Source organism: Rattus norvegicus, chromosome 10 (genome assembly GCF_021556685.1).
Source record: "Rattus norvegicus strain SHRSP/BbbUtx chromosome 10, alternate assembly SHRSP_T2T, whole genome shotgun sequence".
In the NCBI taxonomy this organism is placed as follows: domain Eukaryota; kingdom Metazoa; phylum Chordata; class Mammalia; order Rodentia; family Muridae; genus Rattus; species Rattus norvegicus.
In genome coordinates, this window is record NC_141543.1 from 57,734,575 (window position 1) to 57,863,227 (window position 128,653).

Here is a 128,653-nt window from a genome sequence, read left to right on the forward strand (position 1 = left end):
GGAAAAACAATCAGGGCCTCTGTGTAAAGATGGCTGTAGGTTTTAGGTCAAAACCATGCATCCCAATAAGCGGTGCTTGACACAAACTATAGCTTTCAGCAGGGGATGACATATTGACATTGATACATCAGTTGTAATATGTGTTCCGCTCTAATGGGAGGTGTTAGTAGTAGGAAAACAGGGATAGAGAAGGAGGAAGTTTAAAGGGATTTGAAATGTTCTGCCCAAACTTCCTATAAACATAAAGCTTTCTTTGAAAGTCTACTAATAGAAACTAGACATGATTCTGCACATACACGACCCGGGTGCTTAAGATCGTGAGGCATGAGAGGCCCAAGTTTGAGGCCAGCCTAAGCTACATGGCAAGACCCAACCTGAAAAAGGAAAAGTACAAATAGGGAGGTGAGTATGACCAGAGTAATGTTACATATGTACATGCACAAAAGAAAAAAAAACCCTATAATAAGTTCCATTACTTTGCACAACTACTTTCACATTGTTTTTTTTTTATAAGTCCATGCACATTTTTAATTGAAATTGAAAAAGAATTGATTGTATATGGGAGAGGGATAGGCCTGATTTTGATGGATCACTCAGTAAGTGCTGGCTAACTTTCTGTAACAGGAAATGCGTTTAATGGCATGGAGTAGAGATAAATCTACATTTATCCATGGGTCTAAAGTGCCCCCTAACAATGCCTGCCCGTTAGTGAGCGTCCCATCTTCTTCCCGTGGAGATCTGGATGACATTCAGGCTCCCAAGACTCATTCTAAGGGTAGTGTAAGGGGACAGATACAAATGTGGGAGAGCTGGCTCTTGTAGTAAGATACCGTTTTCCTAAGGAAATGAGTGGACATTGTACACGAAGGAGCTTGGAAAGACAAGGCCCATACCTCAGGGTGTGGGGAGAGTCGATTCTCCCTTGAGAGTCTAAGGTAGTGTGGCAGTTGGAGGTGCAGATATTGAACTTCTTCACTAGTTGGAGGATGTGTGAGGTTGGGGACGTCATGGGCTCTCTTCAGGCTCACACTCCTCTGTTGTAAGTGACAGGACATGAGAACATCTATCCCACAGACTTGTACAAATCAAACAAAAACATCCAGGTCAGGTCCTCAGTACCAGTAAAAGTATAACAAGTGCTCAAAAGGTGGTCATTAGAGCTGTCTGAGCTTTCAAGCCTCACCGCCCTATAGTAAGGTAGTTACTATTAGCCTTGTATGAACTATAACAATCCTGTCTTATAACTCTCTAATAACGAAGTTTTAATAGGCCCCAATCAGTGTGTTGGTTTTGAGGAGACTGGAAGAAAGATAGTAATCAAGGTAGAGTAAAGGAATACCCCCCATCCCCCCGACCCCATTTCTTCTGTAGTGAGCAAGATATTGACTAGTCAGGGATTCACAGATCCAAGTTTTAAGTGGAAGTGGTTGGCTGGGGTGAAGCTGGCAAAAGGCTTCATAATATTGCCAAGGAAGTGTTTGAAGGAGACAGATGCAAAGAGAAGCAGTGAAATAAATGGCATGGTTGAGAGAGCACTGCCTCTTCTGAAATGGGAGCTGGAGAAACCCACGAGCCCCTGAATAGATCAAGAACCATTCCAAGATGTGCTTGTTAAATTTAGGTAGGCTGTATTTGACAGCATGTGGGAGCAAATAAACTCAAAAGACAGCACTCAGCGGATGCATGCCCTCTTAGTGAGGCTGCTTCAGAGTGGGCTCAGCTAAGCTCAGCCTGCTTCCCATAGAGTCAGGAGCCTCCCTTGCCTCTGACTTCTTTCCTCTCCCATACTGGTTGATAGCACATCTTCAGATTGCCTTCTCTACAATACTGTGCTCCTCTTCTTTCTCTTTCCTTCGAGACTATTCTGTTCCCTTGCTTTCTGAGCCAAGGCTAAGGGTCCCCCCTAGGGAATTCCTGGTCTTACTGAGAGGGTCCCTCTTACCTATGCAAGCTTCTAGATCAATCTCCTGTTAAAGTCCCTCTAGTAGAGAAAAGTCCCTCAGCAAATACTTTCAAAGGGGACCTGTCATTTAAGGCTGAGTGATTTGAAATATATCCATTGGGTTATTTTCGCCATTAGCATGCTGTCCGTCTTGGTTTGTGCATTAATCTGTCTTTAGCTCCTCTCAAAAGTCCTACCCCCTTTAAAACTTTTCTTTTTGTCCTAATCAAACACTTCTTAGATCATCATTGTACTTTTCTCATTAGAGCTGTCTGAGCTTTCAAACATGGCTTTCTAAAGCATGTCCTTGATGAATCTTGTTCCTTTTGAATATGTGGTCTTTAGAGGAAACTCTAAATTTGGGTTCCACACACTTAAGAATTTGTATTATCGGATTAATCAGTAGGAAGAATTAATTGTCCTACTCCTTTTAATGGAAGATCAGGGAGAGAAAGGATCATTTTCTTGACATATAAAAGGACTATTCAATCATGAGCAATTTAGCTGAAAGGAAAGAATTAACTCTGATTTGAAATATGCCATTTTCTCTCATTCCTGGAACACAGGGACTTGTTCCCTGAGCTCAGAACTCGATGTCAGTCTATTTTACCTTCCATTTTTGTCATGAGTGTGTTTGATTTGGTATTTTTTTTTATCAAAGCCTATACTTACACATTAATATGAAGCTTCAGATTCCTTTATTTTACCTAATCTAAACATAACCTAAACTTAAGCCCTCAAAAGGGAGTGAAAGTCAAAAGGTGCCTTCCCTTTCCTCAATTTTATTTCTTCTATCTGCTAAAAGCAAACCAGAGGAAAACTACTGGAAATTTCTTTGAAAGGTAAATCAATTCATAAAGCATCTGTCTTCCACCCTGACAGACACCACCATGGACTAGGTTGACTGCCAGCATTTGAAGGCCCATTGACTTTCCACTGCTACAATGGTTTGTTCTCCTACCTCGGCCAGTCTCATTACTTTGGTCCCAGACTCACCTCTGAGCTGGCTTTGGAGTCCTTGTCCTGCCCCTTCCAAACTAAGCAGCAATAAGCAATTTATTGAATCCTCTCTGGGTCCCAGCATTGTAGAGAAAAATACTGAGAACCAAGTCCTGCAGAAGGAGTATGAGGAGAAATAAGGGGCCTGCTGAACCTGGTATCTGGTAGTTCGACTTAAGGTTCAGGTTGTTTTGGCACTGATGGTGTTTCTTCATACAAGTGTTTGTTTCTTGCAAAGCTGACAAAGGGATCAGCACTGAGGAATATACAGAAAGTGCCTACCATTCAATAGGAAAGAGTGAGTATGCAAAGAGTGCCCAGCATTCAATAAGAAGATGAGACTATGCAAAGAGTGCCTACCATTCAATAAAAAAGAGTGAGACTATACAAAGAGTGCCCAGCATTCAATAAGAAGATGAGACTATGCAAAGAGCACCTACCATTCAATAAGAAAGAGTGAGACTATACAAAGAGTGCCCAGCATTCAATAAGAAGATGAGACTATGCAAAGAGTGCCTACCATTCAATAAGAAAGAGTGAGACTATACAAAGAGTGCCCAGCATTCAATAAGAAGATGAGACTATGCAAAGAGCACCTACCATTCAATAAGAAAGAGTGAGACTATACAAAGAGTGCCCAGTATTCAATAAGAAGAGTGAGACTATGCCAAGAGTGCCTATCATTCAATAAGAATGCTAAAGAACCCGGATTTTTTTTTTATTCCTCACTACTATGGATAGAACTCAAGGCATGCACCCCATCACTAAGCCACACCTCCAGCCCTAATTAGCCTAACTTTAAAGCCTAACTAAAATCTTCCAATAAGAACTTCTCAAAAGAAGCTTATGAATGACCAACAGTACACTAAAAGATTCTCAACATCACGTCATCCAACAAAAGCAGATTTAAACCATAGCAGTATATTTCTTTAAGCCTAGCAGACGAGGCTAAAGCTAAAACTAACAGATGGATGCATTCCGTGTTATGAGGCGAGGGCAAGGAGAGACTGGAGTCTTGTGCCTTGCAGGTGGGAGGATAAAAATGGTAACATCAGTTTGAAAAACTACCTGGCAATTTATTATAAAGGTAAATATAGAGTTGCCTTTCAATCCAGCAATTCTAGTCTAGATACTTATATAAATAAATTACATGTAGGTCTGTGAAAAAGTCCATATACGTATGTTCCTAGAGTCTTTACTATAATGTCAAAGAAGTAGAAATTAGAAATGACTCTAATACTCATTGGCAGAGAATGGATGGCCAAACATTTTTATAACAGGTTGCTACCAGGGGACTTTAAACAAGGCTTCAAGCATCGTGGTACCATAAAGTGAATAAGTCTGAAAACATTATGTTGACTTAAGGAAGGACAAACCAAATGACCCCATCCTTATGAAATTCTGAACAAACAAGACAATTTATGGTGAGAAAACTGAGAGCGTGGTCTTTCTTGGTAAGAAGTAGCCGGTGGTGTTATGTAGGCATATAGATACAATGCAATGATATCGATTAGATGAGTTCAAGAAGGCAATTAAAAAAAAAGATCCTGACACAGAATCCAAAAGATTCTCGGGAAAATCCATTCCATCAATATTAAGACATATCCCTTGGTGTTTTTAAGGTTTCTTAAGTCAAGATGTGCCTTAGAATCAATGGCATGTCAAAGTTAAGCTGGTAGAGAATTTTTATTCTCAGAAGTATGATAAATTACAGAACACTGAAAATTGGTAACTTCTAAGTTTTTTTTTCTCAAAATTGTTGCTTACAGCCATTCCGACTGAGTACTTCTCCTGTAGTTCCTGCTGTGGCAGGGCTCCTAACACCTGACTAATACTTAGATATTGGGCAATCTGACATCGCTCTGATTTCATGCCCTACAAAATTACTTTCCCCAACAACTGTGCCTTGGAGTCACTGAAGACAAGTTAATCTGGCTGTCAGACTCTAGTCCTGCTCTCTACAGCTCGGCAGTTGAGGCTTCAGCCTCCATTAAGAGGCTCAGCTAGGCCACACAGCCGTAAGGCCTCTGTAAGCCGGCTCAGGCTGCCAATTCTCCTCAATCTCTGTCCTGTCCTAATGACTAGTTTTACAGGATGGTGAGAAATGTCAGCCAAGTCGTTTCCATTCCCTCAGATTAGTGTGAAAGATAACTTCTGTTGGTTCATTTAGCATCAATTCACCACCTCATCATCCCATGCAGTCCTCAATTACAGAAGCTGAAAAGTCAAGGGGCTCGCTCCTAGCTTCCATGGTTGTGGTTATGCCACGTGACCTGTCCTAGCCAATGAACATACTACAATGGGGGAACCAATGGGTAAGAAGCTTCTTATCTCCTGTTACACCACCGCCCTGTGTTTTGTCTTGGACTTAAGTGGGATGGCTGAGTGCAGAGATCCTCTCTGAAAGCTGCTAAAGAACAAGAATGAAGAATGCCATACCAAGACGGTAGAGAGGTGAAACAGAAACAGCCTGGAAACAAGCTATGCTTACAGTTTTAAGGACTCTGTTAATCACATCGTCACTTTTCTAGAGGTCCTTAACTACTAGTGATTCATGATGAAATACCTATAGGTTAAGTACTGTGTTTAGAGCTTGCTTCAAAGTCGTTCAGTGGAAGCTGCTGGAAAGAATACATGCGCAGGTAAATGAAATAACACCAACAGTCGTGAGACTGGATACGGACACACCAGGGCAACTCTAGTTTCATATGTGTTTTAAATTCTCCATTAAGAAAAATGTCTAAAAGACCGGAGATCATGTGACAGCTGAGAGTTGCCCAAGGAGACCTGGTGACCAGAGGCAGTGAGGTGTGGGCTGGATTCTGAACTTTCCAAGAGCTCGTGGACAAACTGATGAAATTTGAATGCAAACTGTTTAATAGTATCAATACAAATGTCTTGTTTTTGACTAATGTGTTAATGTGAGGGGAAACAAGGTAAAATGCACATCAAACCAAAACCTTTGGGTCATCTTCATGGCATTCCTGTGACTTTAATGTTACTCCAAACCAAAAAAAAGAGAGAGAGAGAGAGAGAGAGAGAGAGAGAGAGAGAGAGAGAGAGAGAGAGAAAGAGAGAGAGAGAGAGTTTGGCTTTCCAATGGAATTACTTAATGCTGAGCAAATACTAGCAAGGGCCCACCGCAGAGCCCTCATTATGTGAGAAAAAGAAAAAAATAACTCAATGGCAATTTTTCGAGTATGCTACTTGCAATCCACTAAATATGAGTTGATAAAATATGCTTATTTGTCTGGTGCAGTTAGGTCTTAAAACTCACAGCTAAGGACAACAGCTCGAAGTAGCATGCAGCAGTTTAGAGGCCGTTCTCTAAGGAGCCAGTTCCCTACCCACGGTGCTGGCCAGAGGCATCTCTCCAGCAGAACTCACATGCCAACCTCACCCCGCCCCCACCCACAGTGTGTAAAAGGGAGCCGGGCTATGAAGAGGAAAGGCTGGCTGTCTCTCTCAGAGCTTGCCTGAAGCAGACAGGGAGTAGCTCCTGTGATGTAGGATCAGGAGAGATGTAATAGTTTTCTTTTGTGTCTCAATTCTCCATTTTCAGTGCTTTACAGCTTCAGTTCTTCAGTTCTCCAATGAATCGGTAAATGCAACAGAGCCGGGATCTCATACAAAAGCAGTAAAAATACAAATACACAGTAAAGTAATAAAGATGTGCGAGACACACATGAAAAAAAAACCATGAAACTTTGTCAGAGAGAAAAGGAAAAGCTGAATGTAGACAGCATCACTGTGTTCTCTGACGGAAAGACACCGAGTGGCTTTCATCTTAAAAATATTGCCGGCCATAAATGGGGTGCAGAAATGAACTAAATTGGCTTGTATTTCTCAATGAAAAACATAGCTGGGGAACACATTTACAAGATAACAGAAGAGAAACCTCCCATGATCAAAGGGATCCTAGAAATGACCCCCCCCAAAACACCAGCCATCAAAGTGAAAATTGATAAATTAGACTCCATCTTAAGACGATGCTCTGGAAGAGACTTTGTTAAGAGAAGAAAAAGACAAGCAACAACCAGGCCAAAGCAATTACATATCACATGTAACAAATATGAGTGGCTTTTTCTGCTACAAAAAGAAACATGGGACCCTCGATGCAGCATCAGTAAGGATGTCAGGAAAAGATATAAGGAGATGGACCAGCGGTTGAAGTACCTGCTGTGTATTCAAGAGACTTGTATGTATCTCCAGAAGCCACATAGTGCCAGTTGGACATGGGGACTTGCCTGGGACTTGTCTGTAATTCCTGCCACAGAAGCTGAAAATGGGATCTTCAGAGCAAGCTGATAGTTACAATACCTTATGGAGGCCTCTGAATTTGACTGAGAGACTCTGACTCTCAAATGCAAAATCCATTGAGGAAGATTCCTAATATCATGCCAATACATGCACGTGCATGTACAACTGCCCAAAACTGGGTACACACATGTGACCACACATAAATGCATTTATACAGCACACACACACATATACACACACACACACACACACAGAGAGAGAGAGAGAGAGAGAGAGAGAGAGAGAGAGAGAGAGAGAGAGAGAGAGAGGAAAAATTACTTCAAGGATGCATCATGGGGACTTTAGCAGTGTAAGGCCCTATGTGACCACACAGATGGCTCAGCCAAACAAAGAATCTGCATCCAGAGTATATAAAGAATTTAAAAATTTACTAGTAATGTAAATTTACTACTAATGTCTTAAAACTAGGCAGCAATTGGCATAGATATTTCTTGAGAGAAGATATGATGGTTCAGAAACACATGAAAAGATGTTCAACACTATCAGTCATTAGAAAGTCACCAGGGAATCCCACTGAGATACCATTTCACACTTACAAGAATAATTTCAGTGGAAATTTAAATGCAATACCAGCAAGGCTGGGCTGCACATGCGTTTATATCCCAGCACTTAGGAGGCAGATGCAGGTATGGGTGTCTGTGAGCTCCAGGCCAGCCTTGACGTTGTTTTAGGCAGTGTCCTATTACTGTAAAGAGATCCCAAGACCATGGCAACTTGTATAAAGGAAAACATTCAATTGGATCTTGCTTACAGTCTCAGAGGTCTGGTCCATTATCAGCATGGCAGGCAGTATGGTGGCGTGAAGGCAGACATAGTGCTGGAGGAGTTGAGAGTTCTATATCGAGAGAGAGAGAGAGAGAGAGAGAGAGAGAGAGAGAGAGAGAGAGAGAGAGAGAGAGAGAGAGAGAAAGGGAGAGAGACAGACAGAGAGACACAGAGAGAGACAGAGAGAGACACAGAGAGACACAGAGAGAGACACAGAGAGAGACACAGAGAGGGAGACAGAGAGGGAGACAGAGAGAGAGAGAGGGAGGAGAGAGGAGAGAGGAGAGAGATTAGATGGATAGATAGATAGATAGATAGATAGATAGATAGATAGATAGATAGGTAGATTCCAAAGACCACCCCTAATGACACACTTCCTCCAACTAGGCCACATCAACTCCAACAAAGCCACACCTCCTAATCATACCACTCCCTGCTGACCAAACATTCAGATCTCTGAGCCTATGGGGAACCATTCTGATTCAAACCACCACCATTATACAGAGCTACAAAGAGAAACCCTGACTCAAACAAACAAACCTACAAACAAAGAAACAAAATTATAATACAAGCTGCCAAACATAATATGGAGGAGCTAATACTTATACTGTTGGTACCTGATCTGGAACAGTTTGGCAGTTTCTTATGTTAGATCTATACATGTTTGTCAACCCTTGATTTAATTCCAGGAAAAAAAACATATGTATGTCCATAAAAGCTATTCTGTGTCTTGACAGTGGCTGTGTTTACAGTAATTTATGGTTATATTCAAAGTCACAGACCTGAACGTTGCCTTCTAAAACTAGTTCTATGTTCATTAAAGTTTCTCATGTAATTTTGAAGCTGGGATGGGAAGTAAATACTAAAATTCAGCCAGAAGAAAAATCATACCAGAAGAGAGAAGATATTTTGAACAGAATGTCCGAAGACCTATTCTTCCACTTGCAACCTTTTGTTGTGATTATCATGGCTAGAGTGTGGAACTGGTAGGAACTCAGAGCTGTGGGCACAGAACACAAATCAATGGGAGAAGCTGAAGCCAGTATATACAGGTTTGACAAACTTAGTTCATGAAAACTTTAGTACTTTCAACCATACACAGATGAGCTGTGCTCAACTCACCCTATCCAGTAAGTTCTTCAGGGGCAGATTCAACCAATCACGGATGGAAAATGTTTGTATTGTATGTGTACTAATTATGTACAGACACTTTCCTCTTGTTATTTCCCAAATTTTTGGGTCTAACAGATATTCTATGGCATTTATACATTGCATTAAGTATTATAAACAGTCTCATAAGAGGATGAGGGAAGGAGCCAGGAAAACACCAGGTTAACTTACACAGGAGACTTGAACACTGATGGGCTGTAACACCCAGTGGGGCCTTAGACTCTATCCCCCTTGAATACCAAGGAATGACTGGATTAAGTAATTTGAAACTAATATATAACTATCATTGGGAATTATATTTAAGGGCTGGAGAGGTGACTCAGAAGGTAAAAGCAATTGCTGCCAAGCCTAATGACCCAAGTTCGATCCCCAAGTCCCACACTGTAGATCAGGGGAACTGTTTCCTGTAAGTTATCCTCTGACAGTCACACATATGCTGGGATGTACATGCTTCCCTCCATACTGCTAAATAAATACAGAAAATAATTTCGAAGTAAACTTTAAAACTTCACATTATGCTAAATTAAGTTTTAGATGCCATAAAAAGAACTAATTATATAAAACAAGATCAAAAAAGCATTCTTCAGTATGGACGAGAGAGTTCATGTCGGTATAGTTTCTAATGGAGAGAGAGAGAAAGATAGGAAGGCCATCAGAAATAGAATATATTCACACTACTGGGCCCTGAGAGATGGCTCAGTGGTTAACAGCACTGACTGCTTTTGCAATGGGTTCAGTTCTCAGCACCCACATGATGGCTCACAACCATCCACAACTCCAGTTTCAGGGGATCCAATGCCCTCATCTGACCTCCACGAGCACCAAACATACATGTAGTGCACATACACAATGCATGCAAAAACAATACATATAAAGTAAATTAAATTTCAAACAAAGAATGCTGTATCCTGCGATCTTAGCTATGATGACCAGTCTGGCTGTTATTTTTAGTGCCAACCAATAGCTAATGCCTAGGTCTACAGAGATGCCTTGGTAATCATTTTCTGTGGGGTTTATAGAGGTAAGTCATTTAGGAACATTGTCAATAATACAAGAGATGGTGTTGGGTAAGAGAGGGAGGGAAGGAAAGAAAAGACAAAAGGGAGAGGAAGAGGGAGAAGGAGAGGGAGAGGGAGAAGGAGAGGGAGAGGGAGAGGGAGAGGGAGAAGGAGAGGGAGAGGGAGAGGGAGAGGGAGAGGGAGAGGGAGAGGGAGAAGAATGTCTCCATTGGAGAAACCCTCTGTACACAAAAAGCAGGAACAAGTATTCCCCTCCTGGCCTTACACAGGATGCTGGAGGCTTGGGTAGTCACATGATCTGACTATAGTTGTCTTACTAGGTCTCATGATTGCCCAGGCCTCTCCCCACCAGAAGGTGCTCCCCATGGAAGACACAAGATGAGATACATAGAAAAGCCCATCTTATCTCAGCAGAGGAAGAATTTGAAATACACAGTTCTGAAAAATGCTCGGTTCCCACACATAGAACTCCTTTTGTTAAAATTACTAATGTCTCTAGTAATAAGAATGGAATTTAAAATGATTTTAACAGAATAAACGAGAATACGGTCAGGATAAATCATGCCCTGCGTCATGTTTTAAAGTTATCTTCGGTGTTCATAATTTTACTTGTGAAACATACTGCTACAGGGGAGACATTCCTCAAGTTGTGCTCCTAATTTTAAAAGTCCTTTAATAGCGCGTGGGTTAATTGGAGCTGCATTGGGAAGTCCCGCTGAGTTCATTATTGCAAGGTTGCTTCTAAAATTGTCCCTAGGACAAACAAGGCCTTACTACTTTAGGTAGACACAGCTCCCCACAAACAGCCAAGAGTGAAGTGTTTTAGAATGGAATATATGTAGCATTGTTCATAAAGACATTTATAGCTTTAAGGTTATGAGTCAATATTTCTTGAAACCATTAAAAGCCATTTTTTTTCAGCACAGCAGGAAATTGGTTTGCTCTTGTCACAAAGACTCTAGGAGTGTCAGGTGAGATGGTGCTGGGCAACTGCTGACGATGTATATGGTTTATGTAAATAGTGTCAACCTTCCTCTCATCCTCCGAGAAGAAAAGAGGGCCAGCCAAGGACCTATCGCCTTCTCAACGCTGCTGCAGGAAATCTAACATTTGAACCAAGTACCTGAATCCTTCAGGGGTTCCTTTCAAGTTTTCGGGCCAGCCTGAAATTTTCATCCTGAGTAATTATTTCTAGCTAGGTTGTGAGTTGAAGGGGTTGAAGATGAGGTAAAGATGTTCTAGCCATGTAACAGCTAATTCTACACACTGGGTCAAGCATTTTCTATGCACTGTGTCCTCTAGTCACCACACAATTACAATCAGGAGGGATCAGAAGCCGTCAAAAGGTTTTCTTTACAGCAGAAAGTGGTCAAGGCAAGGACACATGACTTGTAACATGGCTTGTCGAGGTACTGAGAACAAGTGACATCTAGGCTCTCAGCATTTAATGGGACCTACACTACACCTGCACCCCCACCCCAAAGCTCAGAGCACTTTGTAGAAGAAGGGGTGAGTTAAGAGTCACACTAAAGAAAGGAGGACTGGTAAGAACTATGTCGCTTGTGAACTCACAATAGACGCTGTTGCCTGCATAGGGCCCACAAAGCACTGAACCAGTAAACATTTAGTCACTCAAAGGGCTTGTGGGGCCCTGTCTCATGCAGGGAAGCTAATGGCAGTCAAGGGCTGCCCAAGAAGCCATCACTTTCAGTGCTGGAGCCATTGGTGAGTTACCCACAGTACCAATGCATAGTATTACAGCTGTGCTCGGGAGTGGCTCTAAGTGACCCCTTCTTAAACACATGAATCATGAATAAAGACAAACAAAAAGATGGGAAAGTGGGGTGGGGACTTGGTGGGAGGGAAGAAGGGGTTGGTGGAGGTAAGAGGATGATGAGAAGGGTTGAGGAATGAGCACGACCAGAACAATTTACACACACACACACACACACACACACACACACACACACACACACACACACACACATGCACGCACGCACACACGTACGCATGCACGTACACATGCACGCACTCAAACACTCACACACACACACGTGTGCACACGCACTTGCACACTCACACACAGAAGGTAGATAGATAGTACATACTATACTTTAAAAAAGAGTTTCAAAATAGTTAGGCAATATGGTCCGATGTGAGCTGTCTGGATCCACAGAATCCTAGAGCATGGCTCGTCAGCAGAGAACAGGAAGTGGACACTAGAGGTTGAGGCCTACGTTTCAAGTAGCAACTCTACATTAGATTTGTATATTTCCTCCATCACCATCTCCCTCAAGATGTTGACTGTTTTCCCTGTGCACAGGAGATGGCTTCTGTGGTCAGACCATGGTTTGAATGAGAACTGTCACATGGGTTCGTTGAGGAGTAAAACCAGTAAATTTATACATGAGCAAATAGAGAAATTAAAGACCATCTATTTGGTAAGAACCTTGCAGATCTGGGGAGGGTGAGGAGGGGTTGGAGTTGGCTGTTTTGAGGACTTAGTTTCTCTTTTGTGTTGTGAGCTCTCAAATACCTTGGAGGATTCCCTATTTTGCTTCAAACGATCTGCATGAGAAACTGTGTTAAGAGCATGTGAACTACAGCCTTTTGCAGACAGTGGTCCCCCTCAGCATCACTTGCTTCTAGCTCTGTTCTATCCTCTATGCAGAAGGATGCCCTTTCTTTATTCTGTAGGCAGAAAGTTCTGTCCTCGCCATGCAGCAGAAGTTCAGTAAAGGGCAGAGAGCTCCACAGAACAACTTCTCACAGAAGAAAAAAAATCAAAATTTAGTTTGTTGAAAACATTTGAACTTTCCAAGTCTGACCTTTTGGCGTGTTTTTCAAAATTCTTCATAGGCAGATCTCCAGCTGGAAAACTCTTTGGTGACCCGCAAGTGCACGATCTGTGAAGTAACTGATGCTTGGCAGTTAGGGCCATCTTCAGAGGGATCTTCATCTTCCGAGGGCCTGTCACAGTTACTTCTTACAAAAGCCATTAGATATGAGAGATATGCTTGCTCATTACCCAACTTAAGAGGCTCACAAAGTCCCTTCCTTCCTTCCTTCCTTCCTTCCTTCCTTCCTTCCTTCCTTCCTACCTTCCTTTCTTTCTTTCTAGTTCAACACTCTCAGGGGTGTCCAGACCATGTGTAGGTACCAAGATAAGCCCCTGAGATGGAATAGTGAGCTAAACTGACCCCCTGTGACATTGTGATATTTATCAAATGCTAGTACTTTCTTATAGATTTCCTGAATTCTCTGTATCTTCTGACTCAAACTTTAGTGCATACCCAAATCCTAGATTTCGAGCTTCATCCCTAAGTTTCTGATGCCGTAGGTCAGGGATGGGGCTTGATAATGTGTGCAGTTACCAATTCCTAAGTGAGGCTGCAGCTGTGGGTCTGGGGACACTTTGGGAGCTGGTGTCCAGGATGCAGAACTCTAGAATCTGCAGATAGTTCTTACTAACCCAGGGCTAAACATCACAGAAGAACCATGTACTTATTAACGTATGGATTGCAGTGTGTATAGGGAACATTGAAATAAGCATAGATGTTAGCATTGTGATCAAGAAATCCACATTACAACAGGAAAGACACAGGTTTTCATAGACAATTCAGACGCCTTGCTGAATAGGTGTTATATGGTGGGCATTTCAGCAGGGGTGGGAATGGCTGGAGAAATCTGCTCATTTTGGAAACGAGTGATCTTTGGACTCATTACAGAAAAAACAACAGGGAAAATGAACTCAAGGTCCCTTTCCTTCAAATATGTTACAGGCAGCAAGTTCAAACATTAGTGACAGTGCTTGTCACCATTTCAGTTGGGCATCTCCAGAGAACAGAATCTATATAACAAATTGATAGGTGGCTGGATTGCACAGTCTTTGTAGAGAGAAAGACATTTTGAGCTGTAGAACCAAGACCAAAAGGTTGAACAGGATAGTTCCTAGAAAGTCCCAAATTATATAGATTTGAGACAAGGTGTCACTATGCATCCCTAGATGTCATGAAACTCACTCTGTAGACCAGGCTGGTCTTGAGTTCATAGAGATCTGCCTGTCTGCCTCCTGGATGCTGAGATTAAGGCATCACATTCAGTGTATCACCTGTTCTTCGTGCCAGCTCAAGTCATTTGCTTTACTACGACCCCAGGAGGGAGTGTCTATCTAACAGCCACCCACCCCATAATGAGTCTGCACCATCCAGGAAGGATGGAACTCTGCCCTTCCCACCATCTCTTTCCTCCTAGCTGCAATGTACTTTTTTGCTAAGTATGGGCATGTGTGCTGAGCACATTAATCAGATCCCTGTTACTTTGACAAACACCCGAGACAGTCAACTTGCAAAGAGAAAGGATTATTTTGGCACCAGTTCGAGATGTTCCATGACCGATTGGCCCCATTGGTTTGGGCCTTCGGAGAGGCAGCCATTTGCCTCATGATGAGGTTAACAAGAGAGGACAGGAAAGATGTTACCAAAGGTGAAGAACACATTCCCAGTGGCCAAAATTCCTTCTAACGACAGATTCTACAACCAAGCTGGGAACTAGTCTATGAGCTGTTGGGAGGCTTTTCAAACACAAGCTACAGCAACATGAATAAGAAACATAAACCTCCCCAAAATGCATGCAGGCAGTGGAGTTCAGTCCACCAGATCTTCACAGGCTTTCTAATGTGAGGACTCTTCAGGATTAGCTAATTAATGTTTTCCTACAGGGTATGCTATACTGTGGTGATATCAGTGGTGTTTAATTTGCTTTTCTTATTCACTCGAGGGAGAAAGAATACAGGAAACGAAGCTGTGCCTTCCAATAGGCCAACCAAAACAAATGAATGTGTATGTGTTTGCTGGTGATTTATAATAAAAAAGGAACAAGGAATGAGAAAACCCATAAAAACTTCTGTGTTCAATTTTCCAACTTGATTGGAACTGGGTCTCCAGCACTTGGCTTCTGGAAGCAAGGTCACTGACTTCTGTCCTGTGGTCAGTTTCTTGGATCATGCCAAGTTTCAGCTTCGTCACAGGACCAGAGCTTTGGATGGCATGCCCATCCTTCCCTTCAAGTAAAAAAAATCCTCCTTCCTCCCCAAGCTCTAAAAATACACCTGGGCCTTGGAGCACAGCCTCCTTTCAACAGCTCCTCTTCACTGGAACAGTGGCTTGGCCTGGAGCAAGCTGAAACCAGAAGGAAAAAGAATGTTTGGTGGAAGATGATGTACATGTGGGTCTCCTTGAAATGTCCAGTTTGCAGAAAGAACAAAAAAAAATCTTTGCTTCCTCAGTCATGAGATCCCAGCCCAGCTCCACTCTTTGCTTTACTTTTCTCAGGGAGGGCTTGGATGTGGTATTTTTAGTTTGCTTTTGGTGGGAGATGATTTGGCAAGACAAGACCAAAAGCAACTTGACTTTTCATTCTTGCAGCTGAAATAAAGAAAACAGAATTAGATTACTTGGTGACTCCTTTTTTCCAGTTCAAGGAGTTAACTTTAGAAACCTCATTGTACTCAATTGAAATAAAATTCCTCAAAGAATTGGTAGATGGACTTTAAGCTGTGTAGGAGACTATTCAAGAACTCCATGGTGTACTATTCTGGATTCATGCCAATGCTACCTGAGAGAGAGAGAGAGAGAGAGAGAGAGAGAGAAAGAGAGAGAGAAAGAGAGAGAGAAAGAGAGAGAGAGAGAGTTTGTCTGTCTGTCTGTCTGCATCTCAGTGTGTATCGCTCTGTGTATCTCTCTGTGTCTGTCTCTGTCCCTCAATGTCTCTGTCTCTCTGTCTCTGTCTCTCTGTGTGTGTTTGTGTGTGTGTGTGTCTGTCTGTCTGTCTACGTCTCTGTGTCTATCACGCTGTGTATCTCTCTGTGTCTGTCTCTGTCTCTCTGTCTCTGTCTCTGTCTGTCTCTCTGTCTCTGTCTCTGTCTCTCTGTCTCTGTCTCTCTGTCTCTGTCTCTGTCTGTCTGTCTGTCTGTCTCTCCCCCCCCTCTCTCTCTCTCTCTGTGTGTGTGTGTGTGTGTGTGTGTGTGTGTGTGTGTGTGTTGGAACCTCACATACACTGAGCCAGGTCATTATCATTATCATGAGCTATATCCCCAGGCCATGGTTGTGTTGGACTAGCAGCTCCATAAAATCCTTTGTTATCGCAGACTGTAAGCCAGGCTGATGGGATAGCATAGAAACTGGGCAGAAGTAAAGCATAGCCGTGTCCAATTTCAAAAAGCATCCACATGAGTGAAGACACTGGTCAAGTGGGGAAGGTAAAAGGTTAGGAGCCATGACAGAATCCCTGGAGGTGTTCTGGGGCTGGGAACAGACTAATGGGGAGGAGTCAGACAGGGAGAGGTCAGTGTAGCTGATACCCATGTAGAGGATGGAAAATCAATCCGAGGGTACAGAACTGTGTGACAAGTGAAGAAAAGAAAAAAAAATGAGGTAGGAAACTGATGCAGTGGAGTCTAAGGGAGGAGGGCTGTGAACTCACGGTCTGGCCACATAGCAAGACTTTGTCTCCAAACAGCCAGAGAAACAAACAACCATCTAACAAGTGGAAGAGTTTGTGTGGAGTGAGGGGAGGTCAAAGGTCTGACGACAAAGGCCAAAAGGAAACGCTCTGGTCAGCCCTGTGAAATTCTGGAACAGGGCAATCGTTCTTAATGGGTTAGTCAGCATAGCCGCTTCTGACACATCCCACCCAGCCTGCCTGCCTACCTCCTCCCTCAGACAAGACTTCCTCAAATAGACTGAGTTTTCCCTCTTCCTAACTTTGCTCTTTTAGCTTACATTTTTCCATCAAGAATTACTTTTCCCCTGGACTTGATCCAGTCAAATCCTATATATTCCTTCATGGATTCTCAGGGGGATATGATCAAAACACATCATATACATGTATGCAAATGCCATACTGGCACCTATTATAATCTACAAGTAATAATATATGCTAATAAGCTTGCATGAATTATAATAACAACTCTGTTTGTGCCGCTAGCATGTTGAGCTTGAAGAGACTGAAGGTACAGGATGGTAAAGACTGGGTGCAGGTGGCTCTTTCTTCCCATATTCTCTGGGCTCTATATTTAAATCTTCTACATTGCAGGATAATTATTGTTATATTTATCACTTTAGTTTTCTCACAATGTAGTACGGTGTCGGAAGGCTACCAGTTTACTGGCTTACATGCCAGGAGTGGACAAGACTTACAGGTGCTTGCCTTAGGCTTTAGAACCAATGGGGTGGGTCAGGACGTCTTTATTTGAAATCCAGCGCGATCACACAAGACACTTCACTCCCTTATGGATTCTGGCTTTCCAGAGAAAAAAATAAAGAGAGCTTATCTGTCCCATTCACACCTGTGTAAAAAAAATAGTGGCTGCTCTCAAAAAACGGTATCTATAGGATAAGAACTCCAGGTGAAGTTTGGAATTATTGAGATAACAGGTGTTTATTCTTAGCCATTCTGGCCGTGCATATTGCTGTCTGTCATGATAGGGATGGGGACAATAGAGGCCTTGTATGATCACTGATCATACCTCTCCATTGCATTGTTAACTGGACATGAGGTTTACATGAGCAAACACAGACATGTGCACAGGCGAATGCATTTTGTCTCATGTTCACCAAGACATCACTTCTCCAGATGGCTGCAGGACACAAGACTATTATTACATCATCCCAGCACTTGGCAAGGAGAATCATTTGTTTACAGCTAGCCTGGGCTATGAGTACAGCAAGAGCCTATCTCAAAACAAGCGAATAATTTCTTCTTTTGCTCTTCTGTTGTTCTTTTCCCAAGTGTCTGGGGTGTTCGTGTACTTACATACGTTTACAATTAGAAGAAACAAAATATGTTTTAGTCTCCAGGGAGTTTAGTCTCCAGAGTCTCATAGTCACCAGGCTCTTTTGTACCCAGATGTTGTACTTTCTGCTGTGCACTTCTGGGTGATGGAGGTTGGATGTGGCCACCTTGCTCTGTCCTAAGGACCTTACAGGGTTCTTACGTAAGATCTGGATTTTGTTGGGTTTTAATATAGCACTCTTTTAGTAATCTCCTGGATATTTCCATCTATGAGTGAACCCAGATACAAAACTTCCTTCCTCTATACCTGTTTCTACATAGCACTAAATAATGTTGTCACCTTTTAAGGCTAAATCTGGAAGAACAGCAAAGCCACTTCAGATACAGAAAATCAAATTTAAAATAACTTTTGAATGATCACGTCATCTGTTTCAAAAAATTTAAGTCATGGGAACCCTCAGGCCTTATGGTCACTGTCATTTTATTTTGTTGTTATTGATATATTTATTTATACTCTGTCCTGTCCCTCTCTTTCTTGTTCTCTTCCTCTTTCTGTCTCTCTATCCCTCTGTCTCTGTCTCTCTATCTCTCTGTCTTGTCTCTCTGTGCCTCTATCTGTCTCTGCTTCTCTGTCTCACTGTATCACTGTCTCATTGTCTGTCTCTCTCTCTCTCTCTGGTACTTGTGGGGGTTGACTCTTTCCTTTCATCATGTGGGTCCTGGGAATTGAACTCAGGTCATCAGTCCTGGAGGCAAGAGACTTTACCTGCTGAGCCATCTCCCCAACTCCATTTTTCCTTTATAAAGCATTTCCTTAGAACATGCTATATCAGGATATTCAAACATATTTTATGCAGGTGGATTACTGGTACATACATAGCTAACAACTTTGGAACAGCCAAACAGCAATTCCTAGAAAACTATCAATATCCATTGTGATCTGCTTACAGAGCCATGGAGCAGGAGTTTGTTCTACTGCAGAGAGAGAGAGAGAGAGAGAGAGAGAGAGAGAGGAGTTGACCCTCTGAAAACTCTCATCTCCCATCCTGCCTCTTCTAAGCTGTCATCCTACAGCTCTAACTCTGTGTTCATACTTCTTTTGAGTGCAATTGATCCTTTAAAATTCATAAATGATCTTTTAGAAAAGCAATAATAGAGGCTAGTTCTTCCTCCTGTGGGGACTTGAAGCCCTTCTTCCTCTCATGTCTGTTCTTTCTGGTTGCACCCAGCACAAAATTCAAAAGGTACAAAAAAGCAGAGCCTTCCACCATTACCAAGTGTCTGCTTCCTCCCAGAAGACAGCAGTTAGCCCGTTTCTCCATCCAATCCATCCACTCTCCATCCACCAAGTCTCTAGTCTAAGCTATGATTTCTTCACAATTATCATAATGTGACAGCCTTGTGTCTGTTACTCCACCAAATTGTGGTTCCTTCGTGCGGTGGAATAAGGGAGAGGAATGCGTGGGTGTGATCTGAACTTGGCCGTGATGAACTCGGAGCGTGATAAGGAAGAGGAGTACACTGCATGAGGGCAGCGGGGTCTCATATGGAGCCCGGTGCATGATGGGTAACTGAGATGACAAGGAAACAAGCCTCACTGTAGTAGAAAGTTCAATAGAAGCACTAACAAAATACCAGGACCACTGTAATCATGACTGCTAGCATCAGCGGAGTAAAGAAGGGCACACACTGTTCTAAGTTTCTAGGCCTTTTATTGTTTAAGTAATAGCACTGCTATGCACTATTGTTTCCTTATCCTTTTATATTGCAGGAAATGGAGACTTGGGAGGGTATTCTAATTTTCCAAGGGCATACAGCTTACATGTAGTCAAAACACAAATCCAGGTCAGCGTGAAGGATAAGAATGTCAAGGCAAAGAGATGTGGAGCATCTTGAGTGGGCACACTTAGATTTGGGGACTGTTAGCGCCTACCTTGGTTTTAACAAGGGTAAAACGCAACTCCTACACTGCAAAGAACTTGGACCCTGTGCTTTGAAATCTTGCTGTCATGTTGTTTTGAGGTGACTTGAACCACTTTGTCAGCGTCTTCAGACCCAGTCCTCTTATAGACAAGGTCAGTGGCTGTTGTTCCCCTCCTCACATCATAGACCAACACTCACTCTTGAATTTCCCCTATTTCTGACTTTGACACCAGATTTGAATGTGACAGTCAGCCCAGGGGGTGACCAGGGGAAAGTGCTAGACTGATTTATTTGAGCAGCGCTGAAATCCAGGAGGCACAGAAGGGATCTTTATCCTGACTTGTTTTCAGAGTGGAAAAGTACACTGACCCAACCCACTAATCTATATCCTAAGTGCTGGTTAGAGAATACTGAAGACTATTTGTCAGTCACAAGTCTCAAACACCAGGAGATGAGGCTTCGGATTTTCTCCTTTACAGTAAAAACTGCCACACCAGGTGGTCTCTACTCATATAACACAGCACCCTCCAACATTTGAGAGAGGATCTCACAAATGGAGGAAACAATATATGTGCTCTGAGATGACCCAGTCACTATGAAAGTGAAGATCAGTTTGGAAACTGCACAGGACAAGAGATACTTAATAAAGCTTAAGGAGGACATTCGTGGGGAGCAGAAATAAAATACGGGAATATCAAAATAACGGATCGGCCACTCATACTGTCCGTTTAATGGAAACCTGCAGCATAGCTCACCCCAGCAGAAGTGCTCATGTGTCCCAGCTTGAAAAAAGTTACAGATAACAGCGTGGAATGTTGATCCAGTAGTCAGTGTTAGAGGAGCAGTTGGGACACGACCTTGGGGCAGCTTTTAGCTGTGAGATAACTGGACAAGGGTCCCTTGGGAGTTAGCCTGGGCTTTGCTAGAGTTTGGCTGTGTTCTCTTTATCCCCAGGGGAGATGACGAGCACAATGGTGTCTTTGGCCATGTGTTCAGTGGAACCAGGAAGGACTTCAGCAGCCAACTGAAAGCGTGATGGGCCCTGCCGTTGTCAAGAGACCCCTGCAATTGCTGGAAAGCTGATGTTCCAGCATGCCTGGGGCAGGGCACAGTGCCCGGAAGGCACCAGCTGAAGGAAAGGTGCTGGACGGAGGAACTGTGATCCTGGGTGATAGCTCAGACTGAAGGCTCCAAAGATTGAGCTTTGACTGTATCAGGCGCTCCTCTGTGTCTGTGACTAATGTGCCCTTTGACCAACTTAGCAACTAAGGACCTTTTTAGCACATGGATTTTTTTTTAAATTATGGCTTCATCAAGTCTTGGAGTATATGATATGTAAAAGAGTTCAAATGGGTCAACATTCTACTTCCACTATTCTAGAAAATTCAATATTCTAGCTCATTAGTGAAGGCGGCAGAAGAGCCTGGCAAGGTCTTCATGCCTTCATGCATCATTTTAACTGGTATGAGAAGCATGACGAGGCCTTTCTTCCCTTCCTGTGCAAAGACCTCCATGATGCTAATTATCAAGAATTCACAAACTGCATCGCTTAAAAACTTTTTGATTAGAAAAGCATCATATTTTGAGCAGTAATCAAGATGTGGACTTTTTTTGTGTGTGTGAGATCTATCTCAAATTTCTCCTGAACAGTTTTAAAAAGATATTATTTAGAAGCTCAAGATTATGCAGTATTCAATATTTTTCTTAATATGGTAGATATTGTATTTGCTATATTTTATTAACAAAAGAATGTGTGGAAATATAAAGAGCCTTCCCATGTTTATATAGATACAAATCAAATCTCTTCCATGTTCCTCTAGTGTATTACATACCTGTTGTCACTTTCTTCTTGATGTACTATGATATAAAAAAAGACACTGGAAAGTATTCTCAAAAATCACCTTTTACAACTAGGAAATAGTCAACTTTTTTTTTCTTTGCTTACATGCCAGTGATGAGGAGAGCGGGGAATGCATGTTACTATACAAAGGAACAGCTTGGCTAAAGCAGTTAATTTTTTTTTCTTTTTAAATGAGAGCCAGGAAATTCAGGGAATGTTAGGAAAACAAAGAGAAGATTTTCTCTTTGCTTCAATTGTTGAAAGCATGCAACTTAATTTTGCTGGGCTGGAAAAAGAGGATTAACAGGTGAAAATTAAGCCTTGTAAAATTAAAACCAGTGCATTTTATTTATATCATTTAATAGGAGAAATATTCAAGAGTGATGCAAGGCTCTGAATGGCATGCCTGGCGATGCCAAAAAGACGTTCCGACGGCAGGCAGGTATCCTGCTGGCTGGCCACCGTCTTTATTCACCAGCCTGAATCTTCCTTTCGGATCATCTTCTCAAATTATCCATAGGAGATTTATCCACATACTCAATAAGAAAAATATTTCTAATTATATCCAACCATTCTTAATATGAATGAGAATTATGCAGAGACGCTCGATTGCCAAGAGGGCTTTTGCCAGACAATTCCTTTTGACTTAAGAAAGAAGAGGCTGTCGCATTGTTTCCATAGCTAGCCATATAAAAGAGTTCCGAACGAGGCTGACTCGTCCTGCTTTAAAAAGCTCCAAGGTAGGTGGGAGCATGACACTGGCCCGGCCCCGGGCTGCAGCTCCCCTGCTTTTCACGTCTGTGAGTTCTGGTGCCTTCAACTTTCCGTAGCGAGTGGGACTTATTTCTCAACTAATCAAGTGCCTTGCTCTTTTCTCCTACAGGACCCTCTTACTTCCCAGCTGCACCTTCTCATTTGCCAATAAGGTAAGGGTTGGACTAACCCGTCTCTGGAGGTGTGATGGAGAGCCTCTGGGATGACTCCATGTCTCTTAGCATCCTTTGAGAAAGTGCCTTAAGGGAAGGGGCTGGGGAAGGAAAGGAGGACCTTTATCCTGCCACCTGGGCAAAATCAATTCTAAAAGCTTGTGGTTTTTTGTTTTGTTTTGTTTGTTTGTTCTTTGTCTTGTCTCTGCAAAAAAAAAAAAAAAAATCCACACTAAAATCCCCTAGGTAGAAAAGCCAATAGAATTCAGTTAGTAAACAAAATCTTTAACAGAAAAGAAAGGAAGTAGTTACAACAATGATTCTTTTAAACTATCTATGCGCCTGTAAAACATCATCTCATAAAACCAAAACATAGTGAATTTTTTAATATGAAAATGAGGAATTCAGCAGCCCTATTAGTATTGCAAGCTGCCTCTCTGTAGAGGGAGACAGGGAGAGAAGCTTTAAAGGCGTTCCAAGCATTTGATCCTGCAGTGACTGTACAGGGCAACTTCCTCACCTTGTATTGTTCTGATACCTGTACCTTGAAGTGGCATGGGACAGGCTGCCAGGTTTCACAAGAAAACCTACACCTCTGGGAGCCTTGCCATGTAGAAGCACGGGATGAGCACGGGTGTGGATTGTCGCCTTCATGAGTTTAGCTTGGTTAAGTGTGCAAAGACATCACGTTAGAATAACTTTACCCAGCATCCAGCTTTAAGAGAGGGGGCGGGAGGGGACAAAGAGAAACACAGTGAAAACTCTTCCAAAACTTTGGGCAAATTTGGCCAAATATCTCTTCGTGGAAATAAAGGGGTCTTACTTTCTATGGCCAGAAAGATGTGTGACATTAGAATAAATGACATTATCTGTGCACATAATATCCTGAACCTGTTCCAGTTACTCAGTAGTCTCCCTTTTTTAATCATTACCCCAAATATCACCCTATCCCAAGGGCTTCAAGGTGAGAAGAGGCAGGTGTTATCATCCCTGCCCTAAAGATGGAATTACTGAGGCTCGAAATGATCAAGGGACTTACCCAAGGTCACACAGTCCCTGGCAACATCGATCTACCTATAACCTAGTTTCCCAAGTAGGATGCCAGTCTCAGAGGATGGGAGACACTGGATGTCCAGCCCTAAGCACATGTCACTGCAACCTCTCGCACTTTTGTTCTTGTGATGTTTGCTTCAGTCACTGCAGCCTGGCAACAGTAGAATTGCATTGTGTAATGTGCATCGGGGCCCCTGTAGTGGACACTGTTAAGAGTGGGTCTCAACCTTCCTAATGTTGTGGCCCTTTAATACAGTTCCTCCTGTTGTGGTGATCCCAATCATAGCATTATTTCATTGCTACTTCATAATTGTATTTTTTCTTATGAATAGTGATGCAAATATTTGTATTTTCTGACGGTCTCAGGTGACCCCTGTGAAAAAGTCTTTTGATACCCCCTCCCCCTGACAAAGGGGTAGAAACTTACAGTTTAAGAACCACCGCACTATAAAGATCCCCTAGTTGGAGCTGGAGAAATGGCTCAGCAGTTTAAAAGCATCTGTTTTTCTCCCAGAGTTCGATTCCTACCACCCACACTGTGCTTCACAACCACCTGTAACTCCATTTGCAAGGAATCAGAAGCTCTGGCTTCTTTAGGCACCAGGCACACATATAGTACACAGAGCATACGCACACAGTACATGCACGAATGCATACTTCCACATGTGCATACAGGGAAGATATTCATACAGAGCAAATAGCGATCTGCTGTCATACCACACACTGCAGACCGTCTGATTATTATTATTTTTTAAATCCCCTTTAGGGTCTGTGAGTTCAGCAGCCATGAGTTCCGACTCTGAGATGGCCGTTTTCGGGGAGGCTGCTCCTTACCTCCGGAAGTCTGAAAAGGAGCGAATCGAGGCCCAGAATAGGCCTTTTGATGCCAAAACATCTGTCTTTGTGGCGGAGCCCAAGGAGTCCTTTGTCAAAGGAACCATTCAGAGCAAAGACGCAGGGAAAGTGACTGTGAAAACTGAAGCAGGAGCGGTGTGTAGAGGGCCTGCCATGTTGTACCCGTTACATTTGTGCTGCATTTTGCAGGGTTGATCATTCATTCACTCGACACCAAAAATTATCTTTCCTGTTCACCAGACCCTGACGGTGAAAGAAGACCAGATCTTCCCCATGAACCCTCCCAAGTACGACAAGATCGAGGACATGGCCATGATGACCCACCTCCACGAGCCCGCTGTGCTGTACAACCTCAAAGAGCGTTACGCAGCCTGGATGATCTACGTGAGTGACCCACATTAGGGGTCTTTAATGTCATCACCATGTGTCCTAAAAGCCAAGGCACAAATGTGTCCTAAGTGTCTCTCAGATACCAGAAGTCACTAGCAGAATTACTAGTTATTAAAAGGTTCATTATTGAGACTATAAGGCACATTTCCAAAGTGACACCTTGTCTTCTCTCCCAAGGGGAGACCACTGTCCTGGCCACTGACTTTATCACATATATGCTGATTAAACATGCTAATGCTTTCCCCTCTCTTCCCCACCTCTCCCGTTCTTCCCCTCCCCTCCCTTCCTTTCCCTTCTCTGTCAATTGCTGTTGCAGAACCATCTCAATGAAGAACAGATAAACACTCTGAAATATTTTAAAATGGGAATTTTTAGGGGTTAAATTTCATTTTAGGGATTAACTCTCCACACACAACCATACCAGGTTCTCTGTGTTTTGGTTTCTTTCATCTGTGGAATTTTCCAGCATCCCCAGGCAGCCTTGAGTATTCTGCCCCGCCTTTCCCATTCCTGCATTCACACTGACTACGTTTTTCCTGGTCATTCATTAACTTACCCATCTACTGTGTTGATGGAATTTCTCAAAAGATGCTATCTTATTTATGTTTTAGTCTGACACATACAGGGTCTTAGAATATAATATAATATCCAATAAACATCTGAATGTATGGTATCTTATATTTGTAATTTTACACAGTTTAACCAGTACTGATATTCAGTTGGGTAACATCCACACAGGTAAATCAGATGTTTATGCTCTATAACGACTTTAATTGGTTAGTGACAGTCCTTAACCAGTTGACAGGCAATGTTTAAATTCCTGCATTTAATCATCATGCATTTATTTGTTCTTTGCCAGTGTATAACTAAAAAAATTTTTTTACAGTGCTTCCCAATGCTGCCATATCTACATACTGTCCCACTCACTTTTGATAGCCCCTTATCATGTTGTCTTAAAATATTCCAAAGTCCCCATCATTCTCTTATTGTTGAATACATTTATGTTCAAATTTATGTTCTTATAAATTCAAAGTGTTTCAATTCCACGAAGAAAATATATTCCTGTTTCTTTCAAACACCAAAAAGCAATCTCTCATAGTCCACACTTTAAAACAAATAGACATGGTGTTGGTGCTGCTACTGTGTGAAAATCATGACAAGACCAAGGGAAGCAGTAGGAACTCTGAACTGGTCATTGCCCTTAAAGATGTTGCTGTCTGCCAGCCAATCAGTTTCCAAGCTGATGCCTGGGAGAAATGTACTCACAAAAGTCCTTCTTTTTCTTAAAATCCAACTAAGTGAGTTGCGCAGACAAGAAGGACCTTTGGATAGTCATTCTCTCTTTCCTTATGCAGACCTACTCGGGCCTCTTCTGTGTCACTGTCAACCCCTACAAGTGGCTGCCAGTGTACAACCCTGAGGTGGTGGCTGCCTACCGTGGCAAAAAGCGACAGGAGGCCCCGCCCCACATCTTCTCCATCTCTGACAATGCCTACCAGTTCATGCTAACTGGTAAGTGGCTTGGCTATTTTATATGTGCCTAAACTTGTCACTGCAGACCTCTAGAGAAAGTCTTGAATCCATTGCATCACTCCCCTTGAGATTCCCCTCCTATAGGGGCTCGTGTGAGATAACACAGAGGGACCAATGAGCTCTTGAATGTTTGAAGGTTAACAAAGATTACTTGCAGCGAGACTTACGAATGTAAAAGGACGAGCATCCATGCGGACATCTACGTGCGCACATAGCCACACATAAAGACTGTTACTGTATGGCAAAAAGCAGGAGAACAGACTTTTCTTTTGTGGTTTTCTCCTCAGTATCAGAGACTATGATCAACAGTACAAAGGGTGCTGTCTTTGCCAGAACCAACCAATGAGATTTTTAAGGCATATTGAGTATTTGGACATCGTACTGTGTGTGACTCTACCTCTATGTTGTTTTGCTAAGCTAGGTTGATCTTATGCACTTGTGGCCCCTTGGGAAATGGCTTGGAGAATTCTTTAGGCTGAGTGAGGCATCACAGCTCTTCTTGCTTTCCCTTAAAAAGATGTGAAGCCATGTGTATTGTCAACATGTCCACTTTCCCACCCCTATTTCTCCTGACGCATCAAAACATTTCCAATGTCCCAGTCGGCGTTTGTCCTTCTGCCCATCATGAGTGTGTCACTGACTTAAATTGCCATCAACATGGGATGGACAAGCCAGGTCTAGTTTAGATATTGATTTAGCAGTAGATTATTGGAAAGCCTTGTACCTTCTACCAAGGCTTTTAAGCAATTTCTTCATCCTAGGATTTTCCCCTTTGAATGAAATGTTCTGGGAAGACATGAGTGGTTGTACTTGGTTTAAATGGGTGAATGTGCACTAAGTACAGGGAGAGAAGAGAGGGAAGATATTAGGTCACTGTGCACCAGGAACTAAGGCTGCTAAGCAGAGACATAGAAATCTCATGCCCTTACTCCATTCCAGCCTTTTACAAGTGGGTTTGAAACAACATTAAGTGCCTGCAATTTCTTTCCACAGACCGGGAGAATCAGTCAATCCTGATCACGTAAGTAGGGTTTTATGCTTTCTTTTCATGGCTATGGAAGCTGCTAGATGCGCGGCCTCCTCTGATTGTTTTGCTTTGACAGCGGAGAATCCGGGGCCGGGAAGACTGTGAACACGAAGCGTGTCATCCAGTACTTTGCAACAATTGCAGTCACTGGGGAGAAAAAGAAGGAGGAGGTGACTTCTGGCAAAATGCAGGTGAGGATGACTGTCACAGAGTACAGGATTTTGAGGGCAGGCCTCCCTGGCAAGAAATCCCTGAGTCTGATCTTTCCCTTGCAGGGGACCCTGGAAGATCAAATCATCAGTGCCAACCCTCTGCTGGAGGCCTTTGGGAATGCCAAGACCGTGAGGAATGACAACTCCTCTCGCTTTGTGAGTCTCTTGTACACTGTGATGGGCACTGTCCATTGGCCCGAATCTGTGGGAAGTCTCTGATGTAGTCTTTGAATCTTTGTTCACATTATATTATACTGTGGTTTTCTTTGACTTATTTCAAAGATCAAAAACTCTAGCCAGAAGGACATGTGACTCCTTTCTGGAGTATTTTACTACAACAACAACAACAACAACTACTACTACTACTACTGCAAAATACTTTATCCTTAGTTTTAATTAATAATAACTGCATATATTTATGGGACACAATGGGATGTTAATATATTTATACATTATGGAATAATTAATCCAAGCTAATTAGCACAGCATCACCTCATATATTTATATTCATAAATTCTCAAATCCAAGATAAAATCCTTCTACTTGTAAAATGGAAGATAGACATTTTATTTCAGTTATAAATAGTCTCTGGCTTGATTTAAAATTAAAGCAGTATTGTTCCAAGTGTTTTTGAGCATTTTCAATTGCTTGCTACTCTTGAAAACAAAGTAGACATGTCAGTTTTCCTCTTAAGGGTAAATTCATCAGGATTCACTTTGGCACCACGGGGAAACTGGCATCCGCTGACATCGAGACATGTGAGTGTTCACCTGCAGCAGCATGCTGTTCTCAGGACTGCTAAAGTTGCCTGACAGTCAAGCCACAGCGCCATGTCAGCTTTCACAGTTTTCCTGCTTGCTGTCTGGTTTCTTCTAGATCTGCTAGAGAAGTCCCGGGTCACTTTCCAGCTTAAGGCGGAAAGGAGCTACCATATATTTTATCAAATCACATCCAACAAGAAGCCAGAGCTGATCGGTAAGGGATGTCATAGTTCCTCTCCAAAGTCACCACCCCACACAAGTCACCACACCAGCCAGGGCATTGCGCCACCTGACGGACCATGTCTAAATTCTGTCGGGATTTTTTTAAAATGGAAAATAAAAAAGCTTTTCAGGAGTAAATTGTAGCTCTCTGAGCTGAGCTCAAGTTCAATCCAGAAAAAGAAAAGCTTTGTATATTGTTACATATAGATAAATGCATACAATTTATCCAGTTGGAGTAACGGCCACACTTTTATAACATACATACATATACATATATACATACATATATATATATTTACTGAGTATGTCATGGTTTTATTCAAATTAATATTGCTGTATGGTGTTGTGGATGGTTGCACAGTGTCTCACATTAGAGATAGGCAAATTTTACTTAATTATATCCTTTCCCCTTTAATTTGCTTCCATTTCTGATTTTTAAATAGTCACTACAGTAAAGACTATGGTAATAGGAGGCAACCTTTTCTTTATTCTTAGAAAATTTCACACGTGCATACCATTTGTTATATCGTGGTTTAAACAAAATTTTAAAGGTAGTCAAGAACAGAGAACACCACGCCATCATGTTCTAGATAACTAGCGCCCATCCGTCTTTGGCTCATGTATCAAGTGACCTTAGAATCGGTCTGGAAATCTCTTGCTTTGATGAAGGCATTGACTATGCTCATCTGTGCCCTCGTCCATGTATTTAGAAATGCTGCTGATCACCACAAACCCATACGATTACCCATTCGTCAGTCAAGGGGAGATCAGTGTGGCCAGCATTGATGACCAGGAAGAACTGATGGCCACGGATGTAAGTAGAACAAAGATCCAATATTTAGGATTACTGCTCAGGGTCAGAGATGTGGCTCACTAACTGTTTCGAGCCTTTGGAAGAAACCACTAAGAGCGGAGGGTGTTAAGAAAAACTGCCTCCCTGGACCCATATGCTGTCCCTCCACGGGCTTTTAAGATTCATCACCTCAGAGTTTGCAGAGGTCTTTGATGAAGCTGAGGTGTGACTTCTCAGAAATAATAAGTGTCTGAGGTTTACAATGTTTTCTCCTAAGCTTCCTTCTGACATGTGAGAAGACATAAACCTATGACTTCATTGCTCTTTAGCCCCCATTAAAGAACTCCTTTCCCTCTAGAAGTTCTGGTGTAATTTCCTCAGCTTGAGGAATGGGAACATGAGCTGTATGTAGAGGGTCATAACCTAACAGCTATCATCTTGATTTTTGTTGGCAGAGTGCTATTGACATTCTGGGCTTTACAAATGATGAAAAGGTCTCCATCTATAAGCTCACGGGAGCTGTGATGCATTATGGGAACATGAAGTTCAAGCAGAAGCAGCGGGAAGAACAGGCTGAGCCGGATGGCACGGAAGGTACCAGCTGTGTCTTCCACCTGACTTCGTGCTTCATTTGAAGCTCGTGTTCTTAGCGTGTTATTCTGAGTTTTCCTGAGAAGGCAAACTCACATTTCAGATCTGAGCTTTATAGGGCACTTAAATAATATGCTATGTAAAGTACAGAAATCATTTGGGGGTAATCATGGTCTTGAACGCAGTAAGAACATAGGCAAGGCTATTAAAAATATACTGAAAACTCTGCAAAACATGCTTGAAGATGGAGTTTTTTTTTTTTTTTTTTTTTTTTTTTTTTTTTTTTAGAAAATGGGTTTCTTTGCACCCTAATACCATTGTATCCATGCTTCCTTTTAGTGGCTGACAAGGCTGCCTATCTTCAGGGTCTGAACTCTGCTGACCTGCTCAAAGCCCTTTGTTACCCCAGGGTCAAGGTCGGCAATGAGTACGTCACCAAAGGCCAGACTGTGGAGCAGGTAAATGCATGAAATTAGTAACCACCACAAGGGGATCAAAGCATTGAACTTTCCTTGTGTAACATCAAAAGTTCTATCTTCATTTTTCAAGGTGACCAACGCTGTGGGTGCCCTGGCCAAGGCCATGTACGAGAAGATGTTCCTGTGGATGGTCACCCGCATCAACCAGCAGCTGGACACCAAGCAGCCCAGGCAGTACTTCATCGGGGTCTTGGACATCGCTGGCTTTGAGATCTTTGATGTATGTTGCTAGCTGATTGATGGAACACCTTTATGGCGATGACTATATTACTAAGGAGTATTAGGAAACTTCCTCTCCACTGTGCTATATGAAAACATGAAGGAGATTTTCTTGGCACCTACTAGTCATTTCCTGTGCTAAATGATGAACAACTTGGGTAATAAAGATCCTTCAACTCACTGCAGGATAGAGGGAGTTAGATTATGAAAAGGGAAGGGCTCTAACAATCTCACGGTGTAAGGAAGCTGACATTAAATAGCATAGCAGAACTTAGTAAGATAATATGCTCAGCGTATACAGTGCTGAAAGCACAGGGAAATACTTAGGGAGATAATAAAGCCTGTAAAAGGCTTAATAATTTAGAATCATCATTAATTAAATGCAATTAACTTTTAATGCTTGTTAATGTAATATCACGAGATAAAACTTTCTATTTGATCATGAAATACATTTCCCTGCTCGGAGCTTTTTAAAAGTTTATCTTTTTTTCGATTATTACAATAAAACTCGGCTTTAACAGAAAATATAGAACAGCAAGGAAAAGCACATAATTCTGCTAAGTATACCTAGTTCATTTGACATTTTGGTAGAGGTTCTAAAGATATCAATGTGCGCTGTTATATTTTAGTGATCTTTTGTGTCCTGTTTATGGTTTCCACACTAAAGAATAATTGCTAGTCACTTGAAATTCTCACTGTGGTGATATTCTTGCAATGCAAGCTCTGAAACTTTTTATGGATTGAGTTTGGATGAGGCCTCTGGAAGCCACAGGGACAACCGGAACAAATAGAAGGAGGTTCGGTAGAAACTCAGAGAAAAGGTGTGAATTCAAGCAAAGAGCATTAGTGCTGATTTAAGACTTTCTCTAAAATGGCCACAAATAGTGACCATTGCGTACCTCGAAACTTCCATCCTCTCCTGTTTTGTACGCCAGAATAAAAAAAAGACTCTTCTGACCAATGATGTTAAAACACTTATCTAAATGTTATTTTAAATAAAATGTTCAGTGAATTTTAGAGAGAAGTAAGCACATTTATTTATTTAGTTCAACAGCCTGGAGCAGCTGTGCATCAACTTCACCAACGAGAAACTGCAACAGTTTTTCAACCACCACATGTTCGTGCTGGAGCAGGAGGAGTACAAGAAGGAAGGCATCGAGTGGACCTTCATCGACTTCGGGATGGACCTGGCGGCCTGCATCGAGCTCATCGAGAAGGTATCCCCCTCCGTCTGCTCTGTGCCCCCTCCCTCCCCATGTGCTTTCTGCTCGTGTTTACTCTGCTGCTTCGCCTCCCTTCAATCCAGCCGATGGGCATCTTCTCCATCCTGGAAGAGGAGTGCATGTTCCCCAAGGCGACAGACACCTCCTTCAAGAACAAGCTGTATGAACAGCATCTTGGAAAGTCCGCCAACTTCCAGAAGCCTAAGGTGGTCAAAGGCAAAGCCGAGGCCCACTTCTCCCTCATCCACTATGCGGGCACCGTGGATTACAACATCACTGGCTGGCTGGACAAGAACAAGGACCCCCTGAATGAGACCGTGGTGGGGCTGTACCAGAAGTCTTCAATGAAAACTCTTGCTTACCTCTTCTCTGGAGCTCAAACTGCTGAAGCAGGTTAGACTTCCAAGCCTTAATTTTCCACAGCCATTACAATTGAGCTATTAGGTTGAGGCTGGTGAGATAGCCTAGGCAGAAGGGTGGCATGCCACCCCCTAGTTCCTTGAGTAGTAGGCTATGCTATAGTTAGAAACTTGTGGTTCGCCACTCTACTGAAAGAGACCTTATTACAGTGGCCAGAAAGGAACTACCAGGTTCTCAAACAAAAAAACCATCTGGGCTTCTGAAATTCTCTTCTCCTCCCAACTCCACTGAATGTGAAGTATCTGGGACATTACAGACAGTAAAGTGACCAAATTCTGCCTCTGGCATTAACTTCTGCTGATGATATTTTAAGTCATTTTGTGCCTTAAAGGTTCACTTCTTCATGGTTAGGTGCCTGCTGTTTTCATCAACTCCATATAGATAATGAACCACAGAAACGTGGGTTTTTAGCTTAGTTAAAAAACAAGGTTTCAAGAGGACCAGTCGGGTGGGAGGAAGTTCCTGGGGTGGAGGAAAGTTTGACTCAAGTATCAAGAGCACAGAAATCAGAGAGAGAGAGAGAGAGAGAGAGAGAGAGAGAGAGAGAGAGAGAGAGAGAGAGAGAGAGAGAGCCCACTCACTGTATTTAAACGCTATCTTTTTCCTTCTTCAGAGGCAAGTAGTGGTGGAGCTGCCAAAAAAGGTGCTAAGAAGAAAGGGTCCTCCTTCCAGACAGTGTCTGCCCTGTTCAGAGTAAGAACAAACTGTAACACCCCCAATTGCTTTAGGAATTTGGCTTTAGAAGTATGAGATCACATTTTCCAGAAGATTCTAGGAGAGTGTTGACATTTATGACTTTGATTGATCTGTAGTGGAAGAAATTTAAATCATCCAGACATTACCTTATCTCACCTTTCATGCTAAATCATCATAAGACGAAGGGCACCTCCTGGGAAATCTTACAGAGCATAATGATCTACCACTCATAAACTAGTTGGGTGACAAGGACCAAAGCCATGTACAGAAATATTAAGAAAATATCAGTAAGACTAAGGAACCTGTAAGTTGTGATGTTGCACTCCTGTAATCCTTGGGAGGCAGAAGAAGGAGGATTGAAAATTTAAAAACAATATGGGATACATTTTTGAGAATATTGCAATGACAGCAAGTCCAAACTAAACCAAGATCAAAATAAAGAAGAAAGATTAATGCAATTTAGCAGCTAACTTACAATGAAGCTAATATAATATTGTTGCTTCTGATCCATTCAGTTGTCAACATCAAGTTAAAGAGTCATTGTGTTATGGATGGAGCTATAAAAACCATCCAAGGTCCAAATATGGTTCATGACTGCATCTCCTTATTGAAGAACTAGAGCATAGTAAAGGATAGAGTCACCATCTAGTGCGGTGGTTCTCAACCTTCCTATTCCTGCCTCCCTTAATACAGTTCCTCATTTGTGGCAACCCCTAGTATATAAATATATTCGTTGCTACTGTAGTTTTGCTTCTATTAGGAATTGTAACGTAAATATCGGATATATGTAACCCTCAGAGGGCTTGCAACCCACAGGTTGAGGTCTACTGATCGAGTAGGTAAACGTGTTTGGGTGATCAGAGGTCAGGGAAGGTAGCACAGCAATGTTAATACAAAGTGAAAGAAAGCACATGTCAGGCTTCCTCATGTACATCCCTCTTGCCAACAAGAATGCAGACAAACAGACTGAGGAAGAATCTGCAGCTCAGCAGAAGCAACAAACGTCTTTTTTCTCTAAATGAGACCTGCTTCTCCTGGGCCAAGGCTGGTAGCTTAGTCAGTAAAGTCTTGTGTCACATGTATCTGAGTTTAGATTCTTAGGACTCACATAAAAAAATCTGCCATGGGTGGTGTGCTCCTACAACCCCACCAATGATGAGACGAGAGACAGATACAAATGGAGCCCTGGAAGATCCCAGGCCAACAATATATGGCCAATGTAGCAAAGTTCTAATCCAGTGAGAGATTCTGTCTCAACCGCAAGGTGGAAGATACCCAAGAATTGATACCCAAAGTTGGCCTAAATCTCCACAGGAGTGGTGTACATGTGCGTGCATAACACACACACACACACACACACACACACACACACACACACACACATACACACACACACACACACGCCAAAGACTGATTTTGCAGACGTCTCACCAATTGCTCTTCCCTCCGCTGCTATTCTGACCAAAGTTTCCTGCTCTTACAGGAGAACTTGAACAAGCTGATGACCAACCTCAGGAGCACCCACCCTCATTTTGTGAGGTGTATCATCCCCAATGAAACCAAGACACCTGGTAAGAGTCTCTAGAGTGAAAGCTCAGAGCATGGCTGTCACAGCTCCTGTATTGTATCCCACTGTGAAATAAACATGTCTTTGCAGGTGCCATGGAGCACGAACTGGTCCTGCACCAGCTGAGGTGTAACGGGGTGCTAGAAGGCATCCGCATCTGCAGGAAGGGGTTCCCCAGCAGGATCCTCTACGCAGACTTCAAGCAGAGGTCAGGCTTCTCCTAATTATGATCTGTCTTTGATGTTTAGCATAAACAGGTTGGATGTAAGCTAAACAATTTAGCGCGAAGCATGTCTCCGTTTAATCAGCCACAAAAGGATTCCGAGTCTCACAGCCTTTCAAAACGATACTGTATGTTAACCACTGTCTGCAAAATTTCCACCGGATTTACCAAGGCTCATAGATAAATTCCCTGGCTTCAGTAATTAAGGGAGCTATCCTTTTCACTACTCAATCTCATTTAACCCCACCCACCACCACCATCACACAGTTGAGATAAGAACTCCTATGACCTCATTTTCTGGACAAATGAAGTAAGGTTCAGAGAGATCAAATTATTTGCTTAAAGTCAAAGCTAATAGGTCACTAGAGTGGCATGTTGCATATAGAGATATAAATAGGTCACCTTCGTGTTCTGTTTGACTTCAGTTTTCTCTTGCAGGTTACTTTTCTAGTTCCCCAGAACAAGAGGGGACATGTCATAGTGACAACTCCTTAGTTAGAACTCCCTGATAAGCTGCTCTAGAGGGTCAAGAATGACTTCTGGGTGGCAGTTGCAGGACACTGGTCTCCTTTGAGTCTAGGGCTGGTTAAGTTGAGGAGAATAGCAGTGCTCTAGACCCAAGGGCACCGGAGGTTTGCTCTTAGGTCATTAGGATAATTCCCCTTATCTAAAATATTGTCTATTATATTCATTAACTTATTTTATTATTAAAATATAATTATGCCATTTTCCTATTCCCTTTCCTCCCCTTAGTTCCTCCCACGTTCCAGTTCCCCTTTTCTTTCTTAAATTCATGGATTATTTTTAATTAATATTAGCTAATTAATGTAATGAATTGACATTAATTAATAATGCCTCTGTTCTAATTAATTAATTTAAAAAGCACATTTCTTGAACCCAGTATCTTCCTTTAAAGCAAATTTACCAAGCCATGATAATGTCTTATATTGCAGAGGTCCTCTACTCTTAAATGTGAACAAGATCATGTGATCCTTCCCTGAGGACAGAGTTTGATAAAAAGAAAGGAACAGGAAGAGTGGGGTTGTGCATTCCAGAGGCAAAGGTGGTGGGTCTCTGGGACTTTGATTCAAGTCTGGTCTACATAGTGAGGACAGCTAGGATGGCCATAGCTATATGTATGTACCTTGTCTAAAAAAATGGAAATATAAAGGAAGCTACAATGGCATGAAAATGTATAGCAAATAGACTCGAAAACATGCAAATAATGTTCCTCTGTGAACAAAGGATAATAATTCTTAAAAATGTCTTGATTTTTTAAAAAAATCATTTAGAATTTGGCTACTGTTTGTAAATCAAATCTCTACAAACTACACTTATTTTAACAGATACAAGGTGTTAAATGCAAGTGCCATCCCTGAGGGTCAGTACATAGATAGCAAGAAGGCTTCTGAGAAGCTCCTTGGCTCCATCGACATTGACCACACTCAGTATAAGTTTGGTCACACCAAGGTAATCCTCTTGAAATCCAGTCTCGTGTCTTCTTGCCCTTTGAACTTTGTATGTCACTTCTGATCTGCAACATTGCCTGCACACAGGTCTTTTTCAAAGCTGGTCTTCTGGGGCTCCTAGAGGAGATGAGAGATGACAAGTTGGCCCAGCTGATTACCCGGACGCAGGCCATGTGCAGAGGGTTCTTGGCAAGAGTGGAGTACCAGAAGATGGTGGAGCGAAGGTATGAAAATTTATAGTTTATTCACATCTCGTGTCTTCAAAAAGACACTCAAGGTGGCCAACAGTTAGGACTTGGTTCTGTTAAGAAGATCAAAGTAAGAAGGAATAAGTTGACTTCTGTGGGAAAGTGGGAGAACCTAAGTTCTGTCAGCATGAAATATGTCCTGAGTGTCTGGGTAAAACTTGAGAAGCATCAGGAATGGATAGTTCTGTATCTAACACTAGACATATACCAGTGAGTTGGCAGAGATAAAGTTTTGCCCTTTTGTTTCTTTTTGATGAGGTTTTACACAGAGGACCTTAAAATGGCTTTATATAGTATATAAAACTATTTCTTCAGTTGGATTATGTCTATTATTGAACTAACAATTTAAAATAGGGTACCTGTGAAGAGCTTTTCACAATAGGTTGCTACAATGTCATCAAGGGAGTTAACTTCCTGGTAGTCTAGTTGAACAACTGACACATGACAGAGCCTGATGTCTTGGGGCCAGAAATGAGAAGTGCATTACACATGGCCAACTGTGCATCCACACACATGAACAAGTCTGTGTACACAAAAAGGTGGCATGAGACAACTTTTATCACTTGAAGTTGTGCTTAATTTTTCTGACCATAGTCACTATGTTATATTTGGGTAGCCAACTACCTATATATCATGGTCAATAATTTTTAAATAAACCAGATTAAGGCAAAAGTAACATTGTAGAGTAGAATGCTGCACTCATGCAACATTAAAATGTAAGACTGGAGATTGTCAAAAATCTGACTTTTAAAGTCTCCCACACTACCTCTTTCATAGACCATGGGCCCTTCCACCTCCCTGTGCTACTTTCCTGGGAGTGTTTGAAGCACTGATGAACAGCAGTGTCTCTCAAAGGGCAATCCTCAATTTGTGTTATTGATAACTTTTAGGATCTTATTAAAATGCAAAAAGTCAGGTCTGTGTCAAAGACTCTGAATCAGAATCTCTGGAAGTGAAATTCAAGAGTCAGTATTTTCAATAAGCTCTTCAGGTGATCTCAACCATGTCCAAGGTTGGGACACAATGGTGTAAAGAAATAAATAGGAGTCCTTGAGCATCGCCATGAAATAAAACTTTTCTAATCCACAAGGTTGAATGCAAATAAAGAATGGGGTAGGATGGAGGGGGACAGAAGCTCTGACCCTCACTCTTGAAATTTACGCTTGCTTCATCATCCACTGTATCTAATTAGCAACCACTGCATTTCAGAGAGTCCATCTTCTGCATCCAGTACAACATCCGTGCCTTCATGAACGTCAAGCACTGGCCCTGGATGAAACTCTTCTTCAAGATCAAACCACTGCTGAAGAGCGCTGAGACCGAGAAGGAGATGGCCACCATGAAGGAGGAGTTCCAGAAAACCAAGGATGAACTTGCCAAATCGGAGGCAAAGAGGAAGGAACTTGAAGAAAAGATGGTGTCCCTGTTGAAAGAAAAAAATGACTTGCAACTCCAAGTTCAGGCTGTAAGCTGGGGCTCTACGCTGGGTTTCACTAATCAAGGTGAAGTGCTGGTGCTCTGGCCATGATAAGTGAGATATATCATTGACAGGGAGGCACTCATCCTACAGAGATGATTAAAGACTCCAACTAGACATATTTCTCTCATTGCTCAATAAACGCCCACAAAACAATGCCATGACAACGAGGTAGGACTGTTTTCTTCCCGTCTGCATGATTTCATAAGCCTACAGTAAATGTGGCTTCTTTTCAGCTTGAAGATAGTTCTCAAAAGTGATTAACAAAACTCAAATAATGTATTAAAAGAAAGATGATATGGAGAGATTTTTCCTTTCAAAGTCCTTGAACAACATCTTGACATCATTGACTTCACATTACTGTATGGACAGCTGACGGACGATGATGTTCTACACCAGATTGCACCGAATTATTGTTTGTTATTGATCTAAAAACTCATGTCTGTGGTTTCTTCCACCACCATGGACAGAAGCCTTTTGTTCCTCACCTACAAATCTGTGTTAGCTTCTAAACTAGTATGCACTCTCCCAGTTTTTATTTCACCAAATTTATTAACTGCTCACTTCTGGCCCAGACATCTTAGAAATCGTTCCATTGTTCTGGGAATATAATTTCCAAGACTAGCTTCCATTTGGGTTAAACTGACTTGGTCAAAGGGGTCTTCGTTCTGCTTTCTTCAAATCTGCACCCAGTTATTTCTTCCTATTCTCCCCAAATAGTTATTCAGATTCCATTCACTCAGATGAATTTATGACATGGGGCACACCACAGTATCTTAGGCATTGAAAGGATGATGGCAGAGGACCATTTATATATATATATATACATATATATATATGTATATATATATCTCATATGTATCATCTGTATATCATATATCTATATACATAATTTGTAAAGTAGAACCATCCTCCAGTACCATAAAGAAAAGTATTTCGGCCCTTGTAGCATCTTGGAATTTCCTTGCACAAATGCTTCCCCATCTGCCTCCTGTTTTCCCTGTAAGATGATTTCTATGCACTTCCTTCCTACCCATCTCACAAGTGTCAACTTGAAAACTAATTTCATGAGTACATCAGGGAACCAATGTGTTTGATGTCTAATATTATGAGTTATGTTTTAAATTAATGGCAGCCTTTGAAAGATGGGTGTTCTAATCTATTACAAAACACATTGTCATAAAGGATAGAAAACAGCATAGTTTGTTTTTTCCACATAGGCAAAAAGCATTGTACACAGTAGATGGTTTATGAAACATAAATCTTTGAATAGATAAATAAACAAACATAAAAAACCCAGTAGACCAACTCAAGAAGGTTAAACTCTTACTTTGACCATGTATTTTATTCTTTCCCTCTAATTTTGATTATGTTGCTAACTCCAGGAAGCTGAAGGCTTGGCTGATGCTGAGGAAAGATGCGACCAGCTGATCAAAACCAAAATCCAGCTGGAGGCCAAAATCAAAGAGGTGACTGAGAGAGCTGAGGATGAGGAAGAGATCAACGCCGAGCTCACGGCCAAGAAGAGGAAGCTGGAGGACGAGTGCTCAGAGCTGAAGAAAGACATCGATGACCTTGAGCTGACACTGGCCAAGGTTGAGAAGGAGAAGCACGCCACGGAGAACAAGGTGTGGAATATCAACATGGGCGGCTTATGACTCACTTTAATTAAGAAGTAAAACATAAAACCTAAACTATTAAGACATACTATTTAATTCAAAGCATGTTTGCTTCCTAAGGTGAAAAACCTCACAGAGGAGATGGCGGGCCTGGACGAAACCATCGCCAAGCTGACCAAGGAGAAGAAGGCCCTGCAGGAGGCCCACCAGCAGACCCTGGATGACCTGCAGGCAGAGGAGGACAAAGTCAACACCCTGACCAAAGCCAAAATCAAGCTTGAACAGCAAGTGGATGATGTAAGTTGTGCACTACCAAGGGAATGATTTTCTTCTAAAGGAAACTATACATTTCCTCTGATTCAAACACCACATTCATCTAGCTTGAAGGGTCCTTGGAGCAAGAAAAGAAGCTTCGCATGGACCTAGAAAGAGCCAAGAGAAAACTTGAGGGTGACTTGAAGTTAGCCCAGGAGTCCATCATGGACATTGAAAATGAGAAACAGCAGCTTGATGAAAGGCTCAAAAAGTAAGCAGGAAAGAATGGCTCATGGTTTTGCTTCCAGTTGGCTACAAATGGAGTTGCAACATTGTGTTTCTTTTCTTTAAGGAAAGAGTTTGAAATGAGCAACCTGCAGAGCAAGATCGAGGATGAGCAGGCCATCGGCATTCAACTGCAGAAGAAGATCAAGGAGTTGCAGGTAAGTCCATGGCTTCCACGAGTCTAACTCATCAGGGGAAAAATGACTGACCCAAGAAGCTGACTCAGTCCTTTCCACCATCCCCAGGCTCGCATTGAGGAGCTGGAGGAGGAAATCGAGGCAGAGCGGGCCTCCAGGGCCAAAGCAGAGAAGCAGCGCTCTGACCTCTCCCGGGAACTGGAGGAGATCAGCGAGCGGCTGGAAGAAGCCGGCGGGGCCACTTCAGCCCAGATCGAGATGAACAAGAAGAGAGAGGCCGAGTTCCAGAAAATGCGCAGGGACCTGGAGGAGGCCACCCTGCAGCACGAAGCCACAGCAGCCACCCTGAGGAAGAAGCACGCGGACAGCGTGGCTGAGCTCGGGGAGCAGATTGACAACCTGCAGCGGGTGAAGCAGAAGCTGGAGAAGGAGAAGAGCGAGATGAAGATGGAGATCGACGACCTCGCTAGTAATGTAGAGACAGTGTCTAAGGCCAAGGTACATGTTGGAAAAATGGATATTAATGGCACAAATCCATATGGATACATCAGCTTGCACAGAGCACTTTCTAGGCATTAAATCATTTGTCATTTGTAGGAATACAAAAAGGTGACCAGAGACATGATAGTTTTTTTTTTGTTTGTTTGTTTTTTTTTAGTATTTCCATTTTATGTATGAAGTCATGGGATTCAAAGAAGCCAAACACAGGAGTCCATCACTGTTACTAAGTGACTTAAGCACAGGTCACGTGTGTTCTCCAAGTTAGGGTCTCTTATATTTTTTATTGTATGGCAATGCACAATATATGTGAAATATTTTTAATAACTTCATAGAGAACGGAACATATAATTCTTACAGAATCATAAAATCAGAGTCTAATCTTCAAATTTTTATATTACTATTGCACCCAGCTTTATAATTTCCCTTCAGTGAAAGGAAAGACATCGTCTAGATTATATTAAACATAGGACAATTTGATTTATTTGTTTAAAGAAATGTTTTCCTCTGCAGGAGAATTAGCTGCGGCAAAGGCTATTCATTCTCTCCAGGCTTTGTCAACTCTCTCTCTCTCTCTCTCTCTCTCTCTCTCTCTCTCTCTCTCTCAGGGAAACCTAGAGAAGATGTGCCGCACCCTGGAGGACCAGGTGAGTGAGCTGAAGTCGAAGGAGGAGGAACAACAGCGCCTGATCAACGACCTGACCACCCAGAGAGGACGCCTGCAGACCGAATCCGGTAATTCTCCATCTCCAATGCTGTTCGAGCATAGAGATGAGGTAGTTAAGAACAAATGTGCTGCTGATGTGAGCATCTAATATAAGCAGCTAAGAACACCGGTGATTCACCAGAAGCCTCAGGCTCAGCCTACATTCAAAGTCGTGACAGGTTCAAGCCCTGTTCCAGAAAGGCCTTGAGGATCTATCCATAGAGGAAGTACTGAGATCAGGAGACACTCTAGCATGATCCCCGGGTTTCTGTCTTAGCTCACATTTTTTTTTTTGTTGTTGCCGTTCCTATTTTGCAGTACAGGTGATCAAACCCAGGGCCTCTCATATGCTAAACAAGTAGTCTGTGTTGAAGTTGTACCCCCCAGCCCTTCAGGTCCTTTTGTTTATGCCAGCATGAACTAATCCTCTGAACCAGGCAATGCACAGGCCCATCTCTCCATTGTCCTTGGAAGGTCCTCAAGATGACTCACTGGGCAACATCTCAAGGGCCTGGAGGGCTGAGTTCAAACTGTAGAACCCACAGAAAGTGGGGGAAGAAGCTCCAAAGACTTGTCCCCTTTCACAAGTATACTGTAGCAATCACACACCTGCACGCACACACACACACACACACACACACACACACACACACACACACGACGCATGCACACATGTCTGCGGAAGCAGATATTTTAGGTCCTCATTTTGACAGTCAACACTAGATTTTACATAATGTCATATAACTAAGATTTCACTCTGAGGAGAGAAAAGGAATTTACACTGTATTTATTCCTCTGGGTTGCTATGCAAGTTTTATTAGAAAACCTAGAGATTTTTGCACAGAGCCTGAAAATGTCAGTAGATAATTTAATCATCCGAACTCTCAACCTGGGGTGCTGAGAGTTAAACTTGCTTCTAAAATGAGTTTCAGAGTTTGTTCTTTATTTAGAGAACAGTAGTTCTGGTTCTTCCGTTTCCCAGGTGAATTTTCCCGGCAGCTTGATGAGAAGGAAGCGCTGGTTTCTCAGTTATCAAGGGGCAAGCAAGCATTTACCCAACAGATTGAGGAGCTGAAGAGGCAGCTGGAAGAGGAAGTAAAGGTGATTATTAATCTAAGGCTGATCGCCCCGGTTTGTTCCATGAGTTGACCCTAGAAGGAGCCAGTTCCACCAACTTGAAGGGGACTAGGTACTTAAATATCTAGTACAATGAAGGTATGACCATCTTCCACAGGCCAAGAACGCGCTAGCCCACGCCCTGCAGTCCTCCCGCCATGACTGTGACCTGCTTCGGGAACAGTACGAGGAGGAGCAGGAATCTAAGGCCGAGCTGCAGAGGGCGCTGTCCAAGGCCAACAGTGAGGTGGCCCAGTGGAGGACCAAATATGAGACGGATGCCATCCAGCGCACGGAGGAGCTGGAGGAGGCCAAGTATGTGCACATTTGGAGAAAAAAATGTGCAGAAAACTTTACATATCCATGCCACGTCATTGCAGACTAGCTTTTGTCTTCTAGACTATCATAATAATCCCCAAACAAAATGAACATATCCCCGAGCTGCTGACTCCAAATCTGGTTAAGGGAACAAAGAGTAACAAATAATTGCTAATTCCAGAGCCTGCTGCTCTTTGTCAAATACCCGAAGCTCATTGCGGCCTCTGCACTGGCTTGCTCCTCTGTACACGACAGCCCCTGTCTGTCTCCCACTAATTCACTCTGTGTTCTTAGCAAGACCTTCCCTAAATAGCTTGAGTTCTCACTCAGGGATCACCAAATCCTATTTCTCTTCACTGCGTTCATATCTGAAGGGTGTTATTAAGCAATTTCAGGCTTGACTGTCGTTGGTTTCTCTCACTTGTCTGTGAGCTTCATGAAGCCGGTGACATTTGTCTTGTTCCCTGCTGTGTCTTCACGTCTGCTTCTAAGAGGACCCTAGAGAATCGTGTTGACTGATCGAATAGCATCAATATGAAGTTTTCGATACTCTCCAATGTGGTGATAGTTCATGTTTTTAATAAGGCTTCTTCTTCCTAAAACTTTATGTAACCATCAAGGAAAAAGCTGGCTCAGCGTCTGCAGGCGGCTGAGGAGCACGTAGAAGCCGTGAACGCCAAGTGTGCTTCCCTGGAGAAGACTAAGCAGCGGTTGCAGAACGAGGTGGAGGACCTCATGCTGGACGTAGAGAGGACCAACGCTGCCTGTGCTGCCCTGGACAAGAAGCAGAGAAACTTCGACAAGGTGATTCCCGAAGCATCATCTCTCTGTTCGGCTCACCTTTCTCTGGCATCCACAGAAGCTCACTGCTCTTGGTTTCCCAGATCCTGGCAGAGTGGAAGCAGAAGTATGAGGAAACACATGCTGAGCTGGAGGCATCCCAGAAGGAAGCCCGCTCCCTGGGTACTGAGCTCTTCAAGATGAAGAACGCCTACGAGGAGTCCCTGGATCAGCTGGAAACCCTGAAGCGAGAGAATAAGAACTTACAGCGTAAGGCCCTTTCTCTCTCTCAACAGTACGCATGCGTTGGAGGGAACGCTCCTCTCTGGCAAGCCTTGACCACGCCCTCACCTGTTTTTCACCCTATTAGAGGAGATTTCTGACCTCACGGAACAGATTGCAGAAGGAGGAAAGCGCATCCACGAACTGGAGAAAATAAAGAAACAAGTCGAACAAGAGAAGTGTGAACTTCAGGCTGCTCTAGAAGAAGCAGAGGTACAGGCTGCATGCACGGTTAACCAACATATCGGGAAGAATTAAATCCTCCCGCAGAGCGTGTGAACAGGCATAGCACACAGTCCTCTGTGTGTGGCAACACTGCCTCATACTTGTTCCTTGTTTGCTAATGTCGCCTCTCGCTGTCCTTAAGGCATCTCTGGAGCACGAGGAGGGAAAGATCCTGCGCATCCAGCTGGAGCTGAACCAAGTCAAGTCTGAGATCGACAGGAAGATTGCTGAGAAGGATGAGGAGATCGACCAGCTGAAGAGAAACCACATTCGAGTCGTGGAGTCCATGCAAAGCACGCTGGACGCCGAGATCAGGAGCAGGAACGACGCCATCAGGATCAAGAAGAAGATGGAGGGAGATCTCAATGAGATGGAAATCCAGCTGAACCACGCCAACCGCATGGCTGCTGAGGCCCTGAGAAACTACAGGAACACCCAAGGCATCCTCAAGGTAGGTGGCACCAAGAGGTGATCCCCGATGAGTGCTGTGACACGGACTGAGGACACAGTGTCTCAATGATTGTTCACTGCACAGGACACCCAGCTGCACCTGGATGACGCTCTCCGGGGCCAGGAGGACCTGAAGGAGCAGCTGGCCATGGTGGAGCGCAGAGCCAACCTGCTGCAGGCTGAGATCGAGGAGCTGCGGGCCACTCTGGAGCAGACTGAGAGGAGCAGGAAGATTGCAGAGCAGGAACTGCTGGACGCCAGTGAGCGCGTGCAGCTCCTCCACACCCAGGTGGGGTTTTGCACAAACACCTCCCAGCAGTAAATGCTTAAGCATCTCAGAACACAAAAGCCTGTGCTTTTTAACATAACAGTCAGATCTTAACTTTTGACAAATTTTCCTTTCTTATGAGTGGGAAATCTCTCCCTGTTTTATGCTAGCAATTGCCTTTGATTCTCTTCTAGAGCATGTTATGGGTGATGATACTCCACTGTATCAGTGTATCTAGTCATCCTTATTATCAACATTGACGTTTTTATTGTGAAGAAATGCCATGCTACAGACATCTGTTTTAATTTTATTTATGTGCACGGGCAGTCTGATTGGTAAATGACAATTATAAAATCATAAAGCTATTTCACCTATTTCTAATGCACGTGCAGGTGCTGACCATCCCCCTGCCTCTCCATTTTCTCTTTATCATTGCCATATATAACAAAATTCTTTAATGTTGAAGAGCGCTTCTTTTTTAAAATTCTTTTTCAATTAATTTTTGTTTATGAGTACACCGTAGCTGTCTTCAGACACACCAGAAGAGGGCATCAGATCTCATCACAGATGGTTGTGAGCCACCATGTGGTTGCTGGGAATTGAACTCAGGACCTCTGGAAGAGCAGCCGGTGCTCTTCACCGCTGAGCCATCTCCCCAGCCCAAGAGCCCTTCTTTTACTTACAAATTTTTGTTATGATTTTCAAAAAAATAACTACCACTAAGTACTTTGATAGCCTAAGAAAGTGTAACACTTATTTCTAACCAGAACACCAGCCTCATCAACACCAAGAAGAAGCTGGAGACAGACATTTCCCAGATCCAGGGAGAGATGGAGGACATCGTCCAGGAAGCCCGCAATGCAGAAGAGAAGGCCAAGAAAGCCATCACTGACGTGAGTAGAGTCACATTGTTGCCCTCAGTGAGCAGCGGGAGCTAGCGATTTCAATAGCGTTCTTGATCTCCTAAGGCCGCCATGATGGCGGAGGAGCTGAAGAAGGAGCAGGACACCAGCGCCCATCTGGAGCGGATGAAGAAGAACATGGAGCAGACGGTGAAGGACCTGCAACTGCGTCTGGACGAGGCTGAGCAGCTGGCGCTGAAGGGCGGCAAGAAGCAGATCCAGAAACTGGAGGCCAGAGTGGGTGTCCCTGTGCTCGTACATTTCCATAGGTTTCCAATTCCTCATTGGATCCGATTTCTTCAGAGCCTTTCCTTTTGTAGGTGCGTGAACTGGAGGGTGAGGTAGAGAGTGAGCAGAAGCGGAATGTTGAGGCTGTCAAAGGGCTTCGAAAACACGAGAGGCGAGTGAAGGAGCTTACTTACCAGGTAGGCAGTGGTCTTTAACAATTATCCCCGCTCCAGATGCGTGTGAGATACTCACAGTGATAGCGTGCCCTGTGGTTCTTACAATCTTGCAGACAGAAGAAGACCGAAAAAATATCCTCAGGCTTCAAGATTTGGTGGATAAACTCCAAGCAAAAGTAAAATCTTACAAGAGACAAGCCGAGGAGGCTGTAAGTATCTTTAGGATAGAGAATAGTGAAGTCCTTGAATTGGGAAAAGCTACAAAATAATTCAGTGTACTACCGCATTTAGTAAAGAAGCTGTTTGTTCTACAGATTCTGTATATATCATAGCTTTGTATATCGTTGTGCTTCTCAAATATTGTTTCCAGTATCAATAGCTTGATTTTAAGGGAAAACCTCAGCTTACAAAGGAACCTCAAAAAATATTAAAAACGGAAATTATCCAGGCTGTTCTCCCAGGCTATGGGGGGACAAAGTGATACAGAGATAAGATACCATCAGCAGAAATCCCCAGACACCTAGCTGTTAACAAGCAAACTTAAAAATAGCTCTTGGGCACCGGAGAGATGGCTCAGCAGTTAAGAATACTGGCTACTCTTTCAGAGGACTTGAGTTCAGTTCCCAGCATCCACAACCCTCTGTAACTCCAGGTCCAGGAATCTGAAGTTCTCTTTTGCTCTCCATAGGTACCAGGCAAACAAGTGGTTCACAGACATACATACTGACAAAATTTCTGCGCCCATAAAATATAAAAGTAAAAACTAACTCAGGCTAAAATAGATATTGGAAAAGCATGATTACTAGATAAACATTATTACATACAATATTATAAACAATATTAAAAGGAAGATGTGACATTTATAAATGTGTGGAATACAGCCAAAATTGCTTAGAGGGTTAATAAAGCTTATAAAATAATGTTTTTATAGGCTTTTAGCATGAATCAAAATTAAAAATAAATGAATACATTTATATCTAATCTAGAAATTGATACCAATAATGCAGTGAAGCAAGACATAAATCGATTAGGGTGTATTATTTTGTAACATGACATTTTAGTCATACCTGATAACTTCTGGAGAATTAATGAAGCAAAGACATTTCCAGCTAGTTTAATGAAGAAACTAGAGACAATACAAATAGCACCACAGGAATATAAAGGGAGACATGCCTTGCACACAGAGCAGTGTTTAGCGTACCGTGTAAAAACAGTTCAAAGAGCTGAGGTCACAAAGACGCTTTTTTTCCCTCAGGAGAATGTGAGTTACCAAGCTGGGCTAAAAAATTACTTCAGGATTACCGTTGAAAAGGACCCAGGTGCAGATAGGTCTTTCAAAATTTCAAGGAACAGATAATCTCCAACTATGTAAGCAGTTCAAGAGCATGGGAAAGACGCAAAGCTTTCCAATTCACATTACAAAGCTTGCATAGCCCTCATTCCAAAACCCGTCCAAGGGAGGACAGGGAAAAGAAGTAGGGCCGCCTTGCCTCTTACTGTAGTCACAGCAGGAACACATTACTAAAACCCTTACTTATCCAAAGGACAAGTAAATAGAGTAAAATAGACTTAAATTCCACAATGTAAAGATGCCTTATTTGAGAATCTGTCACTATATCAAATATATCGTTTTATCGAAGGCAGAGGAAATAATTGTTTTGCGTCAAAATAATCTATGGTAAAATTCAGTGGCCATTTTCATGTTTTAAATGATTATTTAACCATGCTTAATACGATAAGGAATAACTAATTTCATAATGTATGTATATAATATATATGTATATGTATTATTCTTTTTTTTTCTTCTTTTGCTTTATTCCTGGCACATATCCATTCAGATAATTTGGTTGTTGGGGATGGAGAGATGGTTTAGCCATTAAGAATGCTTGTGGCTCTTCCAGAGAGAGGATCTGAATTTGGTTCCTAGCACCCCTTCCAAGCAGTTGGTATCAACCTGCAACTATATAGTTCCAGGGAGTCCAGAGTCTGTGTACACACATGATGACAGACAGAAACACATCTCTCTCTCTCTCTCTCTCTCTCTCTCTCTCTCTCTCTCTCTCTCTCTCTCACACACACACACACACACACACACACACACACACACAAATAAGATTCTTACAAAAAGATATTCTGTTTGCAAAATTTGCGATGTGATAATTTTGGGACACCAGTCTCTAATCATAAAATGATTTCAGTGGCAAGCAAGACTCTTGGAAAGGGTAAGATTTTACTTCTCTATTCATACCAAGCTCCATTTCTGCCAGTCTACAGAGCTTAGAAAGGTTACAGCATGGGTTTAATATACTTCTGTTTTTATCCTCAGGAGGAACAATCCAACACAAATCTATCCAAGTTCCGCAAGCTGCAGCATGAGCTGGAGGAAGCCGAGGAGCGGGCTGACATCGCCGAGTCCCAGGTCAACAAGCTGCGGGTGAAGAGCCGCGAGGTTCACACTAAAGTCATAAGTGAAGAGTAAGGCAGCTCTGATGCTGTAGAATGACCGAAGAAAGGCACAAAATGTGAAGCCTTTGGTCATGTCCCCATGTGATTCTATTTAATCCTATTGTAAGGAAATAAAGAGCCCAAGTTCTTTGCAAGCAATATGCTTGGGCTGGCCCTGTCTTTTGTCACCTTCCTAACCCGATGTCAAAGTTTCAAATGTCTCCAATGATAACCACATCCCATCTGCAACTCAGAAACACACACATCTTCACGGGTATTTTTGGTTTGTTGTGATAGTTACGTTGATCAAGGTGTCACTTACCAAGAGAGCCTATTCTGATGACCAGAGCTCTGGGAGTCATTTCTATGTCTTCCTAGTTATTCCTGGTATCTTCATAATGTCAAATCCCAAGAAGCTTCTACATCCCATAACATAAGCCTGATTTTCCAGGTCTAGACAAAGAATGGTGCTAGGTATAGTTCTACAGAGATGGGTCACACTAACCATGTCATTAATGCTCCATGTTTAATAACTACATGAAGAAAATGAGCCCCAGCTATTCTTTATTAGCTCATGAAAATGCTAATATTAACCTTCACACCATGAATTCACCCATAGCATACATGAAGGCTCATCTGATTCATCAATTGGAAATAATGCTTTTTTTTGCGAAAGCCATAGAATGCCTATCAAATCTGAATATACAGAAATCAATATTTTATGTTATAATTTGGTATAATAAGTTATGCACCTATTTTCATTCTTTGTAGCCTCCTCTATAATTTCATGAATAAAGTCAATGACTAAGAGACCAGACCAAGAATCTCAAAGCAGTTTACTCAAATGCACATGTATATATTATTTTTACATATGTATAAATATATGCTTATATATGTATAAATATATGTTTATGTATAAATGCACACATATATGCATATATATACAATATGAAGATACCAGGAACAACTAGGAGGAAGACACACACACACACACACACACACACACACACATTAGATTATTGAGACATTTTACTAGAAGATTAACATTTGAGAACTGGGGACAGCTTTGATGCATAGCCAAAAACACAGTCTTCCTAGACAGTACCTGGTAAAAGCTAAATGCTAACTCCCATAACGGAGCCAAAAGAAAATTGTCTTGGCTTATGGTCTTGGCTTAAGTGGCAAGTCTGAGACTGATTTCAATCAAGACATGTGGAGCCAACTTCACAGGTAAGCTGGTTTGCGCTAACTTTGGGGAAGAGCACAAGATTGTTCTCCTCACTGTAGTGGCTCTTTTATTTTTTCCCCACATCACCTGTCGAGGCTTAAGTATCTTATAACTTGGTAGTGACAACAACAACAATAAAAATAATAACAACAACAACAACAGCAACAAATCAAGATCTTGCTTTCTCCTCTCTGAAAAGCCCCTGCACCGAGTAGAACCAAAGTCCATCTTAAAATTTCCATCAAATCCTATTCAGGGAATTATGAAAACATTTGCTTTGAGAACCGTTAGCCACATTTTACAGATACCTATAGAGAAATAGATTCATAAGAAGCAAAGTGGGGTACCTGAGGGAACAAAGCAGCTAATAGTTGCCTAGGAAACTCCTGGTGGATGTAAAGTTCTTCAAGACCCTTCGTGGTGTCTTTAATCCGCTTTAGGTAGAGTGTTATCATCGAGAGGGCTGGGCTACAGATCAATTAGCCCAGAGTCTAAACCACTGTGTGACTCTCCTCTATGAGTAGATACTTGTCTCTTCTTTGAGCTTGGTTGCTTTGTTAGAAGGAAGATGAATGCGGATCTCACAGTCCCTTGCAGTAATGAAATCATATGACCGTGGTGATCCCCATCTCTAGATACCTACTTTTATACGTGGCAACTTGCAAAACAAGACCCTGGGGGCTCAGTCTCAGTCATGCAATGCTAGCTAAGAGAGAGGATTCGAGGCCATTCAGACAGCAAAACAAACACAAGTTAAAAAAAAAGAAACAATGTTCAGGTGTTGCTTGTAAGTGAAAATTTAAATATATAGCACTGTGGTTGCTGGAGAAGTCAAACTCACTGGCACTTATAGACAAAAATCCCATTTTTAATATTTCCTCACATCCATTTTCATACAGGAAACAGGATTTCACAAACAGCACGAGGTTGTTCGTTTGTTGGAGTGTTCATTTGTTTTTAATGAGAGAATGTGCGTGTGGCTAGGCAATGGTTAGGGGGTAGGTCAGAAGTGGGAAGGGGATGATTCAACAGTGAGTCAGAGGCGACAGACTGGAGGAAACAAAAGCAGCTGTCTTTCTTTGGCTATTTTTCATCAACCAAATTTCAAAATTAAGCTTTGAAACATCCTTCCAAGGAGACAATGAATTGGGAAAAAAAAATCCCATCTTCTTGGGAGGAAAGAATAGTCGTTGCAGCGACACTGAGAAGCAGAAGGCTTCCTCCGTGGTTTAACACTGCAATTGTGTGGCAGCTGAAGAGCCTTCACAGAGGGCACTCAGTGAAACAGAAGAGCTCCAGGCAACAAAGTGCACGGATTCCAGAACTCAGCAGTCTCTGAAACAACACCTTACATTATTCCAAGGACGGATCGTTTTCCTATCACCAACAACTCAAATTATTTATAGGAGATTGATTCATATACTTAACCCAATGTGAGAGGGAATATTTCTAATTATATCCAAACATCCTTAATATGAAGGGAATTAGGCTTGGAGACCTTCCTTGCCAAAAACACATTTTGCCAAATATGTTTTAAGAAAGAGGAGGAGGTTACGTGTTTTCCATATTTGATCCTATAAAAGTACCCCTTGGAATGAGAATGACTTGTCTTTCCTCATAAAGCTTCAAGGTAAGAGTGTGTGAGGACAGGGCTCTGTGTGGACGGGAAGGGATGCCTGGCTGCTAGTGTGCATGCCACACATCCTGGCTCCTGCTGTCCCTGGCAGTCCTTCCGGTGAAGCACCAAGCCACTCTGTGGCAATTGTAATTAGATGTTGTGGTCTTCCCAGTCATTTCTTGGTTCCCTCAGATAAGAGCTGTGCTCTTATTGGGAGTCACTAGCTCTTAATCAGAAGGCATTTTTTTTCCCCAATTACAGTTCAGACCCACGGTCGAAGTTGCATCCCTAAAGGTAAGGTCTTCCCCTCCCTCCCCACCTTTTCCTTCATTCTGAGTGCAAATAATTTTCTTTAGTGTTTGCAGAGTGTCTGTTGGGGTTGAAAAATGAAAAGCATTTCACTGTCATGGCTGATCATGCTTCTGTTGCGAAACTCTAAGGGGCTCAGGAAACTGGGTCTTATTAACACAGATCCTTTGCAGCATATGAGATGCTTTCTCAGAGGCTTGGGGATTTTGTGCATGAGGTTTTCTATATCTAGTTTTGTAGTTTGTCTTTTAAGTGATTTCAACATGCAATGAGATGCAGTTTGCTCATTTAAAAAGAAAAACCATTAGCATTCTATGCTACAGCTTTTAGCACTAATTAATAAGACAGCGAGGCGATGTCTAAATGGACAGATGGGATGGATCAACCCTTGACTTACCAAAGTGCAAATCTGCATGTTGTCTTATGGTCTGTCAAATAAAAACTGAAGTGCTGAGAAAGTGGGTTCAGCAAGGCAAAGTACTTTAATTTTGGTATCAGCTACTGCAATTTGAATGGAAAATTGGGAACAAGTTTACCCAGTGGAGCTTTCTCAGGAAAGGGTAACACAACGTGGGTTATATAGGATGACTGTCCACGGAGTTCATGGATGGTAAGAAGTTGATCTTAAAGGAAAAAGTTGAGGGAAATAATTAAAATAATATGAGTAAAAGAATACAAAAACTTAATTAAGTTGGTCAAAATTTGGACAGAGGGATAATAAGCTGTCCTTTAAACAAAATAATAACAAACCAAGTTCTTCACTTTTCTGCTTTCTGTTCTAGTGTGCAATATTTGTAACTGCTGAGTCTGGCGGGGGGGAGACCCCTAACTCTCCACATGCAAGAGAGTTCCTAAGACTTTAGCCACATAGCCTGATTTTTCATTTTAATGAGGCATCCAGCCCGGAGCCCTTCTCTCTATCCAGCATGTGTTCTCAGAGGTGTGAAGGCTGCCACAGAAAGAGGGACGCCCTGCTGCAAGGGGCTGGAAATTCAATGGGGAAGAAAAAAAGTATAAAGAACCAGAGAACATCTTAGCATCTTCGGCACTTTGTAATTTACAGGAGCCAATGGTAGGCAGCTTCTAAAGGTTAATATGCACAGAAGACAAGGTGCAGGAAGCAGTAGACATCTCTCATAGTGGGCGAGCCACAAACAACGACTTTCCAAATGAATGATTAAGTACTTGTCAGCACTGGCAAGGAACAAGGAGTCTGACATTTCAGCCACACCACAGCCAGGGAGGTGGTTAGGCCCAGTGCAAATGCATTCACCCAACTGTCAGGGAATGAAAAGAAAAAGGCATGTGATTCTACTAGTCGGTTTCTGAATTTCTACCATTTCTCCCTCTGCCAGGCAGACTCTCCCACTGGGCTGCCCCCAATAGCCCGCAGCCATGAGTTCCGACGCCGAGATGGCCGTTTTCGGGGAGGCTGCTCCTTACCTCCGGAAGTCTGAAAAGGAGCGAATCGAGGCTCAGAACAAGCCTTTTGATGCCAAGTCATCCGTGTTTGTGGTGGATGCTAAGGAGTCTTTTGTAAAAGCAACGGTGCAGAGCAGGGAAGGGGGGAAGGTGACAGCCAAGACCGAAGGTGGCGCTGTGAGTAAAACATCTGGAGTTGGTGACACTACATTACTGGGCTAGTTTGACTGACATTTCAGTCATTCCATTTTTAAGTTCCTAACTTAATATCTCTTGTTTGTGGACAGACTGTAACAGTAAAAGATGATCAAGTCTTCCCCATGAACCCTCCCAAGTACGACAAGATCGAGGACATGGCCATGATGACCCACCTCCACGAGCCTGCTGTGCTGTACAACCTCAAAGAGCGTTACGCAGCCTGGATGATCTACGTGAGTTCACTATCATGGCCTTTTGATCAAGAGAGTAGTTAATATGTTTTTTTTCTCCAAAAAAATGTAGAAAATGAATGTCCCATCCAATAATTATGTCCCTTCTCTTGATGCAGACCTACTCGGGCCTGTTCTGTGTCACTGTCAACCCCTACAAGTGGCTGCCAGTGTATAATGCAGAGGTGGTGGCAGCTTACCGAGGCAAAAAGCGCCAGGAGGCCCCGCCCCACATCTTCTCTATCTCTGACAACGCCTACCAGTTCATGTTGACAGGTGAATGGCTCAAATGGTTTTCATTTGAATTATCACCCATAACCCAACAATGCTAGAATCCAAAAGACCTTTAGAAAGAACCAGTTGTTCATGATTGTTCATGATGTTCTAGTTGTTCCTGAAAAGTGTCAAAAGCAGAGAGGGGTAGGCAGGGGGATTAAACTCTGCTTGCAACTCTGTCCTGTCACTGTCACCTTGCTCAGAAATGTGTCCTTTACTTTGTGTGTTTGAATAATGAGAAAACTGAGTGACACATTGCTTGACTAAAAGTGCCAGTCACATCATCGACCCACCCTCACTGCCTAAGTTGCTCATTGCTTGGACTGGCTACTTTTAGAAGTCCTGTCATTTTTAAAGTCATCAGATCCTTGATGGCAGCTTCTCCTTACAGAAGGTGGTGCTTGGGATTCCCTCATGTTTATAATCAGAAGTGTTCACCCTGCAAAGAATTTCATTTTGAGATATGTCTTCCTGGTCATTTCTTTAACAATTCAAGGAAGGCCACTCACAGGGTTGTAGTCTGGGGCCACAGGAAGAGGAAATGTTTTCTTTGTGAGGTTAATTCACCCATTTAGAAATGCAATCTTAACCTTGGCTTGAACATCACCATCCCCACCTGTAACAGAGCACACGACACATTTCTAGCAGTAGTTATTAATCTGTGGGAGGTGTGCCATTAAAATCTACAGATGGTGACTGGGGGGGGGGGAGGTCTGACTACGGAGTATACTGACCTTTCCATGAAAGCAATAGGGCATTCTTTCTGTGGTGACACAGACATGACAACAATTTATCGTTTTCTTTCTTAACTTGAAAGACTAGAGACTAAATCCCATCTAGAACTTTACAATAATACGGTAGAAAAAAACTCCACAAAAAATATGACACTTAGTGACTCAAGAAAAATGTATGTGACTGATTTATGTGCTGACCACACACTGCTTCTCTTTCAGATCGGGAGAACCAGTCTATTTTGATCACGTATGTATTTCTATTCTGAAACTTACTAGTGTTTTGCTCTCATTGGGAAAGTGAAAGATAAACCCAAGGAGAAAATCAGGAAGTACTAAAGAAATGACAAGATTAGTGAGGACCTAGGATCTACGTCAGCTTCATTGTAGAGGGCAGATCAAGTCCAGATGTAAAACAAGAGCAAGGAATTCACCCTGCTGGTCAGTGTCTCCTTGAGAGCGCTATCCATGTGGTATTCCCGGAAGTAGGGAATGTAATATTTCTTCCTGGAGCGTGGCCAGAGAAGGAGTGTAGCACACAGCCTAATGAAGGTAAAGCTTTTGGGGGACAGCATCAGTCATGTTCTTTGAGGCCTACTTAGGGAACTTCTTAACCCTGGGAGAGCTAACTGGAGCCGTATTTCTAGTCTAAGGCAGCCAAGGAGTACACATCACTCAGGGTTTCTTACTCCTCTCTCCATTCGCTACATAGCTGTTGAATGGCTGCTTGGTGGATTCCTCAAGAGCAGGTCTCAGCACCTTGAAAAGAGCCCAGATCATCTTAAGCACCCAAACCACACATTTAACGAATAATAAATGGATTCCCCTACTTGTCAGTGCAAACTAAGAAAAACAATATGAGTTATCTGTTGACTAAAAAGACCTCACGTAGACGACAGTAACAGAGAGATGTAAAGACAGATGCATGAGAGAGCAAATACTGTTGGCAGACATAGTTTCACTGGCCACAAAGCTCAATTTCCCACATATTGGTGTGTGTTGGACAGCGGAGAATCTGGGGCTGGGAAGACTGTGAACACGAAGCGTGTCATCCAGTACTTTGCAACAATTGCAGTCACTGGGGAGAAGAAGAAGGAGGAAGCACCTTCTGGCAAAATGCAGGTGAGCCAATTGTCGCAGTTCAGAGTCCAGGCTCTTTGGGGGCTCTGAGGCAAGGAAAGCCAGAGCCTGAGATGTGGGGACTGCTTTTTTCCTTGCAGGGGACCCTGGAGGATCAAATCATCAGTGCCAATCCTCTGCTGGAAGCCTTCGGGAATGCCAAGACCGTGAGGAATGACAACTCCTCTCGCTTTGTGAGTCTCTTGGTGTTCTCTGCCTTCTGTTGAAACTATAGTAGAAGCATTGTATTCACCCCTATCTGTGTGCTTCAAGCTTTGAAGCTAACATCATCTTCTTCCCTTCCAAGGGTAAATTCATCAGGATCCACTTTGGTACCACAGGGAAGCTGGCTTCTGCTGATATTGAAACATGTGAGTAGTAACTGGACCTTCTAAGTAGAATACAAGAATAACACATGAGGCTTTGGAAGAACACTTTACAGCTCCTGCTCAGCATGGAGCCTAGAAGCCAACCACCTCAGCTGCCAGACAGGCTTGCAGTGAGTGCCAGCCCTAGGCAAAATTCACTGGGTGAATTTACCAACCCAGGCATGATTCTGTAGGAACTGCCAGGCTTTCTTGGACTTGTTTGAAGTATGCTGGCCCAGAACACTTTCACTTCAGATTGAATATTTCAAAAATAATCAAAGAACAAAGTAGCATGGGGGTAGTTGAGTTGCCTACGGATTCAAAGTATGTGATCTTTTTTCCTTTTCCGAGCCTTGGTAATTAATACCCTTAGTAGCCTCCCTGTTAGAATGCCAGGAGACACAAGAAGCAGCAGTTTCAAATCTAGATTGCACTCCAAATGTCAAGGTTCTTCTCTGTGACAAGTGAGCATTCCTTTAGCCGAGCTCGTTTTCCTTCATTTTTGAGGCAGTAAGAGGAACCTCAGGGTTTGCAGAGATGTAGCATGGGGCGCCTTATAAATATGAGCTACCATCTCAAGGGGTCATAAGACTTAGCTAATGACCTCAAGTTCTAAAACTGTTCTAAGACACTTGATAATCCCTTCTCATCTGATGTTGATTCTCTACTACAGATCTTCTGGAGAAGTCTAGAGTCACCTTCCAGCTAAAAGCTGAGAGAAGCTACCATATTTTTTACCAGATCATGTCTAACAAGAAGCCAGATCTAATTGGTAAGAACCTGACATTCGTAGATGGAAGTGAGTCTTCTGTTAACAATTTCTAATGCTCAACATATACCCTGAATCCTATGTACCCAGAAATGCTCCTGATCACCACCAACCCATACGACTACGCCTTTGTCAGTCAGGGGGAGATCACAGTGCCCAGCATTGATGACCAAGAAGAGTTGATGGCCACAGATGTAAGTCATACATGATGGATGGATATAGGACAGCCATTGCCTAGTTAGGGAAAACTATAAGTCCTGCCAAGTAAGCAGTGTCTTCTGCCCTTACATTTCCTCTTCGTCACCTCATAGAGTGCCATTGATATTCTGGGCTTCACTTCTGATGAAAGAGTCTCCATCTATAAGCTCACGGGGGCTGTGATGCATTATGGGAACATGAAGTTCAAGCAGAAGCAACGTGAGGAGCAGGCTGAGCCGGATGGCACGGAAGGTACCAAATTCAAACAGCCAAAGCCAAACAAAACTCTCTACATGGGTTCACAGAGAAAATATAGTCCGAACTCATGTTTCGTTTGAAGCTAAGCTAGAAAGCACACTCTAATTAATCCCCCAATAGGGTGTATAAAGCAGTCTAACCATTCTACCTCTGTGTATTATGGGCCAGGAGGAGGTAATGTTGGGGACTTGAATTCTGTTTTTACAGTGGCTGACAAGGCTGCCTATCTCCAAAATCTGAACTCTGCTGACCTGCTCAAAGCCCTGTGTTACCCCAGGGTCAAGGTCGGCAATGAGTATGTCACCAAAGGCCAGACTGTGCAGCAGGTAAATGCATGCCCTTCGTGAAGCACACATACCAGAGACCTCCTTGACTTTATTAATGATGCCAACAAGAACTGCTCTGTCTCTGAAGGTGTACAACGCTGTGGGCGCCCTGGCCAAAGCTGTCTACGAGAAGATGTTCCTTTGGATGGTCACCCGCATCAACCAGCAGCTGGACACCAAGCAGCCCAGGCAGTACTTCATCGGGGTCTTGGACATCGCTGGCTTTGAGATCTTTGATGTGAGTTGGCAGAAACTTTGTAGCAGAGAAGTTTGCAAATCTTGTTCTTGTAGTCACCGAGGAAAGGCTATGAAAGCTAACTGCATTTAAACTGAATCATGCTAAAGGACTGAAAAATCTGGGAGAGGGTATGAACTTTGGAGTTAAAGAGAGCTCTGTCATTTCTTCTCTGTGTGGTTGTGGGGGTGGCATATGCCTGGTCTTCACACAATTTCAATGAAGACCCATCAATGTCTGTAACACCTTCTTGCACGTCTTTTGGTGAGTTATAAGACAGCTGCATTTAAAGCCCTTAAAACGGTCCTCAATACAAAATCAGCAATCAGTAAGTGATTGAAAAGACAATAAAGCAACGATAGCATCTGAGTGGCACCAGGAAAGGGGATGTCAAGTTGATACAGACTTTGAGATCACTATCTGCTTAACTAGGGAAATGAAGTGTGTTTAGACACTAAGGTATCTTCTGCAACTGACCAGGCATAAGTGGGCAGAAATGGCAACTAAATAAACTCAAGTATGTCTGCTTACAAAGAATGCCATTCAGTCCAGTCAATAATGGTGATATGCTCTCTATTTTACCAGAAGAATTTCTAATTGGTCTCATTCTGAAATGATACTTGTGGATCTTTTTCTATGAGCATATTGAAACTGGATGAGATTTGAGTTAAGGGGGTTTGCTACAAGTGAGACAAAACCGCCACCATGCCCAGAGAGCGGTTAGCCTGCCCGGCTGAGGAAAGCCCAGAGACACTGTCCTGAGAAACAGAATGCTAATTTCTGTCTCCACTTATTTAGTTCAACAGCCTGGAGCAGCTGTGCATCAACTTCACCAACGAGAAACTGCAACAGTTTTTCAACCACCACATGTTCGTGCTGGAGCAGGAGGAGTACAAGAAGGAAGGCATCGAGTGGGAGTTCATCGACTTCGGGATGGACCTGGCGGCCTGCATCGAGCTCATCGAGAAGGTAGGGATGCCTTGTTCAGATCACAGTTGTGTGGTGTGTAAACAAAAGACAATAAAACCTCGGTATGTGAGATGGAAAACGATGTCTACTGATAAACAAAATGGGGAAAGAATGCTGATAAGTGAGACAAGATGTTTTCTTTTTAAAATGTTAATTCTTTGACTACTTTGCACACACATATATAATACGTTATACGTAATATATTTTTGTTATTCCAATTGCCAATACTCCCAGCCCTGCTAATTCTTGACTCCTCCTCAAAAAGTCACCCTTCTACTTTTTTTGGTCCAGTGAGTTTGCAGGAGCATACGTGAGCATGGGAGAGGGGATTGCTCACCACGCCATGGGCATCTTATCAGTAGCTACCCCACAGAAGAAAATACACCTTCCCTCCCTGGCTGCCACTTACTGCTTGTAGTTCCTTGGGGCAGGGTGGAGCCTATGAACCCTCCCATCCAAGGTGGAAGGTTAACAGACCCCATTTTGTACAGTTGTTAGGCAGGTAACTAACCACAGCTACTGAAATCATGAGGACAATGGCCACCTATGTCACATTCAGAAGACACTGGTTTACCTGTCCCCCATCTTCCAGCCCCTCCATTCTTTATGTCCTCTCTTTAGAGACAGATATGTTCTATAGTCCAGAACTCTATTCCTATACAGAATTTACAAAGTCTTACATCAAAATCTATTATTCCTTTTTTTAAAAAAGCATCAAACAAGTTTAATAGGAGAATAAAATGTTTCACAATTTTTTATCTTTATTAACTTGAGTATTTCTTATTTACATTTCGATTATTATTCCCCTTCCCGGTTTCCAGGCCAACATCTCCCTAACCCCTCCCCCTCCCCTTCAATATGGGCTTCCCCTCCCCATCCTCCCCCCATTACCACCCTCCCCTATTATTCTTATAAAAAATTAGCGCTTATTAGAATATTTTTTCTTTCTTCTCTGATACCCTTGGATTCACTACTATTGACCTCTGAAATATGAATTTCTAATGCTGTAGACAGAGGCTTTCAAATTAGAGCTCTGCTAAGCTCAACCCAAACACTTAACACCACAACAGTGTTCCCCGCTGTCAGTGTGATGAGTTCTTTCCTGCAAAGATCAAGTAAGTCTTGGAGTCTGTATTGTTAACAAGATTAACAATGAACTAGTGCAGCTAGTTGAGAAGGTGCACTTGGAGAAATTCTGCTCTAAGACTTTTGGAGTAAAGACATGAACTGCAGAAGGACAAAACCCTCATTTGTCTCCCTTTGTCATAGCTAAGAGTCTCATTAAATCAGTGACTTCTGACCAAACAAAGGAGTCTTCATTAGTTCTGTGGAACTGAAGACTGGATTTAGCCATTTGTGTCATCTTTTACTCCCGTGAGCAGACAGAGTTCAAGGAGCATTTCTTACTGTGTTTATTTTTTTAGCCAATGGGCATCTTCTCCATCCTGGAAGAGGAGTGCATGTTCCCCAAAGCGACAGACACCTCCTTCAAGAACAAGCTGTATGAACAGCATCTTGGAAAGTCCAACAACTTCCAGAAGCCCAAACCCGCCAAAGGCAAGGTTGAGGCCCACTTCTCTCTGGTGCACTATGCCGGCACCGTTGACTACAACATCGCTGGCTGGCTGGACAAGAACAAGGACCCCCTGAATGAGACCGTGGTGGGGCTGTACCAGAAGTCTTCAATGAAAACTCTGGCTTACCTCTTCTCTGGGGCAGCAGCTGCTGCTGAAGCAGGTAATATTTATTACTGTGATATTTATTTAATGTGATATTTATTAATGTGATATTTATTTAATGTGGAATTTCTAAGCCTGGCTTCTAAATGACTCTGCTTTCCTTGCTTCCCCAGAGTCTGGTGGCGGTGGTGGAAAGAAAGGGGCAAAGAAGAAGGGTTCTTCCTTCCAGACTGTGTCAGCTCTCTTCAGGGTACAAACTTCATGTTCTCTCTAAACAGGTTTAGGGTGTTAGATTATATGTGGCTGTATATAAAGGGTGTGGTGGGGCAGAGATATTGTCTTGAAGACTCTGAAACTGGTTATATGACTCAGGTGGGTTGGGGTGGGTCAGAAGGCAGTGGTAGACCTGAATTTTAGGGAGGGTCAGAATAGCTTTGAAGCAATCCCTAATAACCAAGATAAGGGTCAGGAGTGACTTACAGAAGCATCAGATTGGAAACTCAGTAACGAGGTCATTTGGCATTAAAAAACAAAAACAAAAACAAAAACACAACTCCAGCAGGACAAGATTGCATATACGATGAGATTTTCTTGATCTTCTGGGAGCTTCCAAGTTCCTAAGTATAGTCTAGGAGTCTATACTTAGTAGAGGCTTCATTTGAAAGTGGAGGACTGGTGAATCACAGCAGGAATTGGAGAGCAGTGAGTCCAAAGGAGAAAATATAAGAAACCAGATGTGATAAATCTGGAGATTTCAAGGGAAAAAAAATCTCTTTTCTTGGCTTAATTGCATCTTCAAAACTGGATGCTCTTGTTATTTTGAAAGAGTTTCTCCAAAAAATGGTAAACTTTTGATACTTAGTATTGTGGCTATTAGTAGGATGATACAGCTGTGTATCCAGAACAAGAAAAGAGCTCAGGGAAGTAAGGTGATAGATGGAAGGCTGGAAGGCAGCACTGGATTAGGAGTTAAGCCACACCAAATACCTCAGCAAAGGCCCCATGTGTGGATGAAGCTCCATCACACGCTTACAGTGCTATGATAAATATGTCACACATGCCAAGAAATTCATCAGCAGTGAGCAGCCATCTCAACAACTAACAGGAAGCCATGCTTGTGGTCCACAAAACATAAGCTAGGAGGGCATGTCAAGGCCTTAGAAACTCTATCCATGAGTCTGGAAAACTCACAACTGCATACTATTCAGTAGAATTGAACCAAAGTGGTGGTTCATGGCCACTCTGCCTGTAAATGGGAGTGTATATAACATCACACACTAAAGTAGACGTTCTATGACTCCATAGGAGAACCTGAATAAGCTGATGACCAATCTGAGGAGCACTCACCCCCACTTTGTCCGGTGCATCATCCCCAATGAGACTAAGACGCCTGGTAAGACACTTCTGTCCTCTAACCAGACAAGTCCCAGTGTGTTTGTTTCAGAGTCTAGACCATGAAGTGCATGTGTTCTTTCAGGTGCCATGGAGCACGAACTGGTCCTGCACCAGCTGAGGTGTAACGGGGTACTGGAAGGCATCCGCATCTGCAGGAAGGGGTTCCCCAGCAGGATCCTCTACGCAGACTTCAAGCAGAGGTTGTATATTTGTCACTGTGGATTAGTTTAAGGGTTTTTGCTATTGCTTTTCCTTTTTAACAATTAGAAAAGCAGCATTCAAGTGACTTGGGGACATGTTGTAAAGTCCTTTGACTGTACGAGGAATAGATAAAGGGATAATATAGTTCTTTCAATAGTGTTCCTATGGTAAGGAGATTTGCTTGGTGACAATAGCTATGTCATTTATTTGGTTGGCTTGAACAGATACAAGGTGTTAAATGCAAGTGCCATCCCCGAGGGACAATTCATCGATAGCAAGAAGGCTTCTGAGAAGCTCCTTGGCTCCATCGACATTGACCACACTCAGTATAAGTTTGGTCACACCAAGGTAATCCTCTTGAAATCCAACTTAATGTTTTCCTGCCCCTTTAAACTTTGTGTGAAGTTTCTGATCTGAAACATTGCTTGCACACAGGTCTTTTTCAAAGCTGGTCTTCTGGGGCTCCTAGAGGAGATGAGAGATGACAAGTTGGCCCAGCTGATTACCCGGACGCAGGCCATGTGCCGAGGGTACTTGGCAAGAGTGGAGTACCAGAAGATGGTGGAGCGAAGGTATGAATAAGGGTATCATTCATTGTTCTAGTCCCTTTATTCCTGATTCCTGTCAGAATCCAACTTTGAACATTTCTGTTCCTCTCACAGAGAGTCCATCTTCTGCATCCAGTACAACGTCCGAGCCTTCATGAATGTGAAACACTGGCCCTGGATGAAGCTGTATTTCAAGATCAAACCTCTCTTGAAGAGTGCCGAGACAGAGAAGGAGATGGCCAACATGAAGGAAGAGTTTGAAAAAACTAAAGAAAACCTTGCAAAGGCAGAGGCCAAAAGGAAAGAGCTAGAAGAAAAGATGGTGGCTCTGATGCAGGAGAAAAATGACCTGCAGCTCCAAGTTCAGTCTGTGAGTCTCAGGGTTCTCTCTGATGCTAAAATCTCAGCTCCGTGATGACCAAGAAAGTCCCAGGATCACATGACGGGCTAACGATCATTAAATGAACAACTCCTTTGAGTGTTCTGTAACATTCCACACACAACAGTATTGCAAATCAGTTCAGTAGGAGGCTTAGTTGCCTGGAAAAAAAAAGAAACATTTCCTGTTCTTTAATTGCTTTTACTGGCAGACTGTGGATGGCAAATAGGGAGATATTTGCTTTCCCATATCCTACATATTGACAAATGTCAAAAGAACAGTATTATTAGTGAGTAGGGAGGAGACCTTGTAATAAAAGTATATCAGTTTCAATTCAATATTCCAAATACTTAACCAATAGTCTTCTGAAAACTTTCTATACAGTTTTGTTTTAGAAATTTTAGACTATCTAAAAGAATTGGATCATGGCAAGGCTTTCTATAGATAGTGTCTTTTTTTTAAATGCATAGCATGAGGGATTGGGTTGATAATCTCACTCAGATGACCCAATAAATTAGAGACTCGGAAAATATTATGTGAGAAGGGGCAATCATCTGATCTGTTTTTGTTTCCCCCAAGCTACTGTCATAATCAAGCATAGAAACACAAAAGGTTCCCATTCAGTTTTCTGAATTCAGAAGGGGAAGCAAGCCGTCCCTCTGGGTCTTCATTCTGAATATATAACAAAGGGAATTACAAATATCAAGGCTGGCTTGTATTTTTACTGTCGTTTGTAGAGACTGAAGTTTTCCAAAATAAGAAGAAAGAGATTATTGAAGAAGATACCCAAGTTTGATTCAACTATTCTCTCTCTCTCTCTCTCTCTCTCTCTCTCTCTCTCTCTCTCTCTGTGTGTGTGTGTGTGTGTGTGTGTGTGTGTCTGTGTATTAGCACTATATTCTATCTACTACCTACTTAGTTCTAGAGCCTAGAAATACAAGCATGTTGTCGCAGAGTTTATATTTCAAATCCCATTTCCTCATTAGAAACAAGGTTATCCAAGTACTACTTGTCCCTGTGACCCATTCTTTTTGGTTCTTCCAGTCATTCTTCTAATTCTAAGCTATGCCGTCATTGGAAGACACTCTTTCCATTTTAGTCATTTTGTTCTATTGTTCACTGTCCCCTTAGCAAGGTCTTCATATGCAGTTGTTTATTTTAATATCTTTTTTGTACTAAACTTTAATAAAAATGAACATTAAACAAAGAAAGCTGGTTTGAAATTATATGCTGATACATTAAACATATAAAAAAACAATGGTATCATAGTTTCACTGGAAACCACGTTTTACATTTCATTGCTATTATTCAAGTTAATAGTCAGTGCCCTGACAATTTTTCTCAGTGATGGAAAGCTAGCTAAAAGAAACTTAATGCCTTTAAACATTATTTGCTTTCAAAATATTAATAAAATCTAAAAGGGCCAGGGAACTAAAATTTTAAAATGTCTACTATGTCTTCATAGGAAGCAGACAGCTTGGCTGATGCTGAGGAAAGATGCGACCAGCTGATCAAAACCAAAATCCAACTGGAGGCCAAAATCAAAGAGGTGACTGAGAGGGCTGAGGATGAGGAGGAGATCAACGCCGAGCTCACCGCCAAGAAGAGGAAGCTGGAGGACGAGTGCTCAGAGCTGAAGAAAGACATCGATGACCTTGAGCTGACACTGGCCAAGGTTGAGAAGGAGAAGCACGCCACGGAGAACAAGGTGTGGAATATCAACATGGGCGGCTTATGACTCACTTTAATTAAGAAGTAAAACATAAAACCTAAACTATTAAGACATAATATTTAATGCAAAGTGTGTTTGCTTCCTAAGGTGAAAAACCTCACAGAGGAGATGGCGGGCCTGGACGAAACCATCGCCAAGCTGACCAAGGAGAAGAAGGCCTTGCAGGAGGCCCACCAGCAGACCCTGGATGACCTGCAGGCAGAGGAGGACAAAGTCAACACCCTGACCAAAGCCAAAATCAAGCTGGAACAGCAAGTGGATGACGTGAGTCTAATACCTCAGATACATTTTTAAAAGTTCTATAACTAAGCAAGGTTGTCTCCCAGTGACATAATGGGCATCACCAAAGCACTTCCCCTACACAAGAACTTTAGGACGTCATTGTCAACATGAAGACCAAGACACACAAATAAGAAAATCAACAAGACAAGTGGCTGATAACAGATGATATGAGTAAAAAGAATGAAAAGCAACGGGCGCTTGTTCACCAAGATTTGTATGAACAATAGTCTTTAGCTCACTAGAAACACTGGTGGCTTTAAGAGCCCAAGTGGGAAGCATAACAGCAACATGACAACAGGACTCATGCCCAGAGGGACAAGAGTACACTGGACAAGGATATGGAAGATCAGCTGGCCTTACACATGACAGGCTAAGAGAGAACCTATTGGATGTGTGTGAATGCAGGATGCAGTAGCCAAGTCATAGTGTGAAAACACCCCTTTGCTGCCCATCACATGTGAGAAATACTGCCCATTAGGACTCAGTGGGATGTAGAGAAGCCATGGTGTCTCACTGGTAGTCATGGCACAGAACAGCACACTTCGTGTTTCAAACACTGGCTCTTTAGTCTAAGCAAACAGTGTAAAGGCAGGAGTGATGAGACAGGTCTTCCTAATTCACTAATTCATCACCTCCCCACCTCCCCCAGAGCATGCTGATACACTTATGAATTAACGTCTCTAAGTTAGCCTGGGGCAAATGTGCTATTCTAGGGACTGCATTCACAAATTGTTGACTTATAGCTTGAAGGCTCTCTGGAACAAGAAAAGAAAATCCGGATGGATCTTGAAAGAGCCAAGAGGAAACTCGAGGGGGACCTAAAACTGGCCCAAGAGTCCACAATGGACGTAGAAAATGACAAACAGCAGCTCGATGAGAAACTCAAAAAGTAAGCGGTGAAGATACAGGTCTGAGGGGGGAAATTATCACCAGTGGCTCTGTGACTGACACAAGGGCTTTCCCTACAGGAAAGAGTTTGAAATGAGCAACCTGCAGAGCAAGATCGAGGATGAACAGGCCCTCGGCATGCAGCTGCAGAAGAAGATCAAGGAGTTGCAGGTAAGTCCATGGCTTCCACGAGTCTAACTCATCAGGAGAAAAATGACTGACCCAAGAAGCTGACTCAGTCCTTTCCACCATCCCCAGGCTCGCATTGAGGAGCTGGAGGAGGAAATCGAGGCAGAGCGGGCCTCCAGGGCCAAAGCAGAGAAGCAGCGCTCTGACCTCTCCCGGGAACTGGAGGAGATCAGCGAGCGGCTGGAAGAAGCCGGCGGGGCCACTTCAGCCCAGATCGAGATGAACAAGAAGAGAGAGGCCGAGTTCCAGAAAATGCGCAGGGACCTGGAGGAGGCCACCCTGCAGCACGAAGCCACAGCAGCCACCCTGAGGAAGAAGCACGCGGACAGCGTGGCTGAGCTCGGGGAGCAGATCGACAACCTGCAGCGGGTGAAGCAGAAGCTGGAGAAGGAGAAGAGCGAGATGAAGATGGAGATCGACGACCTCGCTAGCAACATGGAGGTCATTTCCAAATCCAAGGTACAAACATGATCTAATGTCAAACAGATTTCTGTGATATAAATCATCAGGAACTCACAGGCGGGTCAATACAAGTTGGAACTAGGGAAGTAGGGCGTAAGTCTGATGTGCTCACCCTAAGCAAGAATAGCCATACTCAAGTAATAGAAGGAACAAAAACTGAGCTCCTTCAGAAACCAAAAATTACTATCCAGCTATACATTTTGAGGTTTTGAAATGCTTTGTATCAACCATGGGGATTTTCATTTATCCTTTATGATCAAACAAAATTTGTTTCTCACAAACATGCTATGAGCTCAGTCCGGTATCATTATCTTATACCACAGCTAAGAAAATCTAGAGATTCACCAAATAACACAGTAGTTGTATGCTCAGAGCACGTGTCTTATGATTCTCCTCATGACATCTGAAGCTTATTATTATCTTTGTCTGTAAAGACAGTTTATGTCAAATCAACAGCTACATCTGGATCACTCAAACGTTCTTTGGTGAGAGCTCTCGTTTGAATAGCTTCTACAATCTCTGAATGTAGGGAAACCTTGAGAAGATGTGCCGCACTCTGGAGGACCAGGTGAGCGAGCTGAAGACCAAGGAGGAGGAGCAGCAGCGGCTCATCAATGAGCTGACCGCGCAGAGGGGGCGTCTGCAGACAGAGTCAGGTAGACTATATCTCTGGAACCACAAACTTGCCATTTGCTGAACACTTTACTGAGTTGCTTGAGGTCATATATTACCTCATCTCATTTTTGAGGAATGGCATATGGTTGCTTTTTTTTCAGAAGAAGATAGGTAGTTCAGTAGGTAGGTAAGTAGATAGATAGATAGATAGATAGGTTGATATAATAATTTTTGCTTTAAACATCACATAGCGGGGTTGGGGATTTAGCTCAGTGGTAAAGCACTTGCTTAGCAAGCTTAAGGCCCTGGGTTCAGTCCTCAGCTCCGAAAAAAAAAAAAAAGAAGTCGGACACTAAACATCACATAGCAGATTTGGATGCAATCAAAAAGTTATCAAATATGAGTTGGGAATTTAGGCACATACCCACAGTTATAGTTCCAGAGAGTTGAGGTAGAAGAATGCTAAGTTTAAGATCAACCTGTCATATTTGAAGATTCTCATTTTCCACCCAAAATTAGTGTTTCAGTGGGCCAACACAGTAACTCGGTAGCCAGAAAGTATCTGAGTGCTTTGACCAATCTCTATACATTGTTTTTCATGTGTTCATTCACCTCTTTTAACTGCAATCGGATCATCTTAAATGTCTCCCAAAACTGTCTTGGTTGATCATAAAGAGTTTGGCTCAAAGTTCTCCATATTCTCTTGTACAAAGATTTGCTCGTCAGCATTGAAATGGACGATGGACATCTGATATAACCTCCATCAGTCACCATGTTTTAGACTCAGTAACTTTTCTGCTCCAGTTTCTATCTTAGAGTTTTAATGTCTAACATCAGGCTGAGTTTTCTGGACCTTGATCTTTACAGGTGAATATTCACGCCAGCTGGATGAAAAGGATTCATTAGTTTCTCAGCTCTCCAGGGGCAAACAGGCATTCACTCAACAGATTGAGGAGCTGAAGAGGCAGCTTGAAGAGGAAGTAAAGGTGAACCAGCTTCTTGTTGTTGTCATGGTTATCATTGGTCTTGTAGTTGTACTTTCACTGTGTGTATGACTTCCCCCTACCCCCTTTTGCTGGTGGGATCTAAGAGCTTAGGGAATAAATACTAGTTTAAACACATACAATTAAATCTCTAAACTCTTATTTTTCAGGCCAAGAGTGCCCTGGCTCATGCTCTTCAGTCCTCCCGCCATGACTGTGACCTTCTGCGGGAACAGTATGAAGAAGAACAGGAAGCCAAGGCTGAACTGCAGAGGGCCATGTCCAAGGCCAACAGTGAAGTGGCCCAGTGGAGGACGAAATATGAGACGGATGCCATCCAGCGCACGGAAGAACTGGAGGAGGCCAAGTATGTGCCTGGCCTGGTTAAAATGACAATGTATCTACTAACAACATGCTTGGGTCAGGAATTCTCTATGGGCAAAGGGTCCTGGCTTTCTCAAAGCTCAACAGTGCTGGAGAAAATGGGAACATTAATCTACACGGGAAATACAAATACCCTAGGTAGTCTGTGGAAAGATATGACAGAAGTCCATGGCAGACAGAGAAAAGATGTAGGCAAGAAGACGCCGAATGGTAATTTTCCAAAGGGAGAACTTTTGACCTCATTCTGTCTACACAGATGCAGATAGAATTTTTATAATAGCTTATTCAGTTAATTATATACTCTCGTGTGCTTCTCCTTTCTCTCTCTCCACCGCTAATGCAATAATTGGCCTAGGGGTATGAGTGCAAAGAGAAAAATAATCTAGATTGATAGTAGCTCTCCTTTCATATGCAAAAATATGACTGTAAGAGGAAATAGAAATATGTGATCGAGGCCCAGTGTGGTATCTGGAGATGCTGCAGTGAGGGAGAAAGCACACGGTTTGATAAAGGGAGAGACAACCAATGCCATCTGAAAGATCAAGGCTAAAATTCTGTGAGAAAGGATCTAGGTAGGGAAGAATCTTACTCATCAGTTTAAGGTGCCCTTAGGCATTCATTCTCAGAATAACGCACAATCTCTATATTGATGAAATTAATATTTTGCTAGATGCCTAAGAGTCATTGTGAAATAAACTGTCAGAGTTGCATTTATTCTGGGAAAGAGTTTTTAAATTAGATTAACAAAAAGCTGGCGAAAAAGAGAAGAGATACGATTACTCAGAAAGACAAAGATGTCTCATTTAAATTTAACACGGTCAACATTCGAGTACTTAGTATGTGGGCCCTCCTACAAGAACACAAAAATTAGCAACATACAGACTCCACACTCTGAGCATTAAAACTGAGTGGAGATGTAGGCATAACTGGCAGGAATTCTAGGCGGATCCTAAGTTCTACAAAGGAAGGCAGAGGGGTCAGGTTGGCTCAAGCTCCATAAAGTATAACTGTGCTGAGATGTGGCGGCATTTAGCACTTGGTGTTAGGGGAGCAACAGTGAGTTCCCAGAGAGCTCATTGTACCAAACAAGCTTCAGAGACACTGGTAGGGGAAAGTGTGGCTTTGGGGATGCTCACTTACAGCTGTTTTTTGAAGCAGTTAGTTCTAACCATTCATCCATTGTCATTTCTCAGGAAGAAGCTGGCTCAGCGTCTGCAGGATGCTGAGGAGCACGTAGAAGCCGTGAACGCCAAGTGTGCTTCCCTGGAGAAGACGAAGCAGAGGCTGCAGAATGAGGTGGAGGACCTCATGATTGATGTGGAGAGGACCAACGCTGCCTGTGCCGCCCTGGACAAGAAGCAGAGAAACTTCGACAAGGTGTGCTTCCAGATCCTTCTACGGTCTTTGATGAGATCAGCCTTCTAAACCACTTGGTTGCCCTCATCCATTAGCAGGGTGTGTGTGTGCGTGCGTGTGTGTGTGTGTGTGTTAGTACTCCTTTGTTAGTTTTTCTCCTTCATAATTATTTTTTTTCAACCTGAGAACACTCAGATCAAACTCAGAGTTTCTGTAACACATGGCTTCTACCCCAACCCCTCAAACTTTATCAGCTACATCTTTTTCAACATCCCTTGCTTTTTCAGATCCTGGCAGAATGGAAACAGAAGTATGAGGAAACGCATGCTGAACTTGAAGCCTCCCAGAAGGAGTCCCGCTCTCTCAGCACAGAGTTGTTCAAGATTAAGAATGCTTATGAGGAATCTTTAGACCAACTTGAAACCTTGAAAAGGGAAAATAAGAATTTGCAACGTGAGTTCATCTCTCATTTTCTTTAACAAGAGATTTAAAGGGGCACTCCCCATCTCTGTACACATTCCTATTTCTTTTTTCCTAACAGAGGAGATCTCTGACCTCACTGAACAGATTGCAGAAGGAGGGAAACGTATCCATGAACTGGAAAAAATAAAGAAGCAAATTGAGCAAGAAAAATCCGAGCTCCAGGCTGCTTTAGAGGAAGCAGAGGTGACACTCTATTGAACATTTCACAACAATTATAGAAGAAACTAGGTCCTTGCTCTGGGGTGCAAAGATTGGTGGACCAAAAACATGAAAAATGATTCTTTATTCTCTCCACTGAGGATAAAGATAAAGGATGAACACAATACCATAAGTACATATCAAGAACTGTGGTAGAAACAAAACAAACAAGTATGAGTAAGGGGAGGGTCCTTCCTTAGGGAGAAACATCTGGCTAGAGAGAGGGACATACATAATACCAACAACAATGCATACCACATACTTCTATAGCAAAACAGAATAATGTCGCATATCAAAATGTTTGGTGGTAACACAAAGACAGGTACACACGAGGGGGATAATTTAACCTTCCTAGGACACTGCACAGAGCCATTCTCCTGCTAATGTCACCTCTCACTGTCCTTAAGGCATCTCTGGAGCACGAGGAGGGAAAGATCCTGCGCATCCAGCTGGAGCTGAACCAAGTCAAGTCTGAGATCGACAGGAAGATTGCTGAGAAGGATGAGGAAATTGACCAGCTGAAGAGAAACCACATTCGAGTCGTGGAGTCCATGCAGAGCACGCTGGATGCCGAGATCAGGAGCAGGAATGACGCCATCAGGATCAAGAAGAAGATGGAGGGAGACCTCAATGAGATGGAAATCCAGCTGAACCACTCCAACCGCATGGCTGCTGAGGCCCTGAGAAACTACAGGAACACCCAAGGCATCCTCAAGGTAGGTGGCACCAAGAGGTGATCCCAGATGAGTGCTGTGACACGGACTGAGGACACAGTGTCTCAATGATTGTTCACTGCACAGGACACCCAGTTGCACCTGGATGACGCTCTCCGGGGCCAGGAGGACCTGAAGGAGCAGCTGGCCATGGTGGAGCGCAGAGCCAACCTGCTGCAGGCTGAGATCGAGGAGCTGCGGGCCACTCTGGAGCAGACTGAGAGGAGCAGGAAGATTGCAGAGCAGGAGCTGCTGGACGCCAGTGAGCGCGTGCAGCTCCTCCACACCCAGGTGTGTAAATATGAAGGAAAAAAAACATGCATGGGTATTACCACTGTTCAGAAATTTACCCATAATGTTTTATGAAGAACTAAGTTTAACATGTTTAACTGAGGAAGGGCAACAACATTTTTGTTTATCTGACCCATGACATCCAGAATTGACTGTCCTTTAAAAATATACTCTTAACTCAGATAATTTATGGAACTCCTGAGGGATGCTTGTTAATAACTAGTTTACAGGCTCCTTTGGACATCTGGCTTTCTGACTTTGTTCTTCAATATTTAATATTTGTGTGTTTGGTCTTTTAATCAGAACACCAGCCTCATCAACACCAAGAAGAAGCTGGAGACAGACATTTCCCAGATCCAGGGAGAGATGGAGGACATCGTCCAGGAAGCCCGCAATGCAGAAGAGAAGGCCAAGAAAGCCATCACTGACGTGAGTGGAGAGTGAGAATGGAGATAGCACGTCTGAATCCTGCTGGGCCCTTGTCTGCCCTTAACCAACTCTGTTTTATCACTCTCCAGGCCGCCATGATGGCGGAGGAGCTGAAGAAGGAGCAGGACACCAGCGCCCATCTGGAGCGGATGAAGAAGAACCTGGAGCAGACGGTGAAGGACCTGCAGCACCGTCTGGACGAGGCTGAGCAGCTGGCGCTGAAGGGCGGCAAGAAGCAGATCCAGAAACTGGAGGCCAGGGTGGGTGTCCTGGTTACCATGCGTTCGTCTCTTTCTACCCTAGCACATGACTTTTTATACCTAAGACAGCTAGACCTTGTAGGGCATGCTGAGGTGAAGAGCAGATAGTCCCTGTGGCCTGACAGCTTAAGTTTGAGCACTTGGATGAAGACATCAGGATCTACATATGACATAGCAGGCCAGTTGAAGAAGGAGAAGTTCACTGATTGATTAGATGATAGAAACAATTTTTATAAATCTGCCTTTGGGGCCTGAAGAGATGGCTCAGTGGTTAAGGACACTTGCAGCTCATGCATAGACCCTAGGTTGAGTTCCCAGCACTGGCATCCATGTGATGACTCACAACCATCTGTACCACCAATTCCCAGGGGGCTCACTTCTGACCTCTGTGGTGCACATTCGCACAAGCAAGCAAACACTCATACACCTAAAGTAAAATAAGCAAATGTAAAAAAAATTATTTTTTAATCCACATTTTCTGTGTAGGTCCGTGAACTTGAAGGAGAAGTTGAAAACGAACAGAAGCGCAATGTTGAAGCTATCAAGGGTCTGCGCAAACATGAGAGAAGAGTGAAAGAACTCACTTACCAAGTAAGGAAAGGCCTTCTCTGGGTTTCCAACCCTATCTGCAAGACATTTAAAAACCATAGATGCAGAAAAAAGAAGTGGTATTTATGCTTTCAAGAAACTCACACTTTAAAATCTTTCAGACTGAGGAAGACCGCAAGAACGTTCTCAGGCTCCAGGACCTTGTGGACAAACTGCAATCAAAGGTCAAAGCATACAAGAGACAAGCCGAGGAAGCGGTGAGATCAGAACCCCTGACATGACTGGGTGGCCAACAGACACCAGAAGGCAAAAAAAGGGGGGGGGATCAAGGAAGAATCAGAGGGAAATGATCTATTGAGGGTCTAAGAATGTGAGGCTACTGGCCATTCCATAAGGCATAGAAGAGTGTACTAGCGAGAATAAGGATGGGATATAGCTCAGTGGGAGAATGTGGGCTTGGCATCTTTGAGGCCCCGAGTCCAGTTATAAGCATCAAACTCAGCTAACCAAAGAATAACCCCTATAGTGTGCTGGGGGGCGGGCAATGTACTTAGTTCATGGATCAGCAAGACTGAGAAAGAGAACAGTGTACCTGGGGCTAGAGAACCAGATGGAAAGTAGGTCACAAGGCCTTCTGGGCCCTGGAAAGAAGCCTTCATCATAATACAAAAACAATCAGGCCACAGAATCAAGGGAAATATTTCCTTCCAGGCCAGATGTGGCCTGATTTTTATTTTTTAAAATGTCAGTAGAGTGTAGAGAAAAGATTGTTGGAAAACCCAAGTAGGTGCACGAATGTATGTTGGGAAGTCTTTCAGGTGGGTGTGTGGCTTGCATTAAAGGCAGAAATAAAACCAAGAGAATTGATGAGATTCAGGATTTGTCCTGGAGAGAGAAGGCATTAGGCTTGCCAGTAGGCTGGCCCTGGAAGTAAAAGGAAACAAAGCAGGAATAATCCACCAAGTTGTGGTGTGAGTAGCCAGACGGGGAAGTAAGATATGACTGAAATGGAAAGCAAAGGGGACCAGATGATCCGGATGAGAAGGAAGTAGGAATTCTACTTTAATTACCTCACAAGACATTGTTGCATATGCAGTAAAGAGACCCAGGGAGCAGCTGAAGGGTCATACATAGTATGGAGGCCAGAAGGTTCAGTGATGTCCTAACCAGTGGGCGACTGCAGCTCTATGTCATCTCATTTACCCTTCTCTGACTCATCCTATGGAGTCAGGTGTCACCTGTGTCTCTATGGATACATGTACCTGCACATTGTGATAAGGTCCTCTGTCCACTGGTGGCTTTTGTTTAACTCCTGAACTCTTAGCTCTGAGAGGAAGAGAAAGGGGAGGAGGAGAGCAAAGGAAGAAGAGAGAACAGACATACACACACATATACCTCACAGCCACAGCCTGGCGAACCACGTAGCTTCCCTCCACTCCAGATCTTGCTTTTTAATCTACTGTGAAAGGAAGATGCAGGGCTTTTTGGAGCTACCCTATTTCAAGTAATTTTAAGCTTCCTAAGTGTTCTAAATCTGCCTGTCATATTTTGCGAAGGTTCTTAATGAGACATTAAAAAAAAGAATAATTACTGGAGACTAAATTAAAATTGGCCTTTCAAAATTCATTACTATATCTACAAGCATAATCAGAGACAACTTGGATTATTTTTGAGAATAATAAACATGTTTAATTTCTAAACTTTTTTAAGTGGGGGATAATTTAAGACCTAAGTGGCAATAATTTATATTCTGTTTGGTGTCATAGCGATTGCTTGTGTGAGTCTTGTCCATTCTCTGGAAAACTCAACAGGAATGACAACAGAGCCTGGAAATCTGGCACAATCATGGTAGCGTTAGCTTTTCTGAAAGTTCAGAGACAATGTCACCTGTGTTTAACAATGACTTCATGAAGCATAGGGGAGTTAATAGGACCAAAAAAAAAGTGCACACTTCTCAAGACTTCTTTGAAAATTTACTAGGATGAATTGGTTTTAAACAAAAAGACACCCAAGTTGCACTGACCCTAAAATCTAGAAATGTGAGCATTTCTTCCTTACAAATGCATTCCCATTCTCAGGAGGAACAATCCAACGTCAACCTGGCCAAGTTCCGCAAGATCCAGCACGAGCTGGAGGAAGCCGAGGAGCGGGCTGACATCGCCGAGTCCCAGGTCAACAAGCTGCGGGTGAAGAGCCGCGAGGTTCACACCAAAATCATAAGCGAAGAGTGATCGATCCAAAGCAGGAAAGTGACCAAAGAGATGAGCAAAATGTGAAGATCTTTGTCACTCCATTTTGTACTTACGACTTTGGGAGATAAAAAATTTATCTGCCAAGAGCTTGTGAGTCTCTTCCTTCCCCTTTTCCATGTCGGCCGATCATTTTGTACATCAGGGAGAGAAAAAGAAAAGAAACATTTCGCTTACATGTATGCCTAAATCCTTAGTCACCTAGGTCTAGCACGGAGAGAAGCCAGGCCAAGCCCAGTAAGTACCACACTCATGCCTGTGGGTAGACCGTGAAGTCTAGAGGCAGGCCAACGCATGCGCAAGGAGCCCACTTGACCCATCACCCGGCTTCTGTTAATGAGGCTATTGATCACTGTCCTGAAGGGATATGAGCCACTCCATTCTAAGGGGGAATAAAAATAAGCTAAAATGGCAATTAAATACATACAATCAGAGCAGAATTTTTGAAAATTGTCTATTGCTGTCAAAAATAGTTAATATATGAATCCTTCACTAAGATGACACGAATCACTAAACTGGGGTTAGGATTCCTTGAAATAATAGGTTCTCCACTTCCTGGGTATCTTTACGTAGGGACGTGTGGACTTCATTCTACACATGTTCAGAGGCGTGTTTATTGCATCTGTTTGACGCTTAGGAATGGCAAGAGAGAATTAAGAATGAATGTCTCTTGTTTCTTCTATCCTTTGGAAATTGCCATATCTTAGTCCTCTTCTGGTCTTTGATAGCTGTTGTGGTAAAAACAAAAAGGGCACAACCGGTTCCCACCCATCACCACTCCACGCTGGGCCCCTGGTACTCTCTGACCCTGGAGATCGCTCCCTGGTGCGAGTTCTGGCACTGTAGGGCGATATAGAACTAACCCTAATTTATCTCAGTGGCAGCTGGCTTCAGTGAGGCACCACACCACGTTAGCCTAGCTATCTTCTTGCCCCAGCGGTCTCTCCTTTCCCATTGCTAGTTGCCCTGGCCAACCAGAAACTCTGGTCCCAGCTACCCGGTAATACCAAGACGCAACAAACTTTAACCCAACAACCAGATTTATATGTTAAATACTCAATGTGCAATACATCTACACAATAAACTTACAACCAGTTGATAAGGATATAAACTGCCCAGCTAGATAAGATAAATTTGTGTGCAGAAATCCATCCCAGCTACCTTGGCTATTCAGATCCACCCAGATCTGGGTCATCCTTCTCAGTCTCCATTTTGATTTTCCTTCCCTCCCTACAAAACTTTGTCCCTGCCTTATTCTTTTACTGTCCAATCATGGCTGTGATCTAACTTGGGCCAGCCCTCACCTGTATAATGACATCAACCTACAGATAGCACTAGGTCAATTAGCACATATATGTTGTATTTTTATATCAGTTGCATACTGCATGCCACTTCCCTGCTTTCACACACACACACACACACACACACACACACACGCGCACACACACACACACACTCACGCATACACGCACACAGGTACACACATGTGTATACACACAAACATATATTTCTTTGACAAAAAATCTATCTGATGTTTATTACTTTTTCCAGATATGGTCTGGCATTATACAAAGCATCTTAATGGTGGTATAGTTGAAAGATTTCTACAAATTGAAATGAGATGATACCTTTGACTCCAAATACTTTAATTGCCATAAATATGTTTGAAAACACACATTAAGTGCATTTTCACAGTCTACTTCATAGGGCCTCAAGACAACAAAATGCATACACTGGACAGATGTGGAAAATCTAGTTACCACATAACACTTCCCTCACCAACAGCTTGTTATGTGAAATGTGCACACGGACTTAGAAATTCCAGCTTTTGAGCTCCAAAGTGCCTCCAAGCTTTAATGTATTGCAACAAATAAAAATCACAGTATACAATAGAAATTTTGATGGAAAATGTCAAACACCTAAAAATTTCAGATAAAAGAAATGCTCCCTACAGTGCTATGACAGTTGCTATTCTCATTTGCAGTCATGGCTAGAACTCTATCTGTGATAAGCACAGGCCTTCCATTTGGGTCAATTTTAACAGGTGGTGAATAAATAAAATAGTTAATGCAGTCCAGCTACCTTGTTATTAGAAATATAACAAAGGTCTTTTTAGGACAACATATAGCCAGTTAAGAAGGAACAATACACAATTAAGCATTTTTAACTTTATTGCCCTGTAGGTTAAATTGGGCAGCACCTCTAGACCTCAGCTCCTAGAAGACTTTCCCTCAGTGGATATAAAGCACTATTTGTTTGACTCCAATGGGTAATCATAGTGCTACATCTTGAACTAGACTTTAAAATAATTTACAAGGCACTTTTAACAATCCCTGTTATACAATTTTCTGCCAAAGGTTACTATTTAATGCCATTCCATCTAGATATTGACTTACTGGGGAACAGTAGATAGATAGGTGAACAGATGTTGGCAAAGAGGCGAGAGGCAGCAAAGGGGCTAGCTGTGCTGGCACCTGTTAGCTGAATCTTCACTTGACTGTGCTGGAAAACACAAGATAACTACATGCCATTGACACTATCCTGTCACAAGCTTAACTTGAAATCTGCAGTGCCCTCTCCCTGATTCTCTCTCCGACCTCTATCATTCTCTGTGTGTCTCTCACCCTGTCTCTCTCCATGTCTTTCTCTCCCTTCCTTCCCCTCCCTCTCTCCACTCTCTCCTCATCCTCTCTCTCCCCCTCTCTCCTTTTCCTTTGTCTTTAGCTAGAAATAATATCTCTATCAATTGCTAGAATTACTTTTAGTTTTTAGAACTGCTAGCCTAAGACATGACATCCTGTATTAAAAAAACAATTCATGGCCTTTGTGTGTGTATATCTATCTATCTATCTATCTATCTATCTATCTATCTATCTATCTATCTATCTATATATATATGTGTGTGTGTGTGTGTGTGTGTGTGTGTGTGTGTGTGTATCCTATAAATACAACTTGCTTACCCTCCATTACCCTCCAGCTTTTCCTTCTTTGAGGTTGGTTCATGCCTCCCTTTGCCTGTAGGACCAGTCTTGCAGATCCATCTTCCTGCCGTGAGCCTCCAAACAAAACCCTTGATTCTGTTCCAGCCCTTCTGTGCTCTATTCAATACTGACACTGCATTCTTAGGGAACTAACTACTTGGCAGCTCAGAAGAGCCTTTAATAGGAACCCCCAAAACATATCTTCAAACAAGCCTGTCAGCTGTGAACGCTGAAGCATCAAACCTACTGACAAAGGGTCCCACAGTCTAGTCAGTCTACCTGGAAACGGCACTCACATCTGCTTGAGAACCTGCTAACGGAGCTGCCAACTGCAACATTATAGATCCCAAAGTTGCCACAAAATTCAGCTCCAACTCTACTCAACCACAAACCTAGAGGCCATCCTAGGAGCCTTGGGTAGCAACAGGGTAAGGTCTTGCCCATGTGTAAAGGTTGAAACTGACGTTTGTCTTTTATGTGTAGTGACATCAATGTAAAGTTTACACGGATAATGGTCAGGCAAGTGCAACATCAGTAAAGGGGGTAAGTAAAGCTCCAATAAGCAACCAGAGAAATGGAGATCAATGAACAGCCTGAAAAAGAATTCAAATAATCACCTCTAAAAATCTTATCAAAAAACATTTTAAAATCAAGACACGGATAAGTAAACAAGAAGCTTAATAATAAAAAAAAGATAAAAAGAAGAACAAAACAAAAGCCAGAAGCTGAGCATACAAATATAACAGACTTCCAGATCTTAGCATAACCGGCACCATGTTAGAGGGACCAATTTCACTTTAAAACCCAGCACATAGACCCTAACACCTGGTAAAATGGGAATGAAGACCTAATCCATCAAAGACCTAGTCCATAATTCCAGGATTCAGGAAAGTCCTTAACTGTACCAACTTTGCCTTTTGGTGTCTCTAGTTTTGATTCTCTCAATTTGTTCTTGCTTACTAAATGTATCTACGAGGATGTGGGTTTTGTACATAAAATAAAAAGAACTGTGAGGATCAGGGGTTGTATGAGCTGGACAAGTTCCCCATGCAGCCACCCGCCAGTGACAAAGACTTTCATTTCAGCTTTCTGAGTGTTCATGGGCGCTCTCTGGCAGACTTACCTCAAAACACAACGACAGAACTGACACGTCCAGTTACAACATCACACTCAGTCACACAAAAGAAAACCTAGTGAACTCCAAGATGCCTCATTTAAAAGTATCAATTTGTTAGAGAGAAAAATGGAAAATGAATGGGGAAAGCATAGGGATTCTCAAACACCACCAAGTATACAGATATACAGGTCATTGGAGTACCAGAAAGAGTGAGAAAAGGGAACAGAAAGCTGATTAAGAAACGCTGGACACATTTCCCCAAATCTTTGGAGGGATATAGATTCAGAGGCATGAAAACTGAAGGATCCCAAAAGGATAACCCAAAGAAGACTCCAAGAAGCATTATATTCAGATTGCTAACAATCTTAAAAGCAGCAGGAGAAAAGTGACTTTTCTCTTGGGAACCCGTAGGAGGAAGCCTGTGGGAGGCTAACAGTGAAGTCCTCCACAAACCAGAAAACTTGAACACTCAGTTCTAAGAGAAATAACCACCAGGCAAAGATGCTGTGTACAGAAATATCATCCTTCAGAAAGTTTTCTGTCTTCTTGGAAAAAAAAACATTTCTTGGCAGACAAGAGTTGAAAGAATTCATCGCTGTAAAAGCTATCAAACAAGAAATAAGAGTCCTTCACCTTAAAATTCAAGAACTCTCAAGTTTTACAACATGGGGTCACAAAACTATAAACTTACTGCTTAAGGTAAGTACATAGTAGATTCAGAACACCCTAATATTGTTTGTGTTTGTCCTTAAGACAGTCTCATGCTGTAGCCCAGGTTGGCCCAGCCAAGCTTGTAGCAATCCTGTGTCAAACTCTCAAGTGATGGGATTATAGGGGTGAGCTGCCACTCCTGGCTTAAGTATCCTAATAGAATGACTAAGTAACTTTTAATTCTAGAACAGGAAAATTTAAAAGTAGAAAAAATAGCTATCGTTTCAGTAACTTGTTAATGGGCATGCAATGTCAACATACATACAATGTAACACCAATGACATATAAAATGTTTTAACAGTATGTGTTGAAGTTGTATACCTGCCTTATTATATACCTGACTATTTAGAATTGTACAAATATATATCAGGGGAAAGGGAAAAACTGCAAACAAGCAAGCAAACAAACCCATTGCTTTGAACATGCAATGCAATATTACCGAGTCAACTCAAAAATAGACCCTGCCATTTGTAACTACAGTGGTTGAGCACTGAGAACACTGTGCTAAGTCAAATAGACCAGGCACACATTGCACAATCTCACTTCTGTGTGGAGTCTAAAATGTCAGGCTCGTAGAAGCAGTGAGTTTCTTCAGGGGCTGAGAATTGGGAGACACAGAAAAATATTGGTGAGAGGACGCAAAGCTCTCACTTACAGGCTAAGTGTGTTCTCAAATTTTAATGTGCAGCATGTGTGGTGATCAACACATTGATCAGGTTGTGGTAATCACTGGGGGTATGCATTGTATATAAAACATTATATATATATGTATATATATATATATGAAAATTTATCACTCAGATTGCTAATAACTGTTATCATTAAAATATTTTAAAATAGAAGAAGCTGGAAATGAGAGCCAGGAAGTGGAAAGTGTCTTGTTCTTCTTCATCTAAGGAACTCACCCCTCAACCCTCTTGGGAAGTTTATGCAATGGGGTATCTTTCTCTTCCATTTTCTCCCCAAATCTCTTCCAGTCTACTGACTTCTTTTACATTCTCCTGTGTTCTTCTTCCCCCAGATACTGTCTATCTTCTGAAACTTCCTTCCTGAGTACTGATGTGCACATACAGTGCCTTCACTTCCTTACCTCCCCCCGCTCATCAGCTCCTGTGAGCCTAGTTTTGTCCCTCTGTTCCCTTTCAACGATGTCTCTATGACCCTTAGTGATTTATTTACTTCTGAACTAAACGCTGAGTCCTTAACTTGACTTTCTCACCCACACAGAATGCCTCTGACCATCTTTTCCCTTTGGGATGTTCTTTTTTTAAAATTCTGATTTCTAAGATTCTGATCCTCCCAGGTTATCCTCTTGGCTCTGCCTATCCTATTGCTTCTCTCCCCTTTATCTTCCTTTGCCAGATCTCCAGATGCTCCTGAAAACTCAGTGTGATGGACTCAAATCACATTTTAAGCTCTCCTATATTTTATATTAATATGACATAATTTAATTGGTTAATGGATTGCTATTGTGTGACTGTTTGACTAATTAGTATGGTAGCCTTAGTATATGGCTGTATAATATATTGCCCCTTTGTGTCCTTTATCTTTATAAAAGGCTCACTTCTTACAATAACTCAGTGAAATGGTCATTTTCCCCCCATTTTTACAAATGAAGAACTTGAGCTGTTTGAACCTGCTCCTGATTCTAGGGTCCACATTCACTCTATTGTCATTCAGAACAATGAATATAATGAGGTTAAATAAAATGTGTTTTGGGTAATATTCCCCTCCCCTCACCAGTTGTTCTCAAACCTGTAGGAGTAAAACTTGGCCTTTCTTCTCTCTGCATGAATATCTTCTATCTTCTGAATGCTGTTAACGTTCGTTCCCATGGTAAAATCTTTTAAATAGTAGTTGAGAATATATGCTCCAAGAAAGCTTTGTCCTGTCTCTATATTTTAAAGCAGTTTGTGGCATTAGCCTCAAGTCTACTATATGCTATAACACTATACACAATCAAATTCCTTCAGTGTGTTTTAGTGGGTATCACACACTGTGTCAGAGCAATACAGAAAGGAATTGATACTGCGAAGTCCCCTCCATTTTCATTTTACATTTTCCCCTATGTGGTTTCATCCATTCTCCTGGCTTCTAGTACTAGCCATGCCCTATGAACTGTGACTTTATATCTCAAACCTAATTCTTCCTTCCCCCAAGATCTAGGCTCAATCTCTTCTAATGGTCATTCCAAACCAGAAATAGACAAAATGAATTCATGCCCTTCCTCTGTCTCCCTCAAAGCACGATTATACCTAATATCCTATCACAGTAGATGACGACAGTTGCTCATGCTCAAAATCTCAGGATCAGCCTTAACATGTTTTATTTTTCTTCATTTTTCCCCACACCCAATAACTATATTAGTTAGTTTCTGTGGCTGTAACAAAACACCACGACCAAGATCAGCTTAAAGGAGTTTCATTTAATTTATGGCTCCGGAGGGTTGAGTCCATAACAGTGGGGACCACATGGTAGTAGGCAGAGAGTAGGAAACTGCTGATCACATTTTGTCAGGAGAAAAAAGAAAGACTGAGCTGGAAGCTGGGATAGACTATAATTCTCAAAGCCTATCTCTAGTGATGTCCTTCTAGCAGGCTTCAATGTCCTAAAAGTTCCATAACCTCTCAAACAGTGTTCCATAACCTCTCAAACTACTTGGGCACCGAATCCTCAAATACATGTGCCTATCTGGAAACATTTCTTTCAAAGGGCCTCAACTTCTGTCTTTGATACCATCTTCTTCAAACCGCCATCACTTACTATCTACTCTGTTACACAGCTGTGCTCCCATCTCAATCTCAAAATTCTCAACCACAGCCAGAGAGATGACATCACTTTCTAGTTTTAAGTCATCACTTTGCTTCTCACATAAAGACTGGATCCAGAAGGTGGTCCTTGGCTCCTTTGCAAGCATCATTGGTTATGCTCCCCACTTTCCTCTTTATGATTCAGCTGCACTAACTGTTCAGGTCCATGGATTCGGGACTTAGAATGTCATGTTTCTTCCACTTCAGGAATCCTTTATCACCTCCTACCTCCACATTTTGGCACACTATGACCAACTTAATAAGCATGGACCCCATAAGCTTATATGTTTGAATGCTTGGTTACCAGCTGATGGAACCATTTAGGAAGGATTAAGAGGCATAGCCGTGTTGGAGGAGGTCTGTCACTGTGGGGTAGGGGCTTTGAGGTTTCAAAAGTTAATGGCATTCCCAGTTGGCTTTCTCTGCCTCATGGTTGTGGATCAAGATGTAAGCTATTGTATGTTCCTCCTCTTTACCACCATGGACTCTAACCTTTGAAACCCATTAGCCAAATTAAATACTTTCTTTTGAAAGAGAAAAATACTTTCTTTTTTCCTTGGCCACTGGGGTTTTAGTACAGCAATAGAAAAATTACTAAGACAGAAGTTAAGACCCACTCAACTTCAGAGTCTAAACTTGAACTACATTTCATTAAGGAAATATTCATATTCTCTAGTTCATGTCTCAGACCAAAGAGATGATGGCTTGGCTTGCTGCTCCTCCAGAGAACCTGGATTAAAGTCTAAGCACAAATATGACAGCCCACAACCATCTCTAATGCTAATGTCAAGCGGTCTGACACCCTCTCAGGGTTTCTGTGGGCACTAGGGATACATAGAGTGCACAGACATACATGCAGGCAAAACACTCCTACAATTAAAAAAATTTAAAACTAGTTCCTATCTCCCAGTTACTCTAACTTTTTGTTATGGCTTACTGTAACTAGAGACAATATATTTCTGTCACATAAAAATGTAGGTCATATGCATATATATATATACATGTATATATATATGCATGCCTGGGGTCTTATTGTATCTTTGGGTTTAGAGAAACTGCCAGATGCCTTTTCCTGTTCAGCTAGTGCTTTAAGTCTCTTCTGCTTGAATCACTTCACCCTGATCTGGTCGTTCACCCTGTGCTCGTTTTTGAGTCATTGATCCTTTCCTGTCTCTCCTCTTCCTTCTCTTTATCCTATCTCATCTCTTGGTGTTATGCATTGTGTCCAGCCTTATCTCGAACATCCAGTTATTCTAAGCCATCTCATCATTCCTCTTCAGTTCTTTTATTCTGCCCATGCCTTCCACTCGCTTGCACCTCCTAGCTCATCACTCCGGGCTGTTAAATGCTTGCCGTCTTATCTCTCCTCATCTAGGCTTGCCACCGTACACTTTGCTTCAGATAGTCCCCCCTGTCTCTTTCTGCTTGATTTTGCCTGATGTCATCTACTCTGTTCTTGCATTGTTTCATCTCTGTAGTACAGTCATTCCATCCTGTCCTCTCCTGGTCTTCCACTTTCTGCACTGTTTTTAATCTTTAATTCCCATTTATTATGCCATCCTCTCCTCTCCCTCTCCTTCCCCTCTCTCTTTCTCACATCTTCATTCAGTTATATTACCTTCTCTTTTCTCTTGATTTCTACCCTAACTCTTCTCTTTTCTCCAGTTGTTACATCTGCCATCTCTGTCTTGTTACTCCAGGCAAGCCCACCTTTTAGAATAGTTTCTGCTTTATTTGTTTAAATAAAAGGAGATGTATCTAGCCACACTTTATTTATGAATTTTCCCCAACTACAGCATGTATTTAATAAGAACACATGTTTCTTTAAGTTTATTAGTTTTGACCCTTTTAACCAGCTGGCAACCATTCACGCAGTGAAATTTATAGAGTCCAGACATACCCCATATCCACTAATAACTGATACATGAAAACTAGAATACTGACTCCATCTCTCCTCACAGTAGAATCTTCCATTTTCACGGTCATCCCTCATGGATGTGCCACCATGAGGGAAGGTAGTGTATTCTCTTTCCTCTCCTCCCAGCACTGTGGAAGAAGCCAGTTGCCAGCAGTTGTGACCCTGGCATCCTGCTACATTTTTCTACATTACAAGTTTCCTAGTGCCATATCTCAAAGAGAAAGGTAAATCCTAAAATTTACTTTGGTCTTTAATCTCCAAGACCTCCTCCTGGAGCAAAATAGCAAAACAGGCCTTGCTATCTAGCTGGGATCAAGCAGGTGAGGATTCAAGGGGACCTGAGTTATAATTAAAATTATCTGCTAACTTATTCTCATTATAGCTCATCAATGCCATTGGAAATTAGATTCTCAAACACCAATTCCTAATGTTACCTGAAGAGTGGGGACAGCATATGATTCCTCAACTTTGAAGTGTCAGACAATGAGGAAAGGAACGAGATAAATCTATTTTTCAATACCACACCAGGAATCAATGGAGCCCTAAAGAGTGAAATGGACTGATTGCTACAGAAAGTCAAAGCATTCTATTCTTCTCCCTTCTGAGACATGTTATCCTACGACTCTGTGCTGAGTTAATTATAACACCTAGCAGGTGCTTCTTCCTCTCAGAATAGTGGAAGAAGAAGGAGGAAGAGGAGGAGGAGGAAGAGGAGGAGGAGGAGAGGAAGAAGAAGAGGAGGAGGAGGAAGAAGAGGAGGAGGAGGAGGAAGAAGAAGAGGAGGAGGAGGAGGAAGAGGAGGAGGAGGAGGAAGAGGAGGAGGAGGAGGAAGAGGAGGAGGAGGAGGAAGAGGAGGAGGAGGAGGAAGAGGAGGAGGAGGAGGAGGGAGAGGAGGAGGAGGAGGAAGAGGAGGAGGAGGAAGAGGAGGAGGAGGAGGAGGAAGAGGAGGAGGAGGAGGGAGAGGAGGAAGAAGAGGAAGAGGAAGAGGAGGAGGAAGAAGAGGAAGAGGGGGAGGAAGAAGAGGAAGAGGGGGAGGAAGAAGAGGAAGAGGGGGAGGAAGAAGAGGAGGAAGAGGAGAAGGAGGAGAAGGAGGAGGAAGAAGAGGAGGGAGAGGAGGAAGAGGAAGAAGAGGAGGAAGAAGAGGAGAAAGAGGAGGAGGAGGAGGAAGAAGAGGAGGGAGAGGAGGAAGAGGAAGAAGAGGAGGAAGAAGAGGAGGAGGAGGAGAAGGAAGAGGAGGAGGAGGAGTAGATAGACATAGAAGGAAAACAGTGAGTGAGTAAAACTCCTGCCTGTGTTGGGGCCAAGGCATGAATACAACACCAAGACAGAGTTTTCCCATTTACATCCAGCAACCTAAGAATGCAAGTTTTCACATAGTTCTGACTTTCAGATTCATATATTTTCCATAGTCCTGAGTGTTGTGTCATGGTTTTAGCTTATTTATAGCTTCCTGGTTTAGGAAATGTCAACTTCTGGTGGGTAAGTATGTGCAAGAGGATGTTGTAGCAGTACATGAAGTTGAGTTATGGGAAAGGGGACAAAGAGAGTTGGGGAAGTGTTCATCAAAATGAAGAGTGCAGGAAGAAGATATATGGCCACCTCTGAGCTTACAATTCAGAGTAGGGAATGTGACAGGAGAAAACACCTGATACGGCAGAACAAGGAAGAGGCAAGCAGACTAAAGCTGAAAGCAAGACACCACACATTGGAAAACGTTTGTATAGTGCAATTAAGGACTGACATAGAAATGAATCTTTAATTCTTCTCAGTTGCGATGTTATAGGAGTCTCAGGATGATTTGAAAGAAAACAAATACAAATTGGACTTGCTGTTTTGTTTTTTTTTTTTTTAAAGACGTTTTATTGATGTTATTCATGGCTGGACACCACAAAACCTATGCTATGAATATCTCCAATCTGGATTTCAACTCTGTTTAAAAAATTTATGTCAAAACTTGAAAAACTTGTCTACTGGACATTCCCTAAGCACCTACAATCTTTACGATCACTTTAACTCCCTTGGAGATTCAGGAGTCCATGTGACCGGTATCCCTAAGGGAGGAATGTGTGCCTCAGCGCCCCCTAGTGACACTGTCCTGAGCATTTCATAGAGATGTGCAGGAATGACATTATATACCAATTCACACACGGTGATATAGCTCAACACAGTAACTTACAACACACAATTTACCTTTATGACCATGCAAGGTTTAAACAGTGTTAAATTTCACCCAGATGTGATTAAAAAAAAACACAAACTCTCAGAAACCTGTATTTCCTCATCTGTGAGGATAATAGGGGGAAATACCAGCAAGAAGTGTTTATTGGGCTGCTGAATAGCACATCCAAAACTTTCTCTGCTTTGGAGTAAGATGGGCCTTCCCACATGTGTGTAGTCATAAAGAACCACGCAAGTACAGAAGAGCTTAGATTCCTTTCCTGTGTTCTCTATTTAGACACCCCTTGGACAAGCAAGCCCAGAGAAATCGTGCTCACCCTCTGTCAAGGTCGCTTCTCTTCTCTTCCTGCCCATGATCCCTGGTGTTCTCTGGTGTCTACTATTGTGGTCCCTGCTAGCACAATGACTATTGAGTCATTGTGTTTCTGGGGCTCTCAGGATTGTAAATGACTGAAGGTCTGATGACAAGGTCCACAGTGGACTTTTAGCTACTAGTGTACAAACGTGCTCTCTGTCCCAGCCCCATTCAAATTTTCTTCTTTTCATTTTTCAGACCCAACTGTATTGAATAAGTAATTATTATGTCTATAATAGTGACAATAGCTCCCAAAAGAGGTGAAAAAAATAAGTAGTGAAAAAAATCTTAGAGGGTCCGAATACTTTTTATTTTTCTGGCTTTGAGCCTAACACTCCGGGTAATCCACTCACCCATGTGGGTTGCTGCTGTGAAGGGTAAACTATTTCATAGCCTTAGACTCAAAGACAATGCAAACGTATCAAAGGTTTAACCTGCCAGCTGGTGAAAGACAAGTTCACCAAATAGAATTATAAGGCAACCTTCTACTGAATTTAGAAATTTAAATCAGGAGGCCATGGTTGAATAATACCATGCCAGATCACAGGGGCAGTTAGAGTAGATTTCCTGTCCCATTCAGCAACAGCTGTGCCTGGATCAAGTTAGTCAAATCCAATTTCTGCCTTCCAAAGGCACTGTGGGGGCCGATCCACCCACCTTCTCTGTCCACAAGGAGAGCTTTGTGGACAGCGTGCCTTTCCTCCCACCTCAAGTAAAAGTAGGTAGTACCCACCTCACTGGAGCTACCGCTGGCCCTGAGCATTTGCCCATGTCCTAGGAGGTCACGTCTGTATCTCCTTCCGTGATGCAGTAGAAACACATGTGGACTATCACACAGCACCCTGTTGCCCCTGCAGTGGAAGAGTGAGTAGGACACATCTATGACAAACCCTCCAGAAAGGGACCAGCCAAGTTCATCTCGTTCTGACTCCCTCGTTCTGACTGTACCACCGCCATGACCTAATCTGAGAGTTTACTTTCTCTCTCATGGCTACACGTTCAGACTTCAGAAGAAATCTATTACCGGTCTTTCTGAAACCCCAGCCCTTGCCTCAGAACTTTATCTTAATATCCATCACTCAGTGTCATATCTAAAGTTCATTCCAGACTCTGTAATGGCTCTAAGCACTAGCAGATTAATTAGTACTACTCTCCTCACACCAGGCTCACCCTGTCGAGACAGCCTTATAGGCACGGGAGTAAGTAGGGACCTGGCTTTGAATTCCGTGATGAATGATACAACACCCAAGCCGGAGAAACACCCTCCGAAACCCTGGATCCTCATTCCCTATCAGATGCCTATAAAGAACCCTAGATCATCCCCTGTCAAATTATTTATAGATGACAAGAAATATTTCTAATTATATCCATTCACAGCCACAGTCAGTGAATATTGTGCAAAGAGATTGCCAAAAATGGTTTTGCCAAGTAGGTCCCCAGCTAGGACAGCTGAGGTGGCTGCTGTGTTTGCAGAACGGCCTCTATAAAAGTGAAGCTTTGGTGCCTCTGTCCTGTCCTTCCTCAAATCCGTAAAGGTAAGTATGTGTGGCAGAACACTTGGCTAGTTGTGCACTCCTGATGTGAGGGAGTTTCCCTGTGAGGGAGATGGCTATTCCTTCCCAAGCATTAAGTACAGTCAACATCCCTGAGAAAGGCGTTGCATACAATATAGTTCTAAGATTTTGTGATTGAATAGGAAGAAAAATACCCAGTATCTCTCTTTTTTTCTTTCAACAGTACTTGTCTGACTCAGCCTGCCTCCTTCTTCATCTGGTAACACAAGAGGTAAGAGAAATTTATTATTACCTTCCGAAGAACAAAGGGCTTTCTCTATCGTAACATTTTAATGAGTGGCTATTTTGTTTTCTGCCTTTCTATTGGGCATAGGAGCGACTGGTCTTTTAAAATAGCTTCTCATGAAACTTTGCCTTTTAAAGCCATTTAATTGAACAAAGTTTTATGCCATTTCTCTTTTGCATTTTGTTGGAACTCGATGAAGAAGGCAACCCTCGTGTATATTTAATATGAACTGCTATGCAGTTCAATGAAAGAAGCTATATAGAAAAATGTAAAAAAAAAAAAAAACCCAAACATTGTACCAGAACTCAAAATTTCTGGATGCCAATCTAGGCTTTTCACTGATTCAACTCCCTGGGCCATGCCAGCTAGCTTTTACGTGTCTTCAAACATGTGTGATTCAAGAGCATTAACACTAGGCCTGGACCTAGACTGCCAGGCTCATAGCTCACCACTGCCTCTTACCACCTCTTGGTGACCCTGGGTGACCCTTTACCTGGCTGAACCTTAGTTTTCTCATCAGTAAAATCAGAAGGGCAAGTTTAAGTTGGCTGCTAGTGTCTCTCTGGCTCTTGTCTAATATCTAAGTCAGTGGTTCCCAAGGACTCTTCCACCAATCAAAACGCTCAGTGGGTCTCCCATTTTCTGCATGAGGAGATGTATGTGAAGAACATATATATGTATATATAGAACATATAGGTTTGTGGTTAATATATTAAGTAAAACAAATTTAGAAAAAGTAGAAAATCTATAGCTTACAAGGGAATAAATGTTAACTTGTTGACACTGGAGGTGATTACCACTTCGTGGACAGAGCCCAACACCACACAACAAAGTGAAGGCTTGTGACTCAAAGGTGACAAAGGACTGCGAGACAAGAGCAGAGGGATGGTGTCCTTTTGGTGCAGGATCCACTGCACAACATCAATCACTAGGGCAGAGTAATTGATTCAAATGTGCTTCATTAGCCCCGCCCCCAAACAAAGTCACAGAATAGCATTTGAAGGGAAAAATGCTAACACCCAACATTTCAATACCTGTCCCTTGAAAATAGGTCTCAATTTCCATGTCTCCCCATAAGCCTTTTGTTGATTCTAAGCTACAGTGTGTGGGAAATTTTGTATCTATGTTGGGAAGAGGGTCACTGTTTCTAAGAGAAGTCTGAGATGTTTTATGGAAAGTCTAGGAAAGATTGGAGCCTTTGTCATCACTGACAGTCACTATACCAACATGCTGTCCTCTGTCCTGTCCCCTCCTCCACTCCAGAGGTCACCAGCTTTTACTCTGGCCAGAGAGGGAGTTGTTTTATCTGACCAGGATTTGTCAGTTGGAAAAAAAAAAGTTGCGAATTGGTTTTGGCTTGAGATTTCATAGTGGCTATTCATTTCAGGAGAGAAATTAGAAATGTGATGTTTTCAAATAGAGAGGGTAGGAGAGTGGGAGGTCATAAGCCTGATGCAGTAAGGACCAGGCAGAAACAAGGGGGAGGCCAAAGCCAGTTAAAAACTGGGAGAGACAGACTTTGATAGGGAACTACTGGGCAGTCTCATTAAAATGCAGATGCTTGTTTTTCTCAAGCAATCCTTTGGAGTTATTTTTGCCCAGATAAGAGTGACAATTTGTGCACAGTTTAAAAACTGACAGCAGGGACTTGGTTTTGACCTGGGATAAGATCATTTGTGATTATTTCATAGTTCTCCCCATACTAATATTTTATTAATATCCATCATGGGTATTTTTTCCTTTAATTCTTGTCAGTTAACTACAAGTCTGTGTGCATAAAATATTAACCTGAATTGAGATGGTTTTTTTCTTACATCCAAACTTAGTGGTTTTTGGCATTCAGCTTTAATAGTTTGTGGCAAGGAAAAATGGCTAAATATTTTTGGAGACAGAATCTCTCTATTATGTAGCCTTGGCTGTCCTGGAATTATGAAGACCAGGCTGGCCTCAAACTCACAGAGATCTGCCTGCCTCTGTCTCCCAAGGGCTAGAATTAAAAGTGTATACCATCATACTGAGCAGTGTTTAGGTTTCTAAAAATAGGTTCGTTAAGATGAAACAATTAGAAAAATTATTTTCTATTTCTTTGTATCACCACATTGACAAACGAACAAACAAGCAAGCAATGGAAACAGATGGGTAGGGAAAGGAAAGGGGGTTAAAAAAAAGAACACACAGAAACAACAAAAGGTGCTGAGCACATTATAGCCTGACAAATGTGGCTGGATGGTTCTCATCCCCTCCCCCACAGCTCTCAACTCTAGTTTATAAAACAGAAGGAAGAACCAAGGCTTAAAAGGTCACAAAAAGTTAAACTCTCAACACAGGGCTATTAGGTACGCTTGTCTTCTCTTAGCTCCTGGCACATTCCACGGGAGAACCCGAAAAGGCATAAGAGAGTGAGCAAACTAAGCCTGTTAACATGGAAACCCACAGGCCAGGGTTATCATTCATGTACATTTCTTCCTCTAGGTGCACCTGGCCCTAAGCTGCCCCCAATAGCTCGCAGCCATGAGTTCCGACGCCGAGATGGCCGTTTTTGGGGAGGCTGCTCCTTACCTCCGGAAGTCTGAAAAGGAGCGAATCGAGGCTCAGAACAAGCCTTTTGATGCCAAGTCATCAGTGTTTGTGGTGGATGCTAAGGAGTCCTATGTGAAAGCAACCGTGCAGAGCAGGGAAGGGGGGAAGGTGACGGCCAAGACCGAAGGTGGAGCTGTGAGTAAAAGCAAGAAGTGGGAGAGGTAGGGAAACATGAATACTCTTCTTCTGCTAATTAGTCAGCACTAACTGGATCCTTCCATTCTTAACAGACTGTCACAGTTAAAGAAGATCAAGTCTTCTCCATGAACCCTCCCAAGTACGACAAGATCGAGGACATGGCCATGATGACCCACCTCCACGAGCCCGCTGTGCTGTACAACCTCAAAGAGCGTTATGCAGCCTGGATGATCTACGTGAGTGTCCTCTGTCGTATTTCATCAAGTCCGTGCACTTTCTGTTGTTGAAATGTCCTATTATGTCAGTGTTGTAAATTATAGCATCTTTAAACATGAATGTGCGGATAGCTCTCTGCTTAACCACGTTAGTTGGCTAACTGGAACACTAGTGCTGCAGCGGACAATGGGGAAGGAAGTTGCCAATGGATGCAACCACGAAGGCTCACAAGCACCCCACACTTCCTTAGAGCCTCTCCCCTTGCCCACACTATAGTATTTCTAAGTCGGAGTAATGAGGTGTTTGCTGACTAAGTATCCTTTTCTCTGTGCACAGACTTATTCGGGGCTCTTCTGTGTCACTGTCAACCCCTACAAGTGGTTGCCGGTGTACAACCCCGAGGTGGTGGCAGCTTACCGAGGCAAAAAGCGACAGGAGGCCCCGCCCCACATCTTCTCCATCTCTGATAATGCCTACCAGTTCATGCTGACGGGTTAGTATATCACCATCTCTACACGCACTAGAAAACACTCGTAGACTCATAGCAGAGAGAACATATGGTCAGCCCCTTGAGAATGAAATGCTTTGCACGTGTGATGAGAGCAATAAGAGTGGAAAAACTGATTAAGAATATGATGCAGCTATTACAAGAGCACAGGGAAATTTGCTTAGACTTCTATGCTAAAAATCCAAATTGGTGGATGCTCATTTCATTTCAATTTGATCAAAGTTAGGCATCAACTCTACATCTTAATTACATCTACTGCACTCTCTCATTTAAAAAAGTAAGCTTTGGAATTTCACCAGCACTATAGGGAATGCAGCCTGGACATTCAAAACATGACAGGATTTTGAACTATGATCCAGGTGAAGGGAGGATACCTGAGACTGTAAGGTCACTTGTTACTTGGCTGATTCTTATTGTAAAGGAGCGAACTGGTGCTTCCCATAATCCTACACATTAATAATGAGAACAGTGTGATAATTAGCACATCTTTCACACTGAGTTCTTAAGACTCGTGGAAAGAAGAGCACAACTTTATTAGTGTCTGTGCTTTTGTTTACTTGGTCTATGTTTTTTTTTCCTCTTCACAGATCGTGAGAACCAGTCCATCCTGATTACGTACGTAGATGCCATGCCTTTCTGTCTGCTGAGTTTTGATCGTTAGGGCAGTACCTCCTGCCTTACATTCTGACTTTCATTCTGTCCTCTCAGTGGAGAATCCGGGGCCGGGAAGACTGTGAACACGAAGCGTGTCATCCAGTACTTTGCAACAATTGCAGTCACCGGGGACAAGAAGAAGGAGGAAGCACCTTCTGGCAAAATGCAGGTGAGCATGTCTATCTGAGGGAGGGAGGAGGGAGATCAGGCTTTTCAAAGCCTGACAGTGGAGTGTCAAAACCACAGCAACTGGATAACCACAACGTCAGAGTTTAGAAAATAAACCTTGGAAGGGCTTTGTGAGGCTCAGATGAACAGGATGATAAGTTAGCAAGTTATAGCCCCTCTCAGCCATTTCTCAGGAGCAAAAATGGAGCCTGAGAGGTAGGAGACCAAGCCATGTCACAGGCATGTCCCACTCTCCAATGTGGACTCCCTCTCTCCTTCTAAAGCCTTGCCTAGCTATAGGGCGTGACCAAGGGAAGGGGAGGACAGAGAAGTTATTTTAGTATATATGACTCAGATAACCCAAACTTTATCTTCCTTTCCCATTTCTCTTAAGGGGACCCTTGAAGATCAAATCATCAGTGCCAACCCTCTGCTGGAGGCCTTTGGCAATGCCAAGACTGTGAGGAACGACAACTCCTCCCGCTTCGTAAGTCTCCTTAGTTGTCCTGTTCGAGTGAGAATGGCCACCACTCCTTTCGATACACCATGTTAACATACTTTCTACTTATTTGGCCCTTAGTGAATGAAATGGTTTCCAGCTTTTAATCTAGGCTCCTTTGCCTCTTTAAGGGTAAATTCATCAGAATCCATTTCGGTGCCACAGGCAAACTGGCCTCCGCAGATATCGAAACCTGTGAGTTAATGAACAACGGTGACTGAGAGTCTTTTCTTTGGGGCGCGCTTATTGGAAAACCTTGCTCTTCTTTCTGCTGGGTGAAGTTCGAAGCTTACCTTTCTACTGGTAGCCTTTTCGTTTAAGGCATGCTTAATCTGCCTTTCCAGATCTGCTAGAGAAGTCCAGAGTCACCTTCCAGCTCAAGGCTGAAAGAAGCTATCACATCTTCTACCAAGTCATGTCCAATAAGAAACCAGAGCTTATCGGTAAGGATTTATTTATTTATTTATTTCCACCAAGGAAGACAACACCCAGCCTAAGGTGGCCCTCTGAGACGTGCTGCAAACCAAACTAACTCCCTACACCCTTTTCCATGTGTCCAGAGATGCTCCTGATCACCACCAACCCATATGACTTTGCTTACGTCAGTCAAGGTGAAATCACAGTGCCCAGCATTGATGACCAGGAAGAGTTGATGGCCACAGACGTAAGTGTTAGGGGAGAGGCAGGAGATAGCAAGGTTCTTTCCAGCACGTAACCCTCTCTTCTCCCATCAAAGTGAAATGGACGAGCATAGCACAGACAGGTCAGACAAGGCTGTCTTTCAGGCTTTCTACATTTGGGGAAAAAAACCACAGATTTAAATGCCACCCTACACATGCATTTACATTTCAAATATCTGCAGTAAGTGTTAGGTACCTGACATCCCTCACCTAGCTGGGTCTTTTTACTTCTTATGGTGTTGGCCACTCTTGGCTCAACACTTATACCTCTATAATACAGTGATTTCTTTTCTACTTTATGCCAGCCCCTCATCTGGAATCTCGGAAAATCTATAATATTAGACAAAGTAGTCACATCTGAAAGGTTTTAAAAAAAAGCATAACAACCTCACTCCAGGGCCTTGTTAATAATGTGTAGTTTCAGGATGAGGTAGCCCCAGCAATCTAGGACTAGAAGAATGAAGGAAGCTTTAGGAGAGACACACTTTCATATACCTCTGTTGATGTGGACTCCTATCTATGAACCCCATCGACGTTTAGCATGAGAACTAAGAGTGTAAACAAAACCTGATAGAGTGGAGAATAAAACAGAAAGCATTTCAACAAGTGCGTCAAGTTGTGACCTCAAAGAAACATGTGGAGAAATGGTGGGAGAAGAAACACTCTTCTCATGCCTCTTTCCGGAGTCATCCATATCAAGTGAGATGGGAGGAGGGTATGCTGGGGCTGTGCACTAAGTTAGGGCAACATAGGAGAAGAAGAAACGAGCTGGGAGACAAGAAACAGGAAAATGTGTGGACCCTACATATGCTGTCCTTAGCACCCACACTACTCACATGGAAAGGCTGGTCTAGGTTTCCTCATGTTACTCTGTGGATCGGAGGAGAAGAAACTGACTCGTAAGCCATCATAGTATTAGTCAGATATAAAGCAAAACATGGTGAGGAAGTGAGACGCCAGACCCCTAGAGTCCCCAGCAAGCTGGCCATGGTGGTAAATTGTTGCTAATTCAATTCTTTCAACAGACTGCCGTGGACATCCTGGGGTTCACTGCAGATGAAAAAGTGGCCATTTACAAGCTCACTGGCGCTGTGATGCACTATGGGAACATGAAATTCAAGCAAAAGCAAAGGGAAGAGCAGGCTGAGCCAGACGGCACTGAAGGTAACACTGCTGTGGCCACCATCCATTCCATCTGATACAACTGGTGACATGAAGCTTTTCAGAGGCAGGGACCCGTTTGTACTGCCTGACCTTTATAAGGAAAGACAGACGGTTTGGGGCAAGGAGGTGATACATTGATATTTTACATTATTGAGAAAATTTATTATTCTGTCCATTCCCCTGTTCTGTTTTTCCTGTGTGTGTGTGTGTGTGTGTGTGTGTGTCTGTCTGTCTGTCTGTCTGCCTGCCTGTCTGGTGCTGGCAATTGAGCCCAGGGCCTTGTCCTGAACTACATCTCCACCCCTCTTCATTCGCTTTTTATAAGAAAATATTTACTTCTTGATGGAAGCACATTTTATTCTAGTAAATAACTCAGAATTTCCGAGCCCACTGGGTGAGGGTTTCTCAAATTATTACCTGAAGTTTACTTTTGCTGTATTTTAAGTATCACACAGAGCATAGACTCCTCCACCAACTCCAACGTATGAACTACTAGAGTTAGCATGAAGAGCAGGAGTACTTTTCAGACATAAACAAACGGACAGACTTCACAACATCTGTGCCTCACTGTTTGTGTGAGACCATTGTCGCCAGTGTCATCATTTGCAATGAAGCTGTGTAAGTCACTGTCAGGCCCACTGTTCTTGCTTCCTTCCTGCAGTGGCTGACAAGGCTGCCTATCTGACAAGTCTGAACTCTGCTGACCTGCTCAAAGCCCTCTGCTACCCCAGGGTCAAGGTCGGCAATGAGTACGTCACCAAAGGCCAGACAGTGCAGCAGGTAATTGTGATTCAAGTCCACTCATCCACTTGAACCACAGGAGACTTAAAAGTTTATCCCCTGTGTCTAACTCAAACAACTAAACGAATGTTCTTCCTGAAGGTGTACAACTCTGTGGGCGCCCTGGCCAAGGCCATGTACGAGAAGATGTTCCTGTGGATGGTCACCCGCATCAACCAGCAGCTGGACACCAAGCAGCCCAGGCAGTACTTCATCGGGGTCTTGGACATCGCTGGCTTTGAGATCTTTGACGTGAGTAATAAACTGACTAGCAGATGTACCAGATGCTAGAGTCCTGGAAATACTCTTCCCAAAAGACAAAATAGGCTGTTCCAAAAGTACAAATTCCTGATGAATTGGGTCACTGGGGGTATCTGAAAACCTGTCAGTGAGGGCAAATAGGAAAAAAAGAGAATGCTACATTTTCAGGACTAGAGAGAGTCTCAAAGCATGGCTTGTTCTAAACTGATCTTGAGTTCAAGCACACGAGCATAGAAACACTTTCTTAAGTCACCCTAGATGATTATGTCAAAGAGCTCCAATTTAACAGCATTTTACCCAGTATGCAAGATTTAATATAGTTCCTTAGAAAACTTTTGAGAATTTACTCTTTAAATTAGAATTTTAACACCCACCCTTTAAGGGATGATCTGAAAGTCTAAACCTTCAAGATAATAACTCTAAATGTCTCAAAATTTGAAAAGATGTATTAGCTGCCTTACAGAAGCAAATAGGGAATTATGACAAAATTGCTTATATTCATTTATCTCTTCCCATATAGTTCAACACCTTGGAGCAGCTGTGTATCAACTTCACCAACGAGAAACTGCAACAGTTTTTCAACCACCACATGTTCGTGCTGGAGCAGGAGGAGTACAAGAAGGAAGGCATTGAGTGGGAGTTCATCGACTTCGGGATGGACTTGGCAGCCTGCATTGAGCTCATTGAGAAGGTTTGTGTGACTTTTGAAACTTCAGAACAGGCGCAAAAATTGGTCCCCCTTCCTATGTTTACTTACAATATGTTTACTTACTTAAAGAGTAAGCAGTAACATCTCTTGACATGGTTGTGTGCTCTGTTCAGTTCAAAGGGATGTCATGGGTGATCTGTAACTAATGGATAAAGTACAGCAGTTTCTAGGAAAAAACAATAACATACATACAGGCAAAACACATGTATTCATGTTTCCAGCTCTTATAACTTCATGCTTCATTAGTTTTTTTTTTAATGGCATAGCGTCTCCCTATGTAACCTTCACTGGCCGTGGAACTCACTATGTAGAACCAGGCCGGCCTTGGCTCACAGAGACCCTTCTCTTTCTGTCTCCTGAGTGCTTAAAGGCACAGACAACTATACATAGGCTTTTTATTCTTACGTGATTTCATAGGTATGGAAGGAAGGGAAGAAAGTACAGTCAGTCCTTTGAATGGTTAATTAATCCTGGTATGGTTATGATGTTGCATTGCACATGTGCACTGTATAACAGGGCATTGCAAGTAAGATGCCTAAGGTTGGGGAGTTAATTGTCGAATCCATCAATTCATCCCTTACTCATGATTACTACCAAGGAAATACATGAAACTTCCATTTGACCTTTCCTTGGGAGTGAGCTCTGAATTCTCCTCTAGTAATTAAGGGAATTAGTCATTAAGGAAATCTGTCTAATTAAGTTGGAGCAACAGATGTATCATATTTACATAGAAATCAATAAACAACTTCAACATTCAAAAACTGTTGGGATCCTGGGACTGGAGAGATGGCTCAGTGGTTTTAAAGTGCTTGTTACTATATCGTGAGGTCTGGAATTTTGATTCCAGCACCCACATAAGTGGCTCACAAACACCTGTTATGCCAGTGCTAAGGGATCCTCCAACCTTTTCTGGCTTTTCTGGCTTCAAGCATATACACACATATGCATTCTCTCTGTCTCTCTCTTTGCCTCTGTCTCTGTCTGTCTCTGTCTGTCTCTGTCTCTGTCTCTGTCTCTGTCTCTGTCTCTCTCTCTCTCTCTCTCTCTCTCTCTCTCTCTCTCTCTCACACACACACACACACACACACACACACACACTGGAATCTTGTCATGTACCTGTTGGTACCAAGAAAGAACCTGTGTGAACTTTCCCTAAGCAGTGATAAAGGAGAAATAAAATGGAATCACCAGCTAGGAAAATTTCAAATACTCAGCTTAAAATTTACCAAAATAGAAAAAAAAACTAGGTTGCATAAACTTAGGAAAATATGTTAATTTGATGATGTAATTGTTCCACTGCTCATCAAAACTAAACAGCTCTCCCCTCCCCCAAAGTATTTTTATTTCCTTCACTAATATTTCAACTTCTGGATTATCAAAATGATTTTTGAGAATGAATTTGTGAGTTTGGATAATCATCAATGCTAAATTTGCTTTTAGTCTTCTATATCAAACTTGTCTCAGTAAAGTCAAAATGCTTCCTGAGCAAGACCTGATGGGTCACCACCAGTCCTTAACTCCACAGACGTCAGACATGGGGGAAGGGCTGAATGTACCGAGTTTTCATGAGGCAACAGGAGATGCACTTTCCTCTCGGTGAAGTTTTATTTTTGTTCACCAGATGCAGCCTTTCCTTTTCCCAACTTTTTCTAGAGTCGTGGTCAAGGATATTGCACTGGGAGAAAGGAGTATATCAGAGTATATATGCATTTGTAGTATAAAAAATCAAGCTTTAGGATTCCATTTTACATACCAAACACATTTGCCAGATGGTCCAGATGGGCTTTTAAGCTAAGTCTTTCAGCAAAGTACATCTTATACGTTCTTCAGATGATGACTGTCGCATTTTGTTAGAAGAGGGGATGATAAGGTATGATGTCATCTGTTTAGGCATAATTCTGAGTCCTTCCTTTGGAAGGCCTGCTTTTCAAGTTTGTATCAACCACACAAATTACCAGGGCATGATTTTCTAAGGGACCCATCACTCTTTTCTCCCTCTTTAATATCCAGCCGATGGGCATCTTCTCCATCCTGGAAGAGGAGTGCATGTTCCCCAAGGCGACAGACACCTCCTTCAAGAACAAACTGTATGAGCAGCATCTTGGGAAGTCCAACAACTTCCAGAAGCCCAAACCTGCCAAAGGCAAGGCCGAGGCCCACTTCTCCCTGGTGCACTATGCAGGCACCGTGGACTACAACATTATTGGGTGGCTGGACAAGAACAAGGACCCCCTGAATGAGACCGTGGTGGGGCTGTACCAGAAGTCCGGGTTGAAGACTCTGGCTTTCCTATTTTCTGGGGGACAAGCTGCTGAAGCAGGTAACTTTTTCTTTTTATAGTATCAACTTGTTTAAGAATCACACCACAGAAATACAGTTTACCAGAGACAATACAAGTTAGTGGTTCTCAACCTGTGACCCTTTTGGGGACAGTCAAGTGACTCTTTCATGGGGGTTACTTAAGACCATCACAAAATACAGATATTTATATTATGATTCATAATGGTAGCGAAATTACAATTTTGAAGTAGGAGTGAACATAATAATGTTGTGACTGAGGTCACTACAACATGACCTGTATCAAAGGGTGGCAGCATTGGGAACCAGATATGGGTATTGCCCAACCTACAGTGAGAATTCAAGTCAATGCAAGTGAAATGAAGGAAAGCATATTTAACCACCATGGTACACAGGTATCAGGGATTGCTCGTTTATCTGCTGATGTTTGCGCCAGCCACTTTTCCACATCAAGGGTCTACTGTTCCCATCAAGGGTCCGGCTAAGTCAGAAGTCAGGGAACTTTCCAACATGGCCGTCATGCTAGGGTAACTGAATGAGGTTGTATTACCTTCTTGAAGTATCCAAAGTCTAGATGTATAAGTAATCCCATTGGGACATGGGAAAATAGAAACTGCAGGTCCCTGCTAGGGAGCTAAGCTTAACTACTTAGGAGTAAACATGAAACTCTGCCTGTTTGGGGCATGTGCGTACTGACAGGACCCTGCTCCTGTCTTCTGGATGGATTCTTCAGGAATGAGACACTGCTGATCTGGGTGGAATCAGGGAGTCCCACCTCATACCCATGACTTCCATCTTTTGCAAAAGTCTTCTTCCCCCAGTGTCTAAAGTCACATCAGTGATGACTGTATCTTCCTCTATAATTGAGGCAGATGAGCTATGGAAGAAGGAAGGTGGGAGACGAGTACCACAGACTCTCAAGAAACATCCAGATGCCTGTACACATGGAGGGTGCAAAGGGTGGAACTAATAATCACCGTTTTTCCATTCTGCTTTTCAGAGGGTGGCGGCGGAAAGAAAGGTGGCAAGAAGAAGGGTTCTTCTTTCCAGACCGTGTCAGCTCTTTTCAGGGTACAGTATAATCTTACACTTAGAAGATAATTAAACTGTCTTTAATGAGAGGGTTAAAAGGATGTTTATGATAAAGGTGGAAGAAAAAGTAGCAATGTGTTTTTTTAAATATGAAAAATATCTCAGGAAGTTTTTAGCAAAGAGGAAGACACACCATGTCTCTTGCATAGCAAAGCCTATTATAAATGAGGCCTTGCCCCAAGCCTCAAATAAGAGAGATCTGGTAGTAAAGACATTTTAAATGAAATCAAGCCCTCTTTAAAAACCACCCACTGTGTTCCATAACATCTACTCCTTATGATCAAAGTCTCAGTACAAAATCTTTTTGATCATCAGGGTTTGAGCAAAACCAACTGGAATAGATTATTTCTGTAGAATCAGGAATGTTCTAGGAATCCACCCTCCAGACATAGGTCCCCCTTGGTCACCATCATCTATCTGAGACAGCTTATTAGAATGTGATGGAAGAAAAATGAACTCTATAAAAATAGTCGTTCTAAACCTCTCCAAATGGTTTTATAGGAGAATTTAAATAAGCTGATGACCAACTTGAAGAGCACCCACCCCCACTTTGTCCGATGCCTCATTCCCAATGAGACTAAGACTCCTGGTAAGACCTTTCTCATGAGTAGAGCAACCCCAGTGTGGCTTCTCTTTGGATGACTGTAAAGAATGTATTCCCCTTTCTAGGTGCCATGGAGCACGAACTGGTCCTGCACCAGCTGAGGTGCAACGGGGTGCTGGAAGGCATCCGCATCTGCAGGAAGGGGTTCCCCAGCAGGATCCTCTACGCAGACTTCAAGCAGAGGTGTGTCTCATATCCCCTTACATGTTACATAGAGCACTGTTGGGTTTTCTTTTTTTTTCTTTTCTTTTCTTTTTTTTTTTTTTTTTTCGGAGCTGGGGACCGAACCCAGGGCCTTGCACTTGCTAGGCAAGTGCTCTACCACTGAGCTAAATCCCCAACCCACTGTTGGGTTTTAAATGCTGTCCCCTCCTCTATTGTTTGACTGACCCCTCTTTTCAGTAGTAGCTGCTACTCTTCCATCATTTCTCAGTGGAGGGAAATAATGTTTCAATTACACTGTTCGTTTTGACAGATACAAAGTTCTCAATGCAAGTGCTATCCCGGAAGGTCAGTTCATTGATAGCAAGAAGGCCTCTGAGAAGCTTCTAGGTTCCATTGACATCGACCATACCCAGTACAAATTCGGTCACACGAAGGTACCGCCAGTCCAAATGGCTGACATAATTTTTAGCACCTTCAGAGTTTCTGCCTGAGGTGAATTAACAAATCCAACTCTTCTCTGCCAAGGTTTTCTTTAAAGCTGGCCTGCTGGGAACTCTAGAGGAGATGCGAGATGAAAAGCTGGCTCAGCTCATCACGCGCACTCAAGCCGTGTGCAGAGGGTACCTGATGAGGGTGGAGTTCAGAAAGATGATGGAGAGGAGGTAAGGAGCAAAGCCTGTCTCCCTTTTCCACCTCTTTCATCACTGAATCCAGAGCAGGTGTGATGGTCACGTCACACATCTTTGCCCATTTGCATCTAATTTTCTCCTTCCACAGAGAGTCCATCTTCTGCATCCAGTACAACGTCCGCGCCTTCATGAACGTCAAGCACTGGCCCTGGATGAAGCTGTATTTCAAGATCAAACCCCTGCTGAAGAGTGCAGAGACTGAGAAGGAGATGGCCACCATGAAGGAAGATTTTGAGAAGGCCAAGGAGGATCTGGCAAAGTCAGAGGCAAAAAGGAAAGAACTAGAAGAAAAGATGGTGGCTCTGATGCAAGAGAAAAATGATCTGCAGCTCCAGGTTCAAGCTGTGAGTGTCAGACATGGTACACAGCCCTTTCACAGTCAGGATGTGACTGAATAAGCAATTGCAGGTTTCCGAGTAAACAATTTCTATCCAGGCATCTGTTGTGATTGCCTGCCCTTCAAACAACTAAGATTCAAACCCAAAGAGACAGCAGCTACAAAGCCACATCCCTGGTGCTTACATTCACATGTGCATTGTACACAGCCTGGTCTCTAGGGAACAGTGTCATGAAAACATCTAGACATTTTCCTTTCTGTACGGAACATCTTCTTACATTAGAATAGTCTCTCTTTGGTAGATATTGTTCATTGCTAACTAGAAAGCACATTATTCTTACCAGGCAGGAAAAAGGGCTAATTTTAAGCCCTTCGTTGAATGTGAGGGAGGAAAAAACAAACCCTGAGGTCAAGAATTAGTAAATGACTTTTCCATAAGGACTGAGGGCTAGTAAATCATATATATTTTAAACAAGTCCACCTTTTCCTCATTTTACCTTCTACACATGGATATTTAGAGGGAATGTATTAATCTACATGATCAACATCTTAAGATTGTTGCATTTTGTCGAATTTTTTCAAGATAGCAAGTTGGCCTATTCAAAGACCAACTGGTAGTCATCCATTCCCAACTTTTAGTACGTTATTGTGTATTTTCATATATATCCTAAACAAATGGAACTGTACTATTTCTCCTATTAGGAAGCAGATGGCTTAGCTGATGCAGAGGAAAGATGCGACCAGCTGATCAAAACTAAAATCCAACTGGAGGCCAAAATCAAAGAGTTGACTGAGAGGGCTGAGGATGAGGAAGAGATCAATGCCGAGCTCACCGCCAAGAAGAGGAAGCTGGAGGACGAGTGCTCAGAGCTGAAGAAAGACATCGATGACCTTGAGCTGACACTGGCCAAGGTTGAGAAGGAGAAGCACGCCACGGAGAACAAGGTGCAACAACTATTCACTTTAAAGCAGTTACAAGTATTCATTTAGTACTGAATCTTAAACCTTAAAATCACTGAGAATGAAAGGAAAACAGTTACAATGTTGCCATCTTTTTTATGGCTGCTTTGTTCCCTGTCAGGATAATGTTGTCCCGAGAAGTTAAATTATCATGTATTTTTAATCAGCATGCCCCCCATCTGTTCAAATCTAAAGGTGAAAAACCTCACAGAAGAGATGGCAGGCTTGGATGAAAATATTGCTAAGCTGACCAAGGAGAAGAAGGCCCTGCAGGAGGCCCACCAGCAGACCCTGGATGACCTGCAGGCAGAGGAGGACAAAGTCAACACCCTGACCAAAGCCAAAACCAAGCTCGAACAGCAAGTGGATGACGTGAGTATGAAAAGCAACCTTTTCCCTTGTAAGGCATGACATAAGCCATCATGAAATGAAGCCATCAGCCGAGCGCATGAGTCTTGAAGTGCAGGCTGAGAGTCCTCATGCGATTTGGTGTCTCCTCTACAGTTTTTCTTGAGTATCTGTCTAAGGACATACAGTTCAGGGATTAACAAAGTCCCTTATAATTTAGCTTGAAGGATCACTGGAACAGGAAAAGAAGCTGAGGATGGACTTAGAAAGAGCCAAGAGGAAACTGGAGGGGGACCTGAAACTGGCCCAAGAGTCCACAATGGACATAGAAAATGACAAACAGCAGCTCGATGAGAAACTCAAAAAGTAAGCAGTGAAGATACAGGTCTGAGGGGGGAAATTATCACCAGTGGCTCTGTGACTGACACAAGGGCTTTCCCTACAGGAAAGAGTTTGAAATGAGCAACCTGCAGAGCAAGATTGAGGATGAACAGGCCCTCGGCATGCAGCTGCAGAAGAAGATCAAAGAGTTGCAGGTAAGTCCATGGCTTCCACGAGTCTAACTCATCAGGAGAAAAATGACTGACCCAAGAAGCTGACTCAGTCCTTTCCACCATCCCCAGGCCCGCATTGAGGAGCTGGAGGAGGAAATCGAGGCAGAGCGGGCCTCCAGGGCCAAAGCAGAGAAGCAGCGCTCTGACCTCTCCCGGGAACTGGAGGAGATCAGCGAGCGGCTGGAAGAAGCCGGCGGGGCCACTTCAGCCCAGATCGAGATGAACAAGAAGAGAGAGGCCGAGTTCCAGAAAATGCGCAGGGACTTGGAGGAGGCCACCCTGCAGCACGAAGCCACAGCAGCCGCTCTTCGGAAGAAGCACGCGGACAGCGTGGCTGAGCTCGGGGAGCAGATCGACAACCTGCAGCGGGTGAAGCAGAAGCTGGAGAAGGAGAAGAGTGAGCTGAAGATGGAGATCGACGACCTCGCTAGCAACATGGAGACTGTCTCCAAAGCCAAGGTCTTTTCCAACTTCCTAATTTATTTGAAATTCTTGAAAGCGACTATGTACTGTGTGGGACTCTAGCTAGCCACACTGCACATCATCCGAGATTTTCTGACTGACATCACTGTATTAGGTGAAACCCCTCAAGCTTCCACATCTTATGTTTCAAAATCACCTTAAACTTGGTTGCTATGGCTACTGCAGTAGTAATGCAGTGGCAAGAAAAAGTCCCCTCTACATGTTGTGGGTATGAACAACACACATGGTGTTCATGTTTCCCTAAAGAAAGAACTCTAGCTTCGATGATTACATGTTTATTCTGTCAGTCGCATACACTCCTCCATTATTGTGCTCCAAAGTGTTTCCAAGCATCTTACAAGGCTCAGAGAACAACATCAGTAACATCCTGTGTCTGTTATACATAGTATCGGATCTCTGAATCCCAGATTTCCTAGTAGAAAAGCATCATCTTGTCCTGTCCTTGCTTCCCACCACAGGGGAACCTTGAGAAGATGTGCCGCACCCTGGAGGACCAACTGAGTGAAGTGAAAACCAAGGAGGAGGAGCAGCAGCGCCTGATCAATGAGCTGTCAGCCCAGAAGGCACGCTTACACACAGAGTCAGGTCAGTCCGTGGGCCTCACTACCTGGGAACAGCGAAACATGAAAGGTCTGTCCCAACCCAGAAGCTGGGATCACACCTTGCACAATGTGTGCAAGAGATCATTTACAAATGAATCAGTCCAAGCTATGGTTAGAGGCGGGGTGGGAAACAAATCTCTTGGGCTTGAGAAAGTTTTGTTACCTCCATAACCCTCAAAATCCCCCAATTATAAAATACCAAATCAAGCACTTCGCTAACATTCTGGAGATGTTCTTTGCGTTCTATGAAATGAGGGCGGTCGTTTGCCAGTCCACTGTACCCTTTGTTGTGAGAACAGAATTCAAAAAATTCATGTTTCCTCTCTCAGGTGAGTTTTCCCGACAGCTGGATGAGAAAGATGCTATGGTTTCTCAGCTCTCCCGAGGCAAACAAGCGTTTACACAACAGATTGAGGAGCTAAAGAGGCAGCTAGAAGAAGAGTCCAAGGTGAGAACCCTCCATTGAGACTTCCGTTCACAGAACTGGGCAGCCTGACACTACTGAGCCACCGGTGATCAGAATACAAACTCACAGCATACAATTTTGGGTTATTTAGGCCAAGAACGCGCTGGCCCACGCCCTGCAGTCCGCTCGCCACGACTGTGACCTTCTGCGGGAGCAGTATGAGGAGGAGCAGGAAGCCAAGGCCGAGCTGCAGAGGGCCATGTCCAAGGCCAACAGCGAGGTGGCCCAGTGGAGGACGAAATATGAGACGGATGCCATCCAGCGCACGGAGGAGCTGGAGGAGGCCAAGTACGGGTTTCAGTGAATTAGACAGAAAGAAACCAAAGTAAAGGAAAAGGGAAGGAAAATGGGAAAGAACAGTTGTGCCGTGAGGAGCACCAAATAACTTCACAGCTTCCGTGTATACACAGTTAAGAGGACCAGGTACACAGTCTAGGATCCCATTAACCTTACCATCAGTGAGGAAATGGATCCTTTTCCGAGTCACCAGGATTAACTTAGCTTCAGTGTCCTCCCCCTCCCCCTTCTCTCTGGTTTCATAGATACGTTTGAAAGGGACACTTCAGATGGATAAGAGCTCTGATGGAAATCAGAATTCTGGGAGAGATAAAATGGGCACTAAGAAGTCATTCTGAAAAGAAAACCTACGGGCACACAGAAATAAGAGATCTTGGTGGGAAGTAGAATTTCCTAGCCAGCAGACAGGCGGAGTCCACTCTGTTAACTTCGATTCTTCTCACACTGACCGCCACCCTCAGGAAGAAGCTGGCTCAGCGTCTGCAGGATGCTGAGGAGCACGTAGAAGCTGTGAATTCCAAGTGTGCTTCTCTTGAAAAGACGAAGCAGCGGCTGCAGAATGAGGTGGAGGACCTCATGATTGACGTGGAGAGGTCCAACGCTGCCTGCGCTGCGCTTGATAAGAAGCAGAGGAACTTTGACAAGGTGGCCCACGTGCCCTGTGATTTATAACGGGGTGAAAGGTGGCACCGCGTCTGGGTTCCCAGCTGAACTAATGACGTGCTTCCAGGTCCTGGCAGAATGGAAACAGAAGTATGAGGAAACTCAGGCTGAGCTCGAAGCCTCCCAGAAGGAGTCCCGTTCTCTCAGCACGGAGCTGTTCAAGGTGAAGAACGCCTATGAGGAGTCTCTGGATCAACTGGAGACGCTAAAGAGAGAGAACAAGAATCTACAGCGTGAGTTCCAATCTTCATAACCTTGCTTAGCTCTGACCTGGCTCTTCCTTTCTGCCATTACTACAACCACATCCTTTCACCTGTTCTTCCACAGAGGAGATTTCTGACCTGACCGAGCAGATCGCAGAGGGAGGGAAGCATATCCACGAGCTGGAGAAAATCAAGAAGCAAATTGACCAGGAAAAGAGTGAATTACAGGCGTCTCTGGAGGAAGCGGAGGTACACGCTTGGTTTGCTCACCCGTCCGTAAAAGAGAATGGCAAATAGGGTCTATCATTTTGTAAGCTCCAGGGGACAATGTATACATACCATCCAGGAGAAACCTGAGATGCATACCTCTCAAATTCAGGATCAATAATCTAAATTGAGACGTATTGAAAGTTTGGGAGGAGGGCTAAGTGTCTTCTTGAGAAACTACCATAGTGAGGTTACCAAAATGTTGCTTTTATCAAGGCCTCCCTTGAGCATGAAGAAGGTAAAATCCTACGCATCCAGCTGGAGTTGAACCAGGTGAAATCCGAGATTGACCGCAAAATTGCTGAAAAAGACGAAGAAATCGATCAGCTGAAGAGAAACCACCTCAGAGTAGTGGAGTCCATGCAAAGCACACTGGACGCTGAGATCCGCAGCAGAAACGATGCTCTGAGGATTAAGAAGAAGATGGAGGGCGACCTCAATGAAATGGAAATCCAGTTGAACCATGCCAACCGCCAGGCTGCAGAGGCCATCAGGAACCTTAGGAACACACAGGGAATGCTCAAGGTACCTAGGGGTGAACGCACACTTTATCGACAGGATCAGTGTTATTGTAGAATTCAAATCTTAAATTTTTAGGAAAATTACAGGATATAAATTATCAAGGCAATGCAATAATAAGATAAAAAATTATATATGCCTACTTGGAAAGGAGCTAAATTCTGTCTGAAAGGCCCAAGAGAGAATTTGCTTTGTCACCTGAGACAAAATGAGCAGTAAGGTGTACGTGGAGAGTGGTATCTATTCCCAGATGCTAGGACTTTAGTCATGACCCACCAAGCCCAGCTCTGGACCTCCCCTGCTAAGCATCTAAAAGGATGTAACCAGTTTAGCTGAAATGTAAGGGTACTTCCTTGATACAAAACGTCATAGATATAATCCATGATTGGTTTTTATGATGTTGGGATCCAAAACAAACCATTATGCATAAGCACTGCGCTATGCCTTCAAGCATAAGTCATTAAGGGTACTTGTAGATGCTCCTATTTCATCAGACTCTGAGCTAATAAGATCCAGGTGTGAGCACGACGTTCAATTTGAGTCCCCTTTAGCTGGAACGTGACTAAGAGTTTCTCTGCTTTCTGTTCAGGACACGCAGCTGCACCTGGACGATGCTCTCAGAGGCCAGGATGACTTGAAAGAGCAGCTGGCCATGGTTGAGCGCAGGGCAAACCTGATGCAGGCTGAGATCGAGGAACTCAGGGCATCCCTGGAACAGACAGAGAGGAGCAGGAGAGTGGCTGAGCAAGAGCTACTGGATGCCAGTGAGCGTGTGCAGCTCCTGCACACCCAGGTAAGGTTCCAGACCAGCGCTGTCAAATGCACTTCCTGAAGCTAAAGGCGGTCTGAAGGGGTGAGCCTTTTCATGAGATGCACACAAAATATTGGCAGGGATATCTTCCCAAGGGGTTGGGGAAATGCAAAGAGTGACCTAGGTACGTACTGAGACAGTTTACAAGCTCACTTCTGGGCTGGCGAGTCATGGACATGAACAATCTGGAGTTTAAAGCTTATATAAAGAAGCATGGAAAACAGCATGCGGTTACTCATCCAACACTGGCGGCCATCTTATCTTTCACAGCTGTACACAGCAAATAAATAAGCCAATAGAATGTAAAAACAAGCAGGCCATCATATTTATTATCTTGTTAACATCTTAGACATGTAAAGGGCTCTTGGCTTCAAATCTTCGGGGTCATTAGTGCTAGTCAACACTTGTGTTCCACAGTGCGCTTAAATCAGTTAAATAAAGCAATTAAATAAGTGGTGGTATAATCTTGCAATGACCATATGGAACACTCATTGCCTCAGAAAGATAATCACAAAACAGAAAAATAATGAAACAAATTAAGGCGAGGAATCCCTTAGTGTGTGTGTGTGTGTGTGTGTGTGTGTATGAGAGAGAGAGAGAGAGAGAGAGAGAGAGAGAGAGAGAGAGAAGAGAGAGAGGGAGAGAGGGAGAGAGAGAGAGGGAGAGAGAGAGAGAGAACATGCAGAAACATTCAAAAGGATAAACTAAAGTGTCACCAATGGTTGTCTCTGTTTACTCAGGGTGTGTTACTTTTGTCTCATGCTTATTTGCACACTCTACTTTTTAAATAATAAACTCATGTGACAGAATACCTTTGAACACTGTTAATGTCTAATATCGGCAATTATTGAAATGCTCAAATCCATACTGTAATTTTAAAAATCAAGTATTAGTTAACATGCGACACTTCCCTTACTAATTATGAGTATCTAGAACTTATTGACCATTTCAAATACTGATAACTTTCCAAAAATATGGGGACCCTTGATTATCTTTTACATCAATAAATATGCTTTTTATGAACTTACAAAATAGAGGCAACCAATATGGATGAGCAGCTAAGTTATTTTCCATCAGCTGTGTGGTACACAGCACTATAAAGCTGGACAATTTTACGCTGTGTTTACAAGTATCCATAGATAGCAAGTAAATACCTTTTGGGACTGGAGATTAAATTGTACATTGAATCATTTATGTTTTATGGCCAGGGATATGGGTAGAAAAGCCATGAACTTGGAATTAACTTCTGATTTTGTTTTTATTCTGAACACTTCTTATTATCAACTATTTAGGGCTACACACACTAGTTATAAATGCAATTAAATATGGTTTTCTTATGTTTTTTTTTAAAATTTGTAACAGAACACCAGCCTCATCAACACCAAGAAGAAGCTGGAGACAGACATTTCCCAGATCCAGGGAGAGATGGAGGACATCGTCCAGGAAGCCCGCAATGCAGAAGAGAAGGCCAAGAAAGCCATCACTGACGTGAGTAGAGTCACATTGTTGCCCTCAGTGAGCAGCGGGAGCTAGCAATTTCAATAGCGTTCTTGATCTCCTAAGGCCGCCATGATGGCGGAGGAGCTGAAGAAGGAGCAGGACACCAGCGCCCACCTGGAGCGGATGAAGAAGAACATGGAGCAGACGGTGAAGGACCTGCAGCACCGTCTGGACGAGGCTGAGCAGCTGGCGCTGAAGGGCGGCAAGAAGCAGATCCAGAAACTGGAGGCCAGAGTGGGTGTCCATGTTATCTTTTAGGCCCCTGCCCATGTGTGTGTGAACAGTTGCGGCCAAACTGGTAACCGTGTTCTCTCTCCCAGGTGAGGGAGCTTGAAAACGAGGTGGAAAATGAACAGAAGCGCAACATTGAAGCTGTCAAGGGTCTTCGCAAGCATGAGAGAAGAGTAAAGGAACTCACCTACCAGGTCACTGGCCTTTCCCTCTCTGACAGGCCTACAGCTTGTGAGAAAATAAAACCAGCAGGGTAGTGTCAGCTAATGACGTCATCTGTTTGCTGCATCTTTCAGACCGAGGAGGACCGCAAGAACGTGCTGAGGCTGCAGGACCTAGTGGATAAATTACAGACTAAAGTGAAAGCCTACAAGAGACAAGCAGAGGAGGCTGTGAGTATCTCCACAGAGGCAGGGGATGGGCCAGGACCACAGCTGGTTCTACGGGGCACTGAAGTCCCCATAATTTAAGGGACATTCTTCTAAGGCAATAAGCAAACCAAGAGCTAAGATTAGGTAGAAAAATGAGTATTTATTTGGAAAACCAAACTTTTGGTGCAGATGATTAGGGAGCTTTAGACATTGTAATTCATTTCTCTGAGACTGAGTACTGTTTCAGACAAGTTATCACAGAAGTGCTTCTCTACTTCCACTGCCCTCACTAGAACATTCCAAACTCCCAGCAATCATAGGGCCTATGCAAATAAATGTCTGGATTATCTTAAGCCTTATTTAACATTGTGATTAAATCCAGTTCTGAACTTTAAAAGTAAAAATTGATCTTTCTCATTCTGTCAGTTCTTAGCTCTTCCTTAAAGCTCTGCTCACCAAGTATCACTGCTGTGTCTTCTCTTTGAAGCTTGTGTTCTAGAAACAAGATTGAATCAGATATCTGCTCCTTTGACCTTTGTGTAGTCATCATAGCATCCTCCATGTGCCAGAAAAAGTCAAATGAAAGAGAATAAAAGGGGCAGGGGCATTGTAAGCACACTCATTTATGTCATCAAATCTATGGGCTGTCCTGCCCTCAAATAAGAACACGACCAAATGAGAGACCCTTTTACTTTCTCATTCATGAAGCAAATCCTTTAGTTTCTTTTAGCCACGAAGGCAGTTAACAAGCAGAAAAATGTCAATTTTTGTTCTCTCCAATTCGTTCCCATTCTCAGGAGGAACAATCCAACGTCAACCTGGCCAAGTTCCGCAAGATCCAGCACGAGCTGGAGGAAGCCGAGGAGCGGGCCGACATCGCCGAGTCCCAGGTCAACAAGCTGCGGGTGAAGAGCCGAGAGGTTCACACCAAAGTCATAAGCGAAGAATAGCTCAATTCCTTCTGTTGAAAGGTGACAGAAGAAATCACACAATGTGACGTTCTTCGTCACTGTCCTGTATATCAAGGAAATAAAAGCTGCAGATAATTTTGCAATCTAGAAGTTCATTTGCCTTTTAATTATAAGCTCTATGATGCTTTTAGGACAAATTTATTTCTTAAACGTTTGTTGAGTGCCTAATTTGTGCAGAGATGTCGAAGAAATGAACCGACTAAAGACCAACAGAGGATGAATTCAAGGTTCTCATGCTTACACAGAGGAGGGGGGTGTCACCAAAGAAATCAGTTCCACAGTGTTCAAAATGACAGATTGTTTTGCGGTCACCCATTTCATTTCATTTTGGGAGAAACCCTTTTCCTTGAACTCTTTCTCCTTCCAAGAAGAATGAGTATGGAAATTTAGATGAATTCTCCTGTTGACCTTCTGCTTTCTACAGAACTTGACTTTCCTTAGTAGCTTACACATTTTAAGGAGGACAGAGAAAGGGAATTCATTTCTTAATGTCACACACACACACACACACACACACACACACACACACACCACACGAAACATGCTTGACATTTTATCATAGCCACTGTTTGATTTTTTCTTTTATACTTAAATTAAAATTTTGGTTTCATTGGGTGGATGTTGGAAAAAAAATAAGGCAGTAGAAGCCAAATTTCTCCTTTTCAAGTAGCAGATAGACACCCCTTTCTAATGAGGAGGCCACTTTGAGAAACTATCTTCCCTTTGAGGAACCTAATTAGTAATGAGGAGCTTGATTCAGCAGAAGAGAATTTCAAAAGCCTAGAAAATAATTATAAGGAATATCTCACCTCAGTCACGATGAAGACTAATGAAATATCCTGCTTAGAGTAGGCATTTATTATCAAATTTTAATTAAGCTCTGTAGAGTTAACCTATCAACCTCCAAAGCACTAGGCAACCATTGGGTTATTTTGTTTCCTGACTATGTAAGTGATTGCCTAAGCAGAGCTAAGGATGGGTTTTGCTATATCTAAGTCATTTATTCTGCCTCCCTTTAAAGCAAGAAGGTAGAGATCACAGATATTTTAGTTAACATTCTTCCTCATTTTCCTCACAGATTAAGTGGTTTTCAGCCTCCACTCTATGTCTACTAGAGTGAAGCCACACTCAATCATCTCAGACTGCCCACATAATACTCTTTACCTTCTCTTTCATTGCTCTGGGACATTAAGAAATGTCTACACTCCCATGAACCAAGACAGAGTGCGCGCAAAGGGCAGGGAGTATTAAAATTTCAATATATACAAATGTTCCGATCACAATGAACACTTCATCTGAAGTGACTGGCTCACCAACTAGGATCCTGGGGGCTGGAGAGACGCTTAGAACCTGCACTTCTCTTGCAGAGGAAGTGAGTTTAGTTCTTAGAATTCCAGTTGGGAATCTCACCATGACCTACAACTCTAGGAGCACCTGAACTGTCCGTTTCACTTCCATACATCTTATTTCCTTGATTTGCTTCGTTTCTGTCCTGCTACAAGATTAATTCCTGACTGACTACGTCTGTCAAATCGTAAGCTTTACCATGGCAGGCAGGGCATTCGACTTACTGTTGAGTATGTGGTAGGTCAGGCACGACCTGGCACACCACAAATAGTAAAGAAATGTTTGCAGAATGAGTGAGAAATGTTAGCAAGAATTTCATCTGCACTGTGTACAGTGCTATGTTAGACACACTATCTAAAAATGGATCTACATGCAGAGGAAATTTTAACATAGTCTCTTTCGCAAGTTTAGTAAGGAAACCTTTCCCTTCCCAAGAGATGGGATAGTTGCTTCTTTACCTGCTCTTCCCAATAAGTATACAACTACCCCCCACACACTCACACGTAGATATTCCACTTCACATTAACGTAGGACACTCAGGATGGTCACAGTGTTGAGGTCTGTGGCTTTGCTGAGTTTCATCATATACCTCAACTCAGTGTTAAAGAAGCAGACAACACAGAAACACCAATGGATACCGAAAAAAGGGTAAATTCTTTATCCCTAGAATCTAGGTAGAAGACAAAGAAATGGACAGCTTAGTAAAAAACAACAACAACAACAACAACAAAAAAAAAAAACAACCCAACTTTTAACCACCTCACAGAGGTTTGCAATTTTATGAGGTCCCGTTTGTCGATTCTTGATCTTAGAGCATAAGCCATCGGTGTTCTGTTCAGGAAAATCTCCCCAGTGCCCATGTGTTTGAGGCTATTCCCCACTTTTTCTTCTATTAGTTTCAGTGTATCTGGTTTTATGTGGAGGTCCTTGATCCACTTGAACTTGAGCTTTGTACAGTGTGATAAGAATGGATTGATTTACATTCTTCTACATGCTGACCGACAGTTGAACCAGCACCATTGTTGAAAATGTCTTTTTCCCACTGGATGGTTTTGGTTCCTTTGACAAAGATCCACTATGTTCATAACAGTCTTATATATAATAGCCAGAATCTGGAAAGAACCCAGATGTCCTTCAATGGAGGAATGGACAGGAAATATGATACATTTATACAATGGAGTATTACTCAGCTATTAAAAACAATGACTTCATAAAATTCTTAGGCAAATGGTTGGAACTAGAAAATACCATCTTGAGTGAGGTAACCCAATCACAAAAGAACACATATTTATGCACTCACTGAGAAGTGGATATTAGCCCAAAACCTTGGAATACTCAAGATACAATTTACAAACCACATGAAGCTCAAGAAGAAGGAAGACCAAAGTGTATGTGCTTCAGTCCTTCTTAGAAGAGTGAACAAAATACTCATAAGAGGAAACACGGAGACAAACTGTGGAGCAGAGACTGAAGGAAAGGCCATCCAGAGACTGCCCCACCTGGGGATCCATCCCATATACAGTTACCAAACCCCACAATATTGTATTGCTGATGCCATGAAGTGCATGCTGACAAGAGCGTGATTTAGCTGTCACCTGACAAATACAGAGGCAGATGCTCACAACCAACCATTGGACTGGAACGGGGTCCCCAATGGAGGAATCAGAGAAAAGACTGAAGGAGCTGAAGGGGTTTGCAACCCCGTAGGGAGAACAACAGGATCAACCAACCAGACACCCCAGAGCTCCCAGGGACTAAATAAACCACCAACAAAAGAGTACACATGGAACGACAGATGGCTCCAGCTGCCCATGTAGCAGAGGGTGGCCTTGTCAGGCACCAAGGGGAGGAGAGTCCCTTGGTCCTCTGAAGGCTCAATGCCCCAGTGTAGGCGAATGCCAGGGTGGGGAGGAGGGAGGTAGTGCGTTGGTAGGCAGGGGATCATCCTCATTTCTATTCTCATTTCTCAGGGGAAGGGGGCATGGGATATGGGGGTTGCTGGAACAGAAATCAGGAAAGGGATAACATTTGAAATGTAAATAAAGAAAATATCCAATAAAAGAAAAAACTAAAAAAAAAAGAATTGAGCTAATAAAAATCTAAAGCTGGTAAGTTAAAGTAATATGATAAACCATGAAGCAGTCATTAGCATGTAGGTTAAAGGTCATCAAATAAGTTAAAATGTTACATTATAGACTATAGATATACTCAGGGACAGAGTAGTTACTTCCGTGTGCAGGATTCTCATTCAATCCACAATACCACACACGTTATATTATAAAACAGTACAAGAGAAAGAAAAAAAACAGGAACAAAAAATGTCGTGAAGCATTTAAAAAATGTGTTTTAAAAACAAAAGTAAATGTAAATGGCTTAAAAAATTGAAAGTTAGAGGTTATCTGCTTTTAAAAATCATGACCCAAGTAAAGGTCATTTGTATTAGCCAAAGTACAAATTAATTGAACATAAAAGAATGAGGAACTATGCATATTATAATCAGCAACCACAAGATAAATGAAAAATGGCTTTGTGGATAGATGATAAAATAGCCTTTTAAAATCTGCCCACTATATGCAACAAAGATGGACATTTTGTAATGGTAACATTAGTAATTTTTCATTACACATCAAGACACATACTGACAGAAATAAACACTGAAATTCTAAAAACTGATAAATGAAACAAAATAGAAAGCTTGAAATATGTCCAATATTTATATAGTCGAATGACATTTTACTAAATTGCTAATTTAACTCACTCTGAAAGCAAAAAAAAAATCTTTGCTAAAAAGAATACTAAATGAACTACATATTTTTATGGAAAATAAAATAGAATTATTTCAAGACTTAGTGAAAAATCTTAGACAAACCGTCTAGAAGAAACACAGATGCCTATCTCTGTGATGACAGGCAAGAGCTCTCAAAAATAACAGAGTACACACAAATATAAAATATAAAAATGACAAATGAAAGCTATTGCTGGGATGGAGCTCTGTGGTAGAGCGCACTTTCCTATTATGTACAAGGTTCTGCCTTCGACCTTTGGCTCCTCAAGGCAGTGTTAGGAACACAAAAATGGCAGGCTACGGGCTTGGAGAAAATATATTCTTCATATGTTTTCAACAAAGGACTCCCAGATGCAGAGTCCACAGCCTCTGCATCCAAAGAATGCAACCCAACAAAACTGAGAAGAGAGAAAAGAGACGATTCAAGAAGAAGGTATTTTAAGGTCTAATAACTATATTAAATGTCATTTAATGTGGTCTGTCAAGGGAAGCAAATTAAAATCACAAGGAGACTCCATTACAAACCTGCAAGAGTGATTAATTTTCAAAGATTGACGGTGGCAGATTGTTGAACAGGCTTCCGAGCTTCTGCCGTCCCTCAGACGCTGCTTACTAGGAGGGTGGACAACTTCGTTTCTCTTTTTTTTTTTAAAGAAAGTTCGCTAATTTCTTTTAAGTTTGAGCTCTTATCTAGAATGTCTACTTCTTGCTGTTTAAGCAACAGAAGTGAAAGGTATATTCACAGAAAGGTAATAAAAATATCCATCAGCAAGTGGATATCTGCACAAGCAGGGTGGGGTGGCACAAGCACGTTGTCCCATCTACTGGGGAGATTACGATCAGTTAAATTACACGTTATCCAGGGCAACACAGTAAGACCATCTCACAATTAAAACAAAGCTATCAAACGGCAAACTTAAAGTGAGAAAGAAGAGATGACAAGATGCTGTATGCCCTCACAATGGAGTGCTACCCACCGGCCACCACCATCAACAACAAACAAAAACCAAACCAGTGTTACATTCACACGTGAGTGTAAGTAACATATCTGTGCCAACAAGGCATTTGAAAGGCAAGTTGTTTCCTTTAGTTGAAGACAAGATAACTTCCCGTTTCCATCTCAGGACAAGTACAGATGTCTGAAGTGGCTGTAATCCATCTGCTTTTTCTCCATCGCTGGGTGGAGAAAAACAGAGGGACTCTTGGGGCAAAGGGAATCTTAGGAATTGTAAGCTGAAGTCTGGTAGTGACTCTCAAAGCTTTGGGATCATTAGAGACAGTAACTCGACGCTTGCCCCGGGCTTAATTGTAAGTGGATACTAACAAGAATAGCAAGGACAAGGATTCATGCCAGACCTTGGAAGGGTTTCTAACTTAAAATAAAGACTTGCCACCCAGGACCCATGTAGAAGTTATTTATGTTTTTGAGAAGGACTAGAAATATAACAATAATTTGTCAGTCATGAGGCATGTCTTGGTGTTTAGTTAGTTTTCTTGTAGAGATCCATCAGCACCCCTTCACGGTTTGTATTTACAGGGATTTTAGTTTTCAGTGTTGTAGCTCAGAGAACCATGGAAAAATGGACTGAGGCCGTCCAAATCACAGATTAAAACGAGTGTCAGGTTCCAACCACTGAGCACATCGTCAGCTCCATCACTTAACAGGTGGTCACCTAATTAAACACACAAAGTCACTGAAGAGATATTTGTCTCCCAAAGTTCGAGATTTAGAAGAAATGCTAAGTACACGGCGCTAATCACAATGTCCTTTTACTGGATACAATGAGAAGTAAAGTTATTATAACTTTAGATTTCAAAGATGCAACCAACTGTCCCAAAAGGCTTCCTCTGCCCTTATTTCCAGTGAACAAGAATGTCCACTCCTCCACATGTCTGTTTGCTACCTTTGATTTCCCCCCTCTCTGTCAACCTAATTGATAAAATACACGTGCACGCTAGTATCAGTCTTGCAACTGTTGAAATAGAGCATGTTTTAATTGACCAGTCATTAGCGTGTCCTGTTCAGAGAACCCTCTTTGCTATCTTGTACCTCTATTTTCTATTTGTACGGGCCTGCATTTCTCCTCAATTCATTTCTGAGTATGAGTGAACACAATTTCCGTCTGACAAACACTGCCCATCGTTTCCCCAAGGCTGCCATTTACCTTTTAATTCGCTGATGGCCCGTTGTGTCACACACTGAACTTAGTTCTTGAGAGTGTCCACTTCATAAATAGAAGGGCCTTTTACCCTGTGGGAGATGGTCCTGAGTTGGGTGTGCAGTGCACGGGTGCCAGCTTGCCCACCACATGAAACTATCTAGTTTGATCCTTAGCCCTGAAGGAAAAGGTGTCTCTCCTCCCAAGGCATAAACATTCTACATTTTCACATCTGCTCTTGCCAGTCACCCTTTCATTTCGGGTCAACAGTTCGAAGCTTTTATAACAGACTGCCGTAAATAGGGACAAGCAGGGAGGAAATCGTTTCTTTTTCTAAGTGGCACATCTCAACCCTGCTCACTAAATTGTCTTTTCTTTCCTCTAATGACACCAAAGGTCACTTTTGTCACACACTAACTTATCATACATACAAGAACCCACGCTCTAATGATCAGCCTGCCTTCACAGGCACTTCATAGTGTTCAAACCCCACATTTAAAAAATCTGTTTTGACACGGTAAAAAATCGCATCCCTGGAAGCTTGCTTTCTGGGGGGAAGCTCACCACTGCAGTGTTCCACCCAGGAAACCTCTCCATTCCGCCTTTCAGGTCTGTTCTCTTTCCATGGGAAGTATTTCTTTCAAACCAAGGAAATCCCATTTATTTCTACTTATCTTCAAGCAGGACCAATTCAAGTGGTTTCTGGGCATCTAGAATTTTGTTTCTCCCTCAGTGAGGTCAGTCAAGTCTTCAACCTAAATATTGTACCCTTCTCTTCATACCCAAATCTGATGCCTTACCTTGAGTGCTCCTTTCCTGTGACAGCACAGCTGTGTAAGCAGGTCCTCCATCTCTGTTCCAGTCCTCTGATCCCTCTTCTGTGCTGCTAGCATGATTGTGCCTAAAACAAATCTTTCGTTTTTCTCCATCTTTATTAAATTGGGTATTTCTTATTTACATTTCAATTGTTATTCCCTTTCCCAGTTTCCAGGCAAACATCCCCCTAACCCCTCTCCTTTCCCTTTTATATGGGTATTCCCATCCCCATCCTCCTCCCATTACCGCCCTCCCCCCCAACAATCCCATTCACTGGGGGTTCAGTCTTGGCAGGACCAAGGGTTTCCCCTTCCACTGGTGCCCTTGCTAGGCTATTCATTGCTATCTATGCAGTTGGAGCCCAGGGTCAGTCCATGTATAGTCTTTGGGTAGTGGCTTAGTCCCTGGAAGCTCTGGTTGCTTGGCATTGTTGTTCATATAGGGTCTCGAGCCCTTTCAAGCTCTTTCAGTCCTTTCTCTGATTCCTTCAACGGGGGTCCCATTCTCAGTTCAGTGGATTGCTGCTGGCATTCGCCTATGTATTTGCTGTATTCTGGCTGTGTCTCTCAGGAGAGATCTACATCCGGTTCCTGTCAGCCTGCACTTCTTTGCTTCATCCATCTTATCTGGTTTGGTGGCTGTATATGTGTGGGCCACATGTGGGGCAGGCTCTGAATGGGTGTTCCTTCAGCCTCTGTTCTAAACTTTGCCTCCCTATTCCCTCCCAAGGGTATTCTTGTCCCCTTTTTAAAGAAGGAGTGAAGCATTCCCATTTTGGTCATCCTTCTTGAGTTTCACGTGTTCTGTGCATCTAGGGTAATTCAAGCATTTTGGGCTAATAGCTACTTCAAATCTTAAGGTCAGTTCTTCATTTAAAACATGGCAGGGTGTATCCACCACCCACAGAATACAACCTCTCCTTTACATGAGTCTAGACAGCTCTTTAGTAAGTCTATTCAAACACTGCCAAGTAATATTTACAATACTTTACCTGTACTATTAAATAAATTAACATCGAAAGGGATGAGAAAGCAAAGCAATTCCTTCCTTACAGATCAGCAGACTCAGGTTTAGAGAGGTTAGGTGGCCTGAATCATAAAAATAATAGAAAATAACACCTTGATATTTAAGCCAACCAATGGGCACATCATCAAAGGCACACGGGCCAGATTGATGTCTAAAACTTACTACAGGGAACTCACATGTATTTTCCAAATTACTACTTGGTGGTCTTGTCTTTTTGAGACAGGCACTCACTCACTGTATAATCCTGGGTGACATGGAACTCTCCATGTAGATCAGGCTGGCCTCGAACTCACAGACATCTACCTGGCTCTGCCTCACAATTTCTGGTACTAAAGGCAAGTGCCGCCCTACCTAGCAGTTTTTGTTTTTATTAGTTTATACTAACTATACAAAGTTAGGCATTTTTTTAAACGATCCAGCCTTACCAGCTAGTGGATTCTTAAAAGTTAGATGCAAGAGAAAGTAAATCAGGGTGGCTGAAAATATGAGTATTAGAAAAATCAGTTCGTATATGTGCCACCGAAGTATAAAGGCAAAGATGTCACAGTTGGCAGGACAGGAAATAGAATTCACGGCAAAACAGTGCAAAACACACGCAGTCCATACCTGATTTTTAAAAGATGCAATCTGGGGTTGGGGATTTAGCCCAGTGGTAGAGCGCTTGCCTAGGAAGCACAAGGCCCTGGGTTCGGTCCCCAGCTCCGAAAAAAAAGAACCAAAAAAAAAAAAAAAGATGCAATCTACCATGAAGATGTAACAAGCAGAAATCTTTGGTGCGGTTAACAAATGTCTTTGAGCTAAACAAACCAATGTAACGCATCTGTCAAAAACATGAAGGACTTTAAAATTATACCCAGGAGACAATAATAGACCGACTATTCCCAAGTCAAGACACAGATCACTTCAGTAAGACAAGCAAAAGTTATAAAGTAAGTGTGGGGTTTGGGGGGTGGCTCCGCTGTTAGCTGTACTCCTTGCTCTTGCAGAGGACTGGAGTTCAGATCCCCAGACTCCTGACAGGCAGCTGGCTCTCATCTGCTCGTTAATGAAGTTTTAGGGAAGCCTACAACCTCTGTGGAACACCACAGGTATCTTCAAAAATTCCTGCAGGCACTCACATACATGTATCCATAAGTAAAATAAATCTTTTCAAAAAGTAAATATAACTCTTTGTAGCATTAATAAGAGAAATTAAATGTTTCCCTTATATCTGATATACAGGTTTCACTGGGAATGATGCTGACCCTACGAAAGGATGTGGAAGTTAGTTCTTGAAAGAATAGAAACACTTCAGATATTATAACAGTTGGTGTTCTGCCCTACTCCAGAAACTCAACTACCTGGAAAATTTTATTAGTTAGTATTTACTTTCTCTCTACAAAGATAATTTAAACTTAAATGAATATAATGAAATCTTCATCCTTAGTATTTCATTTCTTTTTTTGAGGAAAGAAAAGTAAACTTAATTAAAGCTAACTATATTTGAAATATCTTTTGTTAATTTAATTAGTTTTTTCCTCCTTGGTAGAAAAAGTTAAAAAGTCAATCTAAAGCACTCACAAAAAATATTCATATTCAGGGATGGGAGAACACATGTGATTGTTTACTTACCTACAACACTTTTTGAAAGACACAAAATCTGATACTTCTCCATGTTTCTAAGGACCAGGTACCTGGAAAGCACAAGGCTAGTGTCTGCTGTGTATTCTGCGCTTCTGGGATTCTGAAAATATGCAGATATTCACTTAGGAAGCCGATCATTGCAATGACTTAATTCTTGAAGAAAAAAAATCTTCCATGGTTGTTTAATTGTACCATGGACAAAGCGTTTACATCAAATCAACGATTTAATAATACACAACAGAATTAAAACTATGCTTGTAAGAAATAGTTTTAATTTAGTCTCCTAAAGTTATTTAGTGGTATATGAAATATAGTTATATCTTTTGACTGATAAGGACTCATCATGAACTTCTATGTTCATAACATAGCAACAATAAACAAACAATTCTTTATAGCAACATAGTCACATACTTTTTCTTGGCTCCTAGATCCTGGCTGTAACCCTATGTTCTGAATTCTAAAGTGAAATGTAAACATTTTGGAAAAAGAAGGCGGAGAAGGAGAAGGAAGAGGAGGAAGAAGAGGAGGGTGAGGAGGAGGAAGAGGAGGAGGGTGAGGAGGAGGAAGAGGAGGAGGGTGAGGAGGAGGAGGAAGAATAGGGTGAGGAGGAGGAGGAAGAGGAGGAGGAAGGAGAGGAGGATGAGGAGGAGGGAGAGGAGGAGGAGGAGGAAGAGAAGGAGGAAGAAGAGGAGGAGGAACAAGAGGAGGAGGAACAAGAGGAGGAGGGTGAGGAGGAGGAGGTGAGGAGGAGGAAGAGGTGAGGAGGAGAAGGAGAATGAGAAGGAAGAGGAGGAGGAACAAGAGGAGGAGGGTGAGGAGGAGGAGGTGAGGAGGAGGAAGAGGTGAGAAAGAGAAGGAGAATGAGAAGGAAGAGGAGGAGGAGGAAGAGGAGGAGGATGAGGGGGGAGGAAGAGGAGGAGGAGTCTATCATTAGGACTGGAGCGTTGGCTCGGTGCTTGAGAGCATGGACTGTTCTAGCAGACGACCACCTGTTCAATTTTCCGCATGCACATGGTGGTTCAGAACCATCTGAAACTCCAGTTCCAAGGGATTGGCTGCCCTCTTCTATCCTCTTTGGTACCAGGCATACAAATGGTGCACATATATCCAGGCAAAATACTCAAAGGCATAAAAATAAAATAAATAGATCTAAAAAAATTAAAGAAGCAGATCATTTCCATCTTGAAATAGAAAAACATTCATCAAACACTTCTGCAGTTTCCAAGGCACATCAACTGAGTGTGGCTGGCCATTCAACAAACGGCACCAACCATAATATATCAGTGGTGAAAGAAACTAAGCTGTCAGCCCATCAGCAGAAATTTACATCAAAGAGGATGCAGATGCAAATGAAAGAACTTTAAGTATAAAATTGGTAGCAGTAAAAAGTAGACTTTTGTGACTTCATATTACAAAAATTTGGAAGATCTGACTCCAATAATGCGGTATATAAAAGAAAATATTGATAAACTGAATTTTACTGATTAATTTAGAAATTAAAAGTTCTACACAGATAGGAAGAGACTATCCGGCAATCACCTGTTTGATTAATGACTCATAGATAAAATGTATATAAAAGAACTAGCAAATAAGAAGAAAACGACAACACTGTTTCAAATAGGCTAAAGATTCAGATTGCAAATGCTCACATATGTATAAATGGTAAACGGGCAGATGGTAAAGACATTCCAATCATTGTCCATTAAGGAAATGCAGATCTGAACCACAGCAAGGGACCACTTTACACCCAGTAGGTGGGGCACAATCCAAGGAGGCAGGGCACAAATACAGTTGATAGGAACGGAATCAGAACTGTTGTTTGGTGCTGGTGGAAATGACAAATGTACTATGGGAAAGAATTTGTCAATTTCCTAAAAAGTTAAACACATAGAAATCCAGGTCCTAGATAGCTACCCAAGATAAACACATGTCCACCCGCAATCTGTATTGTATTCATAGTAGTGGGAAGAATCCATGTAGGGCAGGTGTGGCCTACTGCCCTCCAACAAAGAGAAATGCACTGTGGGAACAGGGTGAGCATGGGTGGGAGAGCCAGACACAAGTGATTCCACTGCAAGATTCCATTTAGGTGAAATTTCCAGGAAAGGCAAAACTGTACAGATAAAGAGTTGATGAGGGATTGAAGAACTCAAACAATTGTTAAGAACGTCTCAAAGGCAGGCTCTAAGACTGTTATGGGAACCGGGATACAATTCTGTAAGCCCACTAAAGTCATTATATTCTTACAATGGATCCTTTTCAGTGCATGGAAAAGTTCACTAAAGATATCAAGGAGGGTAGATCTCAGCTAATTCTTAATATTACACAAATGGCAATCACTATTGGTCATATGAACTTCAGACAAGTAAAATTAAAGTTCTGACAAAAGAAACCACGAATAGTCAAACATTCATTACAGGTGATAAATAGTCATATTTATCATATAACACTATACAACCATGAATGCAAGATATGGTTACATTTAAATTTATGGAAAAATCTTACAACCATAATTTGAGGCAAAAGAATGAAGAAGGGCTGAAGAGATGGCTCAGCAGCTGAGGGCACCTCATTCCTTTCCAGAAGACCTGGGTTCAGTTCCTAGAACTCACACTGGCAAGCTCAGCACTGTCTGTAGCTTTGGTTCCAGGGGATCAACACCTTCTAGTCTCTACAGGCATGGCTCTCTCATGGAACACATTCACACATACCATACATGCGCGCGCGCACACACACACACACGCACACACACACACACACACACACACACACAAATGCACATAAAAGTATAAAGAAGGTTGTATTCATATGTTACATTTTATGTAAATAGAGTCATTAAATTTGGGACCTCTGTGTCCTAGTCCATTTATTTCACATAGAACCTTAAGGTTCTCTACATGACAGCAATGGCAGCCCTACCAGCATCTCCTCCCTTTCTACAGAACTAAGATTCCACCAAACGCACGTACCAGAGTTTGCTTACGCACCTGCTAGATGGAGGATTTTGATCATTCCCACTTTGGCCCATGGCAAATAGTGTTTTGTGAACTTCATGCTCAAACTTTTGTATAAACTAAAGGCCTGGAGAAATGTCTCAGGAGCTAAAATCATGTACTTCCCTGGAAGAGAACCCATTAGGCTCCCAGAACCAGCATCAGGCAACTCAGAACTGACTTTTTAATTTTAGAGCCAGAGGACCAATCTCTTTTTCTGTCTTCCTTGGGCACCTGTACTACATGTACAGGTAATACAATTTAAAATAAGATAAGTATTTTTAAAGCATGCATTCAGTTTTCTTAAGCAAACACACAGAACTTGAATTATTTTGTTGATTTTGTTATCAGAACAGCAAACTCAATATAAAATATAGCAAGTATTATACCAGATAAGGCTTCAGATGCAATGCATAAAATATAGATGTATCAAGATATCATGTTATTTCCCATGGGGGTTTACAGCTATTACATCTACCAAAAATACAAGTTATAAAATCAAATACTTTATAAAAATAAATACAAGAGTAAAGATACCCTTATACAGTATGTGTCACAATTTTAAAGATTAGCTAGTATGATACTATGTAAGTATAATAAATATTAATAATACTTAATATTTTTCTTAATGTCACAGATAATGAAATAAGAGAAGAAGAAATAACACATAAATTAAGAGAGGAAGAAAACACAAAACTTTGATTATTTGTACAGGATCCACTGAAAATTCAAATATATAAAAATATGCATTTTTAAATAGGTTAGAAATGATTAAGGAGCAAAGCCAGGTATGTGTCTAGAATCAGGAGGTGGAAGCAGGAGAATTAGGAATTCAAGGCCAGCCTTGGCTATAAGTCTAACAGCCTGGTTTACAAGAGATCCTGCTATAAAACCAAACCACCAAAAAAGAAGCCAAAATGGAATTCAGCAAAGGGTGTAAAAGAAATGATTTTTTTTTTGAGGACAGCTGTTGAGTTTATTTTCTGTTTTGTACAAGATACAGTTTTGGGGTCAGGAAAGCTAAGTGCTATGAACTAGCTCCTGCTGTTGTCTGTTCAACCCTCGTAATTCACAGGGAGGATTGGGAGGCTGGGCTCTGGCCTAGCACCACTTAACTTTGGGCAGGCTGCTGATTCTGACAGGTTTGAACGGGGCCCTGGTATTGGCCTGGCCAGGATGGACAACTGCTTGCTTCACAGTTTCAGGAACTGGGGCCACAAGTGATCTGGCTTCTGGAGGCCTGAGAGGATTCTGCTCAGGGGACTGTGGCCATCAGTGGGAGAGCGGATTTCCCCAAAAAAAAAAGTTGGTCCACTAGTGGCCCGGGTTGGCTTTGGGCAGACCTGGGGAGTGAGGCACGGCGTCCCCCAGGTACTCGGAATTATTGATGGACAAAGAGCCCAGGCGTCCTGGGAAGGCTCGAACACAGTGCCTTGGGGGCCTAGCCCTGGGCGGGGCCGGCGAGGAGCTACTTACACAGAGAGAGGTCATGTGTAGCCAAGAGCCAGCCTCTGGAAGAAATGGCTGCCATGCTTCAGGGCTGAGGCGCTCGGCTGAGACCCCTCCTTACAGGCAATATCACCTGAGACCTCTCCTTATAGGCAAGATCACTGGTGACAAGGCCTGGGGTGCTAAGTCTCAGACCTAATTTGCAAGGATAACCATGAAACACCACTACTCTATGCCCCACCAATGAATGACTTTCTAGAAAAGTCCAGCTCAGAAATAACAAGGCTAAGTTTTCTGAAATTCTCTTGACCTTTCATTAAAAACTGTCTCCAGCTATTCACCTATGAAACACAGAGAAATAGGAGAATGGGAAAAGCAAAGGTGTTACATGGAATCCTACCTCTTTTTATAAAAAAGCCATTCTGGGAGGCTGGAGAGATGGCTCAATGGTTAAGAGCACTGGCTGCTCTTCCAGAGGACCTGGGTTCAATTCCCAGAACTCACATGTCAGCTCACAACTGTCTGTAACTCCTGTTCAAGGCATCTAACATCCTCATACAGACAAATTACCGATGCATACAAAATAAAATAATAAATAAATTATATTTTAAAAAAGCTATTCTAGAAGCCCTACAGAGCAACTTCTGTGTTACCCCCTACTCCGAGAGCAAAGGATTCTGAATGATTTGGGCTAACTGCACCCCCAAAAGAAACTGTAGGTCTGAATATCCAAAGTGTCTGACACATGTCAGTAATCACTGGGCAAAAAGTATACTAGGAAAAATAGACTCATCCAACAATTAAAAAGAAAAAAACTAGCAAAATATCTAAGACCCGGGAAGGAGCTAGAGGAGAAATGTAATGACTTGGAGTAAACATGAAATATATCACACCCAGGCAAGGACCGGCTCACAACTCTAATTCTTGTTCAATGAACCTACTAAATCGACTAAATCTAAATCAAAATTCTACAGAAGTTTTTCACAGCTGAAAACCTGATTCTAAAGCCGATATGCAGACTTGACAAATAATAAAAAAGACCATTGAAATGAATAAATAAGTAATAAAAAGTTGTCCCAATGAACATAAAAAAACTGTTATTTGCATGAAAATATGGGAGAAAGTATAGAATCCAGAAACCAATCTCACATCCTAACACATGCGTGTACACACACGCACATGCACACAAGTGGAAAGGACAGAAATAATGAAGCTCCTGTAAATTAATAATTAATTGCAGAATTTAATGAATAATTAACTAAAAATAAATTACAAAACTACGGTTTTCTTAAAATTAGCTTGGAAATATAAAATAACCCGTGTATGACCCTGAATCCCCAAGTTTTAGAAGTCCCTTTACAGTACACCCAGAGGAGCAGAGACACAAAGGAAATCTTCTCATGAATTTGTCTAAACATTTAGGTCTTACAGAAGATCCGAAAGTGGGAGAGGCTGCAGCAGAGCGCTATTACACCACAAGAAGTCATTCAGAACTTGAAAAGGCAAAGTATATCTCAACTTAAAAGGCAAATTATATCTCGGGCGTATGGAATCCTACTCAGATTTTTATAGTATATAACTTCAAAATAATCTAGTAATGAGGAGATGGGAGATGCTACAAATAAAATAAACTGGACCATGAGCTGTCAGTCAGAGGTACGCTGCGCCCATTAGACTGGTCTGCTTTTGCAGATAGTGGAATTATTTCCATGATGTTTGTGAACTGATGGAAGAAACGAACCAAGAGCAGAACGGGAGTTGGTGAGCACCTAGAGTACATTTTAAACATTTACAGTGTCCATTGTCTACAAGCCTATTCTTATGCCAATTATATCCATTTATTTTTTCCCCAGGAAATACATAAGAAAATGCACCCCCAAAGTCTGGATTATTATAAACCAAAGGAGAAATTTAGCCTAGTCTATAAGGTGTCGATTTATGTCATTAAAATATATGAGGCTACAGAAACATACACAGTTGCCGCAGCTCTTAGAACTGTAGCCGTACAGGATCCCTGCCCTCATGGTGGCTAGGTGAATAACTGCATGCTTAAGCACAGTGAAGGAAGAGAACTTTATTGTGAAGTTAAAAAAAACATAATTCCCACGAAAAAATGGGTAAGCTAGGTCATATATAAATTATATCTCAATATAAACGACTTCAAAAAGGAAGATTTTAACTTTAAAAGTATAGCCATAAAATATTTTCTTTAAAGGATAAGGATGTTAATTATACTAATAGCCTGAATTGGCTATGTTAACGTTAGGGCAGGTTGTTAAGACATGAGTCTGTATTAAGTATGACCCCACTTACAGCCCCCATGCGATCCCTCCAGACGAGTCTAGGTGTATTTTCTCTTTTCCTTCCTATATTTTTCCCTATGATGAATGCATTAACTTCTAATTATAATCCTTTTGCATGCTGACAGGGTG

General features: G+C 42.5%; 3 protein-coding genes and 1 long non-coding RNA gene across 7 annotated transcripts; 3 read left to right on the top strand and 1 right to left on the bottom strand.

Moving 5' to 3' along the window:
- Positions 1-22,489: 22,489 nt before the first annotated feature.
- Myh2 (myosin heavy chain 2) lies at positions 22,490-49,007 on the top strand. Of its 2 annotated transcripts, none has more exons than XM_087574548.1 (40): positions 22,490-22,572; positions 22,656-22,698; positions 24,518-24,741; positions 24,847-24,990; positions 26,352-26,508; positions 27,523-27,550; positions 27,633-27,747; positions 27,832-27,924; positions 28,463-28,526; positions 28,645-28,743; positions 29,462-29,565; positions 30,000-30,138; positions 30,475-30,593; positions 30,685-30,834; positions 31,880-32,050; positions 32,140-32,449; positions 33,090-33,169; positions 34,656-34,743; positions 34,830-34,947; positions 36,309-36,432; positions 36,519-36,655; positions 37,889-38,144; positions 39,542-39,784; positions 39,896-40,072; positions 40,156-40,301; positions 40,383-40,473; positions 40,561-40,950; positions 41,559-41,685; positions 42,639-42,757; positions 42,891-43,087; positions 43,711-43,894; positions 43,975-44,140; positions 44,241-44,365; positions 44,520-44,828; positions 44,913-45,116; positions 45,863-45,988; positions 46,064-46,234; positions 46,318-46,422; positions 46,515-46,610; positions 48,728-49,005. In XM_087574548.1, the coding sequence occupies exons 3-40, from the start codon at positions 24,538-24,540 to the stop codon at positions 48,878-48,880; spliced, it is 5,829 nt and encodes a 1,942-aa protein (XP_087430674.1). In that variant the 5' UTR covers positions 22,490-22,572; positions 22,656-22,698; positions 24,518-24,537; the 3' UTR covers positions 48,881-49,005.
- A 2,671-nt stretch (positions 49,008-51,678) lies between these two features.
- Positions 51,679-75,454, top strand: Myh1 (myosin heavy chain 1). Of its 2 annotated transcripts, none has more exons than XM_087570406.1 (40): positions 51,679-51,704; positions 51,954-51,986; positions 53,361-53,600; positions 53,711-53,854; positions 53,971-54,127; positions 55,081-55,108; positions 55,866-55,980; positions 56,079-56,171; positions 56,285-56,348; positions 57,019-57,117; positions 57,205-57,308; positions 57,426-57,564; positions 57,778-57,896; positions 57,985-58,134; positions 58,930-59,100; positions 60,525-60,837; positions 60,953-61,029; positions 62,085-62,172; positions 62,257-62,374; positions 62,600-62,723; positions 62,811-62,947; positions 63,038-63,293; positions 64,768-65,010; positions 65,122-65,298; positions 66,060-66,205; positions 66,285-66,375; positions 66,463-66,852; positions 67,385-67,511; positions 68,338-68,456; positions 68,624-68,820; positions 70,031-70,214; positions 70,481-70,646; positions 70,735-70,859; positions 71,282-71,590; positions 71,675-71,878; positions 72,182-72,307; positions 72,397-72,567; positions 73,054-73,158; positions 73,278-73,373; positions 75,195-75,452. In XM_087570406.1, exons 3-40 carry the CDS (start codon positions 53,397-53,399, stop codon positions 75,345-75,347), a joined length of 5,829 nt encoding a protein of 1,942 aa, XP_087426532.1. In that variant the 5' UTR covers positions 51,679-51,704; positions 51,954-51,986; positions 53,361-53,396; the 3' UTR covers positions 75,348-75,452.
- Positions 62,828-88,746, bottom strand: LOC102555216 (uncharacterized). Of its 2 annotated transcripts, XR_015631733.1 has the most exons (5): positions 88,606-88,746; positions 88,169-88,286; positions 80,614-80,772; positions 75,140-75,476; positions 62,828-63,463 (listed from the first exon to the last, which is right to left on the bottom strand). It is a non-coding gene; the product is annotated as an uncharacterized LOC102555216 (long non-coding RNA). The 2 variants fall into 2 exon arrangements; XR_015631734.1 differs by lacking the exons at positions 75,140-75,476; positions 80,614-80,772.
- Positions 88,747-88,962: 216 nt separating this feature from the next.
- On the top strand, positions 88,963-112,106 carry Myh4 (myosin heavy chain 4). Its single transcript, NM_019325.1, is given in 40 exon segments — positions 88,963-88,970; positions 89,173-89,220; positions 91,708-91,950; positions 92,046-92,189; positions 92,506-92,662; positions 93,265-93,292; positions 93,386-93,500; positions 93,894-93,986; positions 94,130-94,193; positions 94,343-94,441; positions 94,559-94,662; positions 95,704-95,842; positions 96,504-96,622; positions 96,725-96,874; positions 97,404-97,574; positions 99,603-99,912; positions 100,891-100,961; positions 101,484-101,571; positions 101,652-101,769; positions 102,062-102,185; positions 102,277-102,413; positions 102,529-102,784; positions 103,480-103,722; positions 103,933-104,109; positions 104,306-104,451; positions 104,531-104,621; positions 104,709-105,098; positions 105,581-105,707; positions 106,054-106,172; positions 106,282-106,478; positions 106,949-107,132; positions 107,218-107,383; positions 107,478-107,602; positions 107,837-108,145; positions 108,729-108,932; positions 110,313-110,438; positions 110,514-110,684; positions 110,771-110,875; positions 110,978-111,073; positions 111,850-112,106. Coding segments are annotated over 38 exon segments (5,820 nt in total). The 5' UTR covers positions 88,963-88,970; positions 89,173-89,220; positions 91,708-91,746; the 3' UTR covers positions 112,003-112,106.
- Positions 112,107-128,653: the final 16,547 nt, after the last annotated feature.

Coding starts and splice junctions, on each gene's coding strand:
- Myh2 (XM_087574548.1), top strand. CDS start 24,538: ATGAGTTCCGACTCTGAGATGGCCGTTTTCGGGGAGGCTGCTCCTTAC. Junction 24,991..26,351: donor ACGCAGCCTGGATGATCTAC/GTGAGTGACCCA, acceptor TTCCTTATGCAG/ACCTACTCGGGCCTCTTCTG. Junction 26,509..27,522: donor CTACCAGTTCATGCTAACTG/GTAAGTGGCTTG, acceptor TTCTTTCCACAG/ACCGGGAGAATCAGTCAATC.
- Myh1 (XM_087570406.1), top strand. CDS start 53,397: ATGAGTTCCGACGCCGAGATGGCCGTTTTCGGGGAGGCTGCTCCTTAC. Junction 57,118..57,204: donor CAAGAAGCCAGATCTAATTG/GTAAGAACCTGA, acceptor CTATGTACCCAG/AAATGCTCCTGATCACCACC. Junction 62,173..62,256: donor CAATGAGACTAAGACGCCTG/GTAAGACACTTC, acceptor GTGTTCTTTCAG/GTGCCATGGAGCACGAACTG.